This window comes from Pelophylax lessonae (assembly GCF_965119305.1).
Source record: "Pelophylax lessonae genome assembly, chromosome: 2".
NCBI classification, from domain to species: domain Eukaryota; kingdom Metazoa; phylum Chordata; class Amphibia; order Anura; family Ranidae; genus Pelophylax; species Pelophylax lessonae.
The window spans coordinates 16,953,209-17,072,661 of record NC_138769.1 but is presented as its reverse complement, the minus strand read 5'-3'; the positions used below and the strand labels follow the sequence as shown (position 1 = coordinate 17,072,661).

Below are 119,453 nucleotides of genomic sequence, written 5' to 3'. Positions count from 1 at the left end.
ATCAATGGTGTCAGTGGGAACTTATTGGAGAGGCAGAAACTTCTCATTGCACAAAGAACCCGTAGCAACCTCTGGAGGAACCCTAGTTAAGAAACCCTGATCTAGAAGCTGGAAATCCCTGTGATAGGCACTGCTACTCCAGTGACCTTCACCAGCCTCCGGGTCCCATGCATACTGGCTTCCCTGGCCAAGGTTGCTTGCTCAGAATATAAACTTTGCATATTCTTTCAAATAATTCAAAGCGTTCTCTGCTTTGAAAATATGTAGCGATGACATCTTGACCTCCAACTCACCATTGAGAAAGTGTTGCTTAAAATGGTGCCCATGCCAATGGAGGAACCTCATGTGTTCACAATGCAACAGGGCAGACACTCGGCACCCGGAAGCTAGTGGAGATTACTGGAGTAGCGGTATCTACTACAGTGATTTCCACATTCTAGAGCAGCCTTTCTCAACCTTTTCAATACTGGGGAACCCTTAAAATAACTTTCCGGTCTCCGGAAACCCCTGTTAATAATTACTAGATCTACAACTACATTAGCGTAACGGTCAGTGGGCAGGATGCTCCTTACACTTGTGGTCATTGGGAAGTATTACCCCCTTACAGATAGCTAAAAAGATCAATGGCATCAGTGGGAACTTATTTGAGAAACAGAAATTGCTTGAGGAACCGCTAGCAACCTCGAGGAAACCTTGGGTTCCATTGAAAGAGAAACCCTAGAGGGATCCTACAGGCATGAGACACACGTACTTACTGTACATTGGCCCAAGCTTGTTCAATTTAACTACATAAAAATTGTCATACCTAAACTTCACCTTAACAGTGGCAATTAAAAAAATAAAAAAAGTAAATATATATGTTTTGAAGCTTCATCCTTGGGGGCCCCTCTGCAAACTGCAGCTGTATCCGCTTCTCACACCAGCATGTATGGAAGCAAAACACTGCCACATATGGGTGTGCAAGAATTTCTGGGAAAAAGCATCCAGCTTCGAGGTGGGGTCGTGGCCTTAGATTACAGCCAGCAGGTGGAGGCAAGCATAAGTGAGATTGGAGACACTGAATAGAGACTATAGTTCTGCTTCTCTATTTCCTTTAGCGCTGAGAACTTGCTGGGCATGGAGCCAGCAGACAACTGCTAAAATATTGGTATGCATTGGGCAGTCTTACTACTGGCAGCCAACAATATTATTTTTTATTTTTATAACAACCCTGTAGGCTGAAAAAGATGTCCTCACAAGAGACCAGTTGGACCTCCCTTCCTTTGGTCTTCCCTTAATCTTTTGAAGCCCACATCCATATCTGAGTATTTAGATAAGGTGACTTTTCTCTCCGACCTGGCATTAAGACGTAGATCGGGAAAAGAGTCTGCAAAACAGCCGGGCAACGAGACTTTTTAAGGAGGTCAGCATCCTGCGATTTCTCTCATTGTTGGGATTACTTTATTGCACAATTATTTAATGAAATGCTTATTATTGTAAATCTGAAGGTAGCTGCCAAACATGCGGTACATGCAAGAGGACCCAAGACTATTTCTGAGCTAGAAGTGTTCAAAGAAGAACAGGAGAAAATCTGTCACAGCAAGAACAAAGACTGTAAGATGAATACCTTTGGATGCTGGCAAGTCTGCCAAAAGGGATGTGACTAGGTACTAATAGTTAGCAAAATTATGTGCATGCCACAAGGTAAAAAAAAATAATAATAATTGTGCATAAAATTGTACAGAAACATGCCATGCTCATTCGGATTCACTTTAAGTATAGATCTGGCAAACAAGAAAAGTGCTGAAATTCTCTGCAATCAATGCACAAGTCCCCATGTTTTGCCTTATTACCAATGCTGTGAGTACAGAAAAATACCAGATGTCCAGTAAGCTCCTAACTTCTAGTTGAATGCTGACAACACTGCCTCTGTTACACTTAAATTCCAAGCAGTGTTGTCAGCCCTGCCCATTTTGCATCTCCTAGACGACTGTTTCTCAACTCCGGTCCTCAGGCCCCACTAACAGGCCAGATTTTAAGTATTACCTTGGGGAGATGCAGACTAGAATACTGCAATCACTGAGCAGCAAATAATATCACCTGTGATGTATTTCAGTTTTCTTGCAAACCTGGCCTGTTAGTGTGCCCTGAGGACCGGAGTGGAGAAACACTGTCCTAGACAACAGTATACCTCCCCCTATCCCCTTTAGGTGGGTCTTCGCCCATTCTGATGACTTAGCTTCTCTGCATCCACGCCCACCTTCTGCTGTCCATATATAAAGGCTTTCCTTTTTAAGTTTTTTTTTTGTTCTACTTTACTTTTGCCCCGCCCCTCTATCCTCTGTCATGACATCAGTGCCCCCAACGCCTCCTGTCACCTCATTCACTAACGGGGGGGGGGGGGCGGGAGTGCCTAGTGACACATCATCGGTACGCTGTGCCAGAACCCGGAATAGCCGATGCAACCTCCCGATGACATCACAGATAAATATGATGGCGTGGTTCCCTACAGCGTCTGTAAAGAAGAGGATCTCGGCAGGACAATGCTGCATTCTCTGACTGGGGGGAGTATCTAAAGTGTGGCCAGCTCAGCATCAGGTAAGCAAAAAAAATAAATAAGAGGGGGGAGAGGGGTAGGGTGAAACATAATAAAGGAGATGTTCTGTAGGAGAAGCAGGCAGGGCTGACAACACTGCTTGGGATTTCATTGGTGCAGAGCTTGAACAGGAAGCTCAATGGATTTCAGGCAGAACAACAGGTATTTACAACTTTTGGAAAGAAAAAGTGTGTGAAATGTGAATGTATTGCAAATATGTAATTATTTAAAAAAAAAAAAAAAAAATTCACATTTTGCCGCTAAATACACTTAACCCCTTCCAACTGGCCTTTATGAAATCTAGACGCCAGAATTGTTTCAAACATTTCCCAATTGTGTGATCATGTGACCGCAAACCCGTCCTACCAGCTCCCAATCGTCACTGTGTTGGGAACGGTCAGTGACATCACAGTCAATGTTCTGGGAGCTCTCAGTGACATCACAGTCACTGTGCTGGGAGCTGTCGGTGACATCACAGTCACTGCGCTGGGAGCGGTCGGTGACATCAGTCACTGCGCTGGGAGCGGTCGGTGACATCACAGTCACTGCGCTGGGAGCGGTCAGTGACATCACAGTCACTGCGCTGGGAGCGGTCAGTGACATCACAGTCACTGCGCTGGGAGCGGTCGGTGACATCAGTCACTGCGCTGGGAGCTGTCGGTGACATCACAGTCACTGCGCTGGGAGCTGTCGGTGACATCACAGTCACTGCGCTGGGAGCTGTCGGTGACATCACAGTCACTGCGCTGGGAGCTGTCGGTGACATCACAGTCACTGCGCTGGGAGCTGTCGGTGACATCACAGTCTCACAGTCACTGCGCTGGGAGCTGTCGGTGACATCACAGTCACTTTGCTGGGAGCTGTCGGTGATATCACAGTCAATGTGCTGGGTGGGAGCTGTTGGTGACATCCCAATTAATGTGCTAGGGAGCTGTTGGTGACCTCACAGTTACTGTGCTGGGGGCGCGTAACTGAGCTTTATCCCAGCATAAAACAGGAACATATACATGGTAGCACTGAATAAGACCCACCTCTGTACTGTCACATATATGGCCAGCAGCAACATGATACAACTAGATCAACAAAACATAACTCTGACCAAGGGGTGCCAAAACTGTTGCAAACGGCTGTCCGTTACCTCACCGGTATCGCTTTATAACCTCCTGCGAGAATATAGAAATAAATGCAAAAATATAATCACAAACTTTTCAAATACTCTTCAAACATTTGTATTAATAACAAAAATGTAAAAGCCATATGTGAATAGTAACTAACTTTATCCTACAAGAAAAAAGTCTCCCAGTTGTTGAAGGTTCTAGAGATGTAACACAATATGCAAATATCCTGGATAATAATGTCTAAACCAGCAGTGTGCACACAGGAGTGAATGGCAATGTCAAAAGTAGTGTGAAGAACGGACATAGTGCAAAGTGTATTGCCCGGTTACAGTGTCTTTTTTTTTTCTCATCCCTGTTTGTAGCGGACAGCGAGCGATTTGTGACAAGACAACGTTAGGCGTATGATTGTCTGCGGTGTGAGCAACTGATGGTGATTTCATACTGTAGATGACATTACTGCAAATTGTCATCCTCTATGTAACCCCTTCTCTCCCTGCAGCATGGCCAAGGGGCTTGTCACTTCGAGTGGAACAATACCATCCACCACAACAAACTAAAAACTATTCCAAAAGTTTCCCAGATGTTTAGATATTGTGAATACAATATCGTTGGCCACACTACCTTCATCCCCACTCAAGCCGGCACCATCTTTGATGTGTCCCAGCGCCTACTTTCTCCTTTCCATTTTCTGCCCACCACTGAAACCAGCAACAAACCCCAACAAAGAACATGGGGTTAGGAAGGAGAGGGATCGTAATTGCCTTTTCCAGAGCTAGGGGTGACGCCAACCAAACAAGGCGCTCTGCCGATTTCGGCATGGCAAGGTTGCAGAGAATGAAGGCTAGGCATGCACAGTAATACATCACCGGCTTAAACAAGGCCATAACTTAGAAAGAGGAATGCTTTGATTAAAATTTTCTGCAATGGATGGCATGTGTATGCTGTACTTTGGAAGTGGAAGTAAAGTTTCCATTGACCCCTCCCCCTATATCAAATACCACAAATCTGGGGCTCCCCTTTTTCCTTATCAGCAAACATGGACAGGTATAGGCGAGTCATTGCTTTCCAGGAGTGATGGAACTACAAGTGTAATACAAAACGCCTGTAGCTCAATCCCTCCTGGAGAAGTTTGACCACAGATACAGAAGACTACTGCAAGTGTACTCAACCCATTGGCAGATTTTCTATGCTTGCAGCTAAGTTGTCTCTTAAATTTGGAGCACCTTATTCCCTGGAAGCCATGAGCTCTATTTTTTAAAACACTTTACCTTTTTTTTTTGTGACTGCTTTTTGATAGTGGTAGAGCATTGTGAAACAGGCTAGAGGACTGAATTTACAATGGATGTAAACCCAGAATCTCTTTTTCAGGATGTCTGGCATAAATAACACAATGTGTACAGTTTTTTAAAGGCAAATATGTTGCCTGGAGAACCCGCCAGTAACAGCACTTCCAGTTACAGGCAGACAACACTAAGTCACTGCCTTGCATCTAGCAGCAGCATTGTCAGCCTGCTGTGAACCCTACTACCATTGGACTGCCTATCTAATAGGCCTCATGGGCAGTATGAAGTCATTGCACGGCAGGAGGTAAACCTGAAACAGGAAATCCCACCACTCAAAAAGAGATGAAGCGGTTTCCAAGACCTCAAGCTTGCAGGTGCTCACTCCTCCGGGTTCTATTTTTCTCATACACCATTTAGCAAAGGCCTGGAGCTTCATACCCATACGAAAAAGTGAAATCAACTTATGGTGGAATTTCAGGAATTCAGCCACTTTGCAAAAAGTGCAGGTGCACAATACGTTAAGTCCAAAGAGGCGCATGACATCTTCTGCACTAATCTCTACTATTTATATCTGACAGGTTTATGGCTCTGTTGGAGATACACTGAAGACGCTCAGGGCTGTGAGAGAGGAAAGACAGGCACACAGAGCAGATTTGCCTGCCCCTCCCCTCTGCTGCACATTCAGAGAAGCCTTTGCATTTTTTGAATGAGTTAACATAGCTCAAGGCTCCAAAGGCTTCTGTGATTGGGCGGGAGCAGGGGAGGGATGGGCATAGAAGCACCTCTACTGTTGATGTAGGCTGAAGGATCAGTGTCGAGCTCCTGGAACTACAACAATAGCGGTCTCCTGGGAGTACCATAATCCTGTCCGATATAAATAATGGAGATAAGTTCAGGAGATGTCATGCACCTCTGTGGACTTAACTCATAGTGTGCCTACACTTTTTACAAAGCAGCTAAATTCTTGGAATGTGGCTTTAACTGTTCAGCATGTGCACAGAGACTCTGCTAAGGTTCCTGGGTGAAGTGTCTGTGCGTATGCTGATCAAAAGTTGATTTTACCATATGGAAGCGTTGTGAGACTTCAGGACTTCGCTAAAAGGAAATGTAGCTACTGGGGAAAACCTCTATATTAAAACTTTTGAAATATTCATGAAAAACTATTTACTTAAGAAAACTGTACACAGTGAAGCATGATGCCAAAGATACTAAAATAGAGATTTTGGGTTTACATACACTTTAGGATGTGTATTTCACTGATCCGCAGTTTACCAAACCCATTCTATTAGTTTCAGTGGTGACATTGCAATATGTGCAAAAATAACAGGGAGAGACTATTAGACCTGAACAAAGCCTGTATCCTGAAAAGTGTTTTGTTGGCTGATCAATAAGTTGAGGTCACATGGGCACTTTTCGTCAGCGTCGGACAAAAACACAATTTTTTTTTTTTTTTTAATAGTCTGTAACCCTTTTGTGACCAAGGTCATTAAAGTAGAACTAAACTCTACAAAGCTCAAAATTCCCCATTATCAGTCCCTGGTCTGCAATAATTAATAGAATGAGACTGCTTACAAGTTAACACTACCAGGCTATGCCTCCCCCTTTCCACCAAAACCAGTGCCATCTTGGCTAAATTCTGGAACGCCACTTATTGTTAGGCGCTGCTCACTGGAGACATAATTAAATCCTACTGAACGAATCAAAGCCTCATTTTAGAAGGCTAGTGGCCATGGTGTTGGTGACACGAGATACCATGTCACAACCCTTTCCGCCAAAACCAGTGCTATCTTGACTTAATTTTGGCACTCCACTTGTTAGGAGCTGCTCACTGGCGACATAACAATGCTACTGAATGAATCAAAGCCTCATTTTAGAAGACTAGTCGCCATGGTGTTGGTGACACGAGATACTACGTCACAACCCTTTCCACCAAAACCAGTGCTATCTTGGCTAAATTTTGGCACTCCACTTGTTAGGAGCCGCTCACTGGTGACATAACTTAATGCTACTGAATGAATCAAAGCCTCATTTTAGAAGACTAGGGGCCATGGTGTTGGTGACACGAGATACCACGTCACAACCCTTTCCACCAAAACCAGTGCCATCTCGGCTAAATTTTGGCACTCCACTTCTTTGTTGTTAGGGGCCGCCCACTGGTGACCTCATAACTAAATCCTACTGAATAGATCGAAGCCCCATTTTAGAAGACTAGTTGTCATGATGTTGGTGATGTGAGATACCATGTCGCAACCCTTCTCCGTGGAAGAGATAGAAAGCATAGGCTCCTGCCTAGGGGTGGGAAAGGACTAAAATAACCCTGGCCCAAACCTCGTGATCATCATAAACAGCTACCGTGCTAATTGCAGGATGTAGAACCATGCTGATTGGTGGTGGCATCTCAGAACTAAACACAAGATCAAATGGGACTACACATTAGCATTAGTATACTGTGTATTTTCAAAGATACCTTTAATCAGGCTTTTCCCTGTTGCTGTCAAACTGTAGCTTGGGTGGAGTTATTTAGGGCACCAAAAACTAAAAACACCTAACCATATCATTCAGTCCCCACTGAAACCAACAAACTGGTCAAATGGTAATTAGACAGAAGAGGTATTTCATACATACCTTACCACCATGAAAGTAGCCACAGAAGTGATCACAGAATTCTACAACTAGATCCATAACCTACCAGCTGTATGTTTGCTATAAGACTACAGAACTGAAATCTAAAATGCAAGTAGGACAACGTAAGCAACTTAAAGCAGCAGACACAAAGATGCCAATACATGCACTGATTTTCAGTCAAGAAAGGCTAATCTGTGAATTTATAGACAGTCTCCAACCTTCTCGCCTGTTATACCCTCGGATATCATTCAAGCAAGTTGAAAAATATCCATTATTTGAAAACCACCAATATATCCAAAGACTTTAACAAGGGTGCAGAATGACAAAATTGTGCAGATTTGGCTACAAACGTGTGAATTATTGGGCACTAGTTCTGGGTTGTATGGCCAGTCTTATTACAAAATGTTTTAAACCAATTTTAAACAATGACAGATTTTTCGCATGCACGTTCCCAGGTAAGACAGAAAAGAAACCCTGTGACACCAGTGTCAGCAGCTAAAGGGTTAAGGTCACTCTGAAATACAGCGATGACACAACTGAGGCAGGTAAAAATAAAATGTACCACAGATATTGAGCAGTGTAACTCTGGAAGGATAAATGTCTGTATAAGCATCTGTCCCAAACTCAAAAACAAAAAAGAAAAAAAAAAAATTAAACTCAGTTCCCCTAAGAAAAGGACGTGGGTCCAGTCCAATAGAGCTGAAAGTGCAGTCAAGGTTAAGAATTGCTGTGTGTTTTTGTCCTTCGTTCTCCCCGTAGTGCAGTGTTCCGGGGAGCAGGAGACCCATCTCCTCCTGCCTCCCCTGCTTTTTGACGCGCTTGGCCTTTGAAGTTTGGCTCTTGATCAAAAAAAAGTCTGTTTCTCAAGTTTTAGCAGGTAAATATGACGAATACAAGGAAGGATGACGTGTGTGTGTGTGTGATCTGTGTTTGGTAGGAACACAGGTGAGGTCTGTGGCACACGGAAAAATAAAAAAACAGAGGAATAGCGGACAATTCCTTGGCAGGGTGGTGGGGGGGGGGAATACGGGTGATGATGGTGAAAACAAGAGGGCAATGTGTCTCTGAGATGGCATTGCTCCTTATTGCTAGGAATTTATCCGTTGTGTTATCTGCGCGGTACGTCCCACAGCCCGGCTCTCTATTACAGTGCCTCGGGGAAGGTGATGAGGGCCGGCGAGTCTTGGGGTTGCCAATAGTAATGGGGAAGGAGCTATCGTAATACTGCTCAACTGAGAATCATCTTAGATCAAATGTATCCTGTTTGGGGGGGAGATGGCCCAAAGAGAAAAGATTTAATAAACCAATTACTTTTATGCATGGGGCTTGGTTCACACCATTGAATGATCTGCTGAAGTTCCAAACATCCAACACACAGATCGTTCCCAGGTCTATTTCGTAAATAGCAGTTGGGTGCCATGCAAAATTAATTGAACCAAGACACACATCCATTTACATCTGCCTGCCTATAGACCCAACATGGGTTCAGTTTCAGGCTGGAGGAAAAAGCCAAATGGACATAGAGATATCAAAAGTGACATTCGTTCTTTTCTGCTCAGATTTAGTGGATCTCCTGCCGGCCAAAAAAAAAAAAAGATGCCAATGGGACCTGTAGAAACCTTTATGGAATGCCGCTCTAAGTGCCAAAAGGAGTTGCTCAGGTGATCCACCGAAAGGGGTGCTGGCATCCAAATGCTCATCTCAGCTACCTAGCGAAATATCCCATATAGAGGAGCCGCACACCGGAAAGCGCCCCCACAATGAGTTTCGTCCCACATAGTTGGGTAAAATACATCAGTAGGAGCAGTCTCAGGACTGTTATACATTGACCAATCAGTGTGTGGCGCAAAAAAGATGCCACAAGTTTGAAGAAATGCTGCAACTACAGAAAAGTAACTGGAAATCTTGCCTTGAGTGCTAAATCATCTTGTCCTGGCACTGCAGTTCAACCTTATTCTGGATCTTCAGGGGATGGGCCCAGCCTATGCATTTCTCCCTATTGGATAAATTTTTATTCACAGTGCTGCACTAGAACGACCTTCGCCTCGGCTCCTCCCAGGACCACGCCCTTTGATGCATTTTACCCCACCCACAGGATTTAGTCATAGGACTATATTCATCTCTGATTAAGCCCTGTGGACGGGGCGAAATGCGTCAGTGGCATGACCTGGGAGGAGCCGAGGTGACGGCTGTTCTAGTTCTATATTGAATACACAGGCTAATTAGTGTGCTGCAACTTTTCGCTTCAGTATTATTAATTGGGCTAGGATGCGCTCTTTAAATGCTGGCACCTGCTTCTTCAGTGAATAACCGGAGCATTAGCAGTGGTGTCAGTGGCATGACCTGGGAGGAGCCGAGGTGACGGCTGTTCTAGTTCTATATTGAATACACAGGCTAATTAGTGTGCTGCAACTTTTCGCTTCAGTATTATTAATTGGGCTAGGATGCGCTCTTTAAATGCTGGCACCTGCTTCTTCAGTGAATAACCGGAGCATTAGCAGTGGTGTCAGTGGCATGACCTGGGAGGAGCCGAGGTGACGGCTGTTCTAGTTCTATATTGAATACACAGGCTAATCGGTGTGCGGCAACTTTTCGCTTCAGTATTATTCATTGGGCTAGGATGCGCCCTTTAAATGCTGGCACCTGCTTCTTCAGTGAATAACCGGAGCATTAGCAGTGGCGCTTGGAGTGGCACTCAAGGCCACTTTTATGGCGTTCCAAAGAGGAGCGGATTTCAAACCAATAAACAAATTCCCCTTTTTCAGACGAATGACACCAAATTTGTTGCTGTCATTGAGTAGCAGCTTCACAAAAAGAAATGCTTGAGATGAAATTCTGTGGAACGTACCGAACGGAAAACACAAAGGACAACAGAGGAAAAAAAAAAAAAGGCCAAACAATATGATTTGTGCTTTAATGTTCCGATCCAGACAGAGAGCGATCGTTTTTATGGGATGGGAGGAAAATGAACTGGATTTTTGACTTACTGTAAGATTGTAAATCCAAAAAAAATATAAGCACAAAGCGGAGCTGTGCCCCTCCTTTCTGGACATACTGTGCTCCCCGTCCGGGGGGGCAGCGGGTTTTAAAAAGGTCACCACCTTGCGACCTTCAGAACAAAAAATAAAAATGGATTCGGAAACATATAATGTTTACATTAAAATAATGCAATAATTTATACACAGCAAAATAAAATTGCTGCATTCATGAAAAATAAAAATATATATACTCTAAACTACACTGGGTTTTCTCTGTAAACCAGGTATATGGAGGGGGAAGGGGGAGGGGATAAAGAAGACTTTGCCTGCGAAGCCCAAAATTCAGGAGTCGAAGGCCTGAAAACAATCGGCATGCAGAAGTAGGATCAGTCTAATCACATTTCCTGGATGTCAGTTTGTAGGGACGGGGAGGTTTCTCTTTTTTTTTTGTGTTTTTTTTTTTTTACTTTTGTAATTTAAAGAGTCGCTAGAAAAGTCTTCACAAAAGAATTCAAAGTCTGTCGTGTGTCTCAGGGGAGGACAACGGCAGTCCACAGTCTCGTGTTGTTGGGGGTTGGGGGTATGGAGAGACACATAATAACGTGAGCAAGTAACAAAAAAAACAAAAAACTCAAGGCAGCCTGTAGAGATCATCGAAACAGCTGAACCACCCTTCCACGGATTGCGATGGTCAGAGATACGGTTTTACGGAAACGTTTTCTTCGATCCTGCTATAGGCAAATTTATTTGCACTGTAATTTTTTTATTATTTATTTTCATCGTTGCTGATGTTTATTTTTTTCTTTTCACGCAGGCTTGCACATCTCATAAAAGGAAAGTGTCTAAGGCTCTCCCTCTGAATTTTCAGGACGTGAAGCCGGGCAGCAGTTGCCATGAAGGTGATTCTTTCTTTTTTTCGCACCAGCGCGTCTTGAATGTCTTTGTACGTTTGTCCTGACGGTTAAAAAGTCTCCTCGGGTCCTGGATGTTGCCGGTCGATGCGGTCAGGTTGTTCGGTTGGTCTGGTCTTTTATATCTTCGTCACTGGAGTCGATTTTTTTTATTTACGTCCTTGGTAGCGTACTTATTCGAGTCGGAGGTTGAAATGGAGATATGTTTAAAGCACATCGGATGGGTTGACACCATGAGAGCGGCGTTTGCAGAGGCTCGGGGGGGGGGGGGGGGGGGTGGAGCCTTCTCTTTTGTTGGCTCCAGGCTCCATAGACAGCGCCTGTATTTCGAAAAAAAGGGGGAAAAGAGAGGAAAGTTGGGCGGGAGGAGAAGGAAGAAGAGGGGGTAAAAAAAAAAAAAAACAAAAGATGGAAGTCTAAGGGCAGGAGATTAGAAGCTCCTTCTATGGGGCAGAAAAGTAAAAGGCAGCAATGAGGGAGGTGGAAATAAAAGAGGGGAAGGGGGAGAGAGGAGGGAACAGAAAGGTGTACTGCGCACGCGGCAAACAATGGAGCAAGGATCTGAAAGGAGAACATGGAGATTACTCTGTGACATGCTGAGCCCCCTCTGCTTGTACTTAGAGCTGGAATCCCTCCATGGGTGCCTCTCGCTGTTGGAATATGTACTGCTGCTGGCTGAGGTCTACTTGTGGGGCGATACTGGTGTCCTCGTCCTCAGTGCCAAAGTAATGCTCAATCAGGTCGAACGCCTTCTGGTAGATCTCCTGGTTTTCGTGACTCTGCAAGAACTCGATCTTGTCTAGACCTAGATGGAAGGAAAGCACAGGGGGAGGTTACTGTAGTTCTCTTAACATACTAGGCCAATTTCAGGTATAACCTCTGTCCGAGCACTTACCGTATGCCTCCTCGATGAGGGCGCAGTAAGGGTTTATGCCCGTTCCATTGCGCTTCGCTTCCTGTTCTCCCAATCGCAAGATATTTTCCAGTCCGTTGAGGGCCACCTGGACGATCTTGGAATCCATGACAGTAAGCAGATCACAAAGGGGTTTGATGCAGCCCAGATCCACCAGATACCTGAATAAATATAACAAAGATATTACCCCTTCATGCCTAAACCCGGGTACACATAATTAGATTATCGGACCAACGATCGTCCCGGTTTTGTTTTTTTGCATGCTCCCCATGGAAAACGAATAGGTTACAAAATTACAAAAATTCTCGTACGACAGAATAAAGTTTAGAAGTGATGTAATGTATTTGTATCGTATTTTTGGACAAAACTGAACTGATTAAAGTAAATGGTACAAGAAAAATTGTGGTTGTCCCTTCGGAAAATTTTAGGCAAAAGCTGTGTACTAATGATCAGATTATCGTACGATCGCTTCGAAAGCAATATTTTATTTACGATATTCTGATCGTGTGTACCCGGCTTACGGTTTAAACAAAAGTTAATGCCTAAGCGCAATTTTGCAACTTTGACATGTGTTAGGAAACTGTACATATCGTCACAACTACTTTGTGTATCCAGGTGGATTATACAACTTTTTGGGCTTTCATTTTTATCAAAGGAAAACTGGCACAAAATAGTAGAAAAAAATGTTTTGTTTTTTTTAAATTTAGCTGTACATTTCTTGCTATCATCATAATTTACCACCAAAGAAGAAGCAGTTGTAACGGAAACGCAACCCACACTGTGTTTGTGGGCCTCCATCAGTATAAGGCTTCCTCCAGTCTTGAACAGATATCAGATATTACAGCCGCCCCCATACAAAACTAGCCGACAACTTAGCTTGCATGTATCTGAAAACAACAACCACTTTTTTGAACAGTCACACACACACACACACACACACACATATTTATATATATATATATATATATATATATATATATATATATACACACACACACACACACACACACACACACACATCCCCCTCCTGATCAAATTACCCCACTAGGTCAGGTGCCTGATTACATTATCATATGCAGATGCAATTGTATACAGAAATAGAATTAACCTGAACTAATTATCTAGCCATTTGGACAGGAACAATATGTGAGTTCATTAACAACTAACAATGGGAAAGACAGGCTTAACAGAAAACACATCACACCTTAATACATAGACAATAGGAAGAGACCACCAGTGACAGACTGTCAGTCTCTGACATTGAAGCACATGGAATAGAGGCTAATGTGATCAGCTCTTTCAATGATTCATGTTCAGAATCAAAAAAGCCAGGAATATATTTCTTGAGATATATGGTTGATAAATATTACTTTCCCATTTGAAGTAATTCAAACCATATTCTCAGTGTCCCTTAAGTAGCTGTCCATCATTTCCTTGGTCACCCCCTGTCCCTAATAGACACAGGGTGATTTACACATAAGAGGGGCCTAGGGAGCTGAGAGAGGGATTTCCCAACCTCTCAAAGGTAAGCTGGGTTCCACGGCCCCCCAACCAAAGTGACTCCCGTCACACAGTAAACACGGAGGCAGGCTCATAGGGATTGGTCACTGTGAAAGCCAATCAGAGGCCTTTACAGTCCCGGGTCACGATTGTTAGTATGAGACTCGGGGTCTCTGTGCTGGTAGCACGCTGTGCGCCACGCTCCCATCACTAAGGGAGTTTTGCATATATGCGGCCCCACAGAAAAAAGCCCAGTGCAGTGAGGCCACATGTGTGTGGCCGGCGGTAAGGGGTTAAAGTGGAACTTTAGTCTGAAAATTAAGTCCTGCTAGATCACTTCAGGCCGGTCGCCTTTTGCGGGTATAACTATGTAAAACATTAAAAATAAGTGCCTATACTGATTACACACAGGCCAATTCTGACATTTCTATCCTGTGCGTGAAAATCATAATTTTTTTGCTAGAAAAATGACTCAGAACCCCCAAAACATATACACACATACATACATACATATACACCGTGCCTTGCGAAAGTGTTCAGCCCCCTTGAACTTTGCGACCTTTTGCCACATTTCAGGCTTCAAACATAAAGATATACAGTGGGTACGGAAAGTATTCAGACCCCCTTAAATTTTTCACTCTTTGTTATATTGCAGCCATTTGCTAAAATCATTTAAGTTCATTCTTCTTCCTCATGAATGTACACATAGCACCCCATACTGACAGAAAAACACAGAATTGTTGACATTGTTGCAGATTTATTAAAAAAGAAAAACTGAAATATCACATGGTCCTAAGTATTCAGACCCTTTGCTGTGACACTCATATATTTAACTCAGGTGCTTTCCATTTCTTCTGATCATCCTTGAGATGGTTCTACACCTTCATTTGAGTCCAGCTGTGTTTGATTATACTGATTGGACTTGATTAGGAAAGCCACACACCTGTTTATATAAGACCTTCCAGATCACAATGCATGTCAGAGCAAATGAGAATCATGAGGTCAAAGGAACTGCCTGTAGAGCTCAGAGACAGAATTGTGGCAAGGCACAGATCTGGCCAAGGTTACAAAAAGATTTCTGCTGCACTTAAGGTTCCTAAGAGCACAGTGGCCTCCATAATCCTCAAATGGAAGACATTTGAGACGACCAGAACCCTTCCTAGAGCTGGCCGTCCGGCCAAACTGAGCTATCGGGGGAGAAGAGCCTTGGTGAGAGAGGTAAAGAAGAACCCAAAGATCACTGTGGCTGAGCTCCAGAGATGCAGTCAGGAGATGGGAGAAAGTTGTAGAAAGTCAACCATCACTGCAGCCCTCCACCAGTCGGGGCTTTATGCCAGAGTGGCCCGACGGAAGCCTCTCCTCAGTGTAAGACACATGAAAGCCCGCATGGAGTTTGCTAAAAAAACACCTGAAGGACTCCAAGATGGTGAGAAATAAGATTCTCTGGTCTGATGAGACCAAAATAGAACTTTTTGGCCTTAATTCTAAGGGGTATGTGTGGAGAAAACCAGGCACTGCTCATCACCTGTCCAATACAGTCCCAACAGTGAAGCATGGTGGTGGCAGCATCATGCTGTGGGGGTGTTTTTTAGCTGCAGGGACAGGACGACTGGTTGCAACCGAGGGAAAGATGAATGCGGCCAAGTACAGGTATATCCTGGACAAAAACCTTCTCCAGAGTGCTCTGGACCTCAGACTGGGCCGAAGGTTTACCTTCCAACAAAACAATGACCCTAAGCACACAGCTAAAATAATGAAGGAGTGGCTTCACAACAACTCCGTGACTGTTCTTGAATGGCCCAGCCAGAGCCCTGACTTAAAGCCAATTGAGCATCTCTGGAGAGACCTACAAATGGCTGTCCACCAACGTTTACCATCCAACCTGACAGAACTGGAGAGGATCTGCAAGGAGGAATGGCAGAGGATCCCCAAATCTAGGTGTGAAAGACTTGTTGCATCTTTCCCAAAAAGACTCCTGGCTGTATTAGATCAAAAGGGGGCTTCTACTAAATACTGAGCAAAGGGTCTGAATACTTAGGACCATGTGATATTTCAGTTTTTCTTTTTTAATAAATCTGCAACAATGTCAACAATTCTATGTTTTTCTGTCAGTATGGGGTGCTATGTGTACATTCATGAGGAAGAAGAATGAACTTAAATGATTTTAGCAAATGGCTGCAATATAACAAAGAGTGAAAAATTTAAGGGGGTCTGAATACTTTCCGTACCCACTGTAAAACTGTAATTTTTTGTGAAGAATCAACAAATGGGACACAATCATGAAGTGGAACAAAATTTATTGGATATTTCAAACTTTAACAAATAAAAAACTGAAAAATTGGGTGTGCAAAATTATTCAGCCCCCTTAAGTTAATACTGTGTACCGCCACCTTTTGCTGCGATTACAGCTGTAAGTCGCTTGGGGTATGTCTCTATCAGTTTTGCACATCGAGAGACTGAAATGTTTGCTCATTCCTCCTTGTAAAACAGCTCGAGCTCAGTGAGGTTGGATGGAGAGCGTTTGTGAACAGCAGTTTTCAGTTCTTTCCACAGATTCTCGATTGGATTCAGGTCTGGACTTTGATTTGGCCATTCTAACACCTGGATATGTTTATTTGTGAACCATTCCATTGTAGATTTTGCTTTATGTTTTGGATCATTGTCTTGTTGGAAGACAAATCTCCGTCCCAGTCTCAGGTCTTTTGCAGACTCCATCAGGTTTTCTTCCAGAATGGTCCTGTATTTGGCTCCATCCATCTTCCCATCAATTTTAACCATCTTCCCTGTCCCTGCTGAAGAAAAGCAGGCCCAAACCATGATGCTGCCACCACCATGTTTGACAGTGGGGATGGTGTGTTCAGGGTGATGAGCTGTGTTGCTTTTACGCCAAACATAACGTTTTGCATTGTTGCCAAAAAGTTTGATTTTGGTTTCATCTGACCAGAGCACCTTCTTCCACATGTTTGGTGTCTCCCAGGTGGCTTGTGGCAAACTTTAAACGACACTTTTTATGGATATCTTTAAGAAATGGCTTTCTTCTTGCCACTCTTCCATAAAGGCCAGATTTGTGCAGTATACGACTGATTGTTGTCCTATGGACAGAGTCTCCCACCTCAGCTGTAGATCTCTGCAGTTCATCCAGAGTGATCATGGGCCTCTTGGCTGCATCTCTGATCAGTCTTCTCCTTGTATGAGCTGAAAGTTTAGAGGGACGGCCAGGTCTTCGTAGATTTGCAGTGGTCTGATACTCCTTCCATTTCAATATTATCGCTTGCACAGTGCTCCTTGGGATGTTTAAAGCTTGGGAAATCTTTTTGTATCCAAATCCGGCTTTAAACTTCTCCACAACAGTATCTCGGACCTGCCTGGTGTGTTCCTTGTTCTTCATGACGCTCTCTGCGCTTTATACGGACCTCTGAGACTATCACAGTGCATGCGCATTTATACGGAGACTTGATTACACACAGGTGGATTTTATTTATCATCATTAGTCATTTAGGTCAAGATTGGATTATTCAGAGATCCTCACTGAACTTCTGGAGAGAGTTTGCTGCACTGAAAGTAAAGGGGCTGAATAATTTTGCACACCCAATTTTTCAGTTTTTTATTTGTTAAAAAAGTTTGAAATATCCAATAAATTTCGTTCCACTTCATGATTGTGTCCCACTTGTTGCTGATTCTTCACAAAAAATTAAAGTTTTATATCTTTATGTTTGAAGCCTGAAATGTGGCAAAAGTTTGCAAAGTTCAAGGGGACCAAATACTTTCGCAAGGCACTGTATATATATATATATATATATATATATATATATATATATATATATATATATATATATATATATATAAATATTTTTAGCAGAGACCCTAGAGAATAAAATGGAGGTTGCAATATTTTATGTCACGTGGTTTTTAAGCAGCAGTTTTTTTAAACACAATAAAAAATAAATAAATACTTTAATAAATTTTAATGCAAAAAAAGGACAATATATAACGCAATGTTTTGGTAAAATATAAAGGATGATGTTACTATGAGTAAATGGATACCAAACATGTCACGTTTTAAAATTGTGCACACTTGTGGAATGGCGGCAAACTACGGTACTTAAAAATTTCTATAGACAATGCTTTAAAATTTTTTACAGGTTACCAGTTAGGAGTTACAGAGGAGGTCTAGCGCTAGAATTATTGCTTCTGCTATAACAATCGCAGTGATACATCACATGTGTGGTTTGAACGCCATTTACATATGTGGGCGTGACCTACATATGCGTTCATTTCTGCGTGCTAGCGCAAGGGGACCAGGGTGCTTTAAAAAAAATTTACATTTTATTTTTTACACTTTGGGCTCTTTCACACGGACGCTCCGTGTGTTCGTACATCACCCCATCCGTTTGGGGGTGATATACGGACATAATGAATGTCTATGGGGATTGCGGATGTCAGCGGATGACCATCCGCTCACATCTGATTTGTGTCCTTTCAGTTCGGTTCCGTTTTTTGGAATGCAACAGAACCCTATTTTTCCTCCGTTAAAAAAACGGAACTGATGCAAAATCGGATGTCAGCGGTGTCATCCGCTGACATCCACAATCCCCATAGACTTACATTATGTCCGTATATCATCCGCAAACGGATGGGATGATATGCGGACATACAGAGCGGATGACACAAGTGTCATCCGTGTCCGTGAAAAAAAAAAGTGCCGCAGCGGAGATAAAAAACTGAGCGGCCGTGTGAAAGAGCCCTTTCTCCTTAATTTTTTGATCACTTTAATTCCTATTACAAGGAATGTAAACATCCCTTGTTATAGGAATAAAACATGACAGGTCCTTTTTTGGAGAGATATGGGGTCTATAAGACCCCACATCTCTCCTCTATGCTAAAAAGGAAGTGCTCAAAAAAAAGAAAAAAAAAAGAAATGATCTCAGGCTTTCCAGCAAAAAAACTGGCAGTATTTACATCTGCCAGAGCCGGAAGTCGCTCCTGCACTCCTAGGGTCAGAGAGATGGCCTGGGACCATCTGGTCCACGGCCAGCTCCATGGTAAACCAGGAGGAGAGGTCTCCTCCTGGTGCCTGTAAATGCAATCTGGCTAATTAGTCACTAGAATGGCTTTACAACACAGGGAAATTGCCAGACCCCCCCCCCTAAAAAAAAAAAATCTATCTGGATGATGCCTGTAGCTGCCACCGTCATCCAGATATCTTCACTCAAAGTCCAGGAGATCATATGACATCCACGCAGGGGAAAGTGGTTAATCTACAGACTGAGTGGTAAGCACCATAAATTCGTTATTTTCCATTGGCGATAACACTTACTTGATCTGCTCTGCTGACCCCCCGGAAGTGGCATTTGTGATGGCCCATGCAGCCTCCTTCCTTGTTCTGAACTCCGCCGTCTGTAAGATGTTTATGAGAGCCGGGAATATCTCAGCGTCGATCACCGTCTGTAAGAAAACAATACAAATTTACACGAGGCTTGCTAATATCGTCGCCCATTGAGCCCACCATTCTCTGTCTCCAACACAATACCTACTGTACATCTAAAAACAGAAAATAAAAAATATATATATATATAATTACCTTTTATATTCGGTTGTCTTTTGCTGGGTCTTATGTCATCACAGGACCGCTGCTGCTAAGCACCACATAATGACATGGCGCTGCTACCTGCAGCAATCACCTGTGAGTCCAACAAAAAAGGGAGGAGCCCTAACTCCCTGAGTTCACAGGAAGTGGAGTCAAAGTCCAGGGATAGAGCTTCGAGTCTGCCGGAAACATGGATGTCAGAAGAGTTTAAAACCCTGACCTGCCTTTTTTTTTGGAGGTGGAAGTGACTGAATTTTATTGAGCTATGCTCAAATTGGAAAAAAAAAATCTCTGATTTGTAATAAAGCTTGGGGGTGCCTACTGGCAGCCCATATAAACTGACCATGGCGGTCCTATCAGTGCCAAGAAAATGCAAGGAAAGGGAAGGAGGTTTGCACATCCCTCGAATCATTCAGCTGTGTGTGTATTCTGCACTTGCACAGCTGAGCGTTCTTTTCCTGGAATGTTTTACATATAAAATATTTAAATTTAACCACCTACCCACTGGGGACTTTCACCCCCCTCCGAACCAGGCCAATTTTCAGCTTTCAGCACTGTCACACTTTGAATGTGCAGTCATGTAATTCTGTATCCAAACACAATTTTTTTTTTTTACATAAATAGAGCTTTTTGGTGGTATTTAATCACCACTGGGTTTTTAATACTTAGCTAAATAAAGATCAAAAATCTTGGAAAAAAACAACAACTTTTTTCTCCTTCACTGATGTGCGCTGATGGGACAGCACTAATAGGCAATGATAGGCTGCACTGATGAGAAGGCATTGAAGGGCACTGATAGGCTGCACTGATTGGTGACACCGATGAGCAGTAGTAGGCAACATTGATGGGCACTGGTAGGCGACACTGATAGGTAATATTGAGGAGGAGACAGTGGTGGGCACAGATTGGCAGCAGTGGTGGGCACAGATTTGCAGCAGTGGTGGGCACAGATTGGCAGAAGTGGTGGGCACAGATTGGCAGAAGTGGATTATTAGCTCTTTTCTTCTCTCCTCCACACGCTGATAGCGTGAGAAGGATCGGTGAAGAGAGTCGGTAACCGGCTTCTATTAACATCGTGATGAGTGATTGGATACAGCTGGTCACATGGTAAAAGGCTGCTGATTGGCTCTTTACCTCAATCTGAGTTGGGCAGTGTCTGGAGGACACTGAACACAGAGCACGCCACCCCCGCCCAGCAGCCAGCGTGATCACAGGAGGCAGTCATAACGAACGATGCAATTTAACCACTTCAATATTAGGCACTTTCTCCGCCTTCCTTCCTATCCAGGCCAACTTTCAGCACTGTTGCACCTTGAATGATAATTGCACGGTCAAGCAAAACTGTACATTACCACTTAAGCCCCGGAGGATTTGGCTGCTCAAAGACCAGGCCCTATTTTTGCGATTCGGCACTGCGTGACTTTAACGGACAATTGCGCTGTCGTGCGACGCTGTACCCAAATGAAATTGACGTCCTTTTTTTCCCCATAAATAGAGCTTTCTTTTGGTGGTATTTGATCACCTGTGCGCTTTTTATTTTTTGCGCTATAAACAAAAAAAGAGCAACAATTTTGAAAAAATAACAATATTTTTCAAATTTTTTTTATATGAAATCCTCAAAAAAAAATGTAAAAATCCAATTTTTTTTAACATTTTAGGCCAATTTGTTTTCTGCTACAAATTTTTAGTAAAAAAAATTGCAGTAAGTGTATTTTGATTGGTTTGCGCGAAAGTTATTGCATTTACTAACTACGGGAAAGACTTATGTAATTTTTATTGTTTTTTTTTTAAACTAATAATGGCGGCGATCTGCGATTTTTTTTTTTTTTGCGAGACTGCGACATTGCGGCGGACAGATCGGACCCCTGACTGACATTTTTGGGAGTACCAGTGACATTACTACAGTAATCAGTGCCATAAATATGCAGTTACTGTAAAAATGACACTGGCAGGGAAGGGGTTAACTTTACGGTGATCAAGGGGTTAAGTGTTTCCCTAGGGGCGTGATTCTAACTGTTAGGGGGCGTGGCTAGTGAAGTAATCACAGAGACATACGATCCTACATAGCAGGATCACATAGCCTCTGTCATTACTTCAAAGAGAATGACAGATGTGTTAATGTCAGCCGTCTGTCTTTCTCCCTCTCCTGAGGGAGATGGGCGAGTGGCCGGTGGACATCGGAGCCGCCGGTCACACGCGCTGGCTATGCAGGGAACGAGCAGGGGCGGGAGCGCGCCGCCGGTGGCGCGCGCTCGCCCCATACGTCACTTTGCCTGTAGAGGGCTGACTGCCGCACTATATAGTCGTGCGGCGGTCGGCAAGTGGTTATATACATTTTTATCATTTTTTTTTTTTAAACAGATAGAACTTTTCTTTGGTGGTATTTACTCACTACTGGGGTTTTTAATTTTTTGCTAAATAAACAAAAAAATACCAACAAATTTGAAAAAGAAAAAAAAACAAATGTTTTCCTTAGTTTCGGTTAGAACATTTTGCAAATAAATAATTTTTCTTCTTCACTGGTGTGCACTGGTAAGGCTGCACTAATGGGTACTGGTGGGGCTGCATGGATGGGTACTGGTGGGGCTGCATGGATGGGTACTGGTGGGGCTGCATGGATGGGTACTGGTGGGGCTGCATGGATGGGTACTGATAGGTTGCATTGATATTTGGGGAAGTGATGATCACTGCCCTGATTATCAATATACATCTGCCCTGTCAGACTTGCCGCCGTTATCGGCTCTCCTTTTCTCATGCTGTGACAGTGCGAGGAAAGGAATGCTGATAACCTGCAAGCTTGTGTACGTGTGATCAGCTGTGATTGGACAAAGCTAATGCCATGGTAAAGGCCCTTTACCGCGATCTGTGATCAGCTGTGTCCAAAAGGACACATTGGTCACAAAGCACACCCGATGCGTGCCCCAGGGGCCACGCAGAGGATGTATTCTGGAAGCACGTCCTCCCAAAACAAGAGAGATGTGCTTTAGCCGTCTTTCTGCTATGGCGCGGTATTGAAGTGATTAAAAAGCATAAGAAAGATAAGAAGGTAATTAAAACAAAAAAAACCTAAGCATCTTTTTAACTCACCTGGATCTGCGCCCTGTTGCCTGCGGTGATGTTGGATATCGTCCAGCACGCCTCCTTCTTTATGGACTCTTTTGGGCTGCTGAGAAGGTGCAGCAAACTCTGCAGTGCCGAGCAGTTCAGAATAACCTGGGAACAAGAGAGAGAAAAATTAGAGATGAATAAAGCACAAGGCATTCACAATGACTGCGTGTTAAATGGTCAGCCCACTCTACTGTTATACTTCAATGTTTTGTAGATGCTGGAGAAGAGGGGGGGTCCTTTAGGCTACACATACAAAAAACTGCACTTGCCAGAGTTTTGAATGATCTACTCCATAGAAGTTCAATATTTTTCCCTAAGCAAAGGCGAATAATTTGAAAATCACATAGGCTATGAAGTCAGATGGAACACAATGACCACAACTAGAGGACAGACAGTGGCTGCTGATACTACCGTTCTATTTTCTCTAAAGTGGCCCTGTCAGCAGAGAGGTGCTTTGTATGCTGAAGAGGCAATATACTTACCTTTCCAACCTATTTAATTCCACATCTTTGCTATTACCAAGACACTCCGAGACACACCTTTCCCTTTTTTTTTTTTTTGTTTAAAATTAATAGATATATATATGTATATATTTAGTGATCGACCAATATCGTTTTTTCATTGCCGATACTGATATTTTGGTCATCGGTATCTATATTTTTTCTTTGACAGGTACTCTTGTGGAGGAATCTGGGGGTCTAAAAGACCCCAAACCCCTCCTCTGCACTTAAAAGCATTCAAAATGCCAAGTTTGGCTGTTTTGAATGCTGTCATTTTTTTTTAAATTTGGCGCTGAGTACCCGGAAGTGATGTCATGACATCACTTCCGGGTTTTTGCATGGAGACCCGATCAGAGCCGAATGTGGCTTTGATCGGGTCTTCAGTGGTCGTGCAGGCTGGTTGCCCCGGTCTCCCGGTGGGACGGGAGACCCAGGCGAGCCGCGGAAGGCGGCGGGAGGGGGGTTGTCCCCTCCCGCTCCTTGTAATGACAGCCAAGCAGCTTCCCAGACGCATTGGTTGTCATTACAAGACAGCCGACCATCGGCTATGGACACCGGTACCGGGGTGATGCCTCTAGTGGCACTTTTCCACTGCAAGTACCGGCTAGTACCGGCTCGGCTCTACTCGGCCCTGCTTGGCCCGGTTTGCTTTTCCACTGCGGTACCGCATGGTATAGTGTCGGTACGGTATGGTATAGGTTTGCTTTTCCACTAAAGTAGTACTAAAGTTAAGTGGGTGGGATAACAACGGGGTGGGTGGGATTCTCTGACCAATCAGTGGCTAGTAGTGACTGCATGCAAAGGATTGTGGGATATGGTACCAGTTTGGTACCTGTTGGAACCACAATCGAGTAGGTACTGTTTTTTCAGAGCCGTACCGTACCGTTCGGTTCCATGCAGCGGAAAAGCAAACCTATACCGTACCGTACCGAACTGTTCCGACCCTATACCATGTGGTACCGCAGTGGAAAAGCACAAAAGCGCGCCGAGCCGGTACGGTTCTATGCAGTGGAAAAGCGCCATAGCTGCAGTCATCACTCCGGTACATGAACTTTCTGAAATATCGGTCACCTTGGTGGCCGATTCTGATGTATCGGTGAAAGTGCAGATCGGCCCTCAATATATCGGCAGTCAGCCCCGGCCAGGCAAAGTGACGTATACATACGTCACTCGCCTGTCACTTGCTTGGGAGCCAATAGCGGGCGAGCGAGCGAGCGCGCGCCCGCGGAGGCACGCTCCCGTCCCGGCTCGTTCCCTAGCAAGTCCGTGCGTGTGACCGGCGGACCCGATGTCCGCCGGTCACTCGCCGATCGTCGGTGCAGAGGGAGAAAGGCAGGCGGCTGATGTAAACAAGCCGCCTGTCATTCTCCCCTGTGTAGAAACAGTGATCATACGGTTCTACTATGTAGGACCGTTGATCATTGTTCCTACACCTCAAGCCACAGCCAATCAAAGTAAGAATGACGCCCCTAGGGACACACTTAACCCCTCCTTCCCAATAAAGTTAACCCCTTCACTACCAGTGTCATTTTGCAGTAACAGTGCATATGTATAGCACTGATTACTGCAGTAATGTCACTGGTAACCCCAAAAGTGTCAAAAATGTCAGTCAAGGGTCCGATCTGTCCGCCGCAATGTCGCAGTACCGCAAAAAAAAAAAAAATAAATAAATAAAAATCGCAGATCGCTGCCATTACACGTTAAAAAAAAAACACCAAAAATGACAGAAATTTTTCCCTTAGTTAGTAAAAGCAATAACTTTTGCACAAACCAATCAAAATAAGCTTTTTGTGATTTTTTTTACCAAACATATGTAGCAGAAAACAAATTGGCCAAAAATGTTAAAAAATGTTGCTATTTACATTGGGGGGGGGGGACTTCATACAAAAAGATGTGAAAAATATTGTTGTTTTTGCAAAATTTACGCTCTTTTTTTGTTTATAGCGCAAAAAGTAAAAATCGCACAGGTGATCAAATATCACCAAAAGAAAGCTCTGTTTGTGGGAAAAAAAGGGCGTCAAATTCGTTTGACATTATGAACCCGCGATCTCTACCTATAGACGGTGAGGTGAGGCAGAGAGATCGCTTCCATTGCCCTCTGGAACTTGCAGTGTGGCCCCAATGTAAGCATTCACTTATAAAGAGGCAGCGGTCTCTAGCAGTTTCATATAGAATGTCCAGGTCTCCATCTCTTGTAATGCCTATTCAGTTGCCAACCACACATGTTGAACGTCTTTGACCATTGTAGCACCCTCCTAGGTAGGTGCTAAGTAAAGAGTATCGTTTTGGCTCTGTCTGCCTATCAGAGGAGCAGCAGGCAAAATCTTTATGGCTCTTTGCTTAACAAGGAGCAGGATCTATAAATTAGGTCTGCTCATGGTGCTCAGTGTGTAATTCATCTCGTCTGGGAAGTGTTTCACACTGGTCCAATAAGGAGGCATGTTGGACAGTGGAGGAAACCTGACCAATGGGTACACAGGCTTTGATACAGCCCCAGTGATTGGCACAGACTGGTAGTCTTGGTGCATTGTCGGGTGTGGTATAAAAGCCAGGAGAACATGTGCTTGGGGTGTTTGGCTGGTGAGCAGAGTCCCGGAAGGAGGGTGGCGGCTGCCTCTTCTTCTGCAGTGGTTGGTGTATGGTAACAGGCAGTTGGCCTGGTGAGCCAGAAGGAAGGAGCTGAACCCAGAGGTCCAGGAGAGATGACTAGAGGGGTTGAGACACTGGAGAGTATTGTATTGTGAGTACAGGGGATTGTATCTAAGGGCCAGACCAGGAAGGGGGCCACCCCAGAGTAGAGTAGTCAAAGGACGGGTGTCAGCTGGTGCAGTGAAAGGGGGTGCTAGGCGAGTACTCTGACGATAAATGCTAAGCAATTCTTTTGTTCAGAGACTCAGTATCTACAATTCATCTAGTGACATGGTGAAATTTGCAGCCTTACTGCATCTTCAGATATATGTCCTCAGAATTGTGAATAGTTCAAGTTCCGGAGTATCCTACTCTTCCTTTCTCCCATCCCTATTTAAAATAAAACAAAAACAACCAAAACCCCTAGACTGAGCTGGAAAGGAAAGTGTTAAGTGTTTGCATGCAGTTCAGTTGCTAACGGTAACCCAGAGGGACCCGAAAAGGTGAGGAATTCAGCAGCCCTCAAGGGGGCAGTGCTACACCATCTTCAATAAAATATCTGAAGTCAAGGACAGTCTTTTGTCATATACTGAGTGTTATACAGGAGCATCTCATAAAATTTGAATATCAAAAAGTTTATTTATTACAGTAATTAAATTCAAAAAGTGAAACTCCTATATTTTATATAGATGTGTTACACACAGAGTGATATATTTCGCGCATTTCTTTCTTTTATTTTTGATGATTATGGCTTACAGTTAGTGACACCCCAAAATTCAGTATCTCAGAAAATTAGAATATTGTGAAAAAGTTCAATATTGTAGGCTCATGGTGTCACACTAATCCAGTGTTAATTTAGTCAACGAAAAAATTTGTCAAAATTTTCGTAAGCTGCCTTTTTACGGTGACGAAAACGAAAAGTATAGCACATTTTCCTCCACTGACAAAAACTACGACAAAAATCAATTAAGTTTTCATTAACTAACGAACACAAAACGAAACTGTGAGGCAGGGACGTTTACATTCGTAAAACTTCCAGTTCTCCTCAGACGACCGTCCAGAGCAGCACTGTGCATTACAGGCCTCCGAGTCCTCAGACGACCGTCCAGAGCAGCACTGTGCATTACAGGCCTTCTCTTCAGCCTGTCCATGTCCAGAGCACTGTGCAGTATTACAGGCCTCCTAAGGCCACCGTCCTGAGCACTGTGTAGCATTACAGGCCGCCTCAGACCACTGTGCAGCATTACAGGCCTCCTCAGACCACCGTCCAGAGAACTCTATAGCATTACAGGCCTTCTCAGACCACTGTCCAGAATACTATGGCAATACATTACAGGCCTTCTCTTCAGCCTGTCCATGTCCAGAGCACTGTGCAGTATTACAGGCCTCCTAAGACCACCGTCCTGAGCACTGTGTAGCATTACAGGCCTTCTCAGACCACCGTCCAGAGCACTTTGCAGGATTACAGGCCTCCTCAGACCACCATCCAGAGCACTGTATGCATTACAGACCTCCTCAGACCTCCATCCAGAACACTGTGCAGCATTACAGGCCTCCTCAGACCACCGTCCAGAGAACTCTATAGCATTACAGGCATCCTCAGACCACTGTCCAGAGCACTTTGCAGCATTACAGGCATCCTCAGACCACTGTCCAGAGCACTGTATGCATTACAGGCTTCCTCAGACCACCATCCAGAGCACTGTATGCATTACAGGCCTCCTCAGACCCCTGTCCAAAGCACTGTGCAGCATTACAGGCCTCCTCAGACCACCGTCCAGAGCACTGTGGAGCATTACAGGCCTCCTCAGACTTCTGCCCAAAGCACTGTGCAGCATTACAGGCCTCCTCAGACCACCGTCCAGAGCACTGTGCAGAGTACTGGGCAGAGTACTGTGCAGCATTACAGGCCTCCTCAGACCAACGTCCAGAGCACTGTGTAGCATTACAGGCCTCCTCAGACTTCTGCCCAAAGCACTGTGCAGCATTACAGGCCTCCTCAGACCACCGTCCAGAGCACTGTGCAGAGTACTGGGCAGAGTACTGTGCAGCATTACAGGCCTCCTCAGACCGTCCACAGTGGCTAAATCTGTACTGTACCTGTGAGTTTGTTCAAACCTTAATACCATAAATAACATTTTTTAACTCCAGGAGTATATAATGAGTTTGGAAATTCTATAGAAATGCCTAAATAATGCAATACAGTTTAACTAAACCCAATCGATTTTATTTTATTTTGACTAAAATGTACTGGAGATTTTAGTCGACTAAAATAAGACTAAAACTAAAATAACTGCAGATGACTACAATGGAACTAAAACTAAAATGGCATTTTTGTTAAAAGACTAAGAATAAAACAAAATCCTATGCCAAAATTAACACTGCTCTAATCAGTGAATTCATTTATAATACCTGTAAAGGTTTCCTGAGCCTTTAAATGGTCTCTTAATCTGGTTCAGTAGGTTACACAATTATGGGGAAAACTGCTGTATTGACAGTTGTCCAGAAGACAGTCATGGATACCCTCCATAGGGGGTAAGTCACAAAAGGTAATTTTCCACAAAAGGTCATTTTTAAAGCGGAGTTCCAGCCCCCTCCAAAAATTAAAAGTCAGCAGCTACACATACTGTACACATACTGTAGCTGCTGACTTAATATTAGGACACTTACCTGTCCTGGAGTCCAGCGATGTCGGCACAGAAACCGATGTTTCCATCGGCTGTCGGGTGCTGCCGCCGCCATTGGCGGTAAGGGAACCCGGCAGTGAAGCCTTGCGTCTTCATAGTCGGATCTCTACTGCGCATGCGCGAAGTGCGCTGCGCATTCCTATTGGCTTGGCGGCGGGGGATGGAGGAGGGGACCAAACATCCGAGGGACAGCGCTGCGGGGCCGTATCCCGGAAGTGGGGAAGAGTACCTGTATGTGGCCCTTTGGCGCTGTCAGGAGCCCCAGTTAATGCCCCCTAAACCATCACCTCTAGGACTTCTATAGAGGCTCTCTCATCCTCTGGAACACCTTACCCCAATCAGTCCAGTTATATCCTTCTCTGCCAGTGAAGCATATATGGTAGGGATGAACTGATACCGTTTTTTTTTGCCGGCGAGTACAAGTACCGATACTTTCGGGCCAAGCAGTCATGGATATCTTTGCGGTGCGATTTGAGCCAATACAAAATGAATGGGCTCAAATTGCAACGCAAAGAATTGCATGCGATCTGAAAAGGAATGCAGTGCAAATCCTGTCAGAATCACATGCGGTTTCCAGCACCGCTACTGTGTGAACCCAGGCTGTCACTATGACAATCATGGGAATTGAGCCAGTCATTTTGTATGGGCTGAAATTGCACCACAAAGGTATAGGTTTTAAGTGATTGCAAAGTCTTGTTTTATTTTCTATTAACCTCTTAAGCCCCAGCCCTATTTCGGACACTTTTGTTTACAAGTTAAAAATCAGTATTTTTTCCTAGAAAACTACTTAGAACCCCCAAACATTATATATATTTTTTAGCAAAGACTCTGGAGAATAAAATGGCGGTCATTTCAATATTTTTTGCCACGCGGTATTTGCGCAGCGGTCTTTAAAACGCCATTTTTTAAAAAAAATTAACAATTTCACTGCATTTAAAAAAACTAAACAGTAAAGTTAGCCCATTTTTTTGTATATTGTGAAAGATGATGTCACGCCAAGTCAATAGATACCCAACATGTTACGGTTTAAAATTGCGCACACCTGCGGAATGGTGGCAAACTACGGTCAATAGAAATCTCAATAGGCGACGCTTTAAAATTTTATAACGGTTACCAGTTTAGAGTTAGACTGTAGCTCTTTTTTTTTTAAATTATTGCTCACGCTCTGGCGACTGCGGCGATACCTCACATGTGTGGTTTGAACAGCGATTTAATTTGCGGCTCCACTTCCGTATACGTTTTCTTTTGTGCGCGAGCGAACGGTGACGGGGGCAGCTAAATTTTTATTTTTTTTCCTATTTTATTTTTTTTAACTTTCTCACAGGTTTTTTTAAAAAAAAAAAAATCTGATCACTTTTATTGCTGTCACAAGCAATGTAAACATCCCTTGTGACACCAATATGCAGTGACAGGTACTCTTTATTGAGGGATTGAGGGTCTAAAAGACCCCAAACCCCTCCACTACACTTCCATGTATTCAAAACGCCGAAAACGGCATTTTTGAATACACTAGTTTTTTTAACCTGCCGCCTTTTGCAGCAGAGTAACCCGGACGTGACGTCATGGACGCCGCCTCCGGGTTACGTCATCGGAGACCGGTTGCTCAGGTCTCCTGGTGGGACGGGAGACCCGGGCAGAGCGGCGGCGGGTGGGGGGTGGGGGTGTCCCCTCCCGCTAACCCGCGTAACGATCGAGCGGCGCCGGAAAGCCGACCGTCGGCTCTAAACCACGGTACCGGGATGGTGCCTCTAGATAGAGGCATCATCCCGGTATAACACCGCAAATTTAGCCGACGTACCCCTACGTCACTTTGCGGTATGTGGTTAAAATAACAAGCATGCCATGCTTACTTTCTCTGTGCAGTTTGTTTTGCTTGTCCTGGCCTGTCCCCCGTTCAGTGCCCCCACAGCAAGCAGCTTGCTATGGGGGCACCGAGCCGCACTGTAGCTCAGTGTGTCCATTCAGACATGGAGCTGCCCTCTCTCCTGATTGGATGAGTTTAATTGACAGCAGCCATTGGCTCCCGCTGCGGTGTCTCAGCCAATCAGGAGAGAAAGTCCCGGACGGCTGAGGCACTCATTGACATCGCTAGATAGAGATGGGCTCAGGTGAGTATTGGGGGGCTGCTGCACTCCGAAGGCTTTTTTCCCAATACATAGAACGGATTAAGATAAAAAACATTCTGGCTTTATAACTACTTTCAGGTATCGGGAGGATTTACACGAGTACTCACACAAATACTCAGTACTGGCACTGGCACCGATACCGATATCAGTATCGGTGCAACCCAAATATATAGTCATCTTTGCTTGTTCCATAAAAGGGAAAATGGCTATCGGTTACAAAACTCTTTGTTTTTAACATTCTGTAAAATCTTTGTTATTTTTCAACAGCTGGAAGAAAACTTTACTGCACCTCCCCCTGGGCCAACTGTCACAGGTGATATTTCATCAGGCAGAGAATCGTCAGTATAAAATAAAATTAGAAAAGACCTGCGGGGGAAAGACCGAGTCTGAGCGCTGCACAAAGAAAATCTATTCCTCACCTGTGTCTGTACATCATCTCCGGTCACAATGTTCCCAACTGCTCTCAGAGCCGGTGACACCACTTTGTAATCGCTGTGCCTGGAAAAACACAGATAAATGTTAGCGTGTTCCTCTGGCTTCCTCAAAAAAAAAAAAAAAAAAATCATATACGCATGGTATATATTACATCTTATACAGGGTTCGTACACATTTTTACCAATAAAATTCCATGACTTTTCCATGACATCAAGTAAATATTCATGACCTAATGTTTCATGAAATGTCTATGTATACATGTTAAATAAGAAGAAAATCCATGTTACACCCAGCATATTTTTAATAAAATAAATGACAAGCTTTGTAGTGTACAGTAGAATATGAAATATTTATTTAAATAACTGGCAGCTATCTTGCTGTCTGGGAATATAGTGTGAAAAAGCTGGCCTGTGTCTTCACAAGACTTGTACGAATACTGTAGTGCGAATTAGCCACCTTTAGCACCCACAGTCCCTCTGCAGTTAGGGTTTTGTTTCTGGATACAGCACTCAAAATGGTCCCTTATTTTACAGTGGATGAGATGGAAGCACCGCATCTGGGAGCCGGTGTCACTTCAGTTGCACGAGTGAAAAAGCCAGCGATCGGAATGGAAGCTGTCGAGCACGCAGCTGCAGACTGGTGCTTTGCACCTTTAGCGTGGCTAGACAGCGCTGCCTCTCCCATGTTAGAAATGTCAAACGTTTTATGGCACATTGTACATTTAGCACGTCCCGGGTCCTGATATTTCTCCAGCCACCTTTCATACTTTTCATCATGAAGCCATACATTTTTAAATCTGATTGCTGCACACTAACATTAGCTGAAACTTCATTACCCCCATAGACTGTAAAAAAGGTTACCCCACGCAGAGAACGTCACGTGACGGATCGTGCGAAAGTTAACTATTGTAATTTAACCAATATTATCAACTATATTCAAATATACTGTAGAAAGAAAAATATTTGATGGGTGCTCCTGCTTGGGGATAAAGCTTCAGTTCAGGCAGTCATGATGGATAAGGTGCAGTCGGACTGGTATGGATGGCACAGATGCACAAATGCGGCGCTTACATCGAGGGCAGCTCTTTGTTAGGCCGAAGCAACAGTCCCACGAACAGGCAGAAAAGAGAGGAAGGCTCCACTCAGTGTAGCAGATGGAAATAATTTTGACACATATTAAAAACTTACATGGAGGTAAGCGTCTATCTTCATAGCTCGGCGTCCTTCCGGGTCCACAGTGTTTCCGTCCCTGAGGCTGGCCAGCAGCCGGGAGATGACACTTGGGGAGAACCAATCAGGGGACTCAGTCAGATCGAGGCAGCGGTGAAGCATATACCTCACTGGAGGGCCGCACGAACGCAATGACGCGGGGGGGATGGGGGCGGTAACCGGTTTCGGAGCATGCGTGAACCGCTCCTTCTTCAGGGGTCTGAAGGAGCAGTTCACTCATGCTCCGAAAACGGTTCCCCCCCCCCGCGTCATCACGTTCGTGCGGCCCTCCAGTGAGGTATATGCTTCACCGCTGCCTTGATCTGACTGAGTCCCCTGATTGGTTTTCCCCTAGTGTCATCTCCCGGCTGCTGGCCAGCCTCAGGGTCGGAAACACCGCGGACCAGGAAGCACGCCGAGCTATGAAGATAGACGCTTACCTCCATGTAAGTTAGAAGCTTACCTCCATGTAAGTTTTTAATATGTGTCAATAAAATTATTTACATCTGCTACACTGAGTAGAGCCTTTCTCTCTTTTCTGCATATTCGAATATACAGTGATTGTGTGATTTTCATGTTTTATATCCCTTGATAATTACAAGTTCAACCTGCCAGTTGTACATTCAATTTCCAGTAGAGGGCCGACAACACTTCTAGACATCACAGAAATCACCTCTAAGTTGTCGGTCCTGTGCTGAGCAAAGTAAGGGCAAGCTCCCCCAGGAGTGGGCTGTAATGCCAATAGATCCCCCATTGTGTATAGTCAATCAGCACACATTATGAGATAATAATGACCCGTTTATCTTAACCACTTCATGACCTCCCCATTGCAAATTTACTGCTACAGGGTGGCCGTTCTGTGCAGAATCACACATACCTATACAAACATATATATATATATATATATATATATATATATATATATATATATATATATATATATATATATATATATATATATATATATATCTATCAAAGGCGTAACTATAACTAGAACCTTCATGGCCCCATTGCAAGAAACCATGAAGGGCCCCCCGGACCCCTGGCTGGGGCCCTTCCCTGCAAGCCTGGGGCTCATCCCACTGATCCTGTGGCCCTTTATTACGATACCGCAGCAGGATCCTTTCACAAGTTCTGCAGTGGGCCCCCTTCCTGCTATCTTAGGGCCTCCCCACGGTGGTGGAATGCCAGGGCCAGGCTGCAAGTGTGACCTTTGCGATCCTGGAAGTTCACCCACTGGTGTCAGTAGTTTTTACCTTTTGGTATTTTAATTGTATTATTTTTTATCATTTTCATTTTATTTTTTTACAATGTCACTGACTATGACTCTGTCCAATCAGAAAAGGAAGGAGCTGGTGAATTACATATTTACCGATCCCTTCCTTGTACGCTATTGTGACACATCCCCTGCAGCATGGGGGGGGGGGGGGCAGCACAGTGGGGAGGCCAGGGGAGCACACAGGGGCCCAGAGACAGAAGAACACAAAACACAAGTGAACTGGATAGGAGGAGTGGCAGAGGCAGCATACAGAGGAACCAATCTCCTCCATTTTCCTCCTGCTGCTACAGGAGGAAAAAGGAGGACATTGATTTTTCTACATGCTGCCCCGTCCCTCCTATCCAGGTGTACAGTGGAGCTGTCAAGGCTCCCTGGAGCATGGGGCCCGGTTGCAATTGCAATCCCTGTAGTTATGCCCCTGATTATATATATATATATATATATATATATATGCCATTCTGTCCTTCTGGATAGGGGGCACGTACATATATACAGTTGTGCCCATAAAGTTTACACACCCTGGCAGAAGTTATGATTTCTTGGCCATTTTTCAGAGAATATGAATGATAACGCAAAATCTTTTCTTTCACTCATGGTTAGTGTTTGCCTGAAGCCATTTATTATCAATCAACTGTGTTTATTCTTTTTATATCATAATGATAACAGAAACTACCCAAATCTACTTTATCAGACAACGGTTTTCCGAGGTAGAGGTCAGAGTCACATTCTCCCACTTCCATCTCAATACATGGCCAGGGTAGAAATGTGAGAGTCTGAGGATGAAGATTGCAGCACAAGGGACACAGCAGATTCATAGCAAGTCATGTCCTTTAACCTGTTTTTTTTATTTTGTATTTTGGCCCACTTAGGTTTTAGTGAGTGTCCAGGTAATCATAGATAAAAACATACTAAGAAATGCTGTGCGATTTCTGTGTGTGGCTGTCAGTTGTGGGGTGCAAGTCCCTGCCAGACCAATGGGGTTGCCATACATATCCCCTGCTGACCAGGTGGGTAGGGGGCAAACATACCAGAGGATAGTTTTAACCCTTTCGTTTAACCGTAATCGTTTTAACCTCAGGCAACGCAGGGGGTTCTTTACTGTTAGGGCTACAAGATTGTGGAATTCTCTACCACAAGAGGTGGTTTCTGCGGGAAGTATGGTGGCTTTCAAAAGACTATTGGACGTACATATCAATGATCAGAACATTCAGGGGTATGAGAGATGATTACGGTCACACACACCTACACTGGATGCACTGTTGTCTTTATTCAACCTCAACTACTATGTAACTATCATAAGTGTACTATGAGCGAGTAGGAACCCTAAGAACGTGGAAGGGTTTATTGTATGTGCACCTGAAGACCACATTTTCTTACATTAAAAGCTCCACCAGTCTCCGGCACACTCCAGCATCAATGACAGCTTGGATCTTCTCATTGGGTCCGTCAGACAGGTAGGACAGGGCCCAGCAGGCATCAGCCAGGACATCTGTGTCACTAACGAACAGCAGCCAGGACAAGACGTTCAGACAAGGAGATACCTGTAGGATACAGCACAGTATTCAGACTACAGAGGACAATTATCAGTACAGTACTGTATGGCCAACTATAGTCCCAGAACCATCAGGAGATCCCTCTCGATGTGCTCAAAACTACAAGAGAATTGTCACAGAGTGGGAGAATGCCATGAAGAAAATACCCCAAAATGCAAGGATAAAGCAGATAAGAACTACTGCAACACAGTGCCTCTCCTCCTGCAGTGAAATAATAATAATCTGCTTTACTAAAAATTCTAAGAATGATCTCCAATTTGTGTGAGATTGTACTTTGTATTTTTTTACATAGGTTGTTTGTGGACACGACCAGCACATCTATATGAAGTTTTTGGACATCTCATTTCAGGGGGGAAATAATATAGAGTTGCTCCCTATTTGGGGCTATACCATCCTCCACTCCTTTGGGAAGGCTTTCCACAAAATTCTGGAGGTTCTGTGGGAATTTGTGTCCATTTGTGAGGTCAGGTACTGATGTTGGATGAGGAGACCTGGCTCGCTATCAGTATTCCAACCCATCCTAAAGGTGTTCAGTAGGTCAGGGCTCTGTGAAGGACACTCAAGTCTTTTCACACCACCTGGTCAAACCATGTCTTTATGGAGCTGGCTTTGTACAGAGGGGCACAGTCATGCTGGAACAGAAATTGGTCGTTCCCAAAACTATTGCCAAAACATTGGAGGAGCAAAATTGTCTAAACCTGTGATTTTTAAACTGGGGGGCTGCGGCAAAAGGACAAAAAAGTGTCTGAACCCTATACAGCCAGATCTGAGCGATTCTGTGTTAACTCCTGTATACAGAGAGGAGGGGAAGAGAGCACAGCCCACACCTCCTCTCTGCTGCTATCTGCACTAAAGTAGGTAACTCAGAAAGGTGTGTGGGCCGCCCACCTGTGTCCTACCAATCAATGACCTCATCAGTTGCTAAGGACATGTTGGACGGCCTGCGCATCTTTCTAGGTTGCCAACTTTAGTACAGATAAACAGCAGGAAGGAGGTGCTCCTATCCCTGCAGTAGAAATTGTGGGCGGGGTGGGGGTAATCAAACCCTATACAGTCAGATGTAAAGGCAATCCTGTGTTATCTCCTGTATACAAACTGAGGGGGGGAAAAAAACAAGGCGCACACCTGGCTTTCTCCTGTAGTAATGAGATGGACAGAATTTGTGCTAGGAGGGGTTTAGGAGGAAGAAGGGAAGGGTGATTTTTTTGGGGGGAGATTTACACTTATTCTCTATTCTAAACATACAGTATAGGCAACCAGACATATGCAAAAAAATCTAATTTCTGTGAACACTTCAGCAGTAAAAAGAAGTTACTTTATTAATTAGTGAATACCATTTGCCATCACTCTTTCAGCCATTAACCTCCCTGGCGGTATTCCCGAGTGTGGCTTGGGGTTAATTTTCAGTACAATAAGCGGTAACCCCGAGCTACATTCGGGATTACCCCAGAATCCCACTCACCTTCCCTGCGATCCCCCGCTGTCCTCCCCGTCGTTCTCACTGTCTCTCCCCGCCCTGTGCCTGGCGGATGCCGGCACTTGCCTTCCGGTTCCCTTACTGAGATCGTTGCGACACAGGGGGGTGGAACTGGATTCAAAAGTGTAAATAAACCAAATGAGATGATAGAAAGCTGTGATCCTAACGGATTACACTGTATCATCCCATCTCACCACAGGATTTCACCTGGTGACTTTTCCAGTTCCCTGCCTGTGCTTTCCAGTGCTTTCTGCCTGGAAAATTTTGAACGACCATGGCGTCCAAAAATCGTTTTTTTTTTTTTTTGTTTGCGCAAAAGCCCATTTAGACGAACTGGAAAACAGCGACAGTGAAACAGTTACTTGAAGAACTGAGCGATAGCAATTCATGGGCAAATTCGTCATCAGGTACGGAGAGTTACGTCAGCGACGATTCTGATGTCTCTTTCTGGCACATCGCTTGTGGAATTTGGGAAGAATATCAAATGATTCTGCAGAATTTCCAACGGAGCGAAGTGCCAGAAAGAGACATCAGAATCGTCGCTGTCCTCACTTTCCGTACCTGATGACCAATTTTCCCACCAATCGCTATCGCTCAGTTCTTCAAGTAACTCCGTTTCACTGTTGCTGTTTTCCAGTTCGTCTAAAAGCGCTTTAGCGCAAAAAGAATGCTTTTTGGACGCCATGGTCTTTCTCTATTTTCCAGGCACAAAGAACTGGAAAAGCACAGGCAGGGCACTGGAAAAGTCACCAGGTGAAATCCTGTGGTGAAATGGGATGATACAATGTAATCCGTTAGGATCACAGCTTTGTATCATCTCATTTGGTGTATTTACAAATTTTAGAAATTGACGCCGGTTCCATCCCCCTGCGTCGCAACGCTCGCAGGGAAGGGAACCAGAAGACAGGTGTCGGCATCGGCCGAGCACACAGCGGGAGGATGGCGGGGGAGGACAGTGGGGGAGGACGGTGGGAGGATGGCGGGGGAGGACGGTGGGAGGACGGCGGGGGAGGACGGTGGGAGGACGGCGGGGGAGGACGGTGGGGGATCGCAGGGGAAGGTGAGTTTTAACATGTAAAACAGATTTCCATACAAAACAATGTACCGCTTTTAGCACAGAAATCTGGACATAATCAGACCGCCAAGGTTAATTGTTCTGCATTACAATAGACCTCATGTCTGGTCTGTAATCATTCTTTAGGAAGACATGCATGAGGTTATGTTGCAAAACTTGATTCTGGAACTTATTTTTTTTTTACAGATCGGATCACTGACCTTTGCAAAATCTGGAGGCGGATTTTTCCCCCGACACAGGTTAGACAAAGCCCAGACTGCGTTCCGGGTCATAGTGAGACGGTTCTGTTTAGAAAGCAACCTGCAAAGAGAATATGAGAAGGGTTACAATGGGGATATATAAAACATAAATCACCAATTAAAAGTTCCACTGCCAGGTTCTTTAGCAAAGTCAGAATGAACCAGTGGTGCTTTTGGTTCAGCCTGCTATCCTGAATGCAAGACCGTGAACAGAACATTTACAGACAATAACATCTTACTATAATTGTTTTGTCACATAAATGTGGAACAAGTTCAAAGGTGTAATATAATGACTCTACGAGGATATGATATACTAGAATCATTTACACAGCAAACACTTATCTTCCGTGAACAAACAACCCATATAATCTTTGAAAATTGACTTTTACATACGGGATATTGCATACGTTATAAAGTATACTGGTCCTTTCAATAAAATTCAATGAACTGGGGAAAAAAATAAATAATGATTTACAGAGGACAATGTACTCACTGGAGGAGAGGCGGCAGGATGTTGCAGTCTAGAACGTAGTCTCTGCACACTGTACTGTCTCCTGCTATGTTTCCCAGAGCCCACACCGCCTGTGGGAGAAAATACACAGATACTATTAGGTTTACTATCATGGAAGCCATGAAAGGATCTGCAGGACTCAATCATTCCTAGGAGTGTAAACCTTTTGTTTACAGAGTTCAAGAGCTCAAGCTGAAACCTACATAAGACAAGCTGTGCAGATAAGTGGCAACCATTCCAATTTGTATCTAGCCTTGACAGGAGGGTGCACATGGATGGGGCTATGCACATTACAAACAAAACATTTCCCAGCACACTCACAAGCTAGCCTGAAGAAAAAAAAAGCACATTAGCCCCTTCTAACAGTTCACTTTAATAACATAGGGTTTTGTTGCCCACATTTGCAAATGTGAAAGCCACAGCGCCTAACCAAGGCTCTTCTGTATACTGCGGTTCTAATGCTATCGTTTTCAGAGTCTCCAAGTTGGAGAACATATAGCAGTGGATAAATTAAGGGGAGGTTTGCCTGGAGGGTGCCAACTCCTACCTACGCATGGGGACACATTAGATGATTTCAGCTGCCTATGTGCTTTTGCTGGCTGTCTAATGAGTCCCAGCGCCTTTAAGGAGGATAGGGCTCCCTCCAGACACACCTGCCCCTAACTTATCCACTGCTATATGTGCTCCAACTTGGAGACTCTCCAAATTTTAGAGTTAGAGCTCCAGTATACAGAGGAGCCTGGTTGGGGATAGGGGGGAGGGCGAGAGAGAGGGCAGTGGGGGAGAGAGAGGGGGGAAAGAGAGGGGGGAGTAGGGAGAGAGGCGGGGGGAGAAGGGAGGGAGGGGGGAGAGAAGGGAGAGAGGAGGGGGGAGAGAAGGGAGAGAGGGGGGGGAGAGAAGGGAGAGAGGGGGGGGGGGAGAGAAGGGAGAGGGGGGGGGGGGAGAGAAGGGAGAGAGAGAGGGGGGGAGAGAAGGGAGAGAGAGAGGGGGGGAGAGAAGGGAGAGAGAGAGGGGGGGAGAGAAGGGAGAGAGAGAGGGGGGGGAGAGAAGGGAGAGAGAGAGGGGGGGAGAGAAGGGAGAGAGAGAGGGGGGGGAGGAAGGGAGAGAGGGGGGAGGAAGGGAGAGAGGGGGGAGGAAGGGAGAGAGGGGGGAGGAAGGGAGAGAGGGGGGAGGAAGGGAGAGAGGGGGAGGAAGGGAGAGGGGGAGGAAGGGAGAGAGGGGGGGAGGAAGGGAGAGAGGGGGGGAGGAAGGGAGAGAGGGGGGGAGGAAGGGAGAGAGGGGGGGGGAGGAAGGGAGAGAGGGGGGGGAGGAAGGGAGAGAGGGGGGGGAGGAAGGGAGAGAGAGCGGGGGGAGGAAGGGAGAGAGGGGGGGGGAGGAAGGGAGAGAGGGGGGGGGGAGGAAGGGAGAGAGGGGGGGGGGGAGAAGGGAGAGGGGGGGGGGAGAAGGGAGAGGGGGGGGGGAGAAGGGAGAGAGGGGGGGGAGAAGGGAGAGAGAGCGGGGGGAGAAGGGAGAGAGGGGGGGGAGGAGGGAGAGAGGGGGGGGAGAAGGGAGAGAGGGGGGGGGAGAAGGGAGAGAGGGGGGGGGAGAAGGGAGAGGGGGGGGGAGAAGGGAGAGAGGGGGGGGGGAGAAGGGAGAGAGGGGGGGGAGAAGGGAGAGAGGGGGGGGGGAGAGAAGGGAGAGAGGGGGGGGGAGAAGGGAGAGAGGGGGGGAGAAGGGAGAGAGGGGGGGGGAGAAGGGAGAGAGGGGGGGGGGGGGAGAGGAAGGGAGAGAGGGGGGAGAGGAAGGGAGAGAGGGGGAGAGGAAGGGAGAGAGGGGGAGAGGAAGGGAGAGAGGGGGAGAGGAAGGGAGAGAGAGAGAGAGGGGGAGGAAGGGAGAGAGAGAGAGAGGGGGAGGAAGGGAGAGAGAGAGAGGGGGAGGAAGGGAGAGAGAGAGAGGGGGAGGAAGGGAGAGAGAGAGAGAGGGGGAGGAAGGGAGAGAGAGGGAGGAAGGGAGAGAGAGGGAGGAAGGGAGAGAGAGGGAGGAAGGAAGGGAGAGAGGGGGAGGAAGGAAGGGAGAGAGGGGGAGGAAGGAAGGGAGAGAGGGGGAGGAAGGGAGAGAGGGGGAGGAAGGGAGAGAGGGGGAGGAAGGGAGAGAGGGGGAGGAAGGGAGAGAGGGGGAGGAAGGGAGAGAGAGGGAGGAAGGGAGAGAGGGGGAGGAAGGGAGAGAGGGGGAGGAAGGGAGGAGAAGGGAAAGAGAGAATGAATGAGTATGGTAAAACCTTTGTCACATTCTTTTCTATGTGTCCCATTCACAATGCAATGCATTGCTGCAATCGCAATGAACTGGCCCGAATCACACACTGCAGCGCATGGTGCCACCCAACATTGCATCGAAGTGTAAATTATGTACACTTCAAATAAAGCTTGTACAATACAAAACAAAAAAGGGACAGTGCGGTGCGCTAAATCTTGCACCACACTGCCCCCTAGCCTGCTGGTAACGCAGAGCGGCCGGTTCGCTGAATAGCTCTGGCTGCTCTGCGATTGCAGTGTGAATTGGCCCTAAATTGTACACAAACACTGAGACGTTGTATTAATCTGTAGCAGTCGGAGCAAATACAATCTTTTTTTAGAAACAGAGACTAGCTTAAAGCTGAACTTCACCCTAAAAGGGAAGTTCCAATATTACGAAGCCTCCACCCATACTCCCACTTTTGCTGGAATAAAGATAGATTTTATACAATCTCCAGATTTAGGAAGATGAATGTCTACAGGCAACCATTACACTACAGCGGTGGAGACAGACGATCACGGAATAAAGACGTTGAGAATATGTGAGGATGTTGTGGGGCGGAGTGCTGCCAGGTGTGGTAATAGGACAGAGAAGTGTTGCTGTGAAATGGTAATTATGCGTCGCGGCGTGACGTGACACAACGGTGGTGCAGTACCTGTTCCTGTACATCTTCAAACTCTGAGCTGAGCAGTTCGATGAAGATGGGGACGGCCCCGGCCTGGATCACTATTCTGGTCTGCAGGGAGTTCCCTGAGGCGATGTTCGTTAGTACCCATGCCGCTTCAAACTGGGGGAAACAAAGTGAGTTGCGTTAATACAAGTTAGCCACACAATCAACCACATAAAGACCGGCCTATTTCTGACATTTGGTGTTTACAAAATAAAATCAGGTTTTTTTGCTAGAAAACTACTTAGAGCCCCCAAACATTATATATTTTTTTTTTAGCAGAGACCCTAGAGCAGGGGTAATGAATTAAATTTAATTTAATAAGGAGGTCCGGTCGCTAAAATTTTCTTTGGGCCGAGGTCCGGATCTGAAGTCTGTGCTATGACTCAGAAAGATGGGCAAAACAAAACTTGTCCATCAGCGTTGTTCTTAACATAAAATATGCCCATTTGAGTGCCCCTTAACATAAAATGTGTCCGAGAGCGTGACCCTTAGCATAAAATTTGCCCATCAGCGTGACCCTTAACATAAAATAAGGGGCACGCTGATGGGCACATTTTATGTTAGGGGGCACTCTGATGGGCACATTTTATGTTAGGGGGCACTCTGATGGGCACATTTTATGTTAGGGGGCACGCTGATGGGCACATTTTATGTTAGGGGGCACTCTGATGGGCACATTTTGTTAGGGGGCACGCTGATGGGCAAAACAAAACGTGTAAATCAGCGTTGCTCTTAACATAAAATATGCCTATTAGAGTGCCCCTTAACATAAAAAATGCCCATCAGTGTGCCCCATAGCATAAATATGTCCATCAGAGTGTACCACAGCATAAATATGCACATCAGCATGCCCCTTAACATAAAATATGCCCATCAGTGTGTACTACAGCATAAATATGCACATCAGCATGCCCCTTAACATAAAATATGCCCATCAGCATGACCCTTAACATAAAATAAGGGGCAAGCTGATGGGCACATTTTATGTTAGGGGCACTCTGATGGGCAGAACAAAATGTGCCCACCAGCGTGACCCTTAACATAAAATATGCCCATCAGCGTGCCCCTTAGTATAACATTTGCCCATCAGCGTGACCCTTAACATAAAATAAGGGGCACGCTGATGGGCATATTTTATGTTAAGGGTCACGCTGATGGGCACATTTTATGTTAGGGGCACTCTGATGGGCAGAACAAAATGTGCCCACCAGCGTGACCCTTAACATAAAATATGCCCATCAGCGTGCCCCTTAGCATAACATTTGCCCATCAGCGTGACCCTTAACATAAAATAAGGGGCACGCTGATGGGCATATTTTATGTTAGGGGGCACCCTGATGGGCATATTTTATGATGGTGGGATCGCTGATGGGCAAAAGAAAACGTGTAAATCAGCGTTGCTCTTAACATAAAATATGCCCATTAGAGTTCCCCATAGCATAAATATGTCCATCAGAGTGCCCCTTAACATAAAATATTCCCATCAGCGTGACCATTAACATAAAATAAGGTACACTCTGATGGGCACATTTTATGTTAGGGGGCATTCTGATGGGCAAAACAAAACGTGTAAATCAGCGTTTCGCTCAACATAAAATATGCCCATTAGCGTGCCCCTTAACATAAAATATGCCCATTAGCGTGCCCCTTAACATAAAATATGCCCATCAGCTTGTCCCTTAGAATAAAATATGGGGCACATTTTATGTCAAGGGAGTACTCTGATGGGCATATTTTGTTTCTTTTATGGGGCACTCTAATGAGCACAACAAAATATGCCACTTGTCTGCACACTTGTTAAAGCTTGAGAGGTTTTTTTTTAAATGCAGATATTCCCCTCTAAAAATGTGCTCCACATACCTGGAGCCAGGAGCTGTCCAAAAGCCGCGAACAGGGGGGCGGGGCGTGCACATAGTGTCACACCCTAGCTCGCTGCCCTGCTTAGAGGAAGCCGCAGTCAGGAGCAGGGGGCGGGACGCGCGAGTGACGTCACGCCCCTACTCGCGGCCCGACAGGACACCGCAATGTCTATCAGTCAGGAGCAGGGGGCAGGGCGCGCGCGTGACGTCACGCCCCTACTCGCGGCTCGCGGCCTGACAGGACACCGGCTGCAAGTGAGCCGGGAGCCGCAGTGAGGAGGGGGCAGAATACAGGTGGCGGTCCGGGCGGAAGCATCGCGCGGGCCGCCAATGGACCGCGGGCCGCCATTTAGTGACCGCTGCCCTAGAGAATAAAATGGAAATCGTTGCGGTCTTCCAAATGCAATTTTTTTTTTGGGAAAAAATTCACTTTTTTGAATTATAAAATAAGAAAACAGTAAAGTTAGCCCAATCGGAGCCGCCTGCCCTGTGCATCGGAGTGCCCGCTGACGAGTGGGGGCGGGAGCGCGCCGGCGGCGGCGTGCGCTCACCCCCTAGCTGTAGGCGCGCGACCGAAGTATACCTACGTTGGTTCCTGCAGGAGGACCGCCCTGCCACAGTATAACTGCGGCAGGCGGTCCGAAAGCGGTTTAAAAAAACAACTTTCCTTGGTCAGATAAAAGTAGTGGGGGGGTCATGATATCATTCTTTATATTGTATCTCACAATATACAGACATTCAGGGTGCAATAACTGACCTGTAATGTGCAGTTCTCCTTCCTTTTCAGGAACTCCACAAACCGGGCCACCACCCCGTGTGTGCCGATCACTTCGTCTATCGGTGGATTGGGTTCTGTGAAAACACAAAGGATTCTGGGTAAAATAATACAGAGGGATTCCCTGGAGGTACGTACGTCAGACAAGTTATATACAGCTCCATCTGAGCCCGGCTCAGCATAATCAGCTTAGACGTAGCAGTGAGAGAGCGCGGTGATGTCATTAATCTGAATCACATGACCCCTCTCCGTCTGCTCACACTGTTGTAGCATTCTCCCCTCTGGGCCCCTTTCCTGAAACCAATCACCAACATGGAAGCCGGAATGTGTAATCTACAGAGCTAGCGGCAGACATCACCACATCTGACACATCCTCCCATGTGACTGTGAGGAGAGCCGGCCGTCCCCACAGCAAAGCAGAGACCCAGCAGTGACAGCACACAATCCACTACTGACGCCTGTACAGCTTTGTCTGCGGTCATTCATGCACGGCTCCCAATGACACACTGAATGTTTGTTCAGATCTTTATCATCTGCTTCTGTTCTGTAAGTAATGAGACGGACAATTCCAGTGCACCCGCTGCAGTCTTCTAAAACAGATTTGCAGCGGGAGGTTTTGGGTTTACTGCAATGACATGATCATTCCCGGGGCAGCAATATTGGACGCCCTTCAATCTGATCACAATCTCTGCAGACGTCTGATGAGGAGTGCAGTAAGCTGATTACAAGAGCAGGGGGATGAAGAGTCAGATAAAACCCTTTTCATAATCTAATTACCGCTATCATGATTGCAACAAAGTCATTTACATTTATCTGAAAGTTATAAAAAAAAAAAGCTGTATCTGCAGGCATTATCCAGATATCTCCACTTCAACTGCAGGACATTCACCGCTGACAGCTAAATGTAAAAACAATTGCCAGCAATGAATATAAAAACAGCGCAGGGGTCCAATCCATACCAGGCCCTTATTTAAGAAAGCCCCCCCACAAAGCACCTTGCCCCCATGTTGGGACAAGGGCTTCTTCCTCACAACTCTGAGCGGTGATTGTGGGAGAGCTTATTGGAATCTGGAAGGGGGTCCCCAGATCCTGCCCCCGCCCTTTGTGTGCCCCTTGTTAATGGAGGCTTCCAGATTCCATTAAGCCCCCCTGCCCGCAGACCCCCACAACCACCAGCCAAGGTTGTGGGGAAGAAGCCCTTGTCCCCATCAACATGGGGACAGGGTGCTTTGCTGAGGGCATTAGGCCTGGTATGGTTCAGGAGAGGGGGAGGGGGGCTGCATGCTCAGATAACGGTCAGGTATGGATTCTGGGGGGGAACCCACTTCTTTTTTCTTTAATTATTTTTATTTTGGCGTGGATTGGGGGGACCCCCATGCAGTTTTATTTTTCAGCATTTTTTTTATTGCGGGCAATGGTGTTTTTTACATTCAGCCCCCCCCCTTTCCTGACCTGCTAAGCTGCATGCTCGGATAAGGGTCTGGTATGGATTTTGGTGGGGAACCCAGCCATTTTTTTATTTTAGCGTGTAATGGGGGGGGGGGGACCCCCATGCAGTTTTTAGTCAGCATTTTTTTTTTTTTTTTTTTTTTTAGCCAGCAATGTTTTTTTTTTTTTTTTACATTTAGCTGAGGACTCATCGATTGTTAAGGACGCAGCGTCCGGCTTGCCAGCCTGCTCCTTTGCACCGAGCTATTCTTCAAATAGAATTCGGATTGGTTGATCAAATTTCGACTGATTCAAATTCTACTTATTGCAAAAATTAGAAATTCATTAGAAAACGGATGTAAACACTTAGGTCTGCTTCCGTTTTTTTTATCAGATTTTCTTTTTTTTTTTAAATCAAGAGAAAAGTTTATTGAAAAAAAATCGCACACATATACAAACAGTGCAACGGGAAAAGAAAAACAGTAACATGGTAAGGCACATTCACTCCCGAGCGTAGCATTTTCGCACGTTTTTTACCGCGATTTTTACCACGATTTACAGGTGTTTTTACAGGCGTTTTTTGTGCAGGCGTTTTAGATTGAATAGAGACCAATGGAAAACGCCGGTAATCTGCCCAAAAAGAAGCTCATGTACTTTTTTGAGCGTTGGGCGTTTTGCTTACAGCGTCAAAACGCTCAGATGTGAACAGGGGCCATTGAAATGAATAGGATTTGTCTTGTTGGGCGTTTTGAGAGCTGATCCTAGAGCAGAAAAAAAAACTCCCCAAAAACGCCCCAAAACGCCTACATGTGAACGGAGCCTAATAGTTTACAGAGCTCAGCCATCAAACCAGTATGCAGCTGAAAACAGAAAGCAGTCTGAACCTAAGATTGCAATACTAGAGAATATTCATGCATCAAAGAGCAAAGCAGCTCCCCCAAACCAGACTACCAAAAGCCCACACCACCCCCAGCAACTAAAGCAACACACGGTCGAGGATTAGGTCCGTAGGAGCCATCCCCGGAGAACTCTGCAAGACTCCCCAAACTTTATGGAACTTAGCCTGAGCACCCCTATGCAGGTAAATATATTTCTCCATGCGAAGGGTGGCGCCCAGTTGCTCCAGCCACATCCTACACGTGGGAGGATCCCGATCAATCCAGTGTCTAAGAATAAGCAGCCAAGCCTGAAACAGAGCTCATGCAGCTGCCTCCCATAGATATCTATCATCTATAATGTGATCCAGTATACCCAAGAAGCAGTGCTTAGGATCCAATGGGATCGTCAAGCCCAGAACTCGGTTTATAGTGGAAGTCACAGAGGTCCAGTACCGATGCAGTTTCAGGTATCTCCATAACAAGTGTATTAGATCCCCCACATCCCTCTCACATCTATTGCACATATTGTCCGGACGGATACCCATGGCATGCAATTTCACCGGGGAGTGATGAAATCGAAGGAGGATATACAGCTGGGACACCTGATGGGAAACATTGAGCGAACATTTTCTAACCGACTCCAAGGCCTCCTCCCACTGCTCGGCAGGAATCTCCCCCACATCCCCACTCCACTGGTCACACGCCTTGCAAGGATACCTGTCCAGATAGAAACCTAACAAGGCTGCGTAACAAGCAGACATAAAACCTTTAGTAGAAGTATATTGCTCCTTTATCCGATTTTCTAACAAAAAAAGTGACAGAACGGATGAAGAAAACGGAATGCTCATGTGAAAGGGGCCTAAGTGTTTTTTAATTTAGGAGTTTAGCTGTAATGCCTGCAGCAGTTACACTTCAGGGATCTTCCTGAATACAGCAAATCCTAAGGATACCAGTTGTCAGACCTTTATCACCTGGAATGTGTAAGTCAGTGTGTGCCCCTCCTTGTGTGACACGAGGACTTTGTCCTGCACTAGAAAGAGCAAACACTTCCCTTCCTCCTTTGTCAGTGACAGGCCAGTTAAAAAGATTGGGTCTACAACCTAGGCCCAAATATTGTCATTTGCAGATCCTAGGAGCAGCTTCCCCACAGCCCCTCTACCCCTCCGCACAACCAGAGGCCAATACTGGCCAGTGCAGTTTATACGTAAACAAAAATCTCTGCTGCACATGCTCATTTCTACCCCTTGATTTGGAGTGAGATTTGATTATGTCACTTCTGCTCACTGTTCTCTGTGCTGTAAGTTCTAAAATGAGGAAGCAATACTCTGCATCTACCAAGATGGCCGCCTCCACACAGACACATTGATCAATGGCTAACACGAACCTACACCCTACTACGACTTATTGCAGGAAAATTTGAAAGCAGCTTCTCTCCTGACCTCCAGAAATCAGACAATCTGAGAAATCATTGTTGCCAGGCTGCAAAATGATTGCTTTATACGCAAGTGTAATCAAGATGCACTTAGGCTCCAATTGACAATCTCTTTTTTTATACAGACGTATACACACACACACACACACACACACACACACACACACAGGCGTATACACACACACAGACGTACACACACACACACACACAGACGTATACACACACAGACGTATACACACACAGACGTATACACACACACACACACAGACATATACACACACACGTATACACACACACACACACGTATACACGTATACACACACACACACACAGGCGTATACACACACACAGACGTACACACACACACACACACAGACGTATACACACACACGTATACACACACACACACACGTATACACGTATACACACACACACACACAGACGTATACACACACACAGACGTATACACACATGCAGACGCACTTACCTTTCGATAGAAGTTTTCGGAACTTCTGTGTGGCGGTTAGCTGGTGTTCTGGGTTATTTGAGAAGATCATTTCTATCATGTCGCCACTGATGACCCCGCTCTGCAGAGAAAAAACGTGTAAGAGAAACAATAGTCAGCTTTCTTACTAAATCTATTTTGGTTGTTGTGGTTTGCACTTACATAAGGTCAGGCGATATAAGCATTAAAGTGGAGCTCTACCCAAAAGGGGAATCTCCGCTTGACGGCCTCCCCCCCGCTGCCACATTTGGCAAACTTTTAGAGGGGAGTGGGTACCTGGCTTTGATCTTCAAAGTCTAATTTTTGACACAGAGAAAGGGACTGTGGACACATCCCCAGTCCCTTTCTCTGCAGCCTCAGCTGCACAGCAGATGAATGAACAGGAGACAGAGGCTCACATCCCCAGTCCCTTTCTCTGCAGCCTTAGCTGCACAGCAGATGAATGAACAGGAGACAGAGGCTTACATTCCCCAGTTCCTTTCTCTGCAGCCTCAGCTGCACAGCAGATGAATGAACAGGAGACAGAGGCTCACATCCCCAGTCCCTTTCTCTGCAGCCTTAGCTGCACAGCAGATGAATGAACAGGAGACAGAGGCTCACATCCCCAGTCCTTTTCTCTGCAGCCTTAGCTGCACAGCAGATGAATGAACAGGAGACAGAGGCTCACATCCCCAGTTCCTTTCTCTGCAGCCTCAGCTGTACGGCAGATGAATGAACAGGAGACAGAGGCTCACATCCCCAGTCCTTTCTCTGCAGCCTTAGCTGCACAGCAGATAAACGAACAGGAGACAGAGGCTTACATTCCCAGTCCCTTTCTCTGCAGCTTCACCTGCACAGCAGATGAATGAACAGGAGACAGAGGCTCACATCCCCAATCCCTTTCTCTGCAGCCTCAGCTGCACAGCAGATGAATGAACAGAAGACAGAGGCTCACATCCCCAGTCCCTTTCTCTGCCGCCTCAGCTTCACAGCAGATGAATGAACAGGAGACAGAGGCTCACATCCCCAGTCCCTTTCTCTGCAGCCTCAGCTGCACAGCAGATGAATGAACAGGAGACAGAGGCTCACATCCCCAGTCCCTTTCTCTGCAGCCTCAGCTGCACAGCAGATGAATGAACAGGAGACATAGGCTCAAATCCCCAGTCTCCCTTTTTCTGCAGCCTCAGCTGCACAGCAGATGAATGAACAGGAGACAGAGGCTTACATTCCCCAGTTCCTTTCTCTGCAGCCTCAGCTGCACAGCAGATGAATGAACAGGAGACAGAGGCTTACATTCCCCAGTTCCTTTCTCTGCAGCCTCAGCTGTACAGCAGATGAATGAACAGGAGACAGAGGCTCACATCCCCAGTCCCTTTCTCTACAGCCTCAGCTGTACAGCAGATGAATGAACAGGAGACAGAGGCTCACATGCCCAGTCCTTTTCTCTATAGCCTCAGCTACACAGTAGATGAATGAACAGGAGACAGAGGCTCACATCCTTAGTCCTTTTCTCTGCAGCCTTAGCTGCACAGCAGATGAATGAACAGGAGACAGAGGCGTACATTCCCCAGTTCCTTTCTCTGCAGCCTCAGCTGCACAGCAGATGAATGAACAGGAGACAGAGGCTCTTATCAATTCATAAACTGAAGCATAGTTAACACAGATATACCTGCAGCTGCTGCCGGCAGGAGAGGAAAGGAGAGGGCACTTTGGGAGGTACGTTATTACCTCCAGAATCCCCCTTACATCCTTTAGAGTGCCCCCTTAGAAACACTACACTAAGGGAGTACTCTGGAGTCAATAAGGTGGCGCTCTAGTCTAGACGATGTAAAGAGGCACACTAAAAGCACTAAGGGGCACTTTACTAAGTACCTTCAGAGTGCCCGCTTACATCCTGTAGAGCACCCCTTCGTCCCCCCTTATGTCCTGCTCCTCCAGAGTGTCCTTATTTAAATATCTCCTGGCCTGGTCACAACTCATGAGTGGCTGTCGGTAAAACACTGTGATTCTGAACTGTGCATGCACAGGCTGGAGCCAGCCTATCAGTGAATTGCCGAACTTGGGTCTTTACTTGTGTGGCAGGGTGTAGGAACTGATCTGAGGCTGAGCCCAGCAGTTCTCTAATCCAGTGGTCCTCAACTCCGGTCCTCGGGGGGCCCACTAACAGGCCAGATTTTAAGTATTACCTTGGGGAGATGCAGACTAGAATACTGCAATCACTGAGCAGCAAATGAGATCACCTGTGATGTAATTTAGTTATCTTGCAAACCTGGCCTGTTAGTGGGCCCCGAGGACCGGAGTGGAGGACCACTGCTCTAATCGTCTGCTTCAGAATCACTGACAACGATTTTTTAATTCTAAAGTGTTTTACCACCAGCCACTCGTGAGTTGCGGGAGGCCAGGCAAGGCAAAGAAATAACGAGGAGGTTTTTACCAAAGGGAACCAGATATACTCGCCACTCGCTTGCCCCTTTGTCTTGCCCGCAGAAATCGCAGGTGCAGCAGAGCCAGAAACTATGATGACAGATCAGGCTACTTCTAAGCAAGACAGGTGCTCTTAAAGCGTTACTAAACCCACAACAGTAAAATTAGTCTGTATATGCAGTAAAGCATGTTATACTCACTGTGGAACCTAAGGGGTTACTCCTCTACATTGTGTAAAAAGGCCGTTTTATCCTGTCTTCTCTGTTCCTCCCCTCCTTCCATTGTCCCCAATGCATCTCCTGATAGAACAGAGTCAAGGGGACAAGCTGCACATGCTCAGTTTGGTGTGTACTGCTAGAGAGGTTTTTTCGGGAGAATGCATGTGATCAGCACAAGGCCAATCAGCACTTTCCAGAGGACTCCTTCAGCCTCATAGGACAACTCAGGGGAGAATGAAAACTCCTCCTACAAGCTTTAAACAGACACTGATAGAAGTCACAAGACTGCTGTATACTGCTGATGAGAAAAGGTATTTAGCAGTTTATATTTACTAAAACTATTGCATTTCTATGTTCTGAGCACTGTGGGAGAGCAGGTATAGTGAATGCAGGCTCCTGGGTTTAGTAACACTTTAATGTGCCCCCTCTCCTATTGTGGTATTAGATGGAGCTCAGGAAGACTCACAGCACAAGGTATGCAGAGAATGCAGGAGGTATGCTGGCTGGAATGCTGAGAAGGAACCGGTGAAGTGACTCAGTTATTAAGCCCAAGCAGAGGAGGGGGGAGAGCATTGGAAGGATCAGAGAGGCACTGTGCAGTGGCTGGAAGACCAGCAGAGATAGTAACTGGCTGGAGAGTACTTCACCTGCATCATCAATCACAGGGAGAGGAGGGGGGAGGGGAGTGCGGGAAGGATCACAGAGATATCTGTGCTGCGGCTGCAGGGCTACAACAGACAGTGACAGGCTGGATCGATGTGAGAGCTGGGTGTACTGACTGCTCTTCTACTTGTTATCATGCCCAAAGGAGTGCGGGAAGGAGAGCAGAGTAAGCAGTGTGGAGCTGCCCGAGAAACCTGCAGAAAAGGCCAGTATATGCCAAGAGACAGCAGAGTTCTCATTCCATGTGTCTGCTCCTCATGGTTGGCAACACAGTCAGTCCACTGGCCACCGGGCAGAACCCGAATGGTCAGTCTGCCCCTGGTACAGCGGTACTGAGGTGGATAATGTCCCTAAATAGTTAGTTTGGGCTGAGCTGGCCCAAACTAACTACCGCATTTAATCGGCGTATAACACGCACTTTTCCCCCCTGAAAACAGAATGCAAATAATGTGTTGTAGGCTGCCTCAGATGGGGGAGGGGCGGGAAGCAGCCGGATTACACAGAGCAGAGATCCCCTGCTTACTCGACTGCTGCCGTTATACGAAGTCCCGGCTCCTATGATAGATGTGACGTCTATCATAGGAGCTGGTCCAAGAGGTGGGACTTCGTATAACAGCGGCAGCCGAGTACGCAGGAGATCCCAGCTCTGTAATCTGGCTGCTCCAATCTCCATACAATGATGAGGCTGCATTGATGGGCACTGATCAGGCTGCATTGATGGGCACTGGTGAGGCTGCATTGAGGGGCAATGGTGAGGCTGCATTGAGGGGCACTGGTGAGGCTGCATTGAGGGGCACTGGTGAGGCTGCATTGAGGGGCACTGGTGAGGCTGCATTGAGGGGCACTTCTAGATTGTAAGCTCTAATGAGCAGGGCCCTCTAGTTCCTCCTGTATTGAATTGTATTGTAATTGTACTGTCTTCCCTCACATTGTAAAGCGCTGCACAAACCGTTGGCGCTATATAGATCCTGTATAATAATAATAACTGGTTAGGCTGCATTCATGGGCACTGGTGAGGCTGCATTGAGGGGCACTGGTGAGGCTGCACTGAGGGGCACTGGTGAGGCTGCACTGAGGGGCACTGGTGAGCAGGGCCGGATTAAGAGAATCATGGGCTTGGTGCTGAGGATTTTGAAGGGCCTTAAGGGCCGTGCCTTGCCATGCACCCAGAGGAGGAAGGGTGCAGCCATGCATGCCTAATTCAACATGGGATGCTGTCTCTGAAGCCCATAAACACATCCATGCATCGGCAACTGTCCCTCCTTGTCCGGCCTTCGTGCTGTGTGGGGAGGTTCTGAGGGAGCTGCCTGGGGAAGCGAGCATAGAAGCCAGACTTCTGTGTTTACAAGTGACAGAAGAGCGGTAACAGTGAATATGGCCAACCCGGGGCCTATATAAAAGGTAGGGGCCTGGAGCTGCAGCTCCAATAGCCCCTAGGTTAATCTGGCCCTGCTGGTGAGGCTGCACTGAGGGGCACTGGTGAGGCTGCACTGAGGGGCACTGGTGAGGCTGCACTGAGGGGCACTGGTGAGGCTGCATTCATGGGCACCGGTGAGGCTGCATTCATGGACACGGAGCCTTATTTTGCTTCAAAGTTATTTATTTAAAATTTAAAAGGTTTTTACTGAAATCTCCCTCTTCAAATTAAGGTGCGTGTTATACGCCAATAAATGTGATATTTACTGCATTGCCAGGTGCACTTGGTTGGCGTACTATATTAGGTGTATGCAGTGACATACATTACACAATGCGGTGTTCCAGCAATGTGATGGGGACTTCCCGTCCCACACCTGGAACAAAATTGAGTCGAGCTAAGTGCTGCTCAGCCATTCACAGGAAGCTTTGTATTCTATTAAAGCAGAACTTCACAAATCAGAATAAAAAGAATTCTCAAAAGACACAAAAAAAAAACAAAAGCAGAACTTTACTCGCTCAATGAACATCGACTATTTTTAACCACTTGACCTCCAGAAAATTACCCCTTCCTGACCAGGCCATTTTTGCGATGGGGCACTGCGTTACTTTAACGGACAATTGTGCGGTCGTGTGAGGATGTACCCAAATAAAATTGATGTCCTTTTTTTCGCACAAATAGAGCTTTCTTTTGGTGGTATTTGATCACCTCTGCGAGTTTTTTTTTTTTTTTTTTGCGCTATAAACAAAAAAAAAAGACAAGAATAAAAAAACACTATATTTTACTTTCTGCTCTAAAACAAATCCAGTAAAAAAATAAAAAATTTCTTCATCAATTTAGGCCAATATAGTATTCTGCTACAAATTTTTGGTATAAGCATACGTATATTGATTGGTTTGCGCAAAATCTATAGCGTCTTCAAACTATGGGATAGACTTATGGATTTTTTTTAAAATTAGTAATGGCGGTAATCAGCGACTTATAGCGGGACTGCAACATTGCGGCAGACAAAATCGGACACCTGACACTTTTGGGGGGACCAGTGACACTAATACAGTTATCAGTGCTAAAAATATGTACTGTCACTGTACTAATAACACTGGCTTGGAAGAGTTTAACATCAGGGGCGATCAAAGGGTTAGCTGTGTGTGCCTAGATTGTGTTTCAGTGTACTGGGGGAGGTGCTTTAACTAGTGGAAGGCATGGATCTGTGTGCCTTCCTTTACGGGAACACAAGATCCATGCCTTCTGAACTGACAGAACATCAGTCTGCCTTGTTTACATAGGCAGACTGCCGTTTTACCTGTGTACCGAACAATTGGCGGGTCCCAACAGACATTGGGTCCATGGTACCCGCTGATCAGCTTCCCTGTCGGCAGCGCGTACTCGCACCCAAAACCGGAAGTGCAGGATCACTTATGTATGTACGTACGTATATATATATATATATATATATATATATATATATATATATACATATACACACACACACACATATATATACATATACACATATATACATACATACACACACATATATATATATATATATATATATATATATACACACAGTGCCTTGCGAAAGTATTTGGCCCCCTTGAACTTTGCGACCTTTTGCCACATTTCAGGCTTCAAACATAAAGATATTAAACTGTAATTTTTTGTGAAGAACCAACAACAAGTGGGACACATTCATGAAGTGGAACGAAATTTTTGGGATATTTCAAACTTTAACAAATAAAAAACTGAAAAATTGGGCGTGCAAAATTATTCAGCCCCTTTACTTTCAGTGCAGCAAACTCTCTCCAGAAGTTCAGTGAGGATCTCTGAATGATCCAATGTTGACCTAAATGACTAATGATGATAAATAGAATCCACCTGTGTGTAATCAAGTCTCCGTATAAATGCACCTGCACTGTGATAGTCTCAGAGGTCCGTTTAAAGCACAGAGAGCATCATGAAGAACAAGGAACACACCAGGCAGGTCCCAGATAGTGTTGTGGAGAAGTTTAAAGCCGGATTTGGATACAAAAAGATTTCCCAAGCTTTAAACATCCCAAGGAGCACTGTGCAAGCGATAATATTGAAATGGAAGGAGTATCAGACCACTGCTAATCTACGAAGACCTGGCCGTCCCTCTAAACTTTCAGCTCATACAAGGAGAAGACTGATCAGAGATGCAGCCAAGAGGCCCATGATTACTCTGGATGAACTGCAGAGATCTACAGCTGAGGTGGGAGACTCTGTCCAAGGACAACAATCAGTCGTATACTGCACAAATCTGGCCTTTATGGAAGAGTGGCAAGAAGAAAGCCATTTCTTAAAGATATCCATAAAAAGTGTTGTTTAAAGTTTGCCACAAGCCACCTGGGAGACACCAAACATGTGGAAGAAGGTGCTCTGGTCAGATGAAACCAAAATCGAACTTTTTGGCAACAATGCAAAATGTTATGTTTGGCGTAAAAGCAACACAGATCATCACCCTGAACACACCATCCCCACTGTCAAACATGGTGGTGGCAGCATCATGGTTTGGGCCTGCTTTTCTTCAGCAGGGACAGGGAAGATGGTTAAAATTGATGGGAAGATGGATGGAGCCAAATACAGGACCATTCTGGAAGAAAACCTGATGGAGTCTGCAAAAGACCTGAGACTGGGACGGAGATTTGTCTTCCAACAAGACAATGATCCAAAACATAAAGCAAAATCTACAATGGAATGGTTCACAAATAAACATATCCAGGTGTTAGAATGGCCAAGTCAAAGTCCAGACCTGAATCCAATCGAGAATCTGTGGAAAGAACTGAAAACTGCTGTTCACAAACGCTCTCCATCCAACCTCACTGAGCTCGAGCTGTTTTGCAAGGAGGAATGGGCAAAAATTTCAGTCTCTCGATGTGCAAAACTGATAGAGACATACCCCAAGCGACTTACAGCTGTAATCGCAGCAAAAGGTGGCGCTACAAAGTATTAACTTAAGGTGGCTGAATAATTTTGTCTGCCCAATTTTTCAGTTTTTTATTTGTTAAAGTTTGAAATATCCAATAAATTTCGTTCCACTTCATGATTGTGTCCCACTTGTTGTTGATTCTTCAAAAAAAATTACAGTTTTATATCTTTATGTTTGAAGCCTGAAATGTGGCAAAAGGTCGCAAAGTTCAAGGGGGCCGAATACTTTCGCAAGGCACTGTATATATATATATATATATATATATATATATATATATATATATATATATATATATATATATATATACACACACATATACACACACACATGATCCAGCGCGGCCGCCCTGCAGCAGTAAAAGTGCTTTAGGGCGGTCGGCAGGCGGTTAATCCTTATACTGCTAGCATTAGTAAATAGATATGAAAGTATATTATTATATTTTTTCATATTTTCATTTTTTTATATTTCTTCAGTTACTTCCTCCATTCTATGCTTAGGCAAATGATATCATACATGCCAGGAGTCTTTAAGAGAGGAGGAGGGGGTTTTCTCCGTTAAACACACTCCTGACTGCTTTACCTAAATGCAGATGGATTCCAGGAAGAAAATGCTATAGGATTCATCTGCCCTTACTCAAGATGGCCACGGCAGGAAATGCTAAGGGGATGTTTTTCAAAGCAGTTTCTTAGCAAAATAAAGCATTGAGACATGACATGACATGGATGGGGGAGACATGGATAGATGGGGGAGTTTGCTTTGAATGTTAAAAATGAATGAAATTGCGTTTTTGGTTTGAAGTCTTTAGATGCAGTGTAGTTCCACTTTAATGAATACAAAGCTTCCTCTGATAGGCTGAGATGGAGAATGTGATGTCATTCGGTCACCTCTCTCCGCCTCAGCCAATCAGCTTGTCCCAAACAAACTATTGAAAAGGAACATTAAATCATTAGGCATTAATCTGATATTGTGGTGCACCATGCACAGTGTCCTGTATGCCAGGTACTAGAAACATATTTGGCACTTGCAGCATCCAAGCTATGCCAGGCAATCGCCATTCTGACAGATTCCTTTTATTCTGAAAGTTCTTCCACCCATAATTGCTAGAGTAATTTCTTCCAGGACGGGTGGGGGGGGGAGGGGTTATCGCCCTGAAACACTACAGAGAACTTATGGTCTGCCCATAGAAAGCAAGGGAACAGGTTCTCTTTATAAAAGGCACAATTGTGCATTCTATAAACCCTACCCCCACCTTCACTGGCCAACCCAATCTGCTGCTGGAACTCCAAGAACTTGTGTGTAAAGCACAATAAGGCCCCTTTCACACTTGTGAGACTTGTCATGCGATTTGGAACTGCAAATCGCATGACAAGTCGCTCTCAATTATCTCCAATGAGTACCATTCATATCTGTGCGACTTGGAGTCGCACCAACTTTGAAGTAGTCCCTGCACTACTTTGGCACGATTTTGAAGCATTTTAAGGCCAAAGACATTCAAGCCCAGTCAAACTCGCGTCAAAATTGCGTCAAAATTGCGGCAACAAAGTCGCAGTTAAATTGCGTGACTTTGAAGTCTCACAAGTGTGAAAGGAGCCCAATGCTGGCCATACACGTATAGATTTTCATCCGCAAATTTTCGTTTCTAGAAAATTCATTTGATTTTCTAATCATTAGTGGGGTTAAATCGATGTCCCTTTTCGACTGCAGTGACGGGAAAATTCGTAGGGGCAGAAGGGAACACTTTTCTCAATCAACGAATTTTCGGGCAGTGTATGTGGTTATCGTTCAGAAATTACATAATATTTTAAAATTAAATGTTTAAAGCAAAAGACAATTTTCGAACGACATTCGTCTATTCAACAAATGTTCAAATAATGTTCTACGAATATTCTCGTCCAAAAATCTATACGTGTATGGCCAGCATAACGGAGCCTTTAATTTGTTAATGATAAACAGGGACAGCGTTGTGCTTACCGCAGCCATCTCCATGTTATTGATCTGTGATTCGTGGACGTTTCCGTCAGCCATCCCTTCATCCTCAGGGGTCTCTTCTGCATTTGCGACATTCCTTCGCTTGAACAGCTGGAAGAGAAAACCGTATATTAGAGATTGGTGACAACACAGCAGCAATCCGACCGCAGTCTTAAAAAAAAAAGAGAAGGATGTATACATTTATTTTCATATTATAAAAGATTTAAAATGGAGCTGAACTCAAAAAGTGAAGATTTGATATCTTCTAGATAGAAACATTCATGCCCAAGCAGGACACTGAAAGATTCACATTATCACCAGTCATCAGATCACATCAGATCACATCAGATCACCAGTCATCAGATCACATCAGATCACCAGTCATCAGATCACATCAGATCACCAGTCATCGGAGCACCAGTCATCGGAGCACCAGTCATCAGAGCACCAGTCATCAGAGCACCAGTCATCAGAGCACCAGTCATCAGAGCACCAGTCATCAGAGCACCAGTCATCAGAGCACCAGTCATCAGAGCACCAGTCATCAGAGCACCAGTCATCAGAGCACCAGTCATCAGAGCACCAGTCATCAGAGCACCAGTCATCAGAGCACCAGTCATCGGAGCACCAGTCATCGGAGCACCAGTCATCGGAGCACCAGTCATCGGAGCACCAGTCATCGGAGCACCAGTCATCGGAGCACCAGTCATCGGAGCACCAGTCATCGGAGCACCAGTCATCGGATCACAAGTCATCGGAGCACCAGTCATCGGAGCACCAGTCATCGGAGCACCAGTCATCGGAGCACCAGTCATCGGAGCACCAGTCATCGGAGCACCAGTCATCGGAGCACCAGTCATCAGGGGGGCAGCTCTAACATAGCAAAGCCTTGCTTCTACCAAGATGGCTGCCTCCAGTAAGAGACGGTGGAGAATGAGGCATGGTAAGGGAAATCGATAGCGAAACATCAGCTGTAGGGAGACCACAGCCAACACTGGTGACTAGTCCTTTGTTCTCTAAACACAATTTTTTTTTGTGGCACAGCTATAACAATATAGGTCCTCCTTAAAGTGTAACTCCATTTTTGTTGAGAAAAAAAAACATCTCATCTGGGTGATCTCTGTTCATTATAAGGATTTTAACAAACGTTGTTGCAGATTCCTACCTTTTGTTATTCTGAAGAAATCATTGTTTGTTCCTCTGTGCTGAGTGGGTCTAATGGGAGTGGTTTCATAATTATCTATCAGCTGTGGCAGCTGCAGAGCCCCAATGAGGAAATCTGCTGGGCCTGCATCCCTTTAGACGTGTTCCTATTGGAAGTATCTTACCGAAAATGACATTTTTGTTGCAGGGGATGCGAGAAATCTGACTTGTATCTTAGGCAGACTTCTGGGAAAATTGGTGAGCCAATCACACAAGCAGGAAATTATGTTTCTGGGGGTGTGGTCAGTATACATTCTGTGTACAGAACAGCTCCAGGCGGCCATATTGTATTGCATTCTCAGAAAATTACAACAGCTGCAGATTAAAATGGAAAGGTAATTTCTAATAACCTTCAATTACAATATGATTTGTGTGACAGTTGTATACGCTATATTGTTTTTTCTTTTTCCTCACGAAAGTGGAGTTACCCGTTAAGGGTGCTTGGGAGATAAAAATCCAAGATTTTTTGAGATACAAGTCCAATTAACCACTTGCCGACTGCCGCACGACTATTTACGTCGGCAGTCAGCCCCTCACAGGCAGAGCGACTTAGTACTACGTCGCTAGCCTGTGAGGGTCTAGGGAGCGAGCACCGCCCCCGGAGACGCGCTTCCGCGCGGTCACGGACCCCCCTGCGCGCTCGTGACCGGCGGACCCGATGTGCGCCGGTCACTCGGCGATCGTCGCTGCAAAGGGAGAAAGGCAGGCGGCTAGTGTAAACAAGCCGCCTGTCATTCTCCCCTGTGTAGGAATAGGGATCATACGGTTCTACTATGAAGGACCGTTGATCATTGTTCCTACACCTCAAGCCACAGCCAATCACAGTTAGAATCACGCCCCTAGGGACACACATAACCCCTCCCTCTCAAAAAAAAGTTAACCCCTTCACTGCCAGTGTAATTTTACAGTAACAGTGCATATGTATAGCACTGATTACTGTAGTAATGTAACTGGTAACCCCAAAAGTGTCAAAAATGTCAGTCAAGGGTCCGATCTGTCCACCGCAATATCGCAGAACCGCAATTAAAAAAAAAAAAAAAATTAAAAAATCGTAGATCGCCGCCATTACGCGTTAAAAAATAAAACAACAAAAATGACAAAAATCTTTCCCTTTGTTAGTAAATGCGATAACTTTTGCGCAAATAATCAAAATACGCTTTTTGCGATTTTTTTTACCAAACATAGGTAGCAGAAAACAAATTGGCCAAAAATGTTAAAAAATTGATTTTTACATTTTTTGGGGGAATTTCATATAAAGAAAATGTGAAAAATATTGTTGTTTTTGCAAAATTGATGCTCTTTTTTTGTTTATAGCGCATGATCAAAAAAATCGCACAGGTGATCAAATACCACCAAAAGAAAGCTATTTGTGGGGAAAAAAAGGACGTCAAATTTGTTTAGATACAGCGTCGCACGACCGCGCAATTGTCCATTAAACTCACGCAGTGCCGAATCGCAAAATAGGCCCTGGTCAGGAAGGGGGTAAAATCTTCCGGGGCTTAAGTGGTTAAGGGTGCTTGGGAGATAAAAATCCAAGATTTTTTGAGATACAAGTCCAATTAAGGCCAATCTCCCGATCAAACTAAGCTTTACTACGCCTAGTCTTTACCGAAAAAGCAAAGTTTGCTCAAAAACTGTAAAGGGAACATCTAAAAATGTTAAAGTGATACTAAACACACACTCATTTACAATGTCCCTTCTGTTTCTGTATATGGATGATGGCACTGTAATTATTTTAGCCACTTGCCCTCTGGAAGGTTTTACCCCCTTCATCACCCGGCCATTTTTGGTGATACGGTACTGTGTTATTTTAACTGACAATAGCGCGGTCGTGCGACGCTGTACCCAAATAATATGTCCTTTTTTTCCCCCCACAAATAGAGCTCTCTTTTGGTGGTATTTAAACACAATTAACAAAAAAAAAAAAAAAAGACGACCGACAATTTTGGAAAAAAATTCGGTCACTGGCGCGCTGTGCTTTTCACAGATGAGAGCAGGTTCACCCTGAGCACATGTGACAGAGGCGAAAGAGTCTGGAGAAGCTGTGGAGAACGTTATGCTGCCTGTAACATCGTTCAGCATGAGGGGTTTGGTGGTGGGTCAGTGATGGACTGGGGAGGAATATCCATGGAGGGACGCACAGACCTCTACAGGCTAGATAATGGAACCCTGACTGCCATTAGGGATCTGGATAAAATCCTTGGACCCATTGTCAGACCCTACGCTGGTGCAGTGGTTCCTGGGTTCCTCCTGGTGCAAGACAATGTCCGGCCTCATGTGGCGAGAGTGTGCAGCCAGTTCCTGGAGGATGGAGGAATTGATACCATTGAATGGCCCCCACACTCGCCTGACCTAAATCCAATAGAACACCTCTGGGACATTATGTTTTGGTCCATCTGACACCGCCAGGTTATACCTCAGTCTGTTCAGGAGCTCAGTGATGCCCTGGTCCAGATCTGGGAGGAAAAACCCCAGGACACCATCTGTCGTCTCATGAGGAGCATGCCCCGGCGTTGTCAGACATGCATACAAGTACGTGGGGGCCATACACACTACTGAGGACCATTCTGAGTTGCTGCAATTAAAATTCAGCAAAATGGTCTAGCCTGCTGCATCATTTTTTCACTTTGATTTTCGGGGTGTCTTTGAATTCAGCCCTCTGTAGTGATAATTCTCATTTCCATCAAACGATGTGGCATCCTTTCATTCCTAACACATTTATCCAGTCCATACCAGTATAGATCCTAACACATTACCAAGTCCATACCAGTATAGATCCTAACGCATTACCCAGTCCATACCAGTATAGATCCTAACACATTACCCAGTCCATACCAGTATAGATCCTAACACATTACCCAGTCCATACCAGTATAGATCCTAACACATTACCCAGTCCATACCAGTATAGATCCTAACGCATTACCCAGTCCATACCAGTATAGATCCTAACGCATTACCCAGTCCATACCAGTATAGATCCTAACACATTACCCAGTCCATACCAGTATAGATCCTAACACATTACCCAGTCCATACCAGTATAGATCCTAACACATTACCCAGTCCATACCAGTATAGATCCTAACGCATTACCCAGTCCATACCAGTATAGATCCTAACACATTACCCAGTCCATACCAGTATAGATCCTAATGCATTACCCAGTCCATAGCAGTATAGATCATAACACATTACCCAGTCCATACCAGGCCATACCAGTATAGATCCTAACATATTACAGAGTCCATACCAGTAGAGATCCTAACACATTACCCACTCAATACCAGTATAGATCCTAACACGTTACCCAGTCCATACCAGTATAGATCCTAACACATTACCCAGTCCATACCAGTAGAGATCCTAACACATTGCCCAGTCCATACCAGTATAGATCCTAACACATTACCCAGTCCATACCAGTATAGATCCTAACGCATTACCCAGTCCATACCAGTATAGATCCTAACGCATTACCCAGTCCATACCAGTATAGATCCTAACGCATTACCCAGTCCATACCAGTATAGATCCTAACACATTACCCACTCCATACCAGTATAGATCCTAACACGTTACCCAGTCCATACCAGTATAGATCCTAACACATTACCCAGTCCATACCAGTAGAGATCCTAACACATTGTCCAGTCCATACCAGTATAGATCCTAACCAGTGGTGCACCGAAATTTCGGCCACCGAAATTTTAGGGCCGAAAATGGGCTTATTCCATTTCGGCCGAAATAGGGTTAAAAATGCCGATAGTAAAGATGGCCGCCGCGAGCGCAGCGCAAGTTTCAAAAGACCCGCCTCTGGCCGTCCTTTCCTTTCTAAAGACCCGCCTCTGACCGTCCTTTCCTTTCTAAAGACCCGCCTCTGGCCGCCGGCAGCCCGCCTCCCGGTGATGTCACTACTACTATGCTCTATGCATGAATGAACTAACAGACCCGGCGGGCGGGTGAGCGGCCGCTAATAGCTGTAACTAAGTAAGCTCTTCACCTTGTTATCAGGCGGGTATCTCCGCTGACATGGAAGTGAAGTGCTTACTTAATTATAGCTATTAGCGGCCGCTCGCCCGCCCGCCGGGTCTGTTAGTTCATCCATGCATGCATAGATGGTAGTAATAGTGACATCACCGGGAGGCGGGCTGCCGGCGGCCAGAGGCGGGTCTTTTGAAAGGAAAGGACGGACACCGGAGGAGCTGCGAGTAAGGACTCGGAGATGGAATCATTGGGATGGGGAGGGACATTTTAAGTAAGTACATGCTGTTTTTATTGAATCATTTTACCAAAAAAATATTATACTACGGACAGTTCATATAATGGAGGAAATTGAGGAGGAAACCCAGGATCATTGCAGAGGGAATACATTTATTTTAAAGACCCAAAAGCCAGATAAAGCATTTGGAGGTCCCCTAGACATGAGCAGATATACACAGATCAACATACAAAGCTATGCAATGCTATGCTGTTACCTTACAGCAGTAAGGTGAGTGGCCTGTGAGCACTTAGTTGTTATTACATTGAAGATTTAGGCGGGGGGGGGGGGGGGGCGCTGAGCCAGGGGGGGAGGGAAGCTGAGGCGAGGTTACCAATGGTATTAGTATTATGCAGCATGAGGGGGTTAATGTATTGCCACTGCTGGTCACTGATGCATTAGTGACCGATCAGTGACAGTTAATTAACCCCTTTGTGCTGCATTAGTTCACCAGTATCAGTGCAACCAGTGTTAACACTGATACTGGTTGCACTAATGCAGCACAAAGGGGTTAATTAACTGCCACTGGTCGGTCACTAATGCACCAGTGACCAGCAGTGGCAATACCTTAACCCCTCATGCTGAATACAAATACCATTTGGGGAAAAAAAGTCATTTTCGGTTTTGGTTTTCGGCCAAGGGCATCCTGCATTTTCGGTTTCGGTTTCGGCCCAGAATTTTCATTTCGGTGCATCCCTAATCCGAACACATAACCCAGTCCATACCAGTAGAGATCCTAACACATTGCCCAGTCCATACCAGTATAGATCCTAACACATTGCCCAGTCCATACCAGTATAGATCCTAACACATTACCCAGTCCATACCAGTATAGATCCTAACACATTACCCAGTCCATACCAGTATATATCCTAACACATTACCCAGTGCATACCAGTAGAGATCCTAACACATTACCCAGTTCATACCAGTATAGATCCTAACGCATTACCCAGTCCATAGCAGTATAGATCCTAACACATTACCCAGTCCATACCATTATAGATCTCAACACATTACCCAGTCCATACCAGTATAGATCCTAACACATTACCCAGTCCATACCAGTATAGATCCTAACACATTACCCAGCCCATACCAGTAGAGATCCTAACACATAACCCAGTCCATACCAGTAGAGATCCTAACACATAACCCAGTCCATACCAGTAGAGATCCTAACACATTACCCAGTCCATACCAGTATATATCCTAACACATAACCCAGTCCATACCAGTATATATCCTAACACATTACCCAGTCCATACCAGTAGAGATCCTAACACATTACCCAGTCCATACCAGTATAGATCCTAACACATTACCCAGTCCATACCAGTATAGATCCTAACACATTACCCAGCCCATACCAGTAGAGATCCTAACACATTACCCAGTCCATACCATTATAGATCTTAACACATTACCCAGTCCATACCAGTATAGATCCTAACACATTACCCAGCCCATACCAGTAGAGATCCTAACACATTACCCAGTCCATACCAGTAGAGATCCTAACACATTGCCCAGTCCATACCAGTATAGATCCTAACACATTACCCGGTCCATACCAGTAGAGATCCTAACACATTACCCAGTCCATACCAGTATAGATCCTAACACATTACCCAGTCCATACCAGTATAGATCCTAACACATTACCCAGTCCATACCAGTATAGATATCCAGCATGAGATTTTCCCTATCTCTGCTCAGAGTAATTTAGTGAACCGAGTGATTATCTGTCTTTGATCGCTCAGTTCTTGGTGTAGAACTGGCGGGGGGACAGCTGCTGCATCGGATTCATGATGCATCTACGTAGGTGAGTATGAAAGCTTTTTTATTTAATTATTAAACCTTTTCTTTTAAGACTCCACTCTACACTAATATTAGCTCACACAGACATGTATTTACCATCCCGTACTTTCCCCAGTCACTCCTCTGACATGCATCCTGCAATGTGACTGCACACAGGAAACAGATGGAAATCATGTGTCATACCCAACATCAAAATCATTTTCTGACATTCAGGGTCAACTTATTACCTAAATGTGGAAACCACTTTCTCTATCAAGTCCTTTAAATTGTTTGGATTTACACTGCAGAGTCTCAGTGACACGACGACGTTATTCTGATCCCCAGAAACCATCCGGACAGCCCCTGTGTGTGTCTACGTGCCCAGTAATGCCGTGTGAAGATTCATTCCCATCCCCCGCATCCTCCTCATCACTGACTGACAGCAGCAGCCGGCATACATACACTGATACCTGTACAGTGAGAAGAGGGACGCTGCACTCCGACTGACCACCACTCCATGGATGCAGCGTGTCCCAAATTCACATACATACACCAAATCAGCCACATATATATACATTATATTATATATAGTCAAGTTCCTCCACCACAAACTCGCTTATCCGTAACTTTATGGACCTTGCTTTATGCACTGGTGCGCAGTCACCGCCTTCAGAGGTGTAGTGGAGTTGATGCTGCAATGGGTCAGGGCTGCTTTGGCAGCAAGAGAGGGACCTACTCAATATTAGGCGAGTAGCCGTAACATTATGGCTGATCAGTGTATTTTCCAAATCTGAGACCATCACTTCCATAATAAAATATGCCCAAAAGGATAAAGAATAAAATGGCATCCATTACATTCTCCAACATCCAGAATCCCAGCTCTACAGACGGGTGCCAACAAGCTCACTTTCCAGAGGAGGGAAATGTTATCGGTCGCCCACTCATAGTTCCTGGGTTTCCTTCAGCAACACTCCAAAGCAGACCTGAATTTAAGAAGTGAAGATTTGCTATGCTATAGGTAACATTTAGAAATAAAAATCATGCCTAAGCATTACTCTAAAGCACATGTGTCAAATACAAGGCCCGGGGGCTGAGTCCGGCCCTCCAGGCCATTTCATGTTGCCCTTGCAGCCAGGGCTTTTTTTATAACTTGTAAACACAAGGACAGCTTTCCTCTTTGCGGCTCGTGGCTCTCACATATACCTGCCTGCCCTGCATGCACTCACGGCACGAACAGATGACCAATGATATCCCTGCAAGTACAAAGTACACTCCTGAACTCTGCACTCTGTACGTAGCGCACTCCTGAACTCTGCACGAAGCGCACTCCTGAACTCTGCACTCTGTACGTAGCGCACTCCTGAACTCTGCACGAAGCGCACTCCTGAACTCTGCACTCCGTACGTAGCGCACTCCTGAACTCTGCACTCCGTACGTAGCGCACTCCTGAACTCTGCACGAAGCGCACTCCTGAACTCTGCACTTCGTACGTAGCGCACTCCTGAACTCTGCACGAAGCGCACTCCTGAACTCTGCACTCCGTACGTAGCGCACTCCTGAACTCTGCACTCCGTACGTAGCGCACTCCTGAACTCTGCACGAAGCGCACTCCTGAACTCTGCACTTCGTACGTAGCGCACTCCTGAACTCTGCACGAAGCGCACTCCTGAACTCTGCACTCTGTACGTAGCGCACTCCTGAACTCTGCACTCTGTACGTAGCGCACTCCTGAACTCTGCACTCTGTACGTAGCGCACCCCTGCTCTAAAGGATTTAAAGGGATTGCGAAGGTTTGCTTTTTTTTATTCACTTGCCACCTAGGTCAACTCTGGCACTCCTCTCCTACAAGTAAAAATCATTTTTTTTGCTAGAAAATTTTTTAGAACCCCCAAATATTATATATGTTTTTTTTTAGCAGAGACCCTGGGAAATAAAATGGCAGTTGTTGCAATCTTTTATTCTCCCATAGTATTTGCGCGGCAATTTTCCAAACGCGTTTAAAAAAAAAAAAAAAAAAAAAAACTTTAAAGTTAGCCGCATTTTTTTGCATAATGTGAAGGATGAGGTTATGCCAAGTAAATAGATACCTAACATGTCACGCTTTAAATTTTTTTTACAGGTTACCGGTTTAGAGTTAGAGGAGGTCTAGGGATAGAATTATTGCTCTTGATCCAACGTTCGCAGCGATACCTCACATGTGGTTTGAAAGCCATTTACATATGTGGGCGTGTCCTACGTATGCGTTCGCTTCTGCGAGCAAGCATGGAGGCGCTTTATCTTATTTTTAAATGTTTATTTTATTTTTATTTTTCTATTTTGACACCTTCCTTTTACATTTTTTTTGTAAACATCCCTTGTAATAGGAATAGGACATGACAGATCGTTCTTTTTTTGGGGGGATTTTAGACTTTCCAGCCAAGAAGTGAGATCTGGGGTCTTTAAGTCCCCAAATCTCCCCTCTAGGCTGGAAAGCCTAAAATCCCCCCCCCCCCCCCCCAAAAAAAAAAAAAAAAAAAAAAAAAAACAATCTCTGCTTCCCAGCTGAGGCATTGGCAGTATTTATAAATGCAGAGGCCGGGCGTGACGTCATAACATCGCACCCAGCCTCCGAAAGATCATAGAGACTGCCGGAGACCATTTGGCCCGTGGTATTCTCTATGGTAAACTTCCGGTGCGGATTCCTTCTCAGGCTTGCCGATCGCATGGGCGAGCCGGTAGAAGCACCGCAGGGTGGCGGAATGGAATGTTCCCTTCCGCTGCCTGTAAAAACAATCAAGCGGCTGAACAGCCGCTATGATTGTGTTTATGGTGTAGGGAATTGCCTGCTATAAAAGAAGATATAAAGTCTGCGACGGCACATGACGTTGTGCATGAGGGGGGGGGGGGAGTGATTAAATAAAAATACCACACCTATACAAGGGTTTTGCCACAGAGCCGCCCCAATCCTCCTCTTTTGGAGTGCCCTGGAGGCGCTCCTGGCTCCTACCCTTTATTAGGTGTCCCTCCTTTCTATGGGGGCACCCATGCAGACTTGCTCCCAAGTCCCGCTGCTGCATCAATTAACACAGACAGCGGGACTCGCAACCGCCACCCGCATCACTGGATTTGATTGACAGCAGTGGGAGCCAATGGCTCTCGCTGTGATCAATCTGTCCAATGAGGTCAGATACAGCAGCTGGAGCTCGTGCACATGGCTGGATCGGATCGGGCTCAGGTCAGAAAAAGGAGGGCTCTGGGGGCAGCTGCAGCACAGACGTTTTTTTACAACCACTTTAATTTTGTTTTGAATTTTGTTTTGAATTCATCCTGAAAAACAGCAATGCTTTCCCAGTGCCTAGGCACTCCTATTCTGTCCAGCCTCATAGCTGAAGATCTGCAGTGTGAGATCATCTAAGGCACTGCTGCTCTGAAGTGAGATTTAGTTATGTGAATATTGTGCTGCTCACCCCCCTTGCTGGAGAGGAAGCCGTACCTAAGGATCTGTACTGCAAAGATCTCTCTGCTTCTGTTTTCAACTCCTGTTCCATAGTCTCAAAGCTGTATATATGCAGTGTGACTTCCAAAGCACTGCCACCCCTGACTGCTAGTCTCACCAGATTTAGAGTGAGATTTGGTGATGTCAATATTGTGCTGCTCACCCCCCTTGCTGGAGAGGACGCTGTACCTGAGGATCTGCATTGCAAAGCTCTCCCTGCTTCTCCTTCATTCATTATGTACTCACTTCCTGTGCCTAGGCACTCCTGTTCCATAGCATCATAGCTGTATATCGGCAGTGTGTTGGTAGAGAACAAGCACGTAGCTGTCGTGTGAAACGTGTCTACTGTCCTACCCTGCTGTACCTTGTAAGACTTATGTGAATAAAGAACTTTTCTTCATTGGATTCCGTGGTGGTGTGCGACCATTTTCTTCTTTCATGAGATCATCTAAGGACCTGCTGCCTCTGACTGCTAGTCTCAACAGATTTAGAGTAAGATTTGGTGATGTCATTACTGTGCTGCTCACCCCCCTTGCTGGAGAGGAAGCTGTACCTGAGGATCTGCATTGCAAAGCTCTCCCTGCTTCTCCTTCATTCATTCTGTTCTCACTTCCTGTGCCTAGGCACTCCTGTTCCATAGCATCATAGCTGTATATTGGCAGTGTGAGATCATCTAAGGCCCTGCTGCCTCTGACTGCTAGTCTCCCCAGATCTGGAGTGAGATTTGGTGATGTCAATACTGTGCTGCTCACCCCCCTTGCTGGACTGTAAGCTGTACCTGTGGACCTGCAATGCAAACAACTCCCTGCTTCATTCTGTTTCTATTTCCCTGCCTAGGCACTGCTGTGCTGTAGCCTTATAACTGTATATCTGCAGTGTGAGATCGTCTAAAGGAGAGGTAGCCCCCCCCCCCCCCCCGAAGGGTGGAGATCTACTTCATGTACATACCTCTAAATCTCTAGAATTAAATTAATTTACAGGAACGAAAAAATGGCACTGAAACCAGGGGTTCACCAATAAGGGAGAAATTGAAGGAGGAGACCCCCATCCTCACCTGCTCTTCTCTCTTCTGTTTGCGCAGCTGTAGCCCCTCCTCCTCCCGCCTTCGTCGCATCTCATCTGGATTCAGAGACTTGTTCTTGTAGCTCTTCATCCGAGAGTTTTCCTTTCCTGAGCTCGTCATGGTTACTGCGGAAGGGAAAACAACACATTTTTTTTTATTTTTTCTTAGGAGATAAAATATAGATTAAGAAATCAAGAATGGAACAATTATGTATTTTCTGAAAGCAGAGACCCTGGAGAATAAAATGGTGGCTGTCACATTTTTGTATGTAGCACGATGTTTGTGCAGCAGTTTATCAAACACATAGTTTTAAAAAAAAAAAAAAGTCAATAAAATAAATTTTAGGTAACATAATTTACCAATTATTTTTGATAAAAATATAAAAACAAGTAAATAGATACCAAACATGGCAAGCCTTAAAACTGCTCGCCTGTGAAATAGCAAAAAAAACGACGGTACCTAAAAATTCTCTGCAGGCGAAGCTTTAACCACCTCCCGCCCTCTATATAGTAAAATGATGGGTACGAGGTGGCTCTTTTGTTCTGAGACAACCTCATACAAAGTCGTCCCACTCTCTCCGCAATTGCACGCCTGTTCCTGGGAAACGCCCCATCCCCGATCCCGGTAAAGAATCGATGACGTGGCTCTTTACCCATCAGATCAGCTCCGTCCAATCACAACTGATCACATGTAAACAAGGAAATGACGCTCAGCGGCTTTCCTCTCATCACAATGAGAGTGTCAGGAGAGCCAATCAGGGGCATTTCCTCACAGGGGAGATCTGCACAGATAATCAGGGCACTGATCAACAGTGATGCAAGTCAGTGCCCAGCAGAGAAGCCAATCAGTGTCCGTCAGTGATGCCAATCAGTGTCCGTCAGTGATGCCAATCAGTGTCCGTCAGTGATGCCAATCAGTGCCCGCCAGTGAAGCCAATCAGTGCCCGCCAGTGAAGCCAATCAGTGCCCGCCAGTGAAGCCAATCAGTGCCCGCCAGTGATGCCAATTAGTGCCCGCCAGTGATGCCAATCAGTGCCCGCCAGTGATGCCAATCAGTGCCCGCCAGTGATGCCAATCAGTGCCCGCCAGTGATGCTAATCAGTGCCGCATAATAGTGCCTCCTCATCAGTGCCCATCAGCACCGCCTATCAGTGCCCATCAGTGTTGCCTATCAGTGCCCATCAGTGTTGTCCATCAGTGTTGCCTATCAGTGCCCATCAGTGTTGCCTATCAGTGTTGCCAATCAGTGCCCGTCAGTGAAGCCAATCAGTGCCCGTCAGTGAAGCCAATCAGTGCCCACCAGTGATGCCAATCAGTGCCCGCCAGTGATGCCAATCAGTGCCGCATAATAGTGCCTCCTCATCAGTGCCCATCAGCACCGCCTATCAGTGCCCATCAGTGTTGCCTATCAGTGCTGTCCATCAGTGTTGCCTATCAGTGCCCATCAGTGTTGTCCATCAGTGTTGCCTATCAGTGCCCATCAGTGTTGCCTATCAGTGTTGCCAATCAGTGCTGCATAATCGTGCCGCCTCATCAGCACACATCAGTGAAGGAGAAAAATTACTTATTTACAACATTTTCTAACAGAAACTAAGAAAAACCTTTTTTGTTTTTTTTTTTTTTCTCCAAAAAATAAAACCCCAGTGGTGATTAAATATCACTAAAAGAAAGCTCTATCTGTCTCAAAAAAATTATCAAAATCTAATTTGGGTACGGCATTGGATGACTGCATAATTGTCATTCAAAGTGCGACAGCGCTGAAAGCAGGAAATTGGCCAGGGCAGGAAGAGTGTAAAAGTGCCCGGTAGGCAAACCTTTACAGGTCATTGATTTAGAGCTAACCGTGAATTCTGGCCCTAGAAATATTGTTCTCACTTCAACGTTTGCGACAACACGTCACGTTTACATACATGTGCTCTCCCTACGCTGCGCTTTTTAGATGGGTGTGTACGGGGGAGAAGTTGGTGAAGCTCCAGATATAATACTGTATAAATACTGTAGCTGCTGACTTCTACTTTTAGGGCACTTACCTGTCCAGGGATCCAGTAGTGTCCTCACCCAAGCCGATTCTTCAATCAGCAATCGGGTCCTGGCGCCACCATCCTTACTAAGGGAAACCGGCAGTGAAGCCTTGCCGTCAAAACTAGGTACCTGCTCCCCCTCAAAAGGTGCCAAATGTGACAGAGGAGGGGGGCAGACCAGAGGAAACTCCTCTTTTAAACTTGCAGACCAAATTGCGCACGCTTGTGGAATGGCGATAAACTATGGCAGTTAAAAAATTTCCATAGACAATGCTTTAAAAAATGTTTACAGGTTATTGCAGAGAAGGTCTAGCGCTAGAATTCTTGATCTCACTCTAACTTTCACGGCGATACATGTGTGGTGCGAACACCATTTACGTATCTGTGCGCTACATACGTATGCGTTTGCTTCTGTGCGTGAGGGATGGGGGGCAACTTTCATTTTTTTTTTTTTTTTTTTTTTTTTTTTTGCACTGTCCGTTTACATTTTTTTAACACTACTATTCAGCTATAAGCCCCGTAAATCACTTGCAAACCACACACACACATACATACACATTATATATATATATATGTGTGTGTTTGTGATTTACATACATAATAAATTATATATATATATATATATATATATATATATATATATATATATATTTATTTTTTTATTCTTTTTGTATGTGCCGATTATCCTGAAATCTCTACCCCCTATGTATTGTGCTTCTAACATGTCACTATTTCACAGCTAAATGTATCTTGAACTGCAATTTGTAAAGACTGATATTTGCATTCATATGTTGATCTATATGACTTTTTCTAAAATTATATTCTTATATCTATAGTGGTGTTAATTCAACTGTTTTGGATCCTGAAGAAGCCCCTATGTGCGGGCGAAACGCGTAGATCCAAAATTACCCACATCTGCTTTAACTGTTTGTGCTTAGTGAGACACACCATGTGGAATGACGTATTGTCAAATGTCATTTGTCTTTAACATATGGTATACTAATAAAAAGTAAAAACATTTTAAATTTTGTATTTGTGCTAATTTATGCCTGGCACTCTCAAATCCCTCTATTTTTCCCAACCCTATTTCTCTTAAGCGAGAAAGAAGGGGGGTGGGTTTTTCTCCTCAATTTTATTACTGAGGGATAGTGCCTGGTACACTACTATTTTTTATAGTAATAGAGCAGAATCTCTCCCCATCCTCCCCTTTTATACATTATATATATATTTATTTATTAGGGATAGACCGATATGTTTTTTTCAGGGCCGATACCAATATTTTGGTCACAACGTATCGGTATTGGCCGATATTTTGTACATTTAAAGTTTTTAAAAATGAAGGCAATTTTTTACACAAATCTGGTACTGAACATGTTCATTTTTGTTTAATGCTTAATGGCTGGCTTGCTGGCACCCTGTGGTGGATGGCTGGCTGTCATCCTGTGGTGGGTGGGTGGGTGGCACCCTGTGGTGGGTGGGTAGCTTGCACAGGGGCTGTGGGTGGCTGGCTGGTACAAGTCCTGTGGGCGGCTGGCTGGTACAGGGCCTGTGGGAGGCTGGCTGGTACAGGGCCTGTGGGCGGCTGGCTGGTACAGGGCCTGTGGGCGGCTGGCTGGTACAGGGCCTGTGGGTGGCTGGCTGGTACAGGGCATGGCTGGCTGGTACAGGGCCTGTGGGCGGCTGGCTGGTACAGGGCCTGTGGGCGGCTGGCTGGTACAGGGCCTGTGGGCGGCTGGCTGGTACAGGGCCTGTGGGCGGCTGGCTGGTACAGGGCCTGTGGGCAGCTGGCTGGTACAGGGCCTGTGGGCAGCTGGCTGGTACAGGGCCTGTGGGCAGCTGGCTGGTACAGGGCCTGTGGGAGGCTGGCTGGTACAGGGCCTGTGGGAGGCTGGCTGGTACAGGGCCTGTGGGAGGCTGGCTGGTACAGGGCCTGTGGGTGGCTGGCTGGATGGCACCCTGTCTGTGGGTGACTGGCTGGCACCCTGTGGTGGGTAGCTGGCTGGCACAGGGGCTGTGGGTGACTGGCTGGCTGGTACAGTGCATGTGGCTTGCTGGTACAGGGCTTGTGGGTAGCTGGTACAGGGCCAGTGGGTGGCTGGCTGGCTGGTACAGTGCCTGTGGGTGGCTGGTACAGGGCCTGTGGGTGGCTGGTACAGGGCCTGTGGGTGGCTGGTACAGGGCCTGTGGGTGGCTGACTGGTATAGGGCCTCTGGGTGGCTGGCTGGTATAGGGCCTCTGGGTGGCTGGCTGGTATAGGGCCTGTGGGCGGCTGGCTCGCTGGTACAATGCCTGTGGCTGGCTGGTACAGGGCCTGTGGATGTGGGTAGCTGGCTGGCACTGGCTGCTGTGGGTGGGTGTATACTCCCATGAGACTCTTACCGACTCCAGACGAGGCTGTCCAAGGTGAGGGAGGCAGCCTAAGAAGGCAGAATGACGTCACAAAAATATTGGCCAGTTTCAGGGCCGATACCGATATATCGGAGAAAGTGCATATCGGCCGCTGATATATCGGCCTTGCCGATAATATATATTACACGTATTGCGGTCGGGACGTGGTTAAAGATGTTTAAGTATTTATTATTTATATATTATTTACACTTTATTTTTTTTAACTTTATTACTATCACAAGAGGGCTAACAACCCCCCTCAGTGATACCATGGCCAGGTTTCAGGTCCTCTTTATGGAAACATTAGGGGTCTACTAGACTTTGAGGCTCCATTCACACCTGAGCGTATCGGTTTCAGGCGTTTTATTGGGCTTTTTTTGCAGGCGTTTTTCAGGCAATTTTTGCAGGTGTTTGGAGTCAGGCATTGACATCTAACAAAAACACCTGTAATAAGCCAAAAAAGAAGCTCATGTACTTTTTTGAGCTTCAGGCAACAAAACGATCAGATGTGAACAGGGGCCATTGAAATGAAGGGGATTTTGCTTGCTGGGCGTTTTGAGACTTCAGAGATCCGCGGTTTGCAAACTGAAATACGCTCAGGTGTGAACAGGGCCTTAATGTCTCCCCTGCCCTCCAATGCAGCTATTCAAATACAGATTGTGCTTGAATAGCTTCATTCTCGGCTACAGTAGCCAAGGAATAGCAGCTGTGACCCTGGAAGTGATTTAATACATGTTGCTTCCGGGGACACATAGTGTGGGGGGGGTTACCTAGGATCACTTTTATTGCTGGCTGTTTAAGCCAGCAGCAAGGTCACAGCTACAGCAGCAGCCAAGATTTAACCACTTGTCTACCATTCTGTCTATAAACGTACCTTGGTAGGCAAGTGGTCAATGAACATCTGATTGCTAATCCTCTCCTGTGCTTCCATTCAGCTGGTTTCCTCCTCAGTTATAAGACATGAATGAACTTCGGATGAACTCTGGGTGCAGAATCCTCACCATCCCAAGCATCTTCCCTGGATTGGGTTACATCCCGTGTACTGTACACAGTGACTCTGCACCAATCACTTCCCTGGGGCTCATTCACACCTCGTATTCTTACCTTCCCCACTGCACACAGAACGCAGGCAGATAAACGCAGGGCGCGGCTCACAGCCATGGACGGTGTGTATGTTATACAGATTTACGGCTCTGGTTTGGAATTCTAACACACAAATATCCAACAAATGGAATCTACTTTTTTTGTATAGTAAGACACCAAAGCAAAATGAAACAAAAAATGAAAAAAAAAAAAAAAAAAACAGCCACCCCTTCAGAGCTGGTTCACACTGAGGCGATCCGACTTGCCGGGGCGACCTGTGAAGTCGCGGTGCACAGAGCGCACCGTGACCTCGGAGCGACATGCACGGACTTCATATCATTGAAGTCAATGCAGTTCGCTCCAGGTCGCCCCAAAGTAGTACAGGACCCTTTTTCTAAGTCGGAGCGACTTGTGTCGCTCCTATTAGAACGGGTCCTGTGCTAATCTATGGCAGGCGACCCACCGCGACTTGTCAGGGGACCAAGTCGCCTGACAAGTCGCCCCAGTGTGAACCAGCTCTTAGTCCCTTGCACAGTTGTAGCGGTTCCTCTCCTGGACTGAAATGGCTTCTTCTGATTTCACCGCACACTGTGAACTTCTCACAATGTGCATTAGTAGAGCCAGTCTCATTTTCTGGCTGGAGGACATCCAGCATCATATAGCCCCTAAGATAGAGCCCAGCTCATTTCCTGACTGGAGAACATTTATCATCATCTAGACCAGGCATCACTAAAAGGCGGACCGTGGTTCAGATTCGAACCGAGTCAGTTTTGTATCCGGACCGTTGCCGTTCGGCCGTTTAGATGCCGTTCTGCCCAGAGTCGTCACGGTCGCCGCTGTCATTCTCATTCTTTCGAGAGCCAACAGCAGGAGGTAGGACAGCTCTAGATGAAGGGCAGGGGCTGCCCGAGTTAACAAGCAGGGGATTGTTTTTTAGGATGCTGGCACACAATCACCAGCTTGCAGCTCCCGCCCTCTGTTCAGACCTGCTGTGGCTCCCACTGTTGGCTTTGTCTGTGGATGGCAGGACAGAAAAGGGGGGAGATGTAAAGGGGGGCTGAGGACAATAATAGGGGAGCTCAGGAGAGTAACGAGGGGCTGTGGACAGTAATAGGGGGGGGCTGAGGACGGTGATGGTGGGGGTGGAGGGTGGGGAGGACTGGGGACAGAGATGGGGGGGGAGAGACCGAGGAGGACAGTAATGGGGGGGGGGACGGAGGACAGTAATTGGGGGGGACGGGACGGAGGACTGTAATGGGGGAGAGACTAAAAACAGTAATGGGGGGGTAAGGACAGTAATGAAGGGGGGGTAAGAACAGCAATGAGGTGACTGAGGACAGTAGTGTTGGGGGGCTGAGGACAGCAGCGTAAGGGGTGGCTATGGAAAGTATTGTAAATGGGGATATTTTGATGTGAAGGGGGGACCGACAATGCTGATGTAAGAAAGCAATTGTGATAGGAGACTTGATTCAGATCTGTGCATGCCCATTTGCTCGCACATGTTGCATGTAGGGCAGCCCATTTATTTTAATGAGCTGCCCTACCTAAGAAACGCAGAGAAACAGGTCCTGACCTTTTTTTTTTTTTTTTTTTAATCGCACTGCTTTAAACTGCATGATGCTGCAGCACCAGCTTTGGTGCGCACAAATAAGTGCCGTAAGGGCTGATGTGTGGGGGTGCCATTAAGGATTAATGGCACCCCCAGACATCTGCTAAAGTGCTGCGCATTTCTCTATGGGTCGGGAACGCATCGATTTTGCAGATGTTCCCCAGCCGCAGAGTTGTGAAAATAGCCTAAGAGGAGAGGGGAGCTGAAATATGATCAATGATCTGAGTCATCTCACAAACATGCGATTCAGACCTCTGATGGAAGGATGTTTTACTGACTGGACCTTACCCCTGATCTAGAACCTCCATTCTTCCCACTGACCACCAATGTAAGGGACATTCTTCCCACTGATCACCAATGTAAGGAGCATTCTTCCCACTGACCACCAATGTAAGGAGCATTCTTCCCACTGATCACCAATGTAAGGAACATTCTTCCCACTGACCACTAATGTAAGGAGCATTCTTCCCACTGATCACCAATGTAAGGAACATTCTTCCCACTGACCACCAATGTAAGGAGCATTCTTCCCACTGACCACCAATGTAAGGAGCATTCTTCTCACTGACTACCAATGTAAGGAGCATTCTTCTCATTGACCACCAATGTAAGAAGCATTCTTCCCACTGACCACCAATGTAAGGAGCATTCTTCCCACTGACCACTCAGTAAGGAGAATTCTTCCCACTGACCATCACACTAATGTACTGTGATGATCTGTAGATTGATTCTAAATCCAAGTCTGGAATGTTATATCAAGGGTTCCTCCATGTTGGAAAGGTTGAGAAAAGCTGCTTTGTACAGATCTGCATATTGGTGGAGGGGATGTTTAGAAGATCTGATGCTCCCATACATCTTCTCTAATTAGCAGAGCGAGCAGCACAAACACATTTACCCGGGGCAGCTGCTGAGCTTAGAACTCACAGTGTGTCTTCCCTGTTGGGAATTATCCTCCCAGAGTTCATTCCCGGGCACATGTTAGAGCATCCGATCGATGTCTGACTGAGCCGACACCTCGTGTACCGCACCCTAACACTCTCTGTACATCTGCCACACTCTTCACTGTCTGCTGTGTGTCAGAACTGCGAGACAGAGCAGAGGAACAGATGAATCCATAGACAGAACATCCCGCCCTTCTACCCACCTGCCAATATCAGTTTAGTTTTCATTCACAAGGAGAAACGGTTGAAAATTGAATATTGAAAAATGACACGAAAGACAACTTTCCGACCCCCCTCAGTACATATACTGCAGCGGGACGGCACGTACAGGCACAATCACGTACATCATGTGCCTGCTCCAGGTTTAGAAGCATGATGTGCATCCCAGTACTCGGGGCCCAGTGATCATGTGACTGCTATGCAATCACATGATCACGTCAACAAAGCGGTTATAAATAGTTGGTATCAGTGGGGGAGTAATAGCGGCCCATCATTGGGATCGGTGGGGGAGGAATAGCGCCCCTCTCTGGTATCGGTGGGGGGGAGGAATATCATTCCATCGCTGGAATCGGTGGGGGAGGTATATCGTCCCATTGTTGGAATCATTTGGCGGAAAATTGCCCCACCGCTGGTATCATTTGGGGGGGGGGGGGGAGGGAGGGAGGGAACGACAGTGCCCCATCGTTGCTATTATTGGGGGGGAACAGGGCCCCATCGTTGGTATCATTTGGGGGGGGAACAGGGCCCCATCGTTGCTATTATTGGGGGGGGAACAGGGCCCCATCGTTGCTATTATTGGGGGGGGGGAACAGGGCCCCATCGTTGCTATTATTGGGGGGGGGGAACAGGGCCCCATCGTTGCTATTATTGGGGGGGAACAGGGCCACATCGTTGCTATTATTGGGGGGGAACAGGGCCCCATCGTTGCTATTATTGGGGGGGAACAGGGCCCCATCGTTGCTATTATTGGGGGGGGGAACAGGGCCCCATCGTTGCTATTATTGGGGGGGGGGGGGAACAGGGCCCCATCGTTGCTATTATTGGGGGGGAACAGGGCCCCATCGTTGCTATTATTGGGGGGGGAACAGGGCCCCATCGTTGCTATTATTGGGGGGGGAACAGGGCCCCATCGTTGCTATTATTGGGGGGGGAACAGGGCCCCATCGTTGCTATTATTGGGGGGGGAACAGGGCCCCATCGTTGCTATTATTGGGGGGGGAACAGGGCCCCATCGTTGCTATTATTGGGGGGGGAACAGGGCCCCATCGTTGCTATTATTGGGGGGGGAACAGGGCCCCATCGTTGCTATTATTGGGGGGGGAACAGGGCCCCATCGTTGCTATTATTGGGGGGGGAACAGGGCCCCATCGTTGCTATTATTGGGGGGGGAACAGGGCCCCATCGTTGCTATTATTGGGGGGGGAACAGGGCCCCATCGTTGGTATTATTGGGGGGGGGGGAACAGGGCCCCATCGTTGGTATTATTGGGGGGGGGGGAACAGGGCCCCATCGTTGGTATTATTGGGGGGGGGGGGAACAGGGCCCCATCGTTGGTATTATTGGGGGGGGGAACAGGGCCCCATTGTTGGTATTATTGGGGGGGAACAGGGGCCCATTGTTGGTATTATTGGGGGGGAACAGGGCCCCATTGTTGGTATTATTGGGGGGGAACAGGGCCCCATTGTTGGTATTATTGGAGGGGAACAGGGCCCCATCGTTGGTATTATTGGAGGGGAACAGGGCCCCATCGTTGGTATTATTGGAGGGGAACAGGGCCCCATCGTTGGTATTATTGGAGGGGAACAGGGCCCCATCGTTGGTATTATTGGAGGGGAACAGGGCCCCATCGTTGGCATTATTGGAGGGGAACAGGGCCCCATCGTTGGTATTATTGGTATCACTAGGAGGAATAGTGCCCCATTGTAAGAATCACTGGGGGGACTAGTGCCCCATTGTTGGTATCATTGGGGGGGGACCAGTGCCCCATCATTATTCCCCATCGTTATCACTGGGAGGAATAGTGCCCCATTGTTGGTATCACTGGGAGAAATAGTGCCCCATCGTTCGTATCACTGGAATAAATAGAACCCCATTGTTCGTATCACTGGGAGAAATAGTACCCCATCGTTCGTATCACTGGGAGAAATAGTGCCCCATCGTTGGCATCACTGGGAGAAATAGTGACCCATCGTTGGCATCACTGGGAGAAATAGTGACCCATCGTTTGTATCACTGGGAGAAATAGTGTCCCATCGTTGGCATCACTGGGAGAAATAGTGACCCATCGTTTGTATCACTGGGAGAAATAGTGTCCCATCGTTGGCATCACTGGGAGAAATAGTGACCCATCGTTTGTATCACTGGGAGAAATAGTGTCCCATCGTTGGCATCACTGGGAGAAATAGTGACCCATCGTTTGTATCACTGGGAGAAATAGTGTCCCATCGTTGGCATCACTGGGAGAAATAGTGTCCCATCGTTGGCATCACTGGGAGAAATAGTGCCCCATCGTTGGCATCACTGGGAGAAATAGTGCCACATCATTGGTATCACTGGGAGAAATAGTGCCCCATCATTGGCATCACTGGGAGAAATAGTGCCCCATCGTTCGTATCACTGGGAGAAATAGTGCCCCATCGTTCGTATCACTGGGAGAAATAGTGCCCCATCGTTGATATCACTGGGAGAAATAGTGCCCCATCGTTGATATCACTGGGAGAAATAGTGCCCCATCGTTGATATCACTGGGAGAAATAGTGCCCCATCGTTGGTATCACTGGAAGAAACAGTGCCCCATCGTTGGTATCACTGGGATAAATAGTGCCCCATCGTTGGTATCACTGGGAGAAATAGTGCCCCATCGTTCGTATCACTGGAAGAAATAGTGCCCCATCGATCGTATCACTGGAAGAAATAGTACCCCATCGTTCGTATCACTGGGAGAAATAGTGCCCTATTGTTGGCATCGCTGGGAGAAATAGTGCCCCATCATTGGTATCGCTGGGAGAAATAGTGCCCCATCGTTGGTATCACTGGGAGAAATAGTGCCCCATCATTGGTATCACTGGGAGAAATAGTACCCCATCGATCGTATCACTGGAAGAAATAGTACCCCATCATTCGTATCACTGGGAGAAATAGTGCCCTATTGTTGGCATCACTGGGAGAAATAGTGCCCCATCATTGGTATCACTGGGAGAAATAGTGCTCCATTGCTGAGGTTAGTTGGCATAATAGTATCTTGTACCAATGGGAGGAATAGTGCCCTAAGGGCTGGATAAAAGGGAAGCAAAGGGCCGCATCCAACCCCCTGGCAACAGTTTGGAAACCACTGATCTATACCAACCACTTTGTGGCCCAAGCTCCCCCCAGATAAAGGAAGCACACTATACAGTGGGTCTGGAATTCTGCCTGATTTAGGGCTAAGATCCACCCCCTCTATCAGCTAACTGCCACCACCTGGAACCCCCAAGGTGCACAAAAAAACAAATACAGGCAACACAAGATTCTGAACTTTTGGTAATGTTCTTCATTTTGCTGCTAAGTTTTTAGTTTTACTTTTTTTCTTCTGTTCTTTACCCAAAACAATGAAAAAAAAGGAACCCAGCGACAGCAGATAAAATGATGATTGAGGTGGCCATACCACAGCCCCGGGCAGGAGGATGCAGAACTTTCACCGGCGATCGGTGACCTCACCGCGCACTCCAACAGCTTTAATGACAAAATCAATGAATATAGCTGACTGCCTCTCCTCCCGGGACCTCCAAGAATGGACGGATGACTCAGGCTATGGCTCACATGTCTGGCAGTCTCCTCTCCGCCGCCAACAAAAGGGGGAATAAAATTATACAACTCATAGCTGAAGTGTAATAACAATGTGAAGACGCAAAGTAAAAAACGAAATCCCACGTGTGTCTTTATCCACGGCCCCGCATTAAATCTTATACCGCCACACGGTTAGAAAATCAATTTCTGGAAATTTTCTATATAAAAAGGAAGAAAATCTGGGGAAAAAAAAAAAAAAATTTATTTACATGGCGGTACAGCACACAGGGTGAGTGTAGTGACATCTCCGGGACCCACTGTCACCATGTATAGTCGCCCATTAACCACTTTACAATGTTAGGATTTTGCTGTCTTACGTCCAGGCCACTTTTTGCGATTCAGCGCTGTGCGACTTTAACTGACAAATGCGCGGTTGTGTGACGCCGTACCCAAACAAAATTTACATCCTTTTTTCCCCCCACAAACAGAGCTTTCTTTTGGTGGTATTTGATCACCTGTGCGATTTTTACTTTTTGCGATTTTTACTTTTTGCGCTAAAAACAAAAAAAGAGCGTTTATTTTGAAAAAACAACAATATTTTTTAACATTTTTTTATATGAAATTCCCCCCCAAAAAAATGTAAAAATCTAATTTTTTTTTAATTTTTGGCCAATTTGTTTTCTGCTACCTATGTTTGGTAAAAATAAAATCACAATAAGCGTATTTTGATTGGTTTGCGCAAAAGTTATTGCGTTTACTAACTAAGGGAAAGATTTGTCATTTTTGGTGTTTTTTTTTTTAACGAGTAATGGCGGCGATCTGCGATTTTTTTTGCAGGGCTGCGACATTGCGGCGGACAGATCAGACCCTTGACTGACATTTTTGGGGGTACCAGTGACATTTCTACAGTAATCAGTGCTATACATATGCACTGTTACTGTAAAAATGACACTGGCAGGGAAGGGGTTAATGTATGCCTGGTGCTTACTAACGTGTGTGGGGGGAGGTGACTGAGTGACACAGGGACAGATCGCATGTTCAGCTACGCTGAACCCTGCAATCTGTCACGGTTTGTCACTTAGGAGATCCGCCCGCTCTGCTTACACAAGTGGGCGGATCTCCAAACTCGATTCCCCGACGATCGGGGAAGAGCAGCGGCGATCGCCACCGCTGCTCCCCTGGCCCGACTCCCGCTGTGACTGAAAACAGCAGGAGCGAGCCTCCGGCGGCGTACGCGCGCCGCCCACAAAGGGCGGAGTCCAGCGACATAGGTCTACGTCGCTGGACGATAACGAGCCACATTGCTGCAGTAGCAGAAATGTGAGCAGTGTTAAAGTGGTTAAGATGCATTAGAGGCGGCTGTATGTGGGTCATGCGTTGGCGATTATGCAAAGCACCCGCACAGACGTATGCGCTCAATGCAGATAGTGTGCTTTTGAAGAATATCTGTGCATACAGGAGCTTTAACCACTTGCCGCCCACCGCAGTTTTACTGAGGCACGCTGGCTCGGTTGTGCGAAATGACGTAGCGGTACGTCGGTCGCGGGAGTGGTGCTGGGGGGCGAGCAGCGGGGATGCCGATCCACGGGACCGGTGACCACTATTACCGCCGGGCACCCACCCACACTAGGCATCGGGAATGCCAATCCACGGGACCGGTATCACCGATTGCCGCCAGGCACCCGCAATCGCGCCCCGCTGAGAGAGAGGAATTGTCAGCTGTTGTAAACACAGCCGATCATTGTTCTCTCCGAAATGATCACACAGCGCCGGTGATCCTTCTATATAGGAACACAGGTCTCTATGATCATTTCACAAGTCCCTTCCCCCACAGTTAGAAAACCCCCCTTAGGCTCACACTTATTCCTTTAATCACCCCTAGGTTAACCCCTTCCCTGCCAGTGTCATTATTACAGTAACAGTGCATATTTTTAGCAGTGATTACTGTAATAATGTCACTGGTCCCCCCAAAAGTGTCAAAAATGTCAGTTAGGGGTCCGATCTGCCCGACGCAATGTCGCAGTCCCATTAAAAATCGCAGATCACCGCCATTACTAGTAAAAAATAAACAAATAAATAAAAATTACATAAATCGTTCCCGTAGTTTGTAGACGTGATAACTTTTGCGCAAACAAATCAAAATACGCTTATTGCTAATTTTTTTTTACCAAAAATATGTAGCAGAATACAAATTGGCCTGAAAGGATGAAAAAAAATTTAGATTTTTTTTTGGGAGTGTTATATAGCAGAATGTGAAAAAAATATATATTTTTTTCAGAATCGTCGCTCTTTTTTTGTTTAAAGTGCAAAAAATAAAAAAAATAAAATCACACAGGTGATCAAATACCACCAAAATAAATCTCTATTTGTGGGACATCAATTTTACTTCGGTACAGTGTCGCACGACCGCGCAATTGTCTATTAAAGTAACGCAGTGCCAAATCGCACAAAATGGTCTGGTCATTAAGGGGGCAAATCCTTCCGGTCCAGAAGTGGTTAAAGGAGAATCTGGAGAACTAAATTTATGCAACCAATACATTCCTTTCTCAACTTTACGTGACCTAAAGTGGTTGTAGTAATCTCTTCCACATACTCAGTTAAGTGACTGGCCTCAGGCAATAGACAAAAATGAAACAAATCCTCTGACATAAGTTGTACCCGTTTATCTGCAGTCTTCTCTTCTCTAAATCCATCCACTGTCCAAAATTTATAAAGCTTATTTGAGCTGTCAGAAGACAGGGGAATGGAGAGCTAAAATTACACTCTGTAGAGCTCAATAAGGAGAACTCTAAAAGCTGATTGGAAGGAAGAGTCAATCCCCGCCCCCCCTTTCTCCACACAGCACACAGGCACAGAGCTAAGGCTGCCAATCACAGACTGTGTGCTGGAGCGCAATCCCCTGTCACCTTTTTTCTCTTGGTGTCAGGAAAACTTGTCAGAAGAAGTGACTCCTGCAGATAGCAGAGGAAGGAAGCAGCAGACCGAAATGGGACTTGATGCTCTGGTTTGAGACAAGTACACACTATAGAGGTATATGCTTTGTTCATATTCCATGTCTGAGGTTTACAACCACTTTACCCCCAGCCCTGTTTCGGACACTTTTTGTTAACAAGTTAAAATCAGTATTTTTTCCTAGAAAACTACTTAGAACCCCCAAACATTATATATATTTTTTTAGCAAAGACTCTGGAGAATAAAATGTCGGTCATTGCAATATTTTTTGTCATGCGGTATTTGCGCAGCGGTCTTTAAAAAACGCCATTTGTTGGAAAAATTATGAAAAATCACATTTCACTGCATTTAAAAAATACTAAACAGTAAAGTTAGCCCATTTTTTGTATATTGTGAAAGATGATGTCACGCCGAGTAAATAGATACCCAACATGTTACAGGTTAAAATTGTGCACACTCGTGGAATGGCGACAAACTACGGTCAATAGAAATCTCAATAGGCGATGCTTTAAAAAATTTTAACGGTTACCAGTTTAGAGTTAGAGTGTAGCTCTTTTTTTAATTATTGCCCACACTCTGGCGATCGCGGCGATACCTCACATGTGTGGTTTGAACAGCGATTTCATTCGCGGCTCGACTTGCGTATACGTTTTCTTTCGTGCGCGAGCTAACGGTGACGGCTAAAAGGCTAAAAAAAATTTTTTTTTTTCCTATTTATTTTATTTTATTTTTTTAAACTTTATTACAGGTTTTTTTAAAAAAAAATAAAAATCTGATCACTTTTAGCCCCCATTCACACTGGGGCGACGCTACTTCGCACCGCGACCTCCGAGGTCGCGGTGCGAGCAGCGCGCCGCGACCTCGGAGCGGCCGCCACGGACTTCGTAACATTGAAGTCTATGGCGGTCGCCTCCTGGTCGCCCCAAAGAAACTCCGGACCCTTTTTCTGAGTCGGAGCGACTTGTGTCGCTCCTATCAGAACGGGTCCGCAGCTTCCCTATGGGAGGCGACCTGTGAGGCGACCAGGTCGCCTCACAGGTGGCCCCAGTGTGAACGGGGGCTTATTGCTGTCACAAGCAATGTAAACATCCCTTGTGACACCAATATGTAGTGACAGGTACACTTTATGGAGGGATCGAGGGTCTAAAAGACCCCAAACCCCTCCACTACACTTCATGTATGCAAAACGCCGAAAACGGCATTTTTGCATACAGCCATTTTTTTTAAATCTGACGCCTTTTGCAGAAGAGTAACCCGGAAGTGACGTCATCGACGCGCGCCTCCGGGTTACGTCATCGGAGACCCGATCAAAGCCGCTTCTGGCTTAGATCAGGACTCCATCCAGCCAGCGGACGCGCCGGCTGGGTGCTTGGGTCTCCCGGTGGGACGGGAGGACCGGGCAAAGTCATGGAAGGCGATTGGAGGGGGGGGGGGTAAGGTCCCCTCCCGCTCACCCGGGTAACGATCGAGCGGCTCTCGAGCCGCATCGCTCATTACCGACAGAAAGCCGATCGTCGGCTCTAAACCACGGTACCGGGATAGTGTGGGAGGAAGTTTAACCTCATTACATACCTTGCTTTATTTATACACAGTGATAGAACTGTGAACCTTGACAACCACTGAGCTAGATGATGCTGGAAATGAGGTGGGCTCTGACTTCCAATAGAAGCTCAAAGTTCAGCTTAATGATTTTCTCCACATTAATATGCAGACCAAGCTGGCCAGCAAAAAGTGACAATGACAGCCTGAGAAAAATGATGACTTTTTTTTATACTAGAACATTGAAGATGAGTAATGTAAGCAGGGACAGCACCGTCCTCTAAATATAGATTGATGACATCACTGATCTCAAAATATAATCTGCACAAAGAATGACATCGCATGCGGAGAATCTGTGAGGGAAGATCACATTGTACTGTAGATGGAACAATGTAGAATCTACTTTTGCATTTTAACCCCTTGCCAACCACAGGTCAGCAGCTGTGCACACGTGATTCTGCACGTCCGGGTAGGGGCTGTAAATGTGCACTGCCAGCAGCCCAATCCCATTGTGATTACACACAGCGGGAGCCAATCAGCGAGTAGCAGGTACTCTATGTCCACCGGCAACCGCCCATCATCGGGTAGAAAGCCAGAACTGCGATCTGTGTATGTAAATAAGGCAGAGTTCTGTTCTGACAGGGGGGGGGGGGGAGGGGTGGATTTTGTGACCCTGCAAACCAGGAAATAAATTCAATTTCTTCCCCTAGTAAAAGCATCTCCCACAGTACACAAACACTGGCTAGGCACACAGTTAACCCTTTGACCCCTTCCCAGCCAGTGTCCTTAGTACAGTGACAGTGTATATTTTTAGCACTGATCACTATTTTACTGTCACTGGTTCCAACAGTGTATCAAAAGGGTCAGTTAGTGTCAGAATGTCTGCCACAATATCAGAGTCCAGCTAGAAGTTGCTGATTGCCACCATTAAAAATACCTAAATACTTGAAAATAAATAAAAATATCCCATAGTTTGTAGACGCTTAACTTTTGCGCAAACCAATCAATAAACACTTATTGGGATTTTTCTTTACCAAAAATACACTGAACAAAATTATAAAAAACGCAACACTTTTGTTTTTGCCCCCATTTTTCATGAGCTGAACTCAAAGATCTAAGACTTTTTCTATAGACACAAAAGTCTGATTTCTCTCCAATATTGTTCACAGATCTGTGTAAATCTGTGTTAGTGAGCGCTTCTCCTTTGCTGAGGTAATCCATCCACCTCACAGGTGTGGCATATCAAGATGCTGATTGGACAGCATGATTATTGCACAGATGTGCCTTAGGCTGGCCACAATAAAAGGCCACTCTAAAATGTGCAGTTTTACTGTATTGGGGATCCGAAAACCAGTCAGTGTCTGGTGTGAGCTCCATATACCCTCACGTAGTGCAACACATCTCCTTGGCATAGAGTTGGTCAGGTTGGTGATTGGTTCCTGTGGAATGTTGGTCCACTCCTCTTCAATGGCTGTGCGGGGGTTGCTGGATATTGGCAGGATCTGGAACACGCTGTCGAATACGCCGATCCAGAGCATCCCAAACATGCTCAATGGGTGACATGTCCGGTGACTATGCTGGCCATGCAAGAACTGGGATGTTTTCACCTTCCAGGAATTGTGTACAGATCCTTGCACCATGGGGCCGCGCATTATCATGCTGCAACATGAGGTGATGGTTGTGGATGAATGGCACAACAATGGGCCTCAGAATCTCATCACGATATCTCTGTGCATTCAAAATGCCATCAATAAAATGCACATGTGTTCATTGTCCATAACATACAGCTGCCCATACCATAACCCTACCGCCACCATGGGCCACTCCATCCACAACGTACGCCTGCCCATACCATAACCCTACCGCCACCATGGGCCACTCCATCCACAACGTACGCCTGCCCATACCATAACCCTACCGCCACCATGGGCCACTCCATCCACAACGTACGCCTGCCCATACCATAACCCTACCGCCACCATGGGCCACTCCATCCACAACGTACGCCTGCCCATACCATAACCCTACCGCCACCATGGGCCACTCCATCCACAACGTACGCCTGCCCATACCATAACCCCCCGCCACCATGGGCCACTCCATCCACAACGTACGCCTGCCCATACCATAACCCTACCGCCACCATGGGCCACTCCATCCACAACGTACGCCTGCCCATACCATAACCCTACCGCCACCATGGGCCACTCCATCCACAACGTACGCCTGCCCATACCATAACCCTACCGCCACCATGGGCCACTCCATCCACAACGTTGACATCAGCAAACCGCTCACCTACATGACGCCATACATCTGCCCTGCACAGGAAAAAACCGGGATTCATCCGTGAAGAGAACACCTCTCCAAAGTGCCAGATGCCATCAAATGTGAGCATTTGCCCACTCAAGTCGGTTATGACAACGAACTGTAGTACAGATGTGGAGGAATCATCCTCACTATCTGAGGATTCTGGACTCGTGGTCGCAGACCCAGCAGGGAGACTCACATCCGCGGCGGCTGAATCAGATTCAGGATCTGATGAGACAGATGAGGCAGGGGAAGGCAGGGGGCACTTTTTGTGTGGAGGTGGTTTTCAGGCGACAGGCTAGCAAAAGGACTCCAGGACCGCCATCAGAGGATCGATAAATGGTTGGGACCCAGGGGGCCCCGCAGCCTCAGAGAGGGGATCAGGTGGGGAAATGTGCTCCAAGGACTCCATGAGTCACCAGGGGGACCCCACAAAAAGTGTAAAACACTGCAAAAGGGACAACCCCCACCGTGCGGGCAGCACCACCCGGTCGCCAGGCACAAAGCACCAAGCGATTCTCAGCAGAGAGGGAGAGACCCAACCAGACTCACCACCCAGCAGAAACAGGCACCTGCAGCCACCAGGATAATCTGCACTCCACGTGCGGCAATCAGGAAGTGAAAAGATCCAGGAGTCAGCACCAGGGGATGAGGAGGGGTTCCCACTGCTAAAATCGCCACCCACAGGGCTCCAGTCATGGCCGCCGCTATTTTCAATGGCAATTCACAGCACAATGGACACAAACATGGCCGCTGTGCATTGAGCATACAGGCTACAACAAGATGGCGGCACCACATGGCTCCCAGGGACCCAGGAGGGATCCCTAGGCCTCAAGGACAGGCCCAGGCAGGACTAGGGGCCCAGGCAGGACTAGGGGCCCTGGCAGGAGCCCCCACCAGGTTCAACCCCCCTCGCCAGCCTCTCTTTTACTCCCTGACAAAACAGCGGTTTGCCTTGTTTACATAGGTAGACCACTGTTCTGGCTTTCCTCAGAATGATTGGCGGGTCCCGGCGGCCATCGCGGCCGCCAGACCTGCTGATTGGCTCCTGATGTGCACATCACAGCGTGCACCCCCCTACATTGCATGCACAAAATCATGTACATATACGTGATTTTGCGCAGCCAGGCCGCCCTGCCGCAGTATATATGCGGTGGGCGGTCCGGAACTGGTTAATATTGCTTTAACCCTTTTACTGCTATTGACATATGTCATATGTTGGTATACTGGGGGGGGGGGGGTAATGCATATTGTAGCAGCCGGGTAAAAGGAGAAGGAGATGAGTGAACCACCAAAAAGTTTAAAATTCAATCCAAGCACTTAATAACCCTCCCACACTGCTACTTCTAAACCGCAAAACACCCCATAGGTTCCATTGTATGAAATCGTCTAATGAGCTACATGTTGCATATCGTCACACACGCAGAAATGGGAACCATTATTCACAATTACCGAAAAAAATACAAAAACCTCAAAAAATATCTGCGCATGGATGAAGAAATATGTCAGCAGATAGCACCAATAGGCTGATTACATACCATATAAAACACACACAATATATAGAGAGGGTGCAGTGCTAACTCAATATTCAAAAGTCTCTTTTAGAAAGTCACATACTGTAAGAGTCCTGATATAAAACGATGGCGAGAAAACCCCCCACACCAACTTCTGTGAAAAAGGATGTGCATGCACTCGTCACCATTGTGGGAGGGGCAAGCCTGCCTACCGGATCCTACTGCCCCTCAGATTATAGAGGGGTCAACAACAGCATACAAGGAATCAATGGCTGGATGGAAGAGCAAAAGCCCCACTATGATATCCGAGTCATCCGTCACTGCAAATCACTAAAGTAAGCATATCTTGTAGTCCTCTAGCAGGAAATTGCCACTTTCAGCACTATGCACAGTGCCAGCAATATTACCTCAGACAGATGTAAATAACACAACCATAGAGCAATATGTCCGAGAAGCTAAAACCACAAATTTATTCAGGGGATTTACACTCACATGCAGTAAAAAACAGAAAAGCATAGCAAACAAATTTTGAAGATGGCTGTGGCACGTAGCGTGCTTACGTCATGTGGTCCTGTCCCGTTTCGTCATATTCTGACGTCATCAGAGGCATGGCGGCCTGATGCAAACACGCTATAAAAATAGTAACAAGTAGATATGACTGGCCGGAACTTCAACATCTCCACCCCGTGCTTCACAATGCGTTCCAGACCACGGAAGGGATAACCACCCACTGATCACATGACTTGCTTCACACTAAATGAAACAGAATGATATATGGAGCTTGGCCAAAACGCCCGAAACACATTCATGACCAAAAATTTTACAGTTTAATCCCAGCCAAAAGATCTCCCACAATTAACTGTAAGTTTTCATTTCCTACCACCCATTGGCTCCTGGGATATTGTGTCATCAATCCCAGGAGTCAATCAGCATCCTTGATTGACAGGTTGTCATAACAACGAGGTGGGAACTTCCTCTACTGCCATTGTTATGGCAACCTGCAATACACAGAGCGTTGTTCACAATGCGCAGGTGTGAGATCTGGAGGTGCGTGCTGGGTACTCAGCAGCACCATTTCCCCCAAACAAACTCAGAGAGGGCTTCAGATGCCCACACTAAGGCCCTGTTCACACCCGAGCGTTTTTCCAGCTCGTAAAACGCTCATCTCTGAAGTCTCAGAACGCCCAACAAGCAAAATCCCGTTCAATGGCCCCTGTTCACATATGAGCATTTTGTTGCCTGAAGCTCAAAAAAAGTACATGAGCTTTTTTTTTGGGCAGATTACAAGCGTTTCTGTTAGATGTCAATGCCTGCCTTCCAACACCTGCAAAAAAGCCCGAAAAAAAAACACCTGAAAACGAGACGATCGGATGTGAAGGGAGCCTAAGGATGGAAGCTTACTGGATCCCAAGAGAATGGTGAGTACAAAAAAAACACAAGACAGCAAACTTTGACATTTGCAGCATATGCAGATTTGGATTGCATAAACTGCCACTATCACAGGGGGTTATAAAAAACAAAAAAAAAAGGCCTAAGCTTGCATTAAAGCGGAGTTCCGCCCCCCCTCCAAAAAATAAAAGGCAGCAGCTACACATACTGTATTGTGAGTATTTATTTACTCACCACAACCTTATCTTATTTTTTACTAAGAAACGGGGAACATATTTCATTATAAGTTAGTGTAGTTCTTTCTGAATTTATGCACTTGCTTGAGGGTTTTAAGTAATCTTTAGGCCTAAATTTTTTTTTTTTTTTTTTTATACGTGGAGAAAAAAAAAAAAAAAAACGTAAAAAAAACAGGCAGCGAAAGGGATAAAGTGATGCTTGATTGTAAGCTCTAAGGAGCAAGGCCCTCTAATTCCTCCTGTATTGTAACTATACCCTCCTGTGCCCTCATGATGTAATATGCTGTGCAAACTGTTGTTATTATTATTATTCAGGATTTATATAGCGCTAGGGCTGCAACTAACGATTAATTTCTCTGTCGACTAATCTAACGATTATTAAAATTTTTTATTTTTTTGCTTAATTGAATGTTCTTTTTTTGATTAGCTAATTAATCCTTTGAATAACAAAAAGTACAGACCCCTCAGTAAGCCCCCTCCCAGTACAGACCCCTCAGTAAGCCCCCCCCCCAGTACAGACCCCTCAGTAAGGCCCCTCCCAGTACAGACCCCTCAGTAAGCCCCCTCCCAGTACAGACCCCTCAGTAAGCCCCCTCCCAGTACAGACCCCTCAGTAAGCCCCCTCCCAGTACAGACCCCTCAGTAAGCCCCCTCCCAGTACAGACCCCTCAGTAAGCCCTCCGACCTAGTACAGACCACTTAGTAAGCCCCCCTCCCTGTGCAGACCGCTCAGGCTCACCTGCGATCACATTATGCTGCTGGAGTGGCACGTGACGTCTCGTCTGTGTGGGACAGTGGGAGGGATCATCGGCGTTGGCGGCAGTCTGCAGCCACAGAGAGTCAGCTCAGTTGATGCGCATACGTCATGTCGATCACAGCGGCTGACGTAGAAGAGCCGGACACTCTGGACTGGATCGCAGCGGGGGCCGGGCAGTGCAGCGGCCCCAATCAATGCAGCGGCCCGGTGTAATGTTCACGGAACACCGGCCGACAATGCGAGCAGGGGGCGTGTGACATCACGCGTGACGCGTCAACGTATTTCTGTAGTCGACGTAATCGATTACATTGACGCATCGTTGCAGCCCTATATAGCGCCAACAACAACAACACTCCCACTAAAGCTAAGAACCTTTTTTTAACCTTAATGCATTCCTTGCATTAAGGTAATAAACATTTTCATTGGCCTGACCATTCACTGGATGGGAGGGTCTGGGTGCTGCAGGCATGTGCACCTCTAGGCACCTTCACTTCCCACCTCCAGTAGGTTCTGATTTGGCCCAATTGGCTTCACAGATAACTAAAATAATCATATTTAAGTGGACTGACCTTTTAAAGGCCAACTCCCCCATTAACACTATGTTATACCCATATTTAGGTGCCAACATGTAACACATTACCAAATGGACCATACCATACGCTACAGCATATTCTTCTTCCCCCAGCAGCAGCTGTCAGAATTTGAAATCAGCATGGCTGTGCGAACTCCGCCCACACAGCTAGGTCATTCATTCTGTGAATGAAAAGACTACAAGTGCCATCATCCACCGCAGCAGACATACGTAGTTCTCAATGGAAAAAACACGCAAAGATTACAGTGCTCAGCACGCCTTTGTCCTTCTGTACCCCCAAACAGGTTATCCTGGCAACCAGCATGATTCTCTGGGGTGTCCCAGTCAGTGTCCACCACCACAGACTTCCTGATTCCGGCTACTTTTGGTGACGTGGATCCACCCGCCTCCTCGTGGGGTTGGCGAGAATGTTCCAAAATGGATCCGCTGTCTCCATCGGTAACCCAGTTTTCCAGCATATCCTGCATGCCTGTGGTATGGGGCTGGTCATCAACCTGTAACCACCGTTCATCTCATTTGTTTTTAACCGTGTGTGGAATAAACCTAGACTGTTTCAATGGATATACTGCCTTCTGTGGTTCTGGGCTTTGGATATTATTATTATTATTATTATTATTATTATTATTATTATTATATAGGATTTATACAGTGCATTGCAAAAGTATTCGGCCCCATTGAACTTTTTGACCTTTTGCCACATTTCAGGCTTCAAACATAAAGATATAAAACTGTAATTTTTTGTGAAGAATCAACAACAAGTGAGACACAATCATGAAGTGGAACGAAATTTATTGGATATTTCAAACTTTGTTAAATAAAAAACTGAAAAATTGGGCGTGCAAAATTATTCAGCCCCTTTACTTTCAGTGCAGCAAACTCTCTCCAGAAGTTCAGTGAGGATCTCTGAATGATCCAATGTTGACCTAAATGACTAATGATGATAAATAGAATCCACCTGTGTGTAATCAAGTCTCCGTATAAATGCACCTGCACTGTGATAGTCTCAGAGGTCCGTTTAAAGCGCAGAGAGCATTATGAAGAACAAGGAAAACACCAGGCAGGTCCGAGATACTGTTGTGGAGAAGTTTAAAGCCAGATTTGGATACAAAAAGATTTCCCAAGCTTTAAACATCCCAAGGAGCACTGTGCAAGCGATAATATTGAAATGGAAGGAGTATCAGACCACTGTAAATCTACGAAGACCTGGCCGTCCCTCTAAACTTTCAGCTCATACAAGGAGAAGACTGATCAGAGATGCAGCCAAGAGGCCCATGATCACTCTGGATGAACTGCAGAGATCTACAGCTGAGGTGGGAGACTCTGTCCATAGGACAACAATCAGTCTTATACTGCACAAATCTGGCCTTTATGGAAGAGTGGCAAGAAGAAAGCCATTTCTTAAAGATATCCATAAAAAGTGTTGTTTAAAGTTTGCCACAAGCCACCTGGGAGACACCAAACATGTGGAAGAAGGTGCTCTGGTCAGACGAAACCAAAATCAAGCTTTTTGGCAACAATGCAAAACGTTATGTTTGGCGTAAAAGCAACACAGCTCATCACCCTGAACACACCATCCCCACTGTCAAACATGGTGGTGGCAGCATCATGGTTTGGGCCTGCTTTTCTTCAGCAGGGACAGGGAAGATGGTTAAAATTGATGGGAAGATGGATGGAGCCAAATACAGGACCATTCTGGAAGAAAACCTGATGGAGTCTGCAAAAGACCTGAGACTGGGACGGAGATTTGTCTTCCAACAAGACAATGATCCAAAACATAAAGCAAAATCTACAATGGAATGGTTCACAAATAAACATACCCAGGTGTTAGAATGGCCAAGTCAAAGTCCAGACCTGAATCCAATCAAGAATCTGTGGAAAGAACTGAAAACTGCTGTTCACAAACGCTCTCCATCCAACCTCACTGAGCTCGAGCTGTTTTGCAAGGAGGAATGGGCAAAAATTTCAGTTTCTCGATGTGCAAAACTGATAGAGACATACCCCAAGCGACTTACAGCTGTAATCGCAGCAAAAGGTGGCGCTACAAAGTATTAACTTAAGAGGGCTGAATAATTTTGCATGCCCAATTTTTCCGTTTTTTATTTGTTAAAAAGGTTTGAAATATCCAATAAATTTTGTTCCACTTCATGATTGTGTCCCACTTGTTGATTCTTCACAAAAATTACAGTTTTATATCTTTATGTTTGAAGCGTGAAATGTGGCAAAAGGTCGAAAAGTTCAAGGGGGCCGAATCACAATGCACTGTATAGTGCCGAAAGTTTACACATCGCTTTACAACTTGAGGATAGACAGTAAAATTACTATACATTTTAATACAGTAGGAATCAGAGGGCCCTGCTCGTTAGAGCTTACAATCTAAAAAGGGAGGGTCAAGTGATACAAGAGGTAGTAACAGTGGGGGATGGGCTGATGGAGAAAATAAAAGTACAGTTGTTAGGTGGATGCCAGATAGGTTTCTATGAAGAGATGTGTTTTCAGGGATCGTCTGAAAGTAGACCAAGTAGGAGATAGTCGGACAGGTTGGGGTAGAGCATTCCAGAGGATGGGAGAAATTCGGGAGAAGTCCTGGAGGCGAGCATGGGAAGTGGTTACAAGGGAGCTAGAGAGCAGGAGGTCCTGGGAGGAACAAAGAGAACAAGTTGGTTGGTATTTTGAGACCAGATTAGTGATGTAGCTGGGCGCCAAGTTATGGATGGCTTTGCAAGTTATGGTTAGTAACTAGAATTTAATTTGTTGGTTGAGTGGCAGCCAATGGAGGGATTGGCAAAGAGGGGTAGCAGACACAGAGCGGTTTGCAAGGTGGATGAGCCTGGCAGCAGCGTTCATGATGGACTGAAGGGGGGATAGTCTTTTTAAAAAGGTAAGCCAATGAGAAGGGAGTTGCAGTAGTCGAGACGAAAGATGACCAGGGAGTGGAATAGAAGATTGTGGTATCATTGGTTAGGAAGGGACGTATCTTGGAGATGTTGCGGAGGTTGAGGCGGCAAGCTTTGGACAGTGACTGGATGTGTGGCCGAAAGGATGGTTCAGAATCCAGGATTACACCTAGGACCTTGGCATGGGTGGATGGGTTGATAGTTGTGCCGTTGATGTGGACAGAGAAATCAGGGGAAGAGGACCATGGGGGAGGAAATATCATGAGCTCAGGTGAGTTTGAGGAAGTGATGTGACATCCAGGCTGATAGATCTGTTAGTAAGCTGGGAATGCGTGAGGAAACTGATGGGAGTGAGCTGAGGGGTGGAGAGATATCACTGCTAGTCAGCCATTGGAGCTTTTATCATAACGTGCATATATGACACCCACATGTCATTTCAGGAGCGCCTTGTCCCTATTATGTTCTCATGCGTTTCTCGCCACTATCCCAGTGGTCACTCTGCAGAAGCCCTTCTGTATGACTATTGATATCTGGATCACTCATGGTGGTGAACTTTTCATCAAGGTGGAGTCAGTCTATCTCCTTACAATGTTGTTATTTGATTTAGGAGGCTGACATTGCATTTGCAATCAGTGGATAATAATCAGTGGAGAATGCTCACGTTCTCTCTTTTTCAATACCAGAGCCAACGGTAAAATGCCGAAAACTTTAGCATGGTAGCAAAGCCAACAGAGTTACAAACAACGAGGATCACAATACAGATCGTTGTTAGAAGGGTGCATTTGTGTGCTTTCCCTTGATGACAAAATCCCTTTCAGACGAGGAAACGTGTCAAGCTACATCTTAGCAGTGTTTATGTCACACATAGTTACTGTGATAACACTAAAAGGAAAGGAATAGTAAACACGGCAGTACTGTTGAGTAATACAAGGCAATATCAACAGCAGAAAGCGAAAGGTGATATCAGATTGTCACAGGTGACCCACTGCACACTTCATCCATGGCGGCAGATGAAAGCTCAGCCACGTGTCCCTCAGTCAGGAGGCCCCAAAGTGAGGACACATCTGTAAAATGCCAAAGCACCATTGCTAGTACATCTAGGAGGAGATTCTACCATACGAGCAGGTCAAGAGGAAGGAAGTGGAGTTCATAACGAAAGAAGTCAGGAACACCTACGTATGGTCTATTATGAAATACTTTGATATCTCCACGCTGCCGGTGGCAGATCCCCGCGCTGCCGGGGGCACGTCATCCCCGCGCTGCCGGGGGCACGTCATCCCCGCGCTGCCGGGGGCACGTCATCCCCGCGCTGCCAGAGCATATCATCCCCACGCTGCAGGAGCACATCATCCCCACGCTGCAGGAGCACATCATCCCCACGCTGCAGGAGCACATCATCCCCACGCTGCAGGAGCACATCATCCCCACGCTGCAGGAGCACATCATCCCCACGCTCTCAGTGCAGAGTCTCTCAACCAGCAGCCCTCTGGGTTAAACCAGTTGAAGAAGACTGCAACAGAGGGAAACAAACACACATTTTTATGAAACTGCAGCAAAGAAAATTGCTTATATTGCCTCTAGGAAATTGATTTCCAGTTTAATTTTTCTTGTGCAGGTTGACAGTAAGATGACAAAGAATGAATGGCCTCAAGGTGTGATAAATGCACAAAGTGGAAGTCCATGAGTGCAATGCGATGATTCATTGTAACGCATGGACAGTAAGGCTGGAGGAGCCAAGGCGCCGGTGGGGGACCTCTGAATTTAGGAAACAGCCCTTTACCTGCCTATAGGTGTTTTATGATTACATTCCTATGACCACGCCTATTATTTCCAGTTCTATTTCCAGTAATTGGTTCTGTGAGCTGTCAGCATGCACTTAAAGTGGAGTTCCACCCTAAAATTAAACTTACCTCCATCTTCTCGCTCCGGGTCACCTGAAAAACAAATGGATAATGGCAATTTATTTTTTTTTTTACTTACCTGGTTTAGAAGAAAATATACTTATCTTACTTCCTCTTCCTCCCCTCGGCGGCCACGGCGATTCGTCACTTCCTGGCATGCAATGATTCCTGGGAGCTGAACGTCATCGCTCCCAGGAATCAATGCGCCTGCACCGGCCCCAACGTCATGTCCAGTGCAGGCGCCGTCATGCCCAGAAGCTGTGCAGGGATGACGCTGCGGCACCGGAAGTGACGGCGGGGCCGGTGCAGTGCATCGTGGGACCGAAGAAGACGGAAGAGGACACAGAAGAGGACGCGCTGGCTTCAAGCTGCCCACACCTGAGATGGCAGCGCTGGAGAATACATTTTCAAGGTAAGTATTTCTTCTAAAAGGTAAGTGCAACCCGGGACAGATCAGAGGCTATACATTGTGGAATGTACTAGCCCTGACTGTCCCGGTGGGTATTTTTATTAAAAAAAACGTTCACTGGGTGAAACTCCGCTTTAAAGGCCGGGTTCACATAATGTACCCACAAATAAGTTCAGGTGAAATACAGAACTCTCTGAAAACATGTGGTGTGGCTGTTTCCAGATGCACAAAAAGGAAGAAAGATGGGCTGAATGGTCGAGTTGCCAGAAAAAAGCCATTACTACGCAAATGCCACAAAGTATCCCGCTTACAATACGCCAAACAGCACAGAGACAAGCCTCAAACCTTCTGCCACAAAGACATTTGGAGTGTTGAGACCAAAATTGAGCTTTTTGGCCACAACCATAAACGCTACATTTGGAGAGAAGTCACCAAGGCCTATGATGAAAGGTACACCATCCCTACTGTGAAACACGGAGGTGGATCGCTGATGTTTTGGGGATGAGAGAGCTACAAAAGGCACAGGAAATTTGGTCAGAATTGATGGTAAGATGAATGCAGAATGTTATCAAGAAATACTGGAGGAAAATTTGTAGTCATCAGCCCGGAAGCTGCGCATGGGACGTACTTGGACATTCCAACATGACAATGATCCTAAACACAAGGCCAAGTCCACCTGTCATTGGCTACAGCAGAATAAAGTGAAGGTTCTGGAGTGGCCATCTCAGTCTCCTGACCTCAATATCATTGAGCCACTCTGGGGAGATCCCAAATGTGCCGTTCATGGAAGACAGCCCAAGAATTTACAGGAACTGGAGGGTTTGTGCCAGGAAGAATGGGCAGCTTTACCATCTGAGAAGATAAAGAGCCTCATCCACAAATACCACAAAACACTTCAAGCTGTCATCGATGGTAAAGAGGGCAATACACGGTATAAAGAACTGGGGTGTGTAAACTTTTGATCAGGGTCATTTGGGGAGTTTCTGTTGTCATTAGGATATAAAAAGAGTAAACACAGTTGATTGATAACAAAATGGCTTCAGCCAAACACCAACCATGAGTGAAAGAAAAGTTTTTGTGTTATTCATATTCTCTGAACAATGGCCAAGAAATCATAAATTCTGCCAGGGTGTGTATACTTATGAGCACAACTGTATATTAGAAATGCACCGAAATTGCGGTGATCGAAACCTCTCAGTCAAAAATGGTGTTATTGGCATTTAGCTGATAAGAGAAAAAGGTGCCGATAATGGCACTGAAAACACAAATGATTTTGCTGCAATTTTACTGTGCTTATGGTTTGTTTTTCATAGGTCATGCGGCTCAAAAACCATCAAAGAAACGTAACATGGGTGCGTTATTGGTGCGTTTCAGTGCATTTCAACAGAATGAACCAGTGTAAAAGTAGGGATCAACCGCTATCGTTTTTTTCACGGCATCGATTTTCGGGCCACCCTTCAGGCCAATAGCCGATATTCTGCACATTTAAAGGTTTTTTTTTTTTTTTACAATGTCCATTTAATTTTTTATTTTTTTTTGTGATCACTTTTATTGCTTTTACCACTTTAATGACCAGGCCATATTTTGTGATTCGGCACTGCGTTATTTTAACAGACAATTGCGCGGTCGTGCGACGCTGTACGTAAACAAATTTGACGTCCTTTTTTTCCCACAAACAGAGCTTTCTTTTGGTGGTATTTGATCACCTGTGCGATTTTTATTTTTTGCGCTATAAACAAAAAAAGAGCGACAATTCTGAAAAAAAAAATATTTTTCACATTCTGTTATATGACATTCTCAAAAAAAAAAAAAAAAGTAAAAATCTACATTTTTTTAACCACTTGCCGACTGCCTCAAGTACATATACTGCGGCGGTCAGCCCCATGCAGGCAAAGTGACGTACCGGTACGTCACTCGCCTGCGAGCCAATAGGGGGTGAGAGCGCGCCGCCAGAGGTGCCCTCCCGCCCCCGCTCATTCAAGGGCATCCCCGCGCGAGTGACCGGCGGCTCCGATGTTCGCCGGTCACTCACCATCTCCCGCTGCAGAGGGGAAAAAGGCAGACGGCTGATGTAAACCAAGCCACCTGTCATTCTCCCTGATGTAACTGCAGAGATCATACGATCCTGTTATGTAGGATCGTATGTCTCTGTGGTTACATCAAAAGCCACGCCCCTTGACAGTTAGAAACACACCCCTAGGGACACACTTAACCCCTTGCTCTCTAATAAAATTAACCCCTTCCCTGCCAGTGTCATTTTTATAGTAACAGTGCATATGTATAGCACTGATTACTGCAGTAATGTCACTGGTAACCCCAAAAATGTCAAAAATGTCAGTCAAGGGTCCGATCTGTCCGCCGCAATGTCGCAGTCCCGCAAAAACAAAAAAAAAACAAAAAAAAAAAAATCGCAGATTGCCGCAATTACTCGTTAAAAAAATAAATAAATAATAAAAATGACAAAAATCTTTCCCGTAGTTTGTAGACGCGATAACTTTTGCGCAAACCAACCAAAATACGCTTATTGCGATTTTTTTCACCAAAAATATGTAGCAGAAAACAAATTGGCCTAAAATGTTAAAAATAATTAGATTTTTTACATTTTTTGGGGGGGAATTTCATATAAAAAAAAATGTGAAAAATATTGTTATTTTTTCAAAATTGTCGCTATTTTTTGTTTACAGCGCAAAAAGTAAAAAAATCGCACAGGTGATCAAATACCACCAAAAGAAAGCTCTGTTTGTGGGAAAAAAAAGGGCGTCAATTTCGTTTGGGTACAGCGTCGCACAACCGCGCAATTGTCCGTTAAAGTCACGCAGTGCCGAATCGCAAAATAGGCCCTGGTCTTTGAGCAGCCAATTCTCCGGGGCTTAAGTGGTTAACAGTTTAGGCCAATTTGTTTTCTGCTACATATTTTTGATTAAAACAAAAAAAAAAAAAAAACACAGTAAGCATATTTTGATTGGTTTGCGCAAAAGTTATCGCGTCTACTAACTAGGGGAAAGATGTCATTTTATTGTTTTTTTACTAGTAATGGTGGCAATCTGCGATTTTTTTGCAGGACTGCGACATTGTGGCGCACAGATCGGACCCCTGACTGACATTGTTGACACTTTTGGGGGTACCAGTGACATTACTACAGTAATCAGTGCTAAAAATATGTACTGTTACTGTAAAAATGACACTGGCAGGGAAGGGGTTAAAGCGGTTAAATGTGAGCCTAGGGGAGTGATATTAACTGTGGGGGGGGGGGGGGCTTCTGAAATGACCATAGAGATATGTGATCCTATATAGAAGGATCATATGGGCTCTATGATCATTCCAGGGAGAAGAACGGTCGGCTGTGTTTACAACAGCTGACCATCCTTCTCTCTCAGCGGAGAACGATCGTGGGTGTCAGGCGGCAATCGGAGCCACCTGAGACACGCATCGGCTTCCCCGCTGACGAGCGCCCCCTAGTCTAACAGTGAGCGAAATATACCTACGTAGCTTTGCCCAGGAGCGGCTGCTCCTAACAACAACTTGTTAAAATGAGGGAAAAAGTATTTGATCCCCGGCTGATTTTGTACATTTTCCCACTCACAAAGAAATGATCAATCTATAATTTTAATCATAGGTTTATTTTTCCAGTGAGAGCCAGAATAATAAAAATATCCAGAAAAACACATTTCATAACAGTTATAAATTGATTTGCATTTTAATGAGTGAAATAAGTATTTGATCCCCCATCAAACAGCAAGATTTCTGGCTCCCAGGGGTCTTCTATACAGGTAACAAGCTGAGATTTGGAGCACTCTACAAAAAGGGAGTGCTCCTAGTCTCAGCTTGTTACCTGTATAAAAGACACCTGTCCACAAAAGCAATTAATCAATCAGGTTCCAATCTCTCCACCATGGCCAAGAATAAAGAGTTGCCCAAGGATGTCGGGGAGAAGATTGTAGACCTACACAAGGCTGGAATGGGCTACAAGACCATCGCCAAGCAGCTTGGTGAGAAGGTGACAACACGATGGGGTGACAAATTTGCGATTATTTGCAAATGGAAGAAACACAACCTAACCTGTCAATCTCCCTCGGCCTGGGGCTCCGTCTAAGATCTCACCTTATGGAGTTTCAATGATCATGAAAAACGGTGAGGAATCAGCCCAGAACTACACAAGAGAATCTTATTAATGATCTCATGGCAGCTGGGACCATAGTCACCAAGAAAACAATTGGTAACACTACGCCGTGAAGGACTGAAATCCTGCAGCGCCCGCAATGTCCCCCTGCTCAGGAAAGCACATTTACAGCCTGTCTGAAGTAATGAACATCTGAATGATTCAAGGAAGGAGACGACGGTGCAGGCCCGGGAGGAGCAAGGAGACGACGGTGCAGGCCGAGAGGAGGAGGAAGGAGACGACGGTGCAGGCCGAGAGGAGGAGGAAGGAGACGACGGTGCAGGCCCGGGAGGAGGAGGAAGGAGACGACGGTGCAGGCCCGGGAGGAGGAGGAAGGAGACGACGGTGCAGGCCCGGGAGGAGGAGGAAGGAGACGACGGTGCAGGCCCGGGAGGAGGAGGAAGGAGACGACGGTGCAGGCCCGGGAGGAGGAGGAAGGAGACGACGGTGCAGGCCCGGGAGGAGGAGGAAGGAGACGACGGTGCAGCCCCGGGAGGAGGAGGAAGGAGACGACGGTGCAGGCCCGGGAGGAGGAGGAAGGAGACGACGGTGCAGGCCCGGGAGGAGGAGGAAGGAGACGACGGTGCAGGCCCGGGAGGAGGAGGAAGGAGACGACGGTGCAGGCCCGGGAGGAGGAGGAAGGAGACGACGGTGCAGGCCCGGGAGGAGGAGGAAGGAGACGACGGTGCAGGCCCGGGAGGAGGAGGAAGGAGACGACGGTGCAGGCCCGGGAGGAGGAGGAAGGAGACAACGGTGCAGGCCCGGGAGGAGGAGGAAGGAGACGACGGTGCAGGCCCGGGAGGAGGAGGAAGGAGACGACGGTGCAGGCCCGGGAGGAGGAGGAAGGAGACGACGGTGCAGGCCCGGGAGGAGGAGGAAGGAGACGACGGTGCAGGCCCGGGAGGAGGAGGAAGGAGACGACGGTGCAGGCCCGGGAGGAGGAGGAAGGAGACGACGGTGCAGGCCGAGAGGAGGAGGAAGGAGACGACGGTGCAGGCCGAGAGGAGGAGGAAGGAGACGACGGTGCAGGCCCGGGAGGAGGAGGAAGGAGACGACGGTGCAGGCCGAGAGGAAGAGGAAGGAGACGACGGTGCAGGCCGAGAGATGATCACCTGCAAGTCACATGCACCTGTCAAGGAATTCTAAATGATCTTGGGGGGGGGGGGGTTTCGGGTCTTAAACTGATGTCATCAACATCGGCCCAAAGCTGCCTTTGTAACTGATGAGAACCCCGCCAAGGTCACATTAGTATTGTCCATATTCAATGTGTAATGTGATTCCTCTGTCTGTATTATGATATACACTCACCGGACACTTTATTAGGTACACCTTGCTAATACCGGGTTGGACCCCCTTTTGCCTTCAGGACTGCCCTAAAAAAGTGTAATTAATAAGGTTAAACCTTTTTTTTTGGTTTTCGTTTCGGGCAGAGAGGAGAGGGATTGGAACATCTGCCCGTTTATATTGCTGTCTGTGTCCCCGTTCGGGAGATTCCCCCTCTATATTTGTCCTGTTTACCATTAGCCTTGAAAGTGAAAGTAAAAACCCAAATGTTGGGTTGTCCCCAGAAAAGTAATAGAGGGGAAATCTTCCAATGGGGACACTAGTTCTGGTCCCCAAGAAATTACCTTAATTTTCAGGGATTTCACCCACTTCCTGTTTGGCTATGGGACAGGAAGTGAAGGGAAATCTCAGTAATGGGACAGCGGAAAAAAATCTGACAGGGGTTATAACCCTCCCTTACTCTATCCAAAAAAAAAAAAAGGGGTTTTCCTATAGTTCTACTTTAATTCTTTGTGACATAGATTCTACAAGGTGTTGGAAGCATTCCTCAGAGATTTTGCTCCATAGTGACATGAGAGCATCACGCAGTTGCTGCAGATTTGTCGGCTGCAAATCCATGGTGCCAATCTTCCGTTCCACCACATCCCAAAGGTGCTCTATTGGATGAGATGTGGTGAGTGTGGAGGCCATTGGAGGACAGTGACCTCTGGTGAGTGTGGAGGCCATTGGAGGACAGTGACCTCTGGTGAGTGTGGAGGCCATTGGAGGACAGTGACCTCTGGTGAGTGTGGAGGCCATTGACCTCTGGTGAGTGTGGAGGCCATTGGAGGACAGTGACCTCTGGTGAGTGTGGAGGCCATTGGAGGACAGTGACCTCTGGTGAGTGTGGAGGCCATTGGAGGACAGTGACCTCTGGTGAGTGTGGGGGCCATTGGAGGACAGTGACCTCATTGTCATGGTAAAGAAACCAGTGGTGAGATGATTGGAGCTTTGTGACATGGTGCATTATCCTGCTGGGAGGAGCCATCAGAAGATGGGGAGACTGTAGTCATAAAGGGATGGACATGGTCAGCAACAATACTCAGGTAGGCCGTGGTGTATAAATGTTGCTCAGTTGGTACTAAGGGGTCCAAAGTGTGCAAAGAAAATATCCCCCACACCATTACACCACCACCAGCCTGACCCGGTGATACAAGGCAGGATGGATCCATGCTTTCATGTTGTTTACACCAAATTCTGACCCTCTGAATGTCGCAGCTGAAATCCAGACATCAGACCAGGCATCGTTTTTCCAATATTCTATTGTCCAATTTTGGTGATCCTGTGCCAATTGCAGCCTCAGTTTCCTGTTCTTAGCCGACAGGAATGGTCTTCTGCTGCTGTAGCCCATCTGCTTCAAGGTTGGATGTGTTGTGCGTTCAGAGATAGTATTCTGTATACCTTGGATGTAACGAGTGATTATTTGAGTTACTGTTGCCTTTCTATCATCTTGGACCAGTCTGCCCATTCTCCTCTGACCTCAACAAGGCATTTTCCTTCACACAACTGCCGCTCACTTGATATTTTCTCTTTTTCCCACCATTCTCTGTAATCCCGAGAGATGGCTGTGTGTGAAAATCCCAGAAATACTCAGACCAGCCCGTCTGGCACCATCAACCATGCCACGTATAAAGTCTATTACATCCCCTTTCTTCCCCATTCTGATGTTCAGTTTAAACTTCAGAAGGTCGTCTTCACCACGTCTAGATGCCTAAATGCATTGAGTTGCTGCCATGTGATTGACTGATTAGCAGACTGATTAGCAAATTGTGTTACCAGAAATTGAACTGGTGTACCGAATAAAGTGGTCAATGAGTGTCTCTCTCAGTAATAAACCCTCCACAAATATTCCTCATCTATTCTATGTACAGCTTTTAGTCACTTGCCGACCGCCCGCCGCAGTTTTACTGCGGCAGGCTGGCCCAGCTGCACGAACTGCTGCGTGGTGCTGGGGGCAATGCACGCCTCCGGAGGTGCTCTCCTGCCCCCACTAGGCAGCGGGGATGCCGATCCACGGGACCGGCGGCCGCAATTGCCGCTGGGCACCAGCGATCGCTCCCTGCTGAGAGAGAAGGACGGTCGGATGTTGTAAACACCGCTGACCGTTCTTCTCTCTGGAATGATCACAGAGCTCATGTGATCCTTCTATATAGGAACACAGGTCTCTATGGTCATTTCACAAGCCCCCCCCCCACACACACAGTTAGTAAACACTCCCCTAGGCTCACATTTAACCCCTTGATCACCCACTGTGTTAACCCCTTCCCTGCCAGTGTCATTATTACAGTAACAGTGCATATTTTTAGCACTGATTACTGTAGTAATGTCACTGGTCCCCCCAAAAGTGTCAAAAATGTCAGTCAGGGATCCGATTTGTCCGCTGCAATGTCGCAGTCCCGCAAAAGAAAAAAAAAAAAAAAAATCGCAGATCGCCGACCATTACTAGTAAAAAACTAGTAAAAAAAAAAAAAAAAAAAAAAAAAAGAAAAAAATATCTTTCCCCTAGTTTGTAGATGTGATAACTTTTGTGCAAACCAATCATTATTGGGATTTTTTTTACCAAAATTTAGCAGAATACAAATTGGCCTAAAATGATAAAAAAAAAAAATATAAAAAAAATTTAATTTTTTTTTGGGGGGGGGGAGGAATGTTATATAGCAGAAAGTGAAAATATTGTTTTTTTCCCCAGAATTGTCTCTCTTTTTTGTTTATAGCGCAAAAAAAAAAAAGAAAAAGAGAAGAAGATCGAACAGGTGATCAAATACCACCAAAAGAAAGCTCTATTTGTAGTAAAAAAAGGACATCAATTTTATTTGGGTACAACGTCGCACAATGGCGCAATTGTCAGTTAAAGTAACGCAGTGCTGTATCGCAAAAAATGGCCTGGTCATTAAGGGAGAAAATCCTTCTGGTCCAGAAGTGGTTAATAAAAAGATGAATATAATACAATTATAAAATTATATATATATATATTTTTTTTTTTAAACCATTTCAGCCCCGGAAGGTTTTACCCCCTTCCTGACCAGGCTATTTTTTGCGATACGGCACTGCGTGACTTTAACAGACAATTGCATGGTCGTGCGATGCTGTACCCAAATAAAATTGATGGCCTTTTTATTTTTTAACAAATAGTTTTATTTTGGAGATATTTGATCTCCTCTGCAGTTTTTATTTTTTGTGCTATAAACGAAATAAGAGGAGCAATTTAAAAAAAATATATATATATATACACACAGTCAGGTCCATAAATATTGGGACATGGACACAATTCTAATCTTTTTGGCTCTATACACCACCACAATGGATTTGAAATGAAACAAACAAGATTTGCTTTAACTTCAGACTTTCAGCTTTAATTTGAGGGTATTTACATCCAAATCAGGTGAAAGGTGTAGGAATTACAACAGTTTGTATATGTGTCTTCAGGCTCTTTCAGACGGCCGCTCCGTGTGAGAGCTCCGCTGCGGGACTTTTTTTTTTTTTTTCACGGAGCGGATGACATTTCTGTCATCCGCTCCGTGTGCCCGCATATCATCCCATCCGTTTGCGGATGATATGCGGACATAATGTAAGTCTATGGGCATTGCGGATGTCACCGCTGACATCCGATTTTCCTTCCTTTCCGTTTTTTGAACGGAACAAAAATAGGGTTCTGTTCCATTCCAAAAAACGGAACAGAACTGAAAGGAAGAAAATCAGATGTCAGCGGATGGAATTCCACTGACATCCGCAATGCCATTCACTTACATTATGTCCGCAAATCATCCGCCAAAAAAATAGGATGATTTGCGGACATACGGAGCGCCCGTGTGAAAGAGCACTTCCACTTTTTAAGGGACCAAAAGTAATGTGACAATTGGCTGCTCAGCTGTTCCATGGCCAGGTGTGTGTTATTCCCTCATTATCCCATTTACAAGGAGCAGATAAAAGGTCCAGAGTTCATTTCAAGTGTGCTATTTGCATTTGGAATCTGTTGCTGTCAACTCTCAGGCTATGTTCACATGTGAGCGTAGCGGATCACGGGCAGAATCACCACAATTCTGCCCGCGATCCGGAATCATTGCAAATCGCAGGGCGCCTGTGCGTTGCCCGTGATTTGCAATAATAGCACCCCAAACGCTCTGCCATGTTGCCGCGATTTCCACCCGCCGAATCGCGGTAACATCGCGCAAACAGAATCGCGGGACATCAATAAACACCAGTATGTATTCTGCTACATATTTTTATGATTTTAAAAATCCCAAAAAGCGTACGTTGATTGGTTTGCACAAAAGTTATTGCGTCTACAAATTACGGGATAGATTTATATACTTTTTATTTTTTTTTATATTTTTTATTAGTAATGGCGGGGATCAGCGATTTTGTAGCGTGACTGCGACATTGCAGCAAACAGAGCGGACACTAAGTGACAATGTTTGGGGACCAGTGCTAAATAAAATAAAAAAAATTTAAAAAATGCACTGTCACTGTACTAATGACACTGACAGGGAAGGGGTTTACATCAGCGGTCATCAAAGGGTTAAATGTGTCCCTAGGGAGTGCTTTCTAACTGTGTGGGGGGATGTGCTGTGAGTGGTGGAAGAGATACATTGGTGTTCAGGATTAGTAATCTCTTCCTGTCTGACAGAATGATGGTCTGCCTTGTTTACAGACCGCCTTTCTGTCATTCCCCTGAACAATCGTGGGTGGCCGGCGGCCATTGTGGCTGCCGGGCCCGCTGATTGGCTCCCACCGCGCAACGCACGTGCCCGCCCCAGAGCCAATGGAAGAAATCACGTACAGGTATGTGCTTAAGGGCCGCCCTGCGGCAGTAAATGTACATGGGTCGGTCCTTAAGTGTTTAAATTATCATCTTTGGTTTTGGATAAAGGGATTGTAAAGGCAGAAGGTGAATTCCATGCATGAAGACACAAATCCTTCTGTGTGTAGCAGCCCCCCCCCCCCAGCACCCCTAACACTTACCTGAGGTCCCTCTCTGTCCAACGATGTCCATGACTGTCTCAGCTGCCTAAGATTCTCTCTCCTGATTGGCTGAGACACTGCAACGGCACCATTGGCTTCTGCTGCTGTCAATCAAAGTCAGCTAGCCAATCATGGGAGAGAGGGGGCAGGGAAGGGTTAGGGGCTCTGTGTCTGAATGGACACACGGAGCTGTGACTGGGCTCGGGTGTCCCCATTGCAAGCTGCTTGCTGTGGAGGCACTCAACAAGAGGGAGGGGCCAGGGGAGCCAAAGAGGGAGGGGCCAGGGGAGCCAAAGAGGGAGGGGCCAGGGGAGCCAAAGAGGGACCCGAGAAGAGGAGGATCCGGGCTGCTCTGTGCAAACCAACACACAGAGGAGGGGAGTGTGACAGGATCGGTGTTCTTATAGGGGAAAAAAACGAGGCTTTAGGTGCAGCCGGCATTTCCAATTTCGGCATCATAAATTCTATTCCATGCACCTCTAATACTAATTATACATAGAATAGATCACTGAATTGTATTTATTATTAATAATACCTAGATCATATGATTGTATAGAATAATAAAAATAATATTAAATACTATTAGCACATAGAATAGATGATATGACTATATAGAATAATAATAGTACTTAGAATAGATCATATGATTGTATATAATAATAATAATAATACATAGAATGGATGGATGATATGACTGTATAATAATATTTTTATTAAATAATGTATTATTATTAATAATAAATAATAATAAGAGACGGTTCACATTATAACAATCCGACTTGCCGGGGCGACCTCACAAGTCGCGGTGCGAGCTGCGGAGCGGCCGGCACGGACTTCATAACATTGAAGTCAATGCAGGTCGCCCCAAAGAAGCTCCGGACCCTTTTTCTAAGTCGGAGCGACTTGCGTCGCTCCTATTAGAACGGGTCCACAGCTTCTCTATGGCAGGCGACCTGACAGGTCGCCCTAGTGTGAACAGGGGCTAATAGTACATAGAATGGATGATATGATTGTATATTAATAATAGTACATAGAATAGATCACAGAATTGTATTATTAATAATAATAGTACATAGAATGGATGATATGATTGTATTATTATTATTATATACAATCATATGATCTATTCTAAGTACTATTATTATTCTATACAATCATATCATCTAAATATTCTATGTAATAATAATAATAATAATAATACATTGGATGGATGATATGACTGTATAATAATATTATTAATAATAATAATGTATTATTATTATTATTATTATTATTATTATTAATAATAAATAATAATAGTACATAGAATAGATATGATTAAATATTATTATTATTTTGTACAATCATATCATCTATTCTATGTGCTAATATTATTTTTATTATTCTATACAATCATATGATCTATGTATTATTATTATTATTATTATTATTATACATAGATCATATGATTGTATAGAATAATAAAAATAATATTAGCATATAGAATAGATGATATGATTGTACAAAATAATAATAATATTCAATCATATCTATTCTATGTACTATTATTATTTAATAATAATAATAATAATAATACATTATTATTATTAATAATATTATTATACAGTCATATCATCCATCCAATGTATTATTATTATTATTATTATTACATAGAATATTTCGATGATATGATTGTATAGAATAATAATAATAATAATAATACATTGGATGGATGATATGACTGTATAATAATATTATTAATAATAATAATGTATTATTATTATTATTATTAATAATAAATAATAATAGTACATAGAATAGATATGATTGAATATTATTAATAATAATAGTACATAGAAAATATATGATTAATAATAATAATATTATTAGTACATATATAGAATAGATGGTATGATTGTATATTAATATTACATAGAATAGATATGATGGAATAATATTAATAATAATAATAATAATAATAGTACATGGAATAGATCATATCATTGTTTATTAATAATAATAAATACTACATAGAATAATAATAATAGAATTTATATAATTATAATAATAATAGTACTTAGAAGGGATATGATTATATAAGAATAGTAGTATATAGAATAGATCATATGATTGTATAGAATAATAATAATAATAATAATAGTATATAGAATGGATGATATGATTGTATTATAATATAAATAATATTAGTACATAGAATAGATAGGACTGTAAAATGATAATAATGAGGTGAATAGGGAATAGATATGATGATTGAATAATAATACATAGAATAGATATAATTATAATATTAGTACATAGAATAGATATGATTGTACAATGATAATAATAATAATACATAGAATGGATGATATGATTGTATATAATAATAATAATAATAATAATAGTATATAGAATAGATTGGAGTGTATAATAATGATAATAATGGGGTGATATAGGGAATAGATGAGGGATGATTATACACGGATTATATAATAATAATATTAGTATATAGATTAGATAGGAGTGTATAATAATAATAATACATAGAATCCATATGATTAAATAATAATCATATTATTAGTACATATATAGAATAGATCATATCATTGTATAATGATATAAATAATAATATTAGTATATAGAATAGATGATAGGAGTATAATAATATAATATTAGTATATAGAATAGATATGATTGTATAATAATGATAATAATGAGGTGATATAAGGAATAGATGAGGGATGATTATACACGGATTATATAATGATGATGATGATGATGAAGGTGAGGAGATCTCTATCCTCACACTGATAATGATGAAGAGGAGGATGAAGAAGGAGAAGGACATTGGACTCTCCCGGCCGGATGACACCCCGCTCCCTTCCCCCACAGCCCCGGATGGTACATTCCATACCAGGCCCCCCCACCACCATCTCCCCGTCCCTCACCTGTGTGTGTGTCCCCGCAGTGTAGTCCGGAGTCCCCGCAGTGTCCCGCTCTCCTCCACCGGTCACAGGCCCTCCTTGCCGCCGCAGCCGGTATTAGCCCTGCGTGTGAAGAGAACTGCGCATGCGCACTTCGCGCTCCCCATCGACCCTTCTGGTAAAGGGATCTCCGCCTGATGACAGATCGTGTGACGAAAGGAGGGTGAACTGAACCCTTCTGCCCCCCGTACTCAGGGCCGCCATCTTGGTACTCCCAGTGGCGCAGCGGCGGCCATATTGGTACTTCGAGGCCTACTAGCTAGACTACGTTTTCCCAACACAGTAAATCACACGGAAATCTCAAATTATAAACCTGAAAACACAATAAAAAAAACACACAGGTGTGAAATGAATCAGACTAATGAGTTATACAGCTTACTCTGTCTATGGAAATGTCACCAGAGTGTGATAATAAAATGGTACCTTGCATAGGTGAGCATTGCATCCTAAAACACGTCTGTGTGTCTACATATGTATGGCCTGGCACATTGATCCCCCTGCAATCACTGTGACTTATGGCAGAGCCGATATTGGGGAGATCTTTCCTATCTTCCCACTGGCACACAATGCTAAATGCTATTATTTATTACACAATGCTAAATGATTAGGGAGTGCCCAGACACATCCAGCACACCCTGTGCGCACGCCTATGGTCCCTCATTACCATCCCCCGTGATAAGGTTTGGTCATTCCTGTGGGGTTTTTGCTCATTTATTTTATTTTTTATGTCCAGGATGATTTTTCTACTTTACTGAAGGATTTATGTCCAGGGCCAGGCCAAGTTTACCTCACACAGAATTGTAAGGCCTCTGTCACATGGATTGTACTACAGGATATGCCCGTACGAGGGCCGTATTTACCCGCATGTTCCATGCATCTCAGTGCAGGCAGTCCCATTCATGGCATCTGGAAAGCAGCAGCTGCATGGACACAGACAGACGCCGCTCCTAATTTGCCAACTGTGCATATGTGCAGCCCAGAATGCAAACAGCGTGCTTTCAGGGCCATGCAGCCGCACCCACACGGATGTCAAATTAGCAGCAGCAGCTGTGTCTGTGCCACCACTGCATCCCAACTGACATGCATGGGACTCCCGGCCATTCACAATGCTCAGGTGTGAATAGTCGCTTAACATAGAAACATAGAAACATAGAATGTGTCGGCAGATAAGAACCATTTGGCCCATCTAGTCTGCCCAATATATGTGAATCCTATGAATAGTCCCTGGCCCTATCTTATATGAAGGATAGCCTTATGCCTATCCCATGCATGCTTAAACTCCTTCACTGTATTTGCAGCTACCACTTCTGCAGGAAGGTTATTCCATGCATCCACTACTCTCTCAGTAAAGTAATACTTCCTCATATTACTTTTAAACCTTTGCCCCTCTAATTTAAAACTGTGTCCTCTTGTGGTAGTTTTTCTTCTTTTAAATATGCCCTCCTCCTTTACCGAGTTGATTCCCTTTATGTATTTAAAAGTTTCTATCATATCCCCTCTGTCTCTTCTTTCTTCCAAGCTATACATGTTAAGGTCCTTTATCCTTTCCTGGTAAGTTTTTTCCTGCAATCCATGTACTAGTTTAGTAGCTCTTCTCTGGACTCTCTCTAGAGTATCTATATCCTTCTGGAGATATGGCCTCCAGTACTGCGCACAATACTCCAAGTGAGGTCTCACCAGTGTTCTGTACAGCGGCATAAGCACTTCTCTCTTTCTACTGCTTATACCTCTCCCTATACATCCAAGCATTCTGCTGGCATTTCGTGCTGCTCTATTACATTGTCTTCCCACCTTTAAGTCTTCTGAAATAATTACTCCTAAATCCCTTTCTTCGGATACTGAGGTCAGGACTGTGTCAAATATTCTATATTCTGCCCTTGGGTTTTTACGCCCCAGGTGCATTATCTCGCACTTATCCACATTAAATTTCAGTTGCCAGAGTTCTGACCATTCTTCTAGTTTTCCTAAATCCTTTTCCATTTGGCGTTTCCCTCCAGGAACATCAACCCTGTTACATATCTTTGTGTCATCAGCAAAAAGACAAACCTTACCATCGAGGCCTTTTGCAATATCACTTATGAAGATATTAAACAAAATTGGTCCCAGTACAGATCCCTGAGGTACCCCACTGGTAACATGACCTTGTTCTGAATGTTCTCCATTGACTACAACCCTCTGTTGTCTGTCACTCAGCCACTGCCTAATCCACTCAACAATATGGGAGTCCATGCTCAATGACTGCAGTTTATTGATAAGTCTTCTATGTGGGACAGTGTCAAAAGCCTTACTAAAATCTAGCTTAAGCTGTCTGCACATGTCCTACCACAATGCACAGTATAGTACATGAGTTACCACAATGCACAGTATAGTACGATGTCCTACCACAATGCACAGTATAGTACGATGTCCTACCACAATGCACAGTATAGTACGATGTCCTACCACAATGCACAGAATAGTACGATGTCCTATCACAATGCACAGTATGGTACGATGTGCTACCACTATGCACAGTATAGTACGATGTGCTACCACAATGCACACTATAGTACGATGTGCTACCACAATACACAGTATAGTACGATGTGCTACCACAATGCACAGTATAGTACGATGTGCTACCACAATGCACAGTATAGTACGATGTGCTACCACAATGCACAGTATAGTACGATGTGCTACCACAATGCACAGTATAGTACGATGTCCTACCACTAAGCACAGTATAGTACGATGTGCTACCACAATGCACACTATAGTACGATGTGCTACCACAATGCACAGTATAGTACGATGTGCTACCACAATGCACAGTATGGTACGATGTGCTACCACAATGCACAGTATAGTACGATGTCCTACCACAATGCACAGTATAGTACGATGTGCTACCACAATGCACAGTATGGTACGATGTCCTACCACTATGCACAGTATAGTACGATGTGCTACCACAATGCACACTATAGTACGATGTGCTACCACAATGCACAGTATAGTACGATGTCTTACCACTATGCACAGTATAGTACGATGTCCTACCACAATGCACAGTATGGTACGATGTCCTACCACAATGCACACTATAGTACGATGTGTTACCACAATGCACAGTATAGTACAATGTGCTACCACAATGCACAGTATAGTACAATGTGCTACCACAATGCACAGTATAGTACAATGTGCTACCACAATGCACAGTATAGTACAATGTGCTACCACAATGCACAGTATAGTACAATGTGCTACCACAATGCACAGTATAGTACGATGATTTACCACAATGCACAGTATAGTACGATGTCCTACCACAATGCATACTATAGTACGATGTGCTACCACAATGCACAGTATAGTACGATGTCCTACCACAATGCACAGTATAGTACGATGTCCTACCACTATGCACAGTATGGTCAGGGCTGTATTTTGGCCTAGACCAACAAGGCCCAGGCCTAGGGCGGCACTTTGCAAGGGGGCAGCAAAAAAGCCGCCCCCCCTCCACCTGAGACTCTATTGGCCACTGGTTGCTAGAGCGGCCTCTCTCATTCCCCCCTCTCTCTCACCCCCTCTCTCTCGCTCTTATCCCCCCTCTCTCTCTCACCCCCCTCTCTCTCTCACCCCCCTCTCTCTCTATTACCCCTCCTCTCTCTCTCTCTCTCTCTCTCTCACCCCTCCTCTCTCTCTCTCTCTCATCCCCCCTCTCTCTCACCCCCTCTCTCTCTCTCACCCCCTCTCTCATCCCCCCTCTTGCTCTCTCTCTCATCCCCCCTCTCGCTCTGTCTCTCTCATCCCCCCTCACGCTATCTCTCTCTCTTATCTCCCTCTCGCTCTCTCTCTCTCATCCCCCTCTCTCCCTCTCTCTCTCTCACCCCCTTCTCTCTCTCTCTCTCATCCCCCCTCACCCTCCCCCTCTCTCTCTCTCTCCCTCACCCACCCCCCCCTCAAGAGATCTCATGGGTTCATGCTGGGACTTGTAGTCCTTCAATTTTGGAGGGAGCCACATCCGTTAAGAAAGGAGTGGGGCAAATTTACATAGGGGGGGGGGAGGCAATTTTAGTCTTGTCTAGGGCAGCACAAAACCAAAATACACCACTGAGTATGGTACGATGTGCATTGTGGTGCCATTGGTTTGCAATAGCACCCGGAGACACACATACAGTACATGGAAATGCATATTTTTGTGGTTTGTACTATTAATCTCCATCTACAGTGCTGTCCTTCTCATGCTACCAATATCAAAGCAATGATACTATACATGCCATAATCATACACAGTGCCTTAAAAAAGTATTCCCCTTGAAATTTTCCACATTTTATCATGTTATAACCAAAAACATAAATGTATTTTATTGGGATTTTATGTGATAGACCGACACAAAAGTGGAACATAATAGTGAAGTGAAAGGAAAATGATAAATGGCTTTCAACATTTTTTACAAATAAATACATTGCTCAAAAAAATGAAAGAAACACTTTGAAAACACATCAGATCTCAATGGGAAAAATATCATGCTGGATATCTATACTGGTATATAGGGATGATCGAACGGTTCGGGTCGACCATCGGTTTGACCCGAACATTGGCTGTTCGAGGTTCAGCCGAATTCCGACCTTTTTGCTGAAAAAGTTCGGAATTCAGCAACCAGAACCGACCAAAATGCAATGCCACAGGAACTGGGCTTTAAAAGCCCGTGATTGGACCAGAACCATTAGTAAAAGCCAATTGAGGGGGCAGGAGAATGCTAGGAATGTGATTGGAGTGACTAGGGGGTCCACAGGCCAATCATTAGTGAATACGCCCCCCAGTATATAAGATAGCCCCGCCAAATTCCTAGCATTATAATACAGGACATGGAAGAGAGTGGAAGCAGTTCTGTGACTTCTGCTTAAAAAGTGTCATTTAGCATTTATTAGTGTGAGGAAAGGGATATCTAGTGTAGTTAGAGTGCTTTTTTTACACTTTAGTTAGATGCAAAAATTTAGTTTCTGTAGGGAAAGTGTTAAGTGCCAGGGTGACCGTAATGTAGTGTAGGGTGAACTGACTCTGACTGCTATGGCAGGTTGACTAAACCCTTCCATATCAGGGTGACCGCAATAGAAACAAGTTTGTTTCTATTAGGTGACTTACAGAACACTGATATGGCTTCTCGCCTGTCAGCCTGCTTTTTCGCTGCAGGCGTTTATAGGGATTTTTTTAGGACAAGTTTGGAGTCAGGCATGACATCTGAACTTGTGTATAGGGGTATGTATATATATATATATATATATATATATATATATATATATATATATATATATATATATACACATAATTATATGTATATATACACCTAGACATACTGTATATAGGTGTGATAGGAGCAAAAATATATATTTGCGCTAATTAAATAATTAACACTAATATGGCTTCTCTCCTATCACACCTATATATGTGTAAGTGTATAAATACATATAACATGTGTGTATATATACCCCTATACACAAGTTCAGATGTTTTGCCTGTCTCCAAAGACCCCAAAAAAAGGCCTAAAAAAAATGCTAGCGCCAAAAAAAAAAAAAAAACGCCCAGGTTTGTTGTTGCAGGCATTTTTTTGGGGTCTTTGGAGACAGGTAAAACATCTGAACTTGTGTATAGGGGTATATATACACATATATAGGTGTGATAGGAGCGGAGCCATATTAGTGTTAATTATTTAATTAGCGCAAGCATATATTTCTGCTACTATCACACTGTCTAGGTGTATATATACATATAAGTATGTGTGTATATATACCCCTATACACAAGTTCAGATGTTTTGCCTGCCTCAAAAGACCCCAAAAAATGCCCAAAAAAACGACTAAACCGGCAAGGTGTGAAAATAGCGGAGCCATATCCCTGTTCTATAAGTGACCTAATACAAACAATCTTTTTTTTTTCTGGTTCTGGACATGCTACAGAGCTGAAACTTCACAGGTACACTTTTTAGACCCCCCCAGATACTAAAACCAAAGAAATTTTTCTTTTTTTTTTCCAATAATTGGCTCTCTATCAAAAATGACACTTTTTCAGAACTTTTTTTTGTGTGATTAATAGTCCCTGGGGTATGACCCAGAACCCTAGGCACTTTAGGGGCATTTATTGGGTTTTAGGGCTTCAAAATTGTGTTTTTTGATTACCGAAGTTCGGGTCCCATTGATTTCAATGGGGTTCTGAAATCCGGGCCGAAGTTTCGGGAAGTTCGGATGTTCTGGCCCAACCAAACTTTTCAAAAGTTCGATCATCCCTACTGGTATAGACTGGGTAATGTGTTAGGATCTATACTGATATGGACTGGGTAATGTGTTAGGATCTATACTGGTATAGACTGGGTAATGTGTTAGGATCTATACTGGTATAGACTGGGTAATGTGTTAGGATCTATACTGGTATAGACAGGGTAATGTGTTAGGAATGAAAGGATGTCACATTGTTTGATGGAAATGAAAATTATCACCCTACAGAGGGCTGAATTCAAAGACACCCTGAAAATCAAAGTGAAAAAATGATGCAGCAGGCTAGTCCATTTTGCTGAAATTTCATTGCAGCAACTCAGAAATGTAACTCAGTAGTTTGTATGGCCCCCATGTGCTTGTAACAACAACATCGGGGCATGCTCCTTTTGAGACGACAGATGGTTTCCTGGGGTATTTCCTCCTAGATCTGGACCAGGGCATCACTGAGCTCCTGAACAGACTAAGGTGCAATCTGTTGGAGTCAGATGGACCGAAACAGAATGTCCCAGAGGTGTTCTATTGGATTTGGGTCAGGCAAGCGTGGGGGTCATTCAAAGGTATCAATGCCTTCTTCTTCCAGGAACTGGCTGCATACTCTCGCTACATGGGGCCAGACATTGTCGTGCACCAGGAGGAACCCAGGACCCTCTGCACCAGTGTAGGGTCTGACAATGGGTCCAAAGATTTCATCCCAATACCTAATGACAGTCAGAGTGCCATTGTCTAGCCTGTAGAGGTCTGTGCGTCCCTCCATGAATATTCCTCCCCAGACCATTACTGGCCCACCACCAAACCGGTCATGCTGAACAATTTTACAGGCAGCATAAGGTTCTCCATGACTTCTCCAGACCCTTTGATTTCTGTCACATGTGCTCAGGGTGAACCTGCTCTCATCTGTAAAAGCACAGGGCGCCAGTGGCTGACCTGTTAATTCTGGTGTTCAATGGCAAATGCCAATCAAGCTCCACGGTGCCACGCAGTGAGCACAGGGACCACTAGAGGATGTTGGTCCTCCAGGCCACCCTTATGAAGTCTGTTTCTGATTGTTCGGTCAGAGACATTCACACCAGTGGCCTGCTGGAGGTCATTTTGTAGGGCCCTGGCAGTGCTCATCCTGTTCCTCCTTGCACAAAGGAGCAGATACCGGTCCTGCTGATGGGTTAAGGACCTTCTATGGCCCTGTCCAGCTCTCCTAGAGTAACTGCCTGTCTCCTGGAATCTCCTTCATGCTCTTGAGACTGTGCTGGGAGACACAGCAAACCTTCTGGCAATGGCATGCATTGATGTGCCATCCTGGAGGAGTTGGACTGCCTGTTCAATCTCTATAGGGTCCAGGTACGCCTCATGCTACCAGTAGTGACTCTGACCCTACTCAAATGCAAAACTAGTGAAAAACAGTCAGAAAAGATGAGTAGGGAAAAAAAATTTCAGTGGCCTCCACCTGTAAAACCATTCCTGTTTTGGGAGTATCTCATTGTTGCCCATCTAGTGCCCCTGTTTTCATTTAATTAACATCAAAGCAGCTGAAACTGATTAACAACCCCCTCTGCTACTTAACTGACCATATCAATATTCCAGGAATTTAATTGACTTGATGCTATACTCTGATTAAAAAGTATTCCTTTAAATTTTTTCAGCAGTATAGGTGAAAAGTGTTTGGGGGCATTTCAGCCCCCCTGAGTCAATACTTTGTAGAACCGCCTTTCCCTACAATTACAGCTGCAAGTCTTTTTGGGGATGTCTCTACCAGCTTTGCACATCTAGATAGGGACATTTTTGCCCATTCTTCTTTGCAAAATAGCTCAAGCTCTATCAAATTGGATGGAGAACATCTGTGAGCAGCAATTTTCAAGTCTTGCCACAGATTCTTAGTTGGATTTAGGTGTGAACTTTGACTGGGCCATTCTAACACATGAATATGCTTTGATCTAAACC

General features: G+C 45.3%; 1 protein-coding gene across 1 annotated transcript; it reads right to left on the bottom strand.

Annotated features, from left to right (window-relative positions):
• Positions 1 to 11,827: 11,827 nt before the first annotated feature.
• On the bottom strand, positions 11,828 to 111,353 carry KPNA1 (karyopherin subunit alpha 1). Its single transcript, XM_082246512.1, has 14 exons — positions 111,224 to 111,353; positions 69,545 to 69,678; positions 57,754 to 57,861; positions 48,117 to 48,216; positions 43,874 to 43,968; positions 41,243 to 41,374; positions 38,299 to 38,387; positions 37,767 to 37,866; positions 34,839 to 35,002; positions 30,959 to 31,037; positions 22,578 to 22,703; positions 19,221 to 19,348; positions 12,386 to 12,564; positions 11,828 to 12,295 (listed from the first exon to the last, which is right to left on the bottom strand). Exons 2-14 carry the CDS (start codon positions 69,671 to 69,673, stop codon positions 12,108 to 12,110), a joined length of 1,617 nt encoding a protein of 538 aa, XP_082102638.1. The 5' UTR covers positions 69,674 to 69,678; positions 111,224 to 111,353; the 3' UTR covers positions 11,828 to 12,107.
• Between the last annotated feature and the right edge of the window lie 8,100 nt (positions 111,354 to 119,453).

What these genes read in the sequence shown, in the direction of transcription:
- KPNA1 (XM_082246512.1), bottom strand. Translation starts at nt 69,673, where the DNA reads ATGACGAGCTCAGGAAAGGAAAACTCTCGGATGAAGAGCTACAAGAAC. An exon ending in GAGATGATGTACAGACACAG is followed by an intron (nt 22,704 to 30,958) that starts GTGAGGAATAGA and finishes TCTTGTTCCCAG; the next exon opens with GTTATTCTGAACTGCTCGGC. An exon ending in GCAACAGGGCGCAGATCCAG is followed by an intron (nt 19,349 to 22,577) that starts GTGAGTTAAAAA and finishes GTTTTCTTACAG; the next exon opens with ACGGTGATCGACGCTGAGAT.